Source organism: Rhinolophus hipposideros (genome assembly GCF_964194185.1).
Source record: "Rhinolophus hipposideros genome assembly, chromosome: 8".
NCBI lineage: Eukaryota > Metazoa > Chordata > Mammalia > Chiroptera > Rhinolophidae > Rhinolophus > Rhinolophus hipposideros.
In genome coordinates, this window is record NC_138054.1 from 87,902,140 (window position 1) to 88,044,666 (window position 142,527).

At 51.0% G+C, this 142,527-nt stretch overlaps 1 protein-coding gene across 5 annotated transcripts; it reads right to left on the minus strand.

The window, feature by feature from the left end:
• Positions 1–45,464: 45,464 nt before the first annotated feature.
• On the minus strand, positions 45,465–102,883 carry DISP3 (dispatched RND transporter family member 3). 5 transcript variants are annotated; one of them, XM_081057349.1, is made up of 21 exons: positions 102,680–102,883; positions 98,973–99,095; positions 69,587–70,682; positions 68,450–68,669; positions 65,475–65,611; positions 64,435–64,569; positions 63,740–63,900; positions 62,251–62,390; positions 60,507–60,652; positions 60,111–60,272; positions 59,166–59,327; positions 57,369–57,482; positions 56,475–56,611; positions 55,260–55,444; positions 52,988–53,366; positions 51,914–52,040; positions 51,216–51,361; positions 48,879–49,038; positions 48,182–48,295; positions 47,571–47,737; positions 45,465–46,746 (listed from the first exon to the last, which is right to left on the minus strand). In XM_081057349.1, the coding sequence occupies exons 3-21, from the start codon at positions 70,677–70,679 to the stop codon at positions 46,384–46,386; spliced, it is 4,248 nt and encodes a 1,415-aa protein (XP_080913475.1). In that variant the 5' UTR covers positions 70,680–70,682; positions 98,973–99,095; positions 102,680–102,883; the 3' UTR covers positions 45,465–46,383. The 5 variants fall into 5 exon arrangements, with proteins under 5 accessions (XP_080913475.1, XP_080913477.1, XP_080913476.1 ...); XM_081057351.1 differs by lacking the exons at positions 98,973–99,095; positions 102,680–102,883 and adding an exon at positions 89,053–89,442 and having other exon boundaries at positions 69,587–70,459; positions 70,610–70,682; XM_081057350.1 differs by lacking the exons at positions 98,973–99,095; positions 102,680–102,883 and adding an exon at positions 89,053–89,442 and having other exon boundaries at positions 52,988–53,160; positions 53,236–53,366.
• Positions 102,884–142,527: the final 39,644 nt, after the last annotated feature.

Sequence of the window (142,527 nt, forward strand, 5' to 3'; positions counted from 1 at the left end):
TCCTTAAACCATATTAATTGCCAAATAAAGGCAATAACAAGATCATAATTCCACCTCACAAGAGACAACTATGCTGCGTACAACTGGAAACACACTAACTCCTTCCCCAGAAGAGGAGGTAAAGTCCTTGAGTGATATTTATTCTTTACCTGACATCCTATAATACCGTGAAACAGTATTTTAAATGCTATGATGTAAAATGAATAACATATGAATACTGAGAAAAAGTCAGTACATCTTATATTACATGATAAGAGAATAAGAGAGGAAAGAAAACAAAGATACTTGCTTAATATATGTATATATGCACATGTATTCGTAACAAATAAGGAGGAAATACTCATGACAGTTACTGTCCTTTTTTTGGTAACTGGTCATATGGTCCTAGCTGATATTGTTTATAAGTACTTTCTTCTACTACCCCTTCTGTATTCCCTTTGCCTTCAGCAAGCACCTCAGCTGGTCGTGGTCATATTCCTGAAGGGTCTGGGCGACTCATGGTCCTGACTGAACGGGGGTGTTGTAGCTTTTCATTGACTTGAATCACAGGGCAGGGTAACACATCCTAAGAATCTCCTGTGCTTCAGACACCCTCTTCCTTTCCTCTGCTGTGGGGTAGCTGTCCCCCTTCCCTTTGGTAGTCAGGATATATTGGCCCACACAGCACTGTGACTCCCTTCTTTGTTAACTCAGAGGCAGGAAGAGCCCATTTCTACTCCTTGTTTTCAGGACCGTGAATCCTGGCTGTTGGGGAAACAAAGCTATACATATTGGATGCCGATTCAGACCATATCCAGCCTTCTCAAGAATCTTGCCCCAGCTTTGCAAGGTATGGCCACCTCACTGACACTGTAATTGAATCTTCAAAAGGCCATTCCACTGTTCTATCAGGCCAGCTGCTTCAGGATGGTCGGGAACATGTCAGGACCAATGAATTCTGTGCCCTTGGGCTCATGGCTGCACTTGTTTTGCTATGAAGTGAGTTCCTTGGTGAAAAGCAATGCCATGTGGAACACCATGAGAGTGGGTGTGACATTCTGTAAATCCATGCATCCAGAGTAAATGTCTATTCTAGTAAGGACAAAACACTGGCCCTTCCAGGATGGAAGTGGTCCAATGTAACCAACCTGCCACGAGGTAGCTGGCTGATCACCAAGGGAAATGGTGCCATATTGGGGGCTCAGTGTTGGTCTCTGCTTCTGGCAGTTGGGCACTCAGCAGTAGCCAAGTCGGCCTTGGTGAGTAGAAGTCCGTTTTCCTGAGCCCATAAATAACCTCCATCCCTGCCACCATGGCCACTTTGTTCATGAGCCCACTGGGAGATGACATGGGTGGCTGAGGAAAGAGGCCGACTGGTATTCACAGAAGGGTCATCCTACCCACTTGACTATTAAAATCCTTTTCTGCTGGGGTGATATTTTGGTGAGCATTCACATAGGACATAGATATTGTCACATTGTTTTGCCCATAGGTCTATCCACATACCTCTTCCTCAGATTGCATTATCACTGGTTTTCCAATTATGTTCTGTCCATCCATTTGGCTAAGCCATTGGCTGCAGCCCATGAACCACATCTGGCCACTTCTCCTTCCAAGAAAAGTGAACAACCAGGTGCACTGCCCAAATTCTGCCCATTTCATGAGAATTTCATGTCATTACTGTCCTTTAGGGATGTCCAAGAGAGGGGCTGGAGTGTTGCTGACGTCCCCTTTTGGGCGATACCTGGATATCAAGCAGAACTATCTCTAAACCAGGCCTAAGACTTTTCTTCCCTTTTTAAATCTCTCTCCTCCCAAAATGCTTTTTTTTCTTCTTTTATTTTATTGCCCTTCACCTCCCCTCCTTTTTAAATTTTTCAGTTACAGCTGACATTCAATATTATTTTATATTAATTTCAGGTGTACAGCATAGTGGTTAGACAGTTATGTAATTTAACAAGTGATCTCCCTGATTAGTACCCACCTGGCACTATGCAGAGTTATTACCATATTATTGACTATGTTCCCTCTGCTTCTCTTTACATCCCCATGACTATTTTGTATCTAACAATTTGTACTTCTTAATCCTTTTCCCTTTTTTACCACCCCCTCGAATCCCCCTTCCATCTGTCAACCATCAAAATGTTCTCTGTATCTATGAGTTTATTTCTGTTTTGTTTGCTTATTATGTTCTTTTGATTCCACATATAAGTGAAATCACATTGCATCTGTCTTTTTCTGTCTGACATACTCCACTCAGCACAATACCCTCCAGCACAACTTACAGGATGTTGTGCAGGGTACTTACCTGTGGAGTGGGATTCGCCCCAGTGGGCTCTGGTGACTGTTGAGACCACCCTTTGGGTGTGCTGCTTTATGGGGCTATTTGGGTGGAGCTTTGCTGTGGTCTGAAGCCAGTCTCCAAGTATGTTCATTCTAGGGCCTCTTAGGAGGGGTACTGATCAGTCCCTGTGATTGGCTGGGGAGTATCTGGTAGGAGCCATGGTTGGCCGCTGCCTATGCTGTGCCTGGAGGCATGTGGGAGAGGCCACACTGTGAACCAAGGATGTCTGCCACCAGTACGTGGCCTGGAGTAGCTCTGCAAAATGGCAGGACACTCTGAGGCCTGCTTCTTCCTGCAGGCTCCTGTAAGGTCTAGCCACTGATAAAGCCTCCTTTGGTAAAGTGTTGGGTGAGGCAGGGGCTCAGTGAGTCACTGGGGTGGGGTGAGCAGAGCTCAGCAGGCCAATCAGATTCAGTTTTGGCCATAGGCATGGAGGAAGGGGCTCAACATAGGAAAGATGGCAGTTGCCTACCAGCTGCATGGGAGAAGGACCCCACACAGGTAAAATGGCAACTGCTCCTCCAGTTACACAACTCAGTCTCTCATGTTTCCAACACCCCCTGAATCACCATCCCTACACCGGAACCCAGGTGCCTGCACAGAACCTGTAAGAGGATGTTTGGATTTCCTGAAGTCTTCCATCCCACCTGGACGGTCGGAATCCCAAATGTTTTACGTAGCCAGTTGTGTGGAGGCTCCTCTTCCTGGCACCAGTACTCTGGGTTGGGGAGTCTTGTGTGGGACTGGGATCCCTTGCTCCTCTGTGGGGAACCTCTGTGGTCAAGATGTCTCTGCTGCTTTTCAACCGCCACAGGTGGGTGTGGGACCAGCTCGTTTTGCATCTCCACCCCTCCTACCAGTCTTGACATGGCTTCTTCTTTATATCGTTAGTTATAAAACTTCTGTTCATCTAGACTTGAGATGGTTCTCCAGGTTGATTGTTCTATAATTTAATTGTAATTTTGATGTGTTCACGGGATAATTTTGATGTGTTCAAGCACAGTGTTTATCTACTGCACCATCTTCCCCCTGTTCTTCCTTTTCTTCAACTAATCGTAGGGAACTCCTCGTGAGGCCATAGGTTTGGAGGGAGGTGAGGAGAGAGAAGGCCTTGTGGCAGGAGTAGGGCCCATAAGCATTGGTGCCTTCAGGGCCTGCTCAGGCCTGATCTCATACATACCACTTCCATTTGATGATGGAGTATTGCTGTACACACCCAACTTTATAGCCTGGTGGGTCAGATACACTCAGAAGTAATGTTTTACCAGCTAGCTGGGCATCTTCAGGCCAGTGAACTTGATACGTAAAATTAACTATCACAGCAGCTTAAAACAGCAATGTATCATTAACTCTCACACTTCTGTGGGTTGACGAGACTCAGCTGGGTGGATCTCCCTTGGGGTCTCTCAGGTGGTTACAGCCAGATGGTGGTGGGGCTGGAGTCATCTGAAAGTTCGACAGGGCTGGATTCCAAGATGGCTTCCTCATGCACATGTCTGGTGTCTCATCTGAGATTCTAGAGGAGCTGGGTGCTGCCCGGCAATTACTCCCTCTTCATGTAGCCCCTCCATGTGGCTAGCTTGGGCCTCCTCACAGCATGGACGACAGCTGGACTTCTTATATGGTGGCTGGCTTTCCCCAGAGCGAGGGTTCTAAGAGTCCTAGGTAGAAGTTACAAGGTTTTTGTGACTTAGCCTTGAAAGTCACACAGCATCAATTCCATCATATTCTGTTGGTCCACAGCAAGTCACAGGCCAGCCCAGATTCAAGGGGAGGCACCACACAAGGGTGTGAATATTGAAATGTGTGGTTTACTTGGTCGGGGGTTATCTCTGAAGACAAGCTACTACAGGGCTTATGAGGAGATAGTAGGCAGGTCTCTGTGCTGGGGGTCAGAAGACTGAGGTCTTGGTTTTGCTGGTCACCCTTGGACAAGTATCTTGACCTTTCTAGGTCTCAGCTTCCCAAGGTATAAAATGACAAAAGTAGACTAGGTGAACTCGAAGGTTCCCCTGCCACCAACAGACCTGGGCTTGGCTCTCTGAAGCACAAGGCTTGCCCTTCTCTCCAGGCTGGGTCTCTAGTGGAATAAGTCAGTTGCCCACCTCCAAGTCCCAGAGCCTATGACCTCCAGCTAGGCTTCTAGACAGGAGAACTGAGCACAGCTGGGGCTCAAAGTCCTCAGCTTTAGGGAAAAAAAAAATCACCCTTCCCAGCCATCTCTAGGCACATTATTCGCAAGTTCATTACTGTTTAATTTAATCACCAAATGTCATCCAAATGCCATTTATTCTGCCTTCTCACCAGAGATTTACCTATTTGTTTTACATTTCAAATGAATTGCTCATTATTCTGTCATTTGGGGCTTTATTTTGTACTTCATTTGGCAAGTTCTGACAAGTTGCAAATGATGCTATATTGAACGCAGTACCTTCCGGGTTTCCTCTCAGGAATCCCTACCTTAAAGGGTCTCCCCTGAGCTTCTCTCTTCAGGAGGCCAGCTCCAGGCACTCTCTACCTATCTGATGGAGAGAGAGATGCAAAATTCTGCTCTGCCCTTGAGTCCAAACCCTGCTTCTCAGATATGCACACTGGGGGCTGAGGCAGGTAAGTAAGAAAGCAGGATTGACTTTGCAGTGAACACTCTCGCTTTGAGTTCTGACTTTGCCACTTTGTCAGCCTTGGGCCTTCGTTCTCTCGGGCAAATGGAATTAAGCAAGGGGCTTACCTTCTCTGAGCCTCAGTTTCCTCATCTGTAAAATGGAATGGTAATAGGTACAGGCATCTAGAGGTTTATTGTGAAGGTTCAGTGGGATGAGGCACATCCAGTGCTTCCCCAATGCTGGGCACATACTGCATTTCCCCCAAAATAAGACCTAACCAGAGAATAAGCCCTAGCATGATTTTTCAGGATGACGTCCCCTGAACATAAGCCCTACTGCGTCTTTTGGAGCAAATCTTAATATAAGACCCGGTCTTATTTTCAGGGAAACACGGTCGTTAGCTCTCCTTAAATTAGTTGTGAACTCATTTTATCCTGCACTCAAAGTGGCCCGTGAGGATCCAGATTAGCTCTTGCTAAGAAGCAGGGGATGAGGGGCAGAGGGCTTGAGGAATTGAATGCAACGAGCAATTCTGGGGCACCTGTGGTGTGCAGGGCCCTGCCAGGGTGGTGGCTGAGCCCATCCCCTCAGCCTCAGGTCTGGATGGGAGGCTCCGAGTCTCAGCAGCCCTCCCACACTTCTTTGCCGCTGAGCCAGCAAGCCCAGAGGGGCCATTGATCTAAGAGACGGATGGCAGCGTGGCCTGGAACCAAAGCCCACGTCTGTATTACACAATCTCGGTGTGCCTCCAGGCAGCTTTATGGGCTATGCAGCAAGGTCACAAAGACTCTGAGCCCAGCTCCCTTTCAAATCACCAGGGAGCCCCCACTCCAAGATTTGGATTCCAGAAGCCGGGGTGGGGCCTGGGGTGAATGCCAGGGCACTCAGAACAACTGCCATTGGTGTGTCCTCTGACCCAAAAGCTTCCCAGACCTCTTGGATTCTTAAAAGAAAAATATTATTAGCTTTCTAAGTATAAGGTCAATACCTGTGCAATGGAGACGGGAAGACACAGAAAAACCCACTTGGGGGGAAATGGCCATTTTGCTCCCCAGACAGCGCTAGCAGTTTTGGTGATTTACTTCCGGTCTTTTGTCTGTGCGGATATTCCACATAACATATTGCTCACATTGTATTGTTTTATTCAGCCTGCCTTTCAGTTAAGGGAATAATGCCCATAAATGCCCCCCTCAGTAGAATTGCAGTGTCTGCCCCCGACATCCATTCCCACACTGCACTGGCTCATATATTCTTCCTCTCTCTGGCACATTTGCCTTCCCTTTTGGGGACCCTAATTTTCAGCCAGCATCACCAGACTCCTTGCCCTAAAATATATTCCCTGGACCATCTCTTCCTCTCAAACCATTTACCACGTTCCCTCTTTAATTTACTGCTAATTTCTGAAAAAGCTACCTTCCTTTTCTCCCCACCAGCTTCATCTCCCCTTAACAGATTCACTTCCTGACCCCAAAATTCAGGTGTTAGCCCCTCTCCGTCCCCTGAGGTGCTCAAGGGAAGCATCATCTGATAGAAATGCGATGCCAGCCACATACGGAATTTAAAATCTTTTAGCAGCCACATGCAAAAAGTAAAAAGAGAGGTGAAATTGATTTTAATAACATATTTCATTTAACTCAATACATTCAAAGTATTATCATTTCAACCTGAAACATGTAATCAATATAAAAGTTATTAATGGGATATTTCACATTCTTTTTTATTTTTTTTTGTACCAACTCTGAAATCGGGTGTGTATTTTACATTCACAGTACATCTCGATTTGGACTAAACGTCTTTCAAGTGCTGAGTAGCCACGTGTGGCCAGTGGCTACGGCATCAGACGGCACATACCTAGTGGACTCACCAAGGACCCAGTGGTCAAACCCAACTACCTCTTCTCAGTGAACTCATTTGTAGAGTTTATTCTTGTGTTCCCCTCCCCACCCCAGCGTCCCATGCTGCTTCTTATTTTGTCTTTACACGTTACATCTTTATTTCTGAAATTTCTTTTATTCTATCAGTAACACATGATCATTTCTAAATATCAGAAAAATCCAGATATGGTGGTCTGGATCTTTGAAATAAGATATTTGTGACTTTCTCTATTCCCAGGCCCTTATAGACAACTCGTCCTGGTCAGGCAGAAGGATCCCCTGGCATTAGGACTAATTATGGCTGGAACACAATGAGACAGGAGGAATCATGACTGGGACATTTTTAGATTCAAAAGGGAAGGTCCCAAGGGAAGCCAGGTTTGGAGTTTGTGCCATAAAAATAGATGGGGTAGAGAGGAAGGGAGGGCCCCCGTCTTCCCGCCTCTGCCAGACAAAACGAGATGAGGACACTCAGGCCAATTTCGGAGTGGAGAAGGGATGTTTGGCAGGGTCTTCCATGGTCTGGAGAGTCGTTGGGGGCTGAAGGCCCAGATTCCAGTTTGAACTTTCAGGATTTATTCATACAGCCACACACCAACAGGAAGGCTGTCACTTCCATGGTCAGGAAGCCTCTTGTGGAGCTGGAAGGGCTGCTCTTACAGCTGCTGGTACTACATCCACACCACTGCAACCTTGACCAGCACCACTGCCTCCCTGACCCAGCTGCTGAATCAGAATGGTGTGGGTGTCACCATCCACACCAGCAACACTGGGGCCCTGAGCCCTGCCTCTGACTCCTGGTCACTGGAACTCCCCATAAATGGGGCTATGGCCACCAGACAGCAATAGCCAAAGCAGCCAAGCCCTGTGGAGGTCAGTGGTTAGACAAGAAGAGAAGTTTACCTTTAAAAAGTAGAAGGGAATGGGACATCAGAAGTCTGGCTTGCCATATGGAAAACAGAAATGTATTTGTATCCGTCAGCTCAGGCTACTAGAGCAAAATGCCACATACTGGGCCACGGAAACAACAGACATTTATTTCTCCTAGTGCTGGAGGCTGGGGAGTCCAAGATGAAGGGGCTGGCTGATTCATTTCCTGGTGAGGGCTCACTTTCTGGCTTGCAGACAGCCGCCTTCTTGCTGTGCCCTCAGACGACAGAAAGAGAGCTCGAGAGCACACTGTCTTCTGTCTCTTCCTATAAAGGCACTTATCTCATCATGAGCGTCCCACCCTTACGACCTCATCTAAACCTAATCACCTTCCAAATGTCCCTTCTTCAAACACCATCACATTAGGGGGTAGGGTTTCAACCGAAGGTTTTTGGGAGGACACAATTCAGTCTATAGCAGTATTTTACAAATTGCAAGATCACTGAGGTTACTGAGCTGCAAGGGAGTCTGGGAAACATGGTGATTTTTCCTTGGGCTTTCCAACCTCCGCAGGAAGGCAGGCACATTAAAAGGAGGTTGAGGATGCTGGCACCATCTGGGAGGGCATCACCTGAAAGTGGCATTAGGGACAACATGAATGCTGATCCCCACCAAAGACACCCTCACCATCCCTCACGAAAAGGAATCCCTATAGTTACAGTGTTGCAATTCTTGAAGACTTTTAATCAGTATCTACAAAAAAGCAGACAAAAATTGGGATCGTAGTCATGATTTGTTTTCCCATTTGCTATGTTGTCACACTTTTTCTCATGTCAATAAACATTAAAAAACAGATTTTTATTATAGCAAACATACAACATTATATTAGCTTCAGGTGTACACCATAGTTATTCAACATTTATAGACCTAAAGAAGTGATCACCATGAGAAATCCAGCAACCATCTGATACCATACCATGCTATCACAATATCATTGAGTATATTTCCTATGTGGTACACTACATCCCCATGACTATTTCATAACTATCAGTTGGTACTTACTCCATGTTTTACACCCTGCCCTCCAATCCCTTCCCATCTATCACCCCAGCAAATCTAGTACCAATATGACACGATACATAATTATTACAATATTATTGACTATATTCCTTATGCTACACCCTACAACCCCATGATTACTGTGTAACAACTAATTTGTACTCCCTAATCTCTTTATCTTTTTCACTCATCCCCCATCCCATCTGGCAACCTTCAAAATATTTTCTGTATCTATGAATTTGTTTTTGTTTCATTTGTTTATTTTGTTCTTTAGATTCCACATATAAGCGAAATCTCATTGCGTCCGTCTTTCTCCGTCTGACACCCCACTCAGCACAGTTTCCTCCAGGTCCATCCATGTTGTCGCAGATGGCAAGAACCCATTCCCTTCCCTGGCTGAGCAATATGCTATTGTATACTCGTATATGTACCACCTTCTCTTTATCCATTCTTCCATCAACAGACACCCAAGCTGCCTCCACGTCTTGGCCATTGTAAACAATGCTGCAAGGAACATATGGATGCACTTGTCTCTCAAAATAGAGTTTAGGTTTCTTCAGATAAATACCCTGAAGGGGGATTACTTGGTCCTTCTTTGTCTCTTGTTATAGCCTTTGTTTGTTTGTGGTTCTTTTTTAATAGGACTTTATTGGGGAACAGTGTGTACTTCCAGGACTTTTTTCCAAGTCAAGTTGTTGTCCTTTCAGTCTTAGTTGTGGAGGGTGCCGTTCAGCTTCAAGTTGTTGTCCTTTCAGTCTCAGTTTTTGGAGGACTCAGCTCAGCTCCAGGTCCAGTTGCCATTGCTAGTTGCAGGGGGCGCTACCCACTGTTCCTTGCGGGAGTCGAACTAGCAAAGTTGTGGTTGAGGGGACGCGCTCCAACCTAGCGCTCCAACCAACTGAGCCATCCGGGAGCTCAGCTCAAGGTGCCGTGTTCAATCTTAGTTGCAGGGGGCAGAGCCCACCATCCCTTGGGGGACTCGAGGAGTGGAACTGGCAACCTTGTGGTTGAGAGCCCACTGGCCCATGTGGGAATTGAACCGGCAGCCTTCGGAGTTAGGAGCATGGAGCTCTAACCCCCTGAGCCACCGGGCCGGCTCCTAGCCTTTGTTTTAAAGTCTATTTTGTCTGGTACAAATATTTCTATCTCAGCTTTTTGTTTGTTTTGTTTTGTTTTCATTTCCATTTTCATGGAATGTCTTTTTTCATCCCTTTACATTCCATTTGCATTTGTCTTTCAATCTGAAGTGAGTCTCTTGTAGGCAGCATATGTAAGGGTCTTGTTTTCTTATCTGCTCAGCCATCTTATGTCTTTTGAATGGAGCGTTTAATCAATTTACATTGAAAGTAATTGCTGATAGATATGTAGCTACTGCCATTTTCCACCCTTTTTTCCGCCTCCCCCCCACTCTGGTTCACGCCGTTGTTTCTCAGTCTAGTTGTGTAGGACACAGCTCTCTGGCCCAGGCTGCTATTATGAGCCTTGCACTTCCCCTGGCTGAGGCAGTTGGTTGCCAGTCGTTGGTCAGCCGCTCATGGCAGCTCTCGCCGGCTGCCGGCCACTCATGCTGGCTCATGGCAGCACATGGTAGCCCACGGCAGCACACAGCAGCCAGCAGCAACCTCCGGCTGCTCAGAGCAGCCCAGCTCCAGGGAAAGCCATTGTTCACAATCTTAGCTGTAGAGGGTACAGCTCACTGGCCCACGTGGGACTCGAACTGGTGACCTTGGCGTTAGGAGCACGACGCTCCAACCACCTGAGCCACCGGGCCGGCCCACTATTGCCATTTTATTATTCATAATTTTGATCTTTTTCCCCCCATCTTAAAGAAGTCCCTCTAACATTCCTTGTAATACTGGTTTGGTGGTGATGAACTCCTTCAGCTTTTTCTTGTCTGGAAAGCTCTTTATCTGTCCTTCAATTCTAAATGATAGCTTTGCTAGGTAGAGTAATCTTCATTGTAGGTCTTTGTTTTTCACCACTTTGAACATTTTATGCCAATTTCTTCTGGCCTGCAAAGTTTCTGAGCTGACAGTCTTATGGGAGCTCCCTTATAAGTTGGTAGTTGCTTTTCTCTTGCTGCTTTTCGAGTTTTCTCTTTGTCTTTAACGTTTGCAATTCTAATTACAATGTGTCTTCATGTGGGCCTGATTTGGTTCATCTTGTTTGGGACTCTGCACTTCCTGGACTTGTATGTCTATTTTCTTTGCCAGGTTAGGAAAGTTTTCAATCACTGTGTCTTTAAATACGTTCTCAATCCTTTGCTTTCCCTCTTCTCCTTCTGGTATCCCTATAATGCAAATATTGCTATGCTTGATATTGTCCCAGGTCTCTTAAATTATCCTCATTTTTTTTTGGATTCTTTTTTCTTTTTGCTGTTCCAATGGGGTGTTTTCTGCTACCTTTGTCTTCCAAGTTGTTGATTCGATTCTCTGTTTCATCTAGCCTGTTGGTGATTCCTTTTAGTGCTTTCTTCATTTCGATTATCGTATTCTTCATTTTTGACTGTTTCTTTTTTTATGGTTTCTATGTCCATTTTTATGCTTGCTATCTCTTTGTTGAACTTCTCACTGAGTTCTTTGAGCATCTTTATAACCATTGTTTTGAACTCTGTATCTGGTATGTTGCCTCCATTTCATTTAGTTCTTTCTTCTCCTGTTCTTTCATTTGGGATGCATTTCTTTGTTTCCTCATTTTGGTTGCCACTCTGTTTGTTTCTGTGTATTAGGTAGATCTACTATGTCCCTCAGTCTTGGCAGGTGACCATATGTGGTAGGAGAGTTTTGGTTGCCAGGTTAATGTAAATTTTGCTTTGGTGCCAGTGCTGAGTTTGAAACTACTCAGCAAAAGTCTCAGAGCACACTGATGCCAGTTGCCACCTGCCTGGGGTCTGTCGGACTCTGATAGTTTTCCAAGAAAGAGAGCAATTTGGACGCGGTTTGCTGCTCTTGGAGAAAGTGCCTCAGGCGTTGGGTGGGGTGCAGTCCCAGTGAGTCAGCAGGGCAGAGCTGCAGAGCTCACCAGACCAATCAGATTCAGATTTGGCCATAGCGTAGGAGGAGGACTCAACACAGGAAAGGTAGCACCAGCCTGCTGCCTGCACAGGAGCAGGACCCCTTACAGGGAAAATGCCGACGTCCTCCAGCCCTTGTCCAGAAGCCACACAACTCAGTCTGTCCCCATACGTCTCTGACACTCCCTGCGTTACTGTCCCTTTGCTGGAGCCTAAGTTGAGTTGCCTCAGAGTGAGCGAGTCTGTGATGGGCCCTTAAAGAGGAGGCATGGGTTTCCCACTGCCTTCCATCCCACCTGGATGGTAGGAATCCCCACTGTTTTTTCACAGCCAGATGTCATGGTGACTCCTCTTCCCAGCACCAGTAGTCTGGGCTGGGGTCCCTTGCTTCTCTGGGGGAAAGCTCTGCAGAGGAGATATCCCTTCTGGTTCTCAACCATCTCATGGAGGTTTAGGGTCAGCCAGTTCCATATCTCTACCCGTCCTACCAATTTCACTGTGGCTTCTTCTTTATATCCTTAGTTATAAAACTTCTGTTCAGCCAGACTTCAGATGGTTCTCCAGGTTGATGGTTCTATAATTTAGTTGTAATTTCAATGTGTTCACGGAAGGAGGCACAGTGTTTATCTACTCCACCATCTTGGACCTCCCCTCGTATCAATAAACATTCACACCATCACTGTACACAGCTCCCTGGCATTTTGCATTCCCGATAAAACCCTAATTTATTGAACCAAATGTCTATTGTTGGGGTTGTTTTATTTTATTTTTAGAATAACTGTAAATTGTTCCCAATCTTCCCCTATTGGAAACAAAATTAGGAAGCCATCTTAGAAGCGAAATCTAATGATAAATTACTCAAGAGGGGTGTACATGTTTTAAAGACAATGGATACATATTATTGAATTGCCCTCCAGAAAAATTACATGAAATTACATCCACGAGTCGTGCTAGAGAGTGTTTGTTTCCTCATGTCTTCACCAACGCTGTGTATTGTCATTAACTCCCCCCCAATTTTATAGTGAAAAATCTCGCTACCCTGCCCCCCACCTCTTTGAAATTCTTCTTCCTCCTCTGATTTTACCAGTGATTTTGTCTGCATTCCTTCCAGTTCCTGATTGGCTCCTTCTCAACCTTTGCACAGATTCTCTCTTCCCCACCAACCCTACAAATGTCTGTGCTCCCAGCTATCTGTGCAGACACATTCTTTTCTTCCCCAACATTCCCTTGTAAATTCGAGTGAAACCAATCTCTACCATCTCCCTCTGGCTGACATGCACGCAAAAATCCCCCAGCACCATGTCTATTCCCTCCTTGACCCCAAATCAATATGTCATAAATAGTGAATGAGCAATAACATTCCTAGTTAAGACTTACAGCCGGAAATGAGGGTACCATCCTCAGAACTTGTTGAAATCTCGATGGCCTTCGGGGAAAATTGTTCACCCTCAGTACAATCAAGATTTCACCAGCAAGAACAAACCAGAAAGCCATATCTTAAAGAATAAGCTTTAAAGTGACTTGCTGCAGCTGCCCAGAAGCACCAGACAGATTCAGAATGGAACTAGTCAGTAGTTCTTAGGAAACACCTCTCCCAAAAGACGGAGGAAAAGTTGACTACAGATCTCGTTCTAAAGACCTCCTGTCATACAACACTTTCAGAGGTGTGCTTTGGTTCACTTCACAATAGGCTTCATTTCCACCGCCAACCAAGGTCTGACCAACTTATTTCAGCTTCTATAAATCTTTGGAAAATCAAACCCAAACAATAACAAAAAGCCCCATCTGGGCTCTGGGGGCAGTCCCCAGTTGTCTCCTCTCGCCTTCTCTCTTGAGCTGTAGATTGGACATCGACTAGAGATTCTATTGGGACCTCAGGCTCAAGATATAACTACATTATTGCTCACATTTTTCCTACCATTTTTTTTTAAAGGAGGTTGCAGCTCACAGTGGCCCATGTAGGGATCAAACCGGCAACCTTGGTGTTATCAGCACCACGCTCTAACCAGCTGAGCTAACCGCGCACCCCACTTCTTACTATTTTAATAGCTGACATTGAGCACTGTCTGAGGTTGAGTGTCCCCAGAGGCAGGCCCAGGGACAGAGACATGGGTGCAAATAGTGTATTTGGGGGTGATCCTAGGAAATGCTGGTTGGGAGAAATGAAGTTGAAAGAGGTAAGGGAAGGAAGCCAATACAGGGTGTGTTCATGAGCAGATGGTCACTGTAGGCAACTGGGCTCACTCCCCTGGAAACCTGGGAGCCTTTGTAGAGCAGCCCCCAAAGGTGCCCTAGGTAGGGGCAAAGGGGCTGGGTATTTCTCCACCAACTTTGTCGGGCACGCCTGTGAGATCTGGAAGCGCTCATGCAGGGAGTGAAACATGGGTCAAGGACCTGCAATAGGAAGCCGCTGGCTTTTGCAGGAAGGGGGGTACCAGTGGGCCTGGGGGGGCGTCTCACAGCGTTCACTCCGAGAGCATCTTACCTGCCAGGCATCGTGCTATTTGCTTTACAGACGCTATCTCACTAGAGACACCAGCAGCCTAGGAAGTAGAGATTCTTGTGATGCCATTTACAGAAGGGGGAATGGAGGCTTGGAGATGTCAAGGGATCAGTTCAGGGTCACACACATCCAGGAGGTGAGGATGTGGGCTTTGGACCACAGAGCCTGTGCCACCTGCCCTCCACACCTCCTGCCTCTCGTCACACGGCGGTGCTCCCTTGGGCCAGCCTGCTCCTTCAACGGTGGCACCTGCTGAAGAAATGGGAGGCAGAGAGAACCAGGAGCTTATTTACCTCCCATGTTGTGTGTTTCCTTAAATCACAGGGCGCTTGCAATTTTCTGAACTGTCTGTTCCCCACTTGGCGGATTTTAGACCGAGGTGAGAGTTCTGGCTGCAAAGCCCTGCAGAGGGAAATGTGCTAGGAGCAGCAATGAGACGCTAGAGCTCACATTAGTTTGATTTTGATTAAAGCAAATCTGTGTGTGTGTGTGATAAGTTATAATGCTTTTTCTTCTTCTGTAAAACACTCATTTTCTTGTGCTTTGAATATGTTCGAAAGAAGGTCCCTCCCCTGTCTACTGGGTTCAAAACGTTGGTTAAGCATGAGGAAGAAAAGTATTTTCTTCCTCAAGAAAGAAATCAAGAAATCAAGAATGAAACTTGATTTCCTTCACCTGTTCGCTCTGCTATTCCCTTTCACATAATAATAATAACAATAATAGTATAGTAGTAGTAGTAATAGCAGCTGTCATTGACAGAGGACTTATTCCATATGCAAAATGATATACAGATGTGCTAAATTATATATATGTTATACATAAATATATACAGAGGGTGCCAATAAAATGTATACACATTTTAAGAAAAAAAACTGTATTAAAATTGTAATACTCAATATATTCCGGTAACAAAAGATGAATACAAGTCATATTTGACTTCTGCAATTACAAGAGGTGCTCAAAGTGGTTCCCACCAGCGTCCAGACACTTCTGATGACGGCGAACTACTCCTTGAGCAATGTTCACCAAAGTGTCCACTTTATACATTTTTTTGGCACCCGGGTATTTACATATACTATATATCTAAATATGTAAGTGTAACTATTACATTATTTACTCTCTACAATAACCTTGTAAGTGTATCCACATTTTGCAAGCTGAGGCTCAGAGAAGTTAAGTAACTTGCCCAAGTTCACACAGCCAAGAAGGGGTGGAGCTGAGAGAGACTCCCTGTCTGGTGTCAAAGCCCCGGGTCTAACCCCTGCCCGCCCTGCCTCCCTCTCACCCACTCCAGTATCTGCCTCTTCCTGGGTGTGCCACCTCTGTGTTTTTCAGGCTCTGGCTGCTTTGTCCCTTTTTCCAGATGGGACCTAAGAGGACGCCAGCCTTGCTTCTGCTCTGACTCACTTGGCACATTGCAGGGAGGCTGGGAACTCAGGGCTGGTCCTGGGACCCAATCCCCTGCTCTGTGTCCCTGGGACCACTGCCCACAGCCTCTGCCCAGGGCCTGTCACCACAAATAAATATGTCACAGCATGACTTGTGGAGGGTGTTAGGATTGTGGGTGATTTTTTTTCACCCTCTATTTCGATTTCTATTATTTTTGCTATAGCGTAGGTGCAATGAAATATAAGTACCACAGGCATTTATTTTCTCCTTTTCCATTTTCTCTCCTGGATGTCTCCCTTCCATCCTTTCTCTTCCTGTGGCTGGTCATGGATGTGCATGACCTTTTGCCCGTCGCAGCAGTGGCACTGAGCAATTCCCCATCCCCAAACACGGCTTGGCTTGGGGACTGTGGTTCTCTCTCCACACATGCTCCAAGAAAATCTAAATAGATATAGCTGGGAAAAGATGTCCTAAACATCTAACCAGCCACAAAATAAAAGACAGGGGGACCGAGATCCCATGTGTATGTACTGAGCTGCTTCTGTGGGCACGTGACTGGCATCATCCAGGGGTGAGAGGTGAGGAGGACCTGAGGTGAACATGGTTTCTCTCCTCCCTGAGCACTGCTGGGTCATTCACTCATTCACCCGACATCCACTGAGCACCTGCTGTGTTCCAGGCACGGTTTTAGCACGAGGTATATAGCAGGTAAGTATTCCCGCCTGTGTGGAGCTTCGAGTCCAGGGCAATGCTGTAGCGGCTGGAACCTGTTGTTACTGGAACAATATGGTCTTTTCATCTCTGCAGCTCCCTGATACCATTTACCCAGTGCTGCTGATTGCATCACTCTTGATGCTGCATTGTCTATCAGGCCGTGCCTGCATCCCGACTTCTGTGGACTCCCTCCCAGGTTGTTACTGAGCTCCGGCAATGATGGTCACAAATACAAGTCTGACCCAGCGTGTGAGTGAGAAGGCGTTTGTGGGAAATATCAGGTTTACGTTTGGGACTTCTGTGGCGCACACATGGAACAGCACATCTTCCAACCATGTCTTCTTCTCTTGAATTTCTGGGCCATAATCACCGCATTCCTGGAATGCAGTCTCTTTCAGTGTAGACCATACCCTGTCTCCCACACCATCACCAGTGGGGAGAAAGGCAGGCGCCTGGGGCCTTGGAAGAAGAGAGGTCCCTTTCACACAGGGCATGTTTGTCCTTTATCCAGCATGGCTTAAGGCCAGTAAAACACATCACCACAGAGATAGATAGTGAGGAGACACCAACAAGAGGGTCCCTTGGCCTTATGAAGTAATGGTCTCCGAGGCCCTTGGAAGAGATAGACACAACCGCTCCCTGGAGAACTGCCTGACACGTGGTCCCTCCTGTGGCCACATGGATCAGGCTAAACGGTGCTCTCAGGACCTCATGGTGTGACCCTATAATCTTCAGTAGTGGTTCTGAAAGGCATGGTAGCAAGGGCCACAATTGCCCCAAGGCATGTCCTCTACCCCCACTCCAGCCGAATCTCTTGTGTCTGAAGAGAAGGCCAGGAGGAGGGTGTGTGTGTGTGTGTGACAGCTCAGCATGCCAATAAATTAACCTGCAACCCAATGGCGAAGCAGCGAGTGAATTGGCTCTGCCCCCGTGAGGAACGGAGGCCAGGCTGGCCGTCTCTCAGACGTTCCTGTGAACCCTCAGGTTCCCAGCACAGGACAGCCGAGCTCTATGCATCACGGTCATGAGTCACTGGTACTTCCTTTCTGCTCACGCTGGCCCACCCGGAATTCGCTGCGGCCCTTACCTGTGTCTGGGTAGCAAGCTGATAGAAGAGGGAACTGGTCACGCAGGTCATTGCGAGGCTTCCCTTGGGCCAGGCACCCTGAACGTGAGTTTCCTTAGTGGATTTTTACAACATACCCGAATTCCATGAGGGCACTCCATTAATAATTGTTGAATGAATGAATGACCCTATGAGGTAGGTTCTCTTACTATGCCATTTGATAGATAAGGAAACAGCCTCAGAGAGGTCTAGTACCTTGCCCAGGGTCACACAGCTCAGAGAAAAGGGGAGATCCAAACATGGGCAGCTTCTGCTTGTAAGCTGGCCTGGCCCGCTGCTCAGCTGGGAAGAGGCACAGGACAAGGTGGGGCTGAACCTCGGGACCCCTGCCCTGGCTCCTTCCGGGACAGCAGCTGGGCCGGACTCCGGCGCTGTGTCTGGGTCAGTCTGTGTCCGGCTGCATGGCTGAGTTGCTTGCTGAACCACACTAGCTTCCTATGTCTATTGTTCCAGACACAATGTGTTCTGGGTCATGGGCACCTGTGATTGAGCTTGGAGCCCATGTGTGCTTACAAATGTGTTCTGTTCCACCACGCGGGTCATTTCCATGGAACAGGCTGAGATGCTCTTCCTTCTCCTTTCACCAGGCACGGCAGGCAGCTCCATGTCTCAGGGATGGTCAGGGAAGAGTGCACCTTTAAGGACGTCGAAAACCAGCTGCGCTGAGGAAGGGAAGTGAGTCGGCCAGTACTCTTCTTTAGAGAGAGCTCCACGCTCTCTATTGCTTCCAGGCCTTTTCACATGATGGTCCCAGGCCTGGAACATTCTCCAACGCTCCCTGTGACCTAGCTGATTCTACTTCCCTACGCCCCCAAGCAGATTCCCCAGAGTACCCCTATATCCGTTTCCTTTCACTGCCACCCTTGTCATTTCCTCTTTAATGTCTGATTTTCTTACCAGACTGTCATCTCCATAAGGAAAGGGACTCTAGTGTTGTGTTTACAGCTGTTTCCTGGGAACCCAGTTCAGGGCCCTTTGGGTGAATTCAAAAAAGGAGCCGCTTCTTCAAGATATTCTACTGCCATCTGATAGACAGTCACCCTAATTCATATGCAAATCTAAGAATACACCGTGTGAGCGGTGGCCCCTAGATTTGTGCAGTGCGTAGCCCGCACAGCTGTACATGGTAACCTCCGTGCACCGTATGTTTGTTCACTGACTATTGTTGTAAATAAAATGTAATTCAAATGCTCAAATATGTAAATTAAATAATTTAAATAACAAACTGCCTGTCTGCTTGGGGCTGAAGAGAGTCCAACGTTTGGAACCCAGGGAAGAAAACTGGGTTGGTGATAGATAACATAACCAACCAGAAAGAGGCTCGTTAGAAAGCAAAGACCCAGAAGTGGGTCAGCCTCGGTGCTGTGCAAATTAGTGACTATTTATTTAGTGACTTTTCTCCAATGTGTGTGGCTGCATGGTTGGAGACTTAACTCATTTGGGGATTTAGTTTCAATAGAACAACACAGTTTCTTTATAAAAATAGCTTTCCATTCTTAAAGTGAAACATTTCCCACTGAGCAGAGGCTGGGGCTCAGCATAACTGGCATACTGGCACCGTGGAGGCAAGTAGGGGGACAGTAGCGAATTTTAGCTTGATTCTGGAATGATGTGGAGTCACTGAACTCGGCCCAGTGTCCCCTGGCTTGTATCTTCGCTCTGGAGGAAGCAGAAGACAGTCCTGATGTCTAGTTTGCTGCCGGTCCGGGGCAGGCAAAGGTGTGTATGTGGGGACGAAGATGGAGAGAGGCAGGAAAAGAAAGGGAGCAACCTCTGCTGAGCCTGGCTACTCAGCTCTCTCCCTGAAGCCTGAAAGCAGATAGAGACGATGTGTAAACAAACGGGTGTGACCCAATTCCAGTAAAACTTTATTTACAAAAACAGGTGCGGGCCAGATTCGAGGCAGGAACACTCAGGATGATGCACTGGCCTTCTGAGGTCTGATAGAGGGAGCATTATGGAGGATAAGAACAAGGGGGTGGTGCTTGGATTGGAATCCTGTCTTCCCCATGTATCTGCTGACCCTGGGCAGGTTTCATAACCTCTTTGTGCCTCAGTTGCCTCATCTACAGAACGGGGATGATATCAGCACACACCTATCACATGGGGTTAGGTGAGGATGGAACGAGCAAGGCAAGCCAGGTGCCTGATAGATAGTTGGTGCTCTGCAAGTTAGGATTTGAGCCCAGGGCGGTCTAAGTGCAAAGCCAGGGCTTTTTCTCCTGTGCATGGTGGAGCATGTTTTTCCCTCACCGGCCCCGTGAAGAGGCTCCCGTCAAGCCTTGGGGAGACCTCCCATTTACTGGTCCCTGAAAGAGGTAGGAGGCAGGGGGAGCACAGCGGGAAACTCATCACAGCCTCCAGGTCACTCCCATTGACCCCCTCCCCCAGGGACCTGTCCTCATGGACCACCCCCTCTAACCTCATGCAATTTGTCAAAAGTGTATGTGCTTCTGTTGAACCTTACAGCTCAACTCTCTCCTGGTGAGGATGGGGTAAGGGGTGTGGGGTGGCGTTGTTCTAAAAAGTATCTGGGGTCTCGCTTCCCAGGCCAGCGTTCTCTTTGTCTCACACCTCTCCCCACCCCAGGTGACCCCCCTCAGGAGGGCAGAGCCTTATGACTTTTGAAAAGTGGGGACTGCGTCACAGGCAGCCCCCACCCAGTTGCTGCTGTGTCATTATGCCATTGGCAGGTGGCTGTGCTCAGGGCAACTGCAAGGCAAGGGTTTATGGGGTAACGTGAGAGGGAGTCCTGCTGGTGGAGCAGCTACACACATGGTGCCATTTAGTACAGGGAGGACAAAAAAATAAATGAGATGCCATCCTCGAGAGTCAGCTACCATAGGGCTGTATTTCTGCGTCAAAGAACTTTTATACAGCTGGGCACTCTCTCAGCAGGACCACTGTGTGCTTACAGATGGTTTTTAAAGGAAGGCCTACGATCAGTCTGTAAAGTTATAATCAGCCAAACTCTCATTTACGAGCATAGTTTGTGTTACATTAGAGCTGGGGCTTCCCTGGCTTGCTGGGAGCTGTGAGTGTCTGGAAGGAGGCCAGGTTCCTGTTGGCCATTGGAGGGTTTTTTGGGAGCAGATGAGGTACAGAGGGTAACCCCAACCTGGAAAGGTTACCTGGTACAAAGCTTCATACTAGTTTTTCAATACTTCCAACAACTCGGGGGATAGCTTCTGATATTCTCTCCAATGTGCAAATGAGGAAACTGAAGCTCAGAGACATTAAGTAACTTGTGTGGAGTCACACAGCCCATAAGTGACGGAGCTAGAGCCTGAGTCCAGAGCTGGGGATCATGAGTGCAAAGCCTTAGCTCAGTCCCTGACCCTGTTTGAGACTCAGAAGGATGACAGCCTCAGCCCTAGCCCAGCCTCGCTGCTCACTCCTGTGAACCCTTAGGCTAGCTGTTACTTAAGCACTCTGAATGTCATTTTCCCTGTCAGATGGGGATGACGAGAGAGCCTGTCTCAGCAGACAAATGATGAGTATGAGGGCCTTAGCCACATAGCAGCTTCCCCAGTCTGCCAACACAAATGATCACTAACTGGGTAGAAATGTCTTGTCTCACAGTTCTGAAGGCCAGAAGTTCAAAATCAAGGTCTCAGCAGGGTTGGTTCCTTCTGGAGGCTGTGAGGGAGAATCCATTCCATGCCTGTCTCCTGAAAGCCATCCTTGGGGCTCCTCAGCTGGTAGACACACACCCCTCCATCTCTGCCTCCGTCTTTGCATGGCCTTCACCCCTGTGTGTTTGTGTGTCTCTCTTCTGTGTCTTATAAGCACATGTGTCCTTGGATCCCAATTAATCCAGAATGATCTCATCTCGAGATTTTAAATTTAATTACATCTCCAAAGACTCTTTTTCCAAATAAATTCATATTCACGGTTCTGGGTAGACCTATCTTTTTGGGGGACCACCATTCAACCCACTACAGCCCACGAAGAGGGCTCAGGAATGCTGTTGATTGTTGTTATCAGGGCTTGCTGGAAACCTTCTCCAGCTCCCCCAGCTCCGGTACCCCCACTTCTGTTCCTGAAAACACAGATGTGAATTCTCTCTTTTGTCTTCCTGTCTCTGGGTCTCAGGGACTAAAGAAGGACAGGTGCTTTGCCACCTTCAATTTTCCACCAACAGGCTCCTCTCCACCAACGAGCATGGGGGTTAGGCAGCTTGTCTTCGGGAGTCAGGTGACGATGGGCGGGGACGGGCTGCCCAGTTTTCAGGAAGCCGCCCCGGAAGCCGCCTCTTTCACCCCGAAATGTGGCTGTGGAAACTGTTACCTAGGCTTCTGCCTGAGGCTTCCAGGGTGAGTAATGGGCCTGGGCCCCCAGCTTAGGGCAGGAAGCCTCGGCTTGGGCCTTAAGGAGGCCGGGTGTTGGGCAGGGAAAGCTGGCACTTCGTGAATCCCATCTTCCTATCCCAGGCCTATCCTCACGCTGTGGATGGTAGGATGGAACAAGCTCAGGTGGTGAATAGACTCAAAGCCTTCTTATTTTATTTTATTATTATTATTTTTAAAGATTTTATTGGGGAAGGGGAACAGGACTTTATTGGGGAACAGTGTGTACTTCCAGGACTTTTTTCCAAGTCAAGTTGTTGTCCTTTCAGTCTTAGTTGTGGAGGGCGCAGCTCAGCTCCAGGTCCAGTTGCCGTTGTTAGTTGCAGGGGGTACAGCCCCCCCATCTCCTGCAGGAGTTGAACCGGCAACCTTGTGGTTGAGAGGACGCACTCCAACGAACTGAGCCATCCGAGAGCTCAGCGGCAGCTCAGCTCAAGGTGCCGTGTTCAATCTTAGTTGCAGGGGGCGCTGCCCACCATCCTTTGTGGGAGTCGAGGAGTTGAACTGGCAACTTTGTGGTTGAGAGCCCACTGGTCCATGTGGGAATCGAACCGGCAGCCTTCGGAGTTAGGAGCACGGAGCTCCAACCGCCTGAGCCACCAGACTGGCCCCAAAGTCTTCTTATTTTAAAAATAAAGTTTGTTGCTGCCATTCCGAAAACATTCAAGCTCAGTATGGAAAATCTGTATGGAAATGTAGAAAAGCAGGAAGCAGAGAAGGAGATCACTCAGCACTCAGTAACCACCATCATTAGCATTTTTCAGAATATTTCATTTCCACGTTTTTCCTATGTGTAATTTTCATTTCACAGGGCTGATACTGTTCATACAATTTTGTATCTTGCTACCTCCTTTCCCCCCACCACTTACTTCTATAGCATGTAAGTGTTCTCCCACATAATGACAAGTTCCTTGCAAACATAATTTTTAATGGCCAGGTAACGGTCCATGGAAGAGCTGTGACATTATTTCCCCCTCCGACCCCCTCTTGCTGGATGTCTTGGTGGTTTCTGAGATGTGAGTAGCCATGGGAGCCAGCAGACTGGGTAGCGGAGACGCTGGGGAGGCCGGACATGAGATCTCAGGCCAGCTCGGCAGGGTTGAGGGTGGTGCATTCAAAAAGCTGGCTGAGTGGCATTCACTGGCCACCTGCGAGGCCAGGCGCTGGGCTGGGAGCACTGATGCCACTGTCACATGTCCTCATCTCAGAGTAGCTTTATCTTCATTTCTGATGGCTCTGCAGGAGGCCTGGGCCCTGACACTTCCTCTTTATGTCTCTTGCTCTCAGAGCCTCTCTGTCAAGTAGCTAATGAACTGTAAACAGACACTCCAGCGCTCCAGGGGAGCCCTCAGCGCTGTGTGTGTGAAGCAAAGAAGCCGCAGGGAGGCAGCTAACACCTGTCTGACACCAGCTCCTCTCCCCTGCATGCCCTCTCCCTATGGAGGGGCAGTGGAAGTGCTCCCCAGTCAGCCCCGGCCCTCACGTTCCTTTGCTTGTTGCTTTGGAAGTTCAGAGCGTCCCTGCTCTACCTCCTCGCCCCCACCCTCCAGCTCAGGCCTCTAAACCTGGTTCGTGATTAGACTCACTAGGAGGGCTTTTAGAAAGCGCGCATTCCCAGGCACTCCATGCTAAAAACGGGGACTCCGAGGGTTAGGTGGGGCCCACTTGATTAGGTTATCGGGTCGCTTTGGGAACCACGGGGTTAGTCTGGGGGCACCCCAAAGCTCTGCTCAGAAGCTTCCTTCTCAATTTGAGCTTGGTGCTGATTGCCCTGCTAACGAGCTCCAATGTCACTCCACTCTGGAGGGACGTATCTACACGCTGTCTTGAAAATTGCTGATCTGATCCAATTCCTTTATTCTAACACTGAGTGGGCTAAGTCCAGAGAGAGAAAGGGACTCGTCCAAGGCCACTAGGGCAGAGCTGGACTAGAACACGGCTCCTCCACCCCTTAATTGACGGCCTTGTGTCCCTGGGGGTTCCTGCTCCTCAGCGCTTCTCCAGCCCCAGTTGGGCTGTGTTTTAGGACAGGGAGAGAATGAGCTTCCCTGCTCCTGCCTCACTCTTTAGCTGACACTCCTGTCATCTGCCTATCCAAGGCCAAGCTAATAGGATTCTGTGGTTTCCACAGACTGTTGGGTCCGGCCAAGCCCTCCGGCGTCTGTAGTTTCTAGTTGGTTCTGCAAGGAGGGAGGAAAAGGGCTAACTCGCATCACTCTGCTGGTGGAGAGAGAAAATGAATAGCAGCTCCCTCATCTCTGAGGTCCTTTTCATGCTTGAAAATCCCTGATCTTGTCCTAGATTCACCTGCAGGGACCCCTATGCTGATTTGCTGAAGCAATCAGGTTACGGCAAGCACAAGGGCCAGGTCCTTCGGGGCGGTGGGGACACCAGGGTGGGGGCATGAAGGAGCAGGGTGCCCCCCTTGATGAGGGGGTTGAGTGGCTCTTTTATTGCCAGTGGGAATGGACAGAAGGTGGGAGCTGGGCTCAGAGGGGCCTGAACCCATTAAAGAATGCGTGTGTGTGTGTGTGTGTGTGTGTGTGTGTGTGTGTGTGTTTTGGGGGCACTTTGGGCAAAGGGGCTGCCAGCTCAGGGACTGCATGTCTGGAGCCTCCTCTGAGGCAAGAAGCCATGAAATGGGCTCACAGAAGAAAGGATGGCAGAAGAGGGAGCTGAGTGCCTGAAATGAAATATGGATGAGCCTTTTTCATCTCAGTAAATTGGTATCTGGGGCTCTGGGCAATGCTGGCTGGAGGCCCTGGGGTTTGTCTAATCTGATAATGGCCATTTTCAGCGACACTGGCTCCCTTACCTCTGGTCTCTCATTTTGTGAGGTTCCTGGGGGAAAGCAGGTAGGGGATGGGGGGTCCTAGAGAAAGCTGGTTCCCTGGAGACGAGGCCCAGGAGGCTGAGTAAGTTCTGCCCTGAGGTGGGGCGGGGGTGTACTGACGCCAAACCAAGGCAGCTCCTTTCATCCTCTCGAGGACAGGGATGTTCTTGCCCCGTTCACCTGTATCCCGGTGCCTAGCACAGAGCCTGGCACACAGGCTCAGCTGGTATTTGTCAAGGGGATGAATGAATAACCTCTGTATCCAGTCTCTTCAAACACTAGTTCTTCAGTCAGGGGTCAGTCAGTGAGTAACATGATCCAATGTAATCTATGCTCTTGTATTAGTGGACACTAATTTATTCAGTCAACCTACATTTGTTGAGCACCTACTATGTGCCAAAGTTCCCATGGTCAAGAAGCTCATACCCCAGTGCCCAAAGGTTGCTTGCTGCTTCCAGGGAATGTTTCAGAGGCAATTTCTTGAACTAAAGAAGTAAGCCGAGTGGTGGTATGTTGGATGGTGTGGTAGGTGGGTAGGGGAGGGAGCTCTGGTTCGGGAAAGATGGAGGGAGACTTCCAAAGTGCTACCTTGTTTGAGCCTCACATAGATCTAGGCCAGGCAGGGCAGGAGGTGAGTCCCCAGGGAGTCATTCCAATTTGCACTGAGAGTTGGTGGCAGGGCCAGTGTCCCGGCTGTGGATTGAGATTGAAAGCTTCATCAGGCCATTTCCCAATGTTTTAGTGCTGGTGTCGTGAACAGCCTGGGCTGAGAGAAGCAGAACCTTCTTCCTGTCGCACCGCTGTCCCCCCAGCTCTGTGATTTGCTGCAGTCCCTAGGTCACCACAGGCTCAGAATCTCATCCTCCGAGAAAATTCCTCTCTCAAATCCATAGATCAATACCAGGGAAAACTCTAATGGCCCTGCTGGGTCACATATCCACTCCTGAACATTTCAGTGTCACCAGAGGGATGGAGTCGTCTGATTGGCCAACGTAGACCAGGTGAGCGCTCCTGGGAGAACAAGAGGCACGTCATAATCGACAGTCACACCAAGACCGAGCCGTATGTGTATCCTATTTGTCATCCATGGCGTCCACAGGACCTCCCATCCCACAGGCTCTTTGACAGAGTGACATTGACATTCCTCCCATCATGTGGCCAAGTTTATGTCCCTTCCCCTTAAATCTGGGCAGACTCTGTGGCCAACAGAATATGGCAAAAGTAACACTGTCCTCATTTTCAGGTCCAGACCTTAGAAACTGGCAGCTCTCACTTCTTGCCTCTTGAGATGAAACCCAGGGACCCCATTTAAGAAGTTCAAAGCCGCCATGTTATGAGGAAGCCCAGGCCATAAGGAGAGGTGTTCTGACAGCCCCAGCACAGGTCCAAGTGGACATCCAACACCACGCGCCAGACATGTGAGTGACACCTCAAGATGACTCTTGCGCCCTCGACTGAGTCCTCCTGGGTGAAGCCCCAGAATTCAGGTCAGCAGAGACAAGCCATCTCTGATGTGTGGTTTCCCAACTGCTGACCCACAGAAGCTGTGAGCTTAATAAAATGGGTAATGGGTTACGCAACAACAGATAACTGAAAGTGTGTGTGTGTGTGTGTGTGTGTGTGTGTGTGTGTATGTTGGGGAGGTTGTTTCCCACGGGAATTAGAAGGAGGAGGATGGGCAAGCCCATTAGACAAACAAGCAGTTATATTTAACCCCTGAAGGACCGCCCACGGTGCCCACCATTTATAAATGCACGAACTTCCATTAGTGGGAGAAGCGTCGTGCAGTAAAGGTAATGCTCATGTTCGGTCTGTTCCAGGGCCCGAGCCGCACGTTGTCCAGTTAGCTTGGCAGAGTGTTAAAGCACTAAAGCTTCTTCTGTATAGTCTCTCTTCTTCTTCTTTTAGCCCGTGAGCTCGCTGTTCCTCGAGGCAAAGTGTCCCTATGCAGGGTTGCCACGTTGCCCAAGCCCAGTGTTTATCGCTCACTTCATCTTCCTCGTGAGTGGTGCCCCTCGAGTGGCTCTGTGTCAGTGGCACTGACCTTGAGGTCCCTGTCCCTTGTACCCACCAGACCCCGGCCAGTCATTCTCCCAGGCCCTCCAGCCTCTCCTAGGCTCCTCCCCGGCAGCGTCCTGGATCCTGATACGGGAGCGCTCTCTATACTCTGCTCCTCTTCTTAGAATTTTCTGCACTTATTCCTTCCTCCTAAGCTCTGCAATGCTGCCCTGCCTCTGAGGGTTTGCTGTCCTCTTTTCTGAATGCTTAGATTATCATCCTCTACTTCCCAGAGTCATCAACTGACAGGAAGAAATGACACTGCCCTTCCCACGTGGCACGGCATCCTGGATAAGAGTGGTCTCCAAGTCGGCTGCCTGGCTCCTCCTCTTGGCTCTGCTACTTGCCCCCTGTGTGTCCCTTGGCACCTCAGTCTCATGATGTCTCGCGATGTCTCGCTGTCCTGTCTGTAAAAGGATGAGAATAATGCCCGTCTTACGGGTGATGAGAACTACACAAGATAACCGAGGTGAAGGCCTCTGCACTTCGCTCCTGTGGAATGAAATGAGCCAAGGGCTCTCAAACTCCTTGTTTAAATAAGAATTCCAACAGTCCCAGTTTATGCTCGTATGCATTCATACGAGAGAAGAGGCGCACCCATCCTCCTCCTCTGGCTTTACAAAGACAGCTCACAAGTATTCATCCCTTTCAGAAAGCAGAAATAGCCACTTAAATATTATTACCAGGGTAATAAATTAGTAAGTAAGGCAATCAATCAGAATCATGGGGTTTTTCCCTTTAAGAGTGAAAATTGTTTACTGTGGAGTATTACAACCATCTCTGAAGACAGGATGCCATAGAAAACTCTTTTGTTAGAAATACCATTTGCAAAGATGGATTTTTGACTAGACTAGAATATGCTTTCCTATAGCTGCAGGGAAAGTGGAAACACTTTTTTTATATCTTATGTTGCAGAGATTTCTTTCATCAGTAGTTATAAGGACCTATAGTTTCAAGACTCAATATTGGAATTCTATTAGTCAGCATCAAGGGGAGAAAAAAGAAAAGCAAGCTTGAGGAGGTCAAAACTTACAACATAAAAGAGGAAACGGCTGAATAGTGTTACTAAATGATATGTGGGATCGTTGATCATTTTTATTCACACAGAGTACAAAATAACATTCAGTACAGGTTAAGTATTATTTTTGTCTTTGTTCTTCTGACATGTAACCCTATGAAAATCATCCTCCAAATGGTCAGTATCACTGTGGTGGAAGACACACTCTAGCAACCAAGAAGTTATTTTAAATTATTTCAAGTTCTTCAATTGCATATCTCAAGACTTTTGAAGGAGACGTATAGTCAAGAAATCTCCCCTGTTCCCTTGTCTTCTCCCACCTCCATCCCTTTCATTCTGCTTTTGATTCTAGTGCCACCTTCCTCCCAAATCTCCCGGCTCTGGATTCAACTCCTGAGCTGCAGATTTTCCAGCTACTCCCCCTATTCTCCCTGATTCTATATCCCCAAAAGCCAAAGAGACAGTCTGATAACACTAGGTCTTTCCCTAGAAGTAGGTAGGGGACAAAAGAGGGTGGAAGAAACTGAGTAGACAATGCAATAACCCTCTTTATCCAGCAGGGGTAGGGACAGCCTGGGGACACTCCAGGTTAATCCTTTTTGTCCGGTGGCAGTCCCATTAGTATGACAAGTATCCTCAGTGGCTAGTATCTCTCTTCTTCCTAGCAGTATCAGCATTCCCCTTGTGACATTTGTTAGGTATCACCCCAACGGAGGCAGGACTGTCTGTAAAGGATTCCAAGTAGAAACTTGCAGAGCTGAGAGTTGGAAAGACAAAGTTCTAACAATATTGCTTGAGCCTCAGGGAAGTGTCGTACCTCCAACCAGGTCTTGTCCAATATTTTCATGTTTCTGACACAATTGAAAGAATGTTTCACAAGACAGCAAGGAGGAGAGAGAGATGATTGTACCACAAAAGTAATTAAAGAGTCGAGATTTTGAGCCCCAAGGCTCATTCTGTGGGAGAGAAATGCCTCCAGAGAGAGGCAGTACATCTTCCAGAGAAGAAATAGTGGGCGAGTGCTTTGGGGGGGGGGTCCCCATCTTCTGTGGAGTATATCACCACCATTCCTTCTTCTCCTCTAACCATGATTTTATCCCCAAAAACCCAAGAATCGTGGAGATGACCTTGAAGCTGGATAATTAAGGGTAGCTGCTCTTCATTCCTGTGATATTGAGCAAGTTACTTAAGTCTCTCCTAGCCTTAGTAGTCTCATCTAAAATATGGTTATTGTGAGGGTGAAATGACAAGGTGCGTGAGAAACCCTGAGTGCAATGCTGGTCACACTGTAAACTCTTGAAGACTGGGAACTGTAACATGAGCTCTTTGGGTGGTCAAGAGTCCTCTCATGTGCGCACACAGATGGAGGTCTCAACATCTTCAAAATAGCCTCAGCTATGCCCAGGCTTCTCTTGGTGCAGCCTGTGAAATGATTAGAAATGACAAGAGGCTCTCCTGCAGATTTATATGTATGGGTGAGTGGTAATTTCCATAACAAACACAGGCACACGCAGGCGGGTCATGGAATCCTCCAAGGCCCCGGAGCTGCAAAGAGAACACCTACTAAATCAGGACTGGTGAATAAAGCCCAGAGTGTCTTCCTCACCTTCCCCATGCTAATGAGCTGAACAGATTCCAATTAAGAGCCCAGTGCAAGGGTCTGGCCATGATGGGATTTGCCAGTGGTCTTGAAACTGAAATAGCTATCTACACCGAGAGACTGCCTGGAGGACAGGCATCTTTGTAGTCTCTCCGCACCTCCTGATGATGACCAGAGAGGATGCAGGGGAGCAGAGCCCAGCAGGAGCTTGAGGGGGCGGAAGGATGGGAAGGAGATATCCAAAGAACGAGGTGAGGAAGGCCTTGCACAGTGGGTTGCCGTGTTAGCTACCTCTCTAAGAGTTAGGATTTACCTGGATAAGTTGTAAAGGAATCTAAGTCCCCTCTAGCTCAGTTTGTAAATTTGTGAATAGTCCTTGTGACCGTGAGGTCTCAGTTTTCCCATCCTGAAAAACAGGCACAATGATACATGCTTTCCCCACTTTTTCAGGGTTTTGGGAGGTCCAGAGGAGACACAAAGGAACGTGGCAAATGCAGGACCTAGGGCCTTATACAGTTTTACAGACTGCTTGAGCAGGAGGATCATGGAGTTCAAACAAACCCCCTCATTTTACAGTTGAGAAGAATGAATCCCAGGGAGAAGACATCCTTGACTAAGTTAGTGAATGAGATGAGACCAAGGGCCAGGGACCCTGATACTAAGTCAAGTGATTTGTTTTCCCCCTCGCTGTTCAGTTTGCTCCCTTCCTGGCATCATGTTGGGTACAAAATCCCAAGGCACCTATGGCTGGTAAGCCTAGCTGGGTAGAACATGGGCTTCAACACTTTGCATTTGTGGTCTCCGCAGTCACTCTTGTTGGTATGGAAAGTGATATCCCTGTTGTATTAATGTTTTAAATATCACATATGCCGATGCTTTTGTTCATTGCATAATTGATAGTGTATATAGTTTTCCCCATTGGCACCCCATCTGCACGACCCCACACTTCCCACTGGCTCTGGAGAGGTTTGTTTCTCGGATGATGAGCCATGAGGAGTGAATTAAGTGCTCTGCATGCCCTTCCTCCCCAAATGGTAGCCCACAAATTGAGAGTTTGGGAAGAACTGGCATAAAAGAGGCAATCATTTCAAATTTTAGATGAGCCAGGTGGCTGTGAGGCCACCATTCATTCATTCATTCAATGGTAAATAAACCATAATATGTAACCCTGTGCATGTTCTCTCATAATCTCTCATAAATGTATGGCCCTGGTTACAAGAGCGACTGGAGGAAGGGAGCATGGATGACTTAGAGAAAGGTATCCTTAATTTTGGAGATAAAATTGCATATGGTGGGAGGTGAGGAGGGGTTACCATCACCATCATTTCTCAGTGGACCATTGCAACAACCTAACTTGGTCTTCCATCCCCCCCATCTCCCCAGTTCATTTTCCACATAGCAGCTAAAAAAGCAGGTTGTTTTACACATAAATCAGGTAGTATTTGTCCCCTGCTTAAGATCCAAATTCTTTATACAGCTTACAAGGCCCACAGGATCAGGTCCGTTCCTCCTTCTCCAAACTTTTCCCCTCCATGCCTTCTCCGCATCCTCTCTACTCCAGCCATACTGGCCTCCTTTCCATCCTTTGAACATGACACATTTGTTTCCACCTCAGCACCTTTGTAGTTGCTGCACCCTTTCCCTGGAAAAAAATTCTGCTAGATCTTCACACGTGTGGCTCCTTCTCATGGTTCCAGTTTCAGCTCAACCATCTTCTCTGCAGAGCCGCCTTTCTTGGCTATCCTAGCTAGAGTAGTTCTCACCCAGTCACTCTACAGCCCGTTACTCTGCTTATTTTCTTCATAGAACTTACAACAAACTAAAATGATCATAGTTACCAATATGTTTGTGTTTATTGTCTTTTCCTCCCACTAGAATGTAAATAACATGAGACTAGGTTATTTAGTTGGCTCATTACTATATTTCCAGTGCTTGGCACAAAGTCAGGCACACAATAGACATTCAAGAAATGTTAGTTGAATGACTGCATTAATTGATGGTGCACGTATTTTAAGAGAAAGATTTCGAAATACCCTTTTTCACTCTCTCAGTGAGGAAGGTATTCTTGCTTCTAAGTTTCAGAGGGAAAATGAGTTGGGTCTCAGGGGTTCTGTTTTTCTACCCATGTACTCAACTGACAATTCCAAATGTGAGAAATCCCATTTACCCGGGCATTCCCTGATGTGTGAGTCCCTTGGGAAACACCTGGATTGGAGGAAGAAGGTGGAGATGGAAGGGAGGTAAATGTTGGGTGTTTTCCAAACCAATCTTCTCATCACACATACATTTTTAATGCTGTCAGAATTTAATTTGTTATACAAAGCTGGAAGCAGTAACGTTGTGTGTAAAGAGCAAACCATGGGAAGATTGCTTTTCACAAATAGGTTTTGCCAACCCAGTCTATTTCCACACCCATTTAATGCACGAGTCGCTGGCCCTGGTTCTGAAATAATAGACCCAGCCTTGGGAGGGGGCACCGCTGTCCGAGGTGCTGAAATAGCCTCCCGGAGGCGCCTGGCGACGTGCAGTCACTTCACCCTGCCATAGTGGGTCACACTGTAATGATATCTGCTGGAAATCACAAGGGTGGACTATAATTCAATTCTCACTTGGCATCTCTTGAAGTTCATTTAAGAGCTGCACAACAGCCTTCTATTCTGCTCTAGGGAGAGTGGCAGGGCTATGAGATGATGAGACCTTTTGGCAGCTTGAGGAGCGTGTCCAGCCCCAGGCGTTGTGAATCACATAAATAATGCCACGATAAAGGACAGAGGTGCCACAGATCACGAGTCACAGTCTGCCCTCACCATGAAACCTGTCCGTCGGGCCTTAGACTCCATAGTCTGTAGTGGTGACTCTGCCCGAAGATTCCACACCTCAGTACCCTCATTTGCACAGTGGGCAGGTATGTTCCCATTTCCCTCAAGATGGAAAATAAAGCACAAGCTCTGTGAAGCTCATGGCCCTCAAGAAGTGAATGACTGATGATAATTAAAACTGTGGAGGGATGGAGTGACCATTTAAAATATTTGTTAAAAAATTTGAGGCATAACTTATATAAAGTGCACAGCTTAAAAATTGTGTGTGTGTGTGTGTGTAACCACCATGCACATAAAAATACATAATATTTCCAGCACTATCTCCTCGTACCACCTCCCACCAAGAGTAACCACTTTCCTGACATCTGTCACCAAAGATTAATTATTTTTTGTTCTTGAACTTCATATAAATGAGATTATTCAGTATGAACTCTTCCGTGTCTGATTTCTTTCATTCAATATTATGTTTTGAGATTCGTCCATGTTGTTGCATATCATTAGTTCATTCTTTTTTTATTGCTTTATAATACTCTTTTGTGTAAATCAACCACAGCTAATTGATCCATTTTATTGTTGATGGACATTTGGGTTGTTTCCAGCTTGAGGCTGATTTGAATAAAGCTGTGAACATTCTTGTGCCTGTTTTTTTGATGGACAAAGCACTCGTTTATGTTGGGTATATACCCAGGAGTGGAATTACTAGTCATAGAGTACACTTATATTTCCAAAGTGGTTGTATCCATTTACAGTCATTTTTTAGAAAAAAATTAATTCCTCCTCCCTGAGTTTGCCTTTTCTGCTTTCTCTTGATCAACAGAGAAGATATTCTGGGGAAAGTCTGTTTAAATAAAGTGGCTTTAGATTTTTCTGGAACACTTTATCGATCAATACTGATTAGATGACTATTCCCTACTAATCTCTTCCTAGAAACCAGAGATATTTTTCCCTCAGACCTTTCTTCTCTTTGGTTATCACCATGACTGACTCCTGTAATGAAATCTGAGTGAGATGATGTAGAGTTCAGAATAACCACCCCCCTCCTGCTCCACACCCCAGACTACCACTTGTAGAGAGAAGAATCTGGCCAAGAAGACCTAGGAGCATGGTATTTACCCCCAGTGCCACAGAGGAATCCTGGAAGCTCCACACACTCAAAGGTCAATTAAAAATCTTCCAGGAGCTTTATGATCGAAGAATGAAATGAGGACAGATAACAGGGAAAAGAGCAAACTTCTCCTTTGTTCTGGTCTCTTCTTGCCTTCTCTCCAGATTTGATGAGATTTGGGAGCATTATATTGACTGCTAATATACGGTCTTGAGATAATTTTCAGGTTCAGATTTGGTTGTATTATACACAGCTGAACAATCTCAAGGGCACATGTTGAGTATTTGACAGATTGTCCTAAACACTGATACATTTATTAGGAGACCCAATGCCCACAGACTGCCTCACCCTGGCTGTTCTCTCTGACCTTGAGGTCATAAGATTTCCCATTACATATTTACTCTTCTGTGAAATCAATCAATCTCTCTTTTCTCCCCCTGTCCTTTTTACACATTAAGTCTCTACCATTCTCCACACTCCTTTCCTCTAAACCCTTCTTTTTCCCTCTTTGCTCCTCCTCCCACTTTTACTTGTCTGGCATACTCTTTGGAGAGATCTCTGGATTCAGAACAACCAAAATGGCTGGTGTAGAATAAAATGAGGCTCCAATGTTCTCTTGAGATGAAGCCAAAGGTTTCTACAGCCCCTGTAGAGACAGCAGTAGAGAGGGTAATGGTTTGTGCTTTGGGAAATGAAAACAGGGCTATGCTGACAAGCACCAAACACCTTCTACCCTGCCTTTATGAGTTGGGGCTGGGTTGAGGGTAAAAGGACTCAAAACTTAGGGTGAGGAGGGAGGGAGAGTAGAACACATTTCTGGTGTACCTTGGCTTGGCTTCCCTTGGCCTGGAGAGTTGGGAGTTAAGTAGGCATGTTGAGACAAAAGAGGGTACAGTGTTCACACTGGGGAATATTGAAGGGTCACATAGATCCTTGACGTGACTTTCGGGAATTCCTACAGTACTGGGATTGAGAGCTCCGCCTGTCTCAAGGTTATTGAATTTCCTCCTCAGCCATTAAGGCGACCTGCAGGTCATACAGGAAGTGAGCTCCAAATCTTCCACAGCTGTAGAATTCTCCTCCGGCCCACCCCTCTCCTATGGCCTAAAGATGGTTGCTGTCAGCACTTTCTCTCTCAATGTAGATCAATAGGGCCGTTGGATATGACCTTAAGTTCAATTATGGCTTCAATTATGGAATAAAGAGGCTGTTATTGCACACCTATATCTTATTAAAAACGCTGTGCTGGGGGCTGGCAGAGATTCGACCTGGGGGAAATCATTAGCCCACTAATTTGAAATCAATTTAAAGTACATTTGCTTAATGATATGAGCATTGTGAATTATCTATAAATTGTTAATTTAGTTGAATGTCACACCAGATTTTCATTTAATAAATTGCATTTTTGGGTCGGCAAATGTGTGTGTCCTTCCACTCCCTCCACCCTTACTTTCTCTTTTTTGGAAACAAAGCTGGATAATCCCTGGGATTCAATCCATGACAGGAGGGTTGAACACAATTCAACCCATAACAAGAGGTCTTGTGCACGCAGATTAATTCTCCAGGAACCCTGATACTGCCTTGTGAAGAAGCCTGGTGAGTGACACGTGGCCCTGTGACCCCTGTTTCCCTCAGCCTGACAGCTTGCCATCCTCAGCTACTCAAAAGTCTTTGATGTCAGAAACAATTAGGGCAGGAAAGGGATGCTGCAAAGAGGTTTCACGTCTGACCCACCGCTGCATCAGTGACAACTTGGGGAGGAAGATGGAGCAGAATAGTGAGTCTGGAAGAGCTAACCTGCCTCTGAGCTAACTCTGCCTGGCTCAGAGTGGGAGGTGGCCGTGCCCTCTTCTTTGTGGGTCACTGCCTCTGTCAGGATCAGGAGACAGGAGCAGGTGCCCGAGAAGCAGCTTGCTAGGAAGAGTGAGCTTGACCTTTGAGTGGTCTTTATGTTCTCCACAGCACCTGCCATAGGAATGAGGCTGTGGGCTTAAGTGGCAGCTTTTTCACTGTGGATGGGGCACTTTCCTGAAGTGGCACTGGGTGAGCCCTCGCAGGCAGGCATTGACTCTCTATACCGAACCAGCTGGAATTCATTAGACTCTTCCTGAATTTCTGTTCCATGCCAGGCTAGACACTGGGGCTCGGTGAATAAGGACCCTGCCCTCAAACATGCCTGTTTGATAGGCCGCTATGTGCATTTATGGAGCCCTCACTTTGTGTCCCACTCTGCTGAGTGCTTTATCAATATCGCCTCAGTGACTCCTCACCAGAACTGAGGTGGGCACTACCACTGGCTTCATTCAACAGATGGAGTAATTAAGCGCGGTTGATTTTTTGCAAAAATGGCCACAATTATTTCCCCTGATCCCCACCATTTTTCAACATGCCTGTGCAGCCCCTCCCACCCAGGGATATAGCCTATTTCCTACCATTTGAATTGGGGATGACACATGACTGACGTTGAGGGTGGAAAGCAGTAGAAGTGATGGGTCGCCAGTTCCGATTCTAGGCTTCGGGAGTTGTAATCGTTTCCTAGGGCTGTCATGACAAAGCATCCCAGCTGGGCGGCTTCCACAACAGAAATTTCTCATCTCACAGGTATGGAGGCTAGAAATCCAAAATCAAGGTGCCAGCCGGTCCATGCTCCCTCTGAAACCCATCGAGGAGGAAGGTCTCCTCTTCCTAGCGTCTGATGGTTTCAGGACAACCTTTGGCATTCCTTGGCGTGAGGATGCATTGCTCCAACCCTCTGTCCTCACGCAGTGCTCTCTCTGTGTGTCTTTACAGTGTCTTCCCTCTGTGAGTGTCTGCGTCCAAATTTCTCTTTTTTATAAGAACACCAATTGTATTAGATACCTAGGGCTGCCACAACAAGGTACCCCATACTGAATGGCTCAAACAACACAAACGAATTTTCTCCCAGTTCTGGAGGCTGGAAGCCCAAGATCAAAGTGCCAGGAGGTTGGTTTCTGCTGACACTTTTCTTCTTGGTTTTCTTCTTGGCAACCCTCTTGCTGTCTCTTCCCATGTACCACTGGTGTCTCTGTGCGTCCTAATCTCACCTTCTTATAAGGACACCAGTGAGATTGAGTTGGGACCGACCCTAATACCCTCCTTTTACCTGAATTACCACTTTAAAAGCCCTATTTCCAATAAGGTCACATTCTGAGGTACTAGGGCTTAGGGCGTCAACATATGAATATTGGGGGGATACATTTAACATGTAGCAGGAGGCTTTGTACACACTCAGTCATTCTCCAGCAGCCCTGACGCTGCTTGTGAACAAGCCCAGGGAATGGCAAATGGCCCTGTGACCTCTGTTCCCCCAGCCTAACAGCCAGTTGCACCCCCAAAGCAAAACCACTCAGCTAACCGACAGCTGACTGCAGACACAAGGGAGAAGAACCACCTCTGGGATCAGAAGAACCAGCCAGATGAGCCCAGCTGAATTTAATTAGCTCACAGTCTCATGAGCTAAATAAATGTTTGTTGTTTTAACCCCCTTGATTTTGAGATGGTTTGAAGGGCAGCAATAAATAACTGGCTTGCACAAGGCCGTATAGCTACAGATGGAACCCAGGCAGCCTGATGGTCTGATTACCACACCGGGAAAAAGGATATGTCCCAACGTATCAGACTTGTCAAGGTGTCCCTGGGGCAAGGGCCCCAGAGCCCCTGAGAAGGACCTCTGGAATTCAGTGATCAAGGGGACACGCTGGGAGGAGCCTTGCTCAGTGTCACCATTTGCTGTGAGACTCTGGGAGAAGTCACTTGACCTGACTGAGACTCAGTTTTCTCCTCTATAAAAGGGGGTGGTAATAAGCCTGCTCGCAAAGTTGTGCAGAACTGGTGAGATTCTGAATGTGACAACCTCTTCTGAATTGCATAGTGCTGTACACATTTTAGGAAATCTCTCTTTTTATTGTATTAATGTCATTGATGCTCCCTGTCCTATTTGATATTACTACCTGTGCTACTGAGGCACTCTGGGACATTTTCTGGAATGAGCAATGGAGCAGAGGAAACTGACCTTGGAGTTAGCCAGGCTGGGTTAGAATCCCCACCCCAGGGTGAAGATGGGCAAGTCACTTTCTCCTCTGCAAAATGGGGTACACCTTCCTTTCCAGGAGGGTGCAGGGTGAAGTCATTTCACGGGTGGAGAGAAGGCATGTGGGAAGGACTCAGTGACACGACAACTTCCATCCCTCCCCCGCCTGCCCTGCAGAATTCTGCCTGTTCTCACCGAGGCAAGGCGATGAGATGCCCTGAAGGTACTCTGGCAGGCAGAGCGGAGTGACAGAGAACAGCGTGGTCAGAGCCCTTCTCTTCCCACGCAAGCCAAATGAGTACAAGCAGCATTTCCATCAGCTAGACGGGTGCAGAACAAAGGCTCCCTTCGTCGTCCCTTTGAGAAGAGGCGGGGGAGGAGCCTGAAAGCAAGGAAAGAATGCAGAGTTGCTGGAGAGTAGAAAGTACCCGCTAAGTCCTCCTCCTGCCATGAAACAAAGCCAGGGCATCACGCTGCCCCACTTCTGATGAGATACTTCCCATTTTACAGGTAGGCAAGTAGAGGCTTGAAGGGGTAGAAAATTCATTCTGTCAATAGATATTTACAACAAACATACTATATGCCAGGAACTGGGGGTACCCAGTTTCTGCCTTCACGGGGTATGCCCTAGTGCTATGAGAGAGAGACAAGTAGGAGATCATTAAAAATACAGGCACAGGAAGTACAAAGTGCTGTGGGGTCACATCCCAGGACAGCTAACTCAGACTTGGGGCACCAGTGAAGGCTTCCTGGAGGAAGCTGAGAGCTGAAGGATAAGGAGGAGCTGTGAAGGTGCAGTCGGGGGAGGAGGAGTGTTCCAGGCAGGGAGGACGGCCTGGGCATGAGTCACAGCACTGCCCGTATCAGGAACTGAAAGAAGTTTGGCTTGGCTGAGGCCTGAGGTGCAAAGTGTGAGATAAAAATAGGGAAACTGTCAGTGAGATCCTACAGGGCCTCGAAGGCTGTATGAAGGCCCTTCAACTTTATTCCGTAAGTAATGGAGAAGGCGTCAGTCAGCTATTGCTGCAATAATGCTGGATAACAAATAGCCCCCCGACTCAGTGGCTTAAGACGACAATCATTATATTGACGTCAGCTCGGAGTCAGGTGATCTATACAATGCAGTACCAGCGGGGCTCGGCTCTGGGCTGAAGTTTAGATTAAGTCTGTTCCATGTGTCTCCCCCTCCTGGAACCAGCGGGCTCCCTGGGGCAATGTTCTTCCCGTGGAGAAGCAGAAGTTCAGAGGGCAAGTCCCTTTCAGGGACTTTGCTTGCTTCACTCTTGCTGACATCCCAATGAACAACGCAAGTCACATGGCCAGACCCAACATCAGTGGGACAAGAAAACATACTCTACCCACAGCTGGAGAGAAACTAGACAAGAAGGGAGTCATTTCTACTTATCGAAGGGCTTTTCAACTCCAAGCACATAGATGCTATCCTGAACTGGGGGAAGTCTGTTTTATAACAACGTTGGTGCTGGTTTAGCAGGTATCGCTATGGCCAAGCCCTTGGCATATATTACCTCATTTAAAATACAACCATGCGTGATGAATATTATTATTCTATTTAATGGCTGAGCACACAGGTTAAGATAGAGCAAATGACTTGCACAAATTCAGGTAATGGAAGCAGAATGAAGATGCGAACACCAGTTTCTATGACTCCACACCGGCACAACCACTTAGTCCAACTCCAGCTCTTTCTACTACCCTTCTCCCTTCCAAGCATTCCCTCCACCTGCCCAACTATAAGGAGATGAGGGAGTGGCACCAGGTGACTCTGCACTCCTGACCACTCGAAGGGCTCTGATCGGAACTCTGGCTACGAAGCGGGTGATGGTCCCACGTCTCTGCTTAGAGAAGGTGGCAGGGAGGCTGCGGCTGGCCCACCAACTCCTGGCGGTGCCAGGGTCAGAGGACTTCGGCTGATGTTTGTTGATGACTTCTCCGGGTGGGGGAATGCACCCCTACCTTCCTTCCTCACTGCTCTTCCGGCCTCACTCCATTCTCCTCCAGTCCACTCTCCTCCCACAGCCAGAGTAAGCTTTCTAAGGAGCAAATGAAAGCGACATTTCCACCTGGCTTAAAAAAAAAAAAATCACACAGGCAATAGACTGCTGCAGTCAAAACATTCAAGAGTGTGAAAAGATTTAACATGAAAGCCTTCCTCTCGTTGTTGTCTGCCATCCACCTAATACCCCACCTCTACAGGTAACCGCTGTTTTAGTTTTTCTTGTGTTTCCTTCAGAGTTTCTTTATGCATATATTATAACAGCAAAAATGAGTATATGTTCTCTCACCTATCCATTTTTTAATCACATAAGGTAGCGTATTTTACACACCATTTTTCAACATTTTCTCCCCATTTAATATAGCTGGGCAATTTTTCGCACATCGGCACTTAAAAAGCTTCCTCATGCTTTCTTCACAGCTGCAGAGTATCCTATTGTCTGAAGGGACTGGCTGTAATTTATTTCATCAGTCCTCATGCTGATGGACGTTTCGGAGCTCCCAAGGCTTCAGTGAATAGCTTCGACACTTGGCCAAGGTAAGTTTATCTGCAGGATAAATTCTCAGAAGTGGGGTTGCTGAATCGAAAGGACTGTGAGATTGTGATTTGGTAGTTACTTCCAAATTACCCTCCATGATGGTCAACCAGTTTGTACTCCCACCAGCAATGCATAAGACAGCTTGTTTCCCCATAGCCTTGCCAGCAGAGAGTGTTATCAAACGTTTAGATTTTTACAAATTGGACAGGCAAAAAATGGCCTCCTGCTTAAAAAAAAGAAAACAAAAACGGACAAAAAGCCTTTCATTGTATCCCCATTCCCCTCAGATAAAGTCTAGCTTCCTTGGGCAGTTGTGGGGGTGGGCACAGCCCTGTTATTTCTCAAGGGCTCGTTGTCAGCCAGGGACCGGGATGTGGACACAACTCACTATAGCGTGGGCTTGGTGACCCAGCAAAGCCATGAGAGAGACAAGGCAGCCTTCATGGAGGAGGTGGCATCTGAGCTGAGCCTTGAAGGACAGGTCAGAGTTTAACAGGTGTTGATGGGGGGAAAAGGAGGGGGAATATGTGCACATAGGCCAGAAGGGAGCTGGGGCACGTCCGGGAGCGTGAGGAGCCCAGGATGGCTGGAGGACCTAGAAGGAGATGAGCCTGGAGGGGGGTTGGAACCAGGTCACAATGGGCCTTGAGTGTCATGTGAAAGAGTTGGGAGTTTAACCTGTAAATGATAGGACTACAATGAAGACTTTTGAGTGGGTGTGTGAAGTGGGTGGGCCGGGGGACTGTTTAGTTAGGACTTTTGATTTCTAGTGAGAGAGAACCTCGCTCCAAGTGGCTTAAGGAAACAGGTAATTGATTGGCTCGTTTAAGGAAAACATCTAGGGGTATATATATTCATGCATGGCTAGGTCCAGGGGCTAAGTGATGTCATCAGAAATCTGTCTGTCACCTTTGGTTGTGCTTTCCTCTGTGCTGGCCTCATTCCTAGGCAGACTCCAGACTTTCCTCCTACAGCCTAGAAACATGGGTCACAAGGAGTGTATCTTGCCCCGTAATTCCAGAAGTCCCAGGAAGACACTCATTGGACTGATTTGGTTCAGGTGTCCATCCCTCAGCCAATCACTATGGCCAGGAAGACGGAATGCACCGATTTGTCAGGTGTGGGTCACGCACGTGCTTGCCCACCTGGTGGAAAGGTACAGTGGGGTGGCGTCCGCTTCGTCTGTGCCACAGTTTGGGGCGGAGTAGGGCCCTCAACGGAAACGCAGGGTGCAGTGACAGAAGAGGAAAGAACAGGCTTCTGCAGGGGACAGGTTAAGGAGGGGAAACCAAAGAGAAGACCGTCCCGGGACGAGCATGCGGGAACTAGAAGAGGCTCCCTTTGCGCTCCGCCTCTGCAGGCGTGGTGGAAGGCCTCGAGCGCCTCCTTGTGGCCGGGACGCACACTCCACCAGCTGCTGCCTCCCGGGCCCATCGCCAAGACCCCAAAACCAATCTTGACGGCAAATCCAGGCAGCCTTAAAGGGCAGGGCTGGGCAAAGATATCAGGCCCCATGCCAGCCTGAGACACCCCCAGGCTGTGTGTGGACAGTGGTGTGTGGACACAGCCCCTCGCTAGGTTCATATTTTAAGTCCGTTGGGAGTGGCTGGCATTCCGCAGGACTCCACTGAGCCTTGACTGCAAAGGCAACAGTATTTAGCCTGCTGGAGTGGGTGTGAAGGCCTCTCTGAGCTCCTCTGGAGGCTCCAGGAGGTAAAAGAAACTTGGTTCTTGCTGGGCAACTTTCTCTGCCGTGACCGAGGCTGGTCTGAGAACCTTGTGCCGAGGGCCACCCTACATGCTTTTGCTTGTCTCTCTCAATTCACTTTGTGGGGTGGGTACGTGCCTGAGTCCTGTGGGTAGCAGTGCCAAGCTCCTGAGATGGCCAGATGTTCTCTCCTGGCCCAGTGTGTTACCCCTTTCCCTGTCCACTGCCCCAAGAAGGCTCCTGCCTTGTACCCCTCTAAGACACAATCAATCCCTTCTTTTATGCCTTAACATCAGCCGGCGGTAGGCTGTTTTTTGGCTCAAGAAGGCCTATGTCTGATGGGATAAACTCCTCAGAGGCAAGGACATTGGTCCTCATCTCAAATCTCAGCCAGGCCACATAGCTTTGTGCCCTTAAACTTCACTCTTCTCCCTCGAAGCCATCTAGTTGTGGTTATATATATATTTGAGGGATTTTTAAATTAAAGTTATTTTCCCCTTCTTAACTATAAGGTCCCTTGACTATAAGGTTTAGGTCTGTTTTTGTGTTCCCTTGTATTATTGAGGCCTGGAACTGTGTCTGGCACATAGTAGGTGTTGAATAAATAGTCATTGAACAAGCGAATGAATAGACAATAGCTTCCATGGGCATTCTCCTGCTTCTTGAATGTGAACAATGAGAACAAGAGAGACTCACAGGAGAAGGATGGCCACTGGGGGTGGGCACTGGGGACAGCTTGATTTTAGGAGACTCAAAGCCTGGCAGCATAGCTATGGAAGGAATCAGGGCTCTGGACACCATTTTGTCCCCTGCTCTGTTTTTCAGGGGATTAAATCAATGGTGGGTGGCTTGCTCAAGGTCACCAGGCAGGGCTGGCGATGAGAGTCAGATGCTGAACTTCCAACTCCAGGTCTGGTGCTCCTCCCTCTCAAATACCCTGCAGGTGGATTATTGTGGCTGAGGAAAGAACCCTGGCAGCCCAGCTGGCCTGGGGCTGGTTGCTTCTGTGAGTCAAATCTGGTTGTATACTGAGAGGCTATAGGAGAGAGCGAGAGGGCACACACTCAGGAGCCCTCAGCCCTGGGTGGGAATCCCAGCTCTGTCACTCACAGGCTGTGTGACCTTGGTCCAGTTACTTCACGTCTCTGAGCTTCAGTTTCCTTATGAGCAAACTAGGACAAAACCCTCCCTTCCGAGGAATGCTGTGAGGATTCTGAGAATGCATGGCCAGGGCCTGGGACGTGGTAGGCACTTCAAAAAAGCTAGCTCTCATTCACGTCTCCTGGCCTCCAAGGGAAGGGGAATGAGAAGCAAGGGTTCAGGGAAACTTGCAGGTGACAGGGGTCCCTCTGCCCCTCCTTGGCCCCCTGAATGCCTGCACATCCTCACAGACCCCTGGCTCCTTGCTATGCCTGAGGTAATGAAAGGCATCTCATTAATGCTCAGCCAAACTCACTAAGACTGTGAGCTGGGCATGAGTGGCAAAGGAAGGTCAAGGTTTTCTTCATGGGAAGTAAGTGCCTCTGGGACCCTGTGGTGCCAATATTCACAAACAAGATGAAGGGGGCTTTATTTGTAGGTAAGTAGGCAGCCAGGTGTGTGGCAAAAGTTCCCTGGGGCCCCCAAATAGTCACCCCCAACCTTCCCCCAGCCTTGCCCCGGCCCCTGCCCCTGGGAGGAAAAGCATTACAGGCAGGGAGCTGGACAGAGCAGTCACCACACAGCGCCTGAGGGACCAGGACAGGCCAGGTTTGATGAGGAAGGATCTGAAGTTGAGAATGCCATCCATAGACAGTGAGCCTGGCAGGGAGAGGGAGTGGGGCAGGGGCCCTGGGCCAGGAGAAGCTGCCTGGCGGTGTGCTGCATGCACTTGCCTTCCCCTCGTGGGACCTCAGGGTGCTTCTATAAGATGGGAATCCAGCTTGCAGGAGAGTTATCAGGGTCACAAGAGAGTTGTGCCTAGGCCAGGAGCCCTAGTCATCTGTGTGGGGGGAGGTGACAGTCACCGGCACCAGTATGGCCTCCTCCACCCTTCGCCTGCCTGCCCAGCATCCCAACAACCCTCCGCAAAGATAGAGGCCAAACGGAAGGAAGAGGAGCTGTTTCTTCAAAGTGAGGAAATGGGCTAAGGGAGGGTTTCTTTACAAATGGGCATTATTTGGACTGCATGCAAATGATATGCAAATGACTCTGCCTCCACATTCAAACTAGGTTATTGGGAAAGTCTCGGGACAAGGATTTGGAGATGGCAGTCCTTTTTCTGAGCACCTTCTCAATGTCTTGTCCATTTGCTGGCCCCTCTTGCTTTACCCCTCCTTCCTGACCTCCTCCCATAAGCTTCCATTCCTCTCACAGTGGTCATTGGAAGGAGCACAATCCTGCAGCCGTGCCTCCCCCACCCCCAAGGGCTGCTGGAGTCCTGGGTGGGACCCCGAGTCCCTGATCAGCCCCCTCAGGGCTGTGTGGTCCCCAGCACGCCCCCCTGCCACTCAGCCACAGCGCTCTTTGCTGGGCCTCAGAGGGCTCAGGTTTCATACAACGCTGACGGCAAAACAGTTCAGTGCAAAGTATTGTACAAATTCAAGGGTTTCCGTTTCAAATTTTCTAAGAACAGGCCCCCTGGTTTGCCCATCAACCTCAAATAACCCTGTAACTGTCATCGCCCTTAGCTATAATTCTCGGCCGTAACCTTAAGCGGTGAGCACACACCCTGGGGCAGGCGGGCTCCGCCATCACTAGACACGTGACCCAGGCAGGTCAGTTTCTTGGAGCCTTGCTTTCCCCAGGTGTAAAGTGGGTATGATAGAACCTCCTCCTTAAGGTTAACAAATGAGCTGACCCATGCTGAACCCTCTTATGGGTTCTACTGTGTCCCCCCAAAAGATATGTTGAACTCTGGTACCTGTGAATGTGACCTAATTTGGAAATAGGGTCTTTGCAGATGATCAAGTTACGGTGAGGTAATTAGGGTGGTGTCCCTATGAGATTGTAGGTGATGTGAACCTCAGAGAAAAGATGGGCATGTGAAGGCGGATGCAGAGAGTGGAGTAATGTGTCTACAAACCAAGGGTGCTGGCTATCATGAGAAAGCAGGAGAGAGGGGTGGGATATTCTCCCTCAGAACCTCCAGAAGGAACCAATCCATTGGTTCCACTGAAATTTGGATTTCTAGCCTCCAGAACTGTCAGAGGATAAATTTGTTGTTATAAGCCACCCGGTTTGTGGCACTTTCTTATGGCAGCTCTAGAAGACTAATGCAAACCCTGAGGAGAGCGTCTGGCACAGTAAGTGCTGTGTGTCAGTGAGTACCATTAATTGCTTGTTTAGTGCCTGTCTCATCACAGATGGTGGGTTCAAAGGTCTGACGTTCCCTCAAGAAACACTGAGCACCTACTTGGTGCCGGGCATGCACTAGGCAGGGGGCATGACGTTGCACATCTGTCTTGTGTCCCCAGCCCCCAGTTAATATTTACAGATGACCAGGTGACCTGGCCTGAAAACCACCCCTGATGACATCTTTCCCCCTCTCAGGGCTGTCCTAGCTCAGTCTGTATTCAGCTTCCTAAAGCCCAGGGGCAATGTCTGCCCCAAGGAAGGTCAACGCCAGACACACTGACAGCACACAAAAATGTCCCAGCTGGGGAGACAGATGAACCCCTTAAAGGAAGGAGCTTCTAGTGAGCCCCACTCATGCAGTGCTATCCCAGAGGCCCCCAACCTCGCTCTGGGACAGCAGAGTACTCCATAGCTCTGGGCCCCAGTGGGTCGGGCACACACCCTGGGGCAGGCCCACATCCATCTCCTTCTAGGCCAGCCCTACTCCTCGTCCCAGATTCTGGTTGGGCAGCATGCAAACACTTAGTTATTTCAATTTTAAGAATATGATAGAGCCAGCAATGCTTAAAATGCTCGTGTTAATGGTGGCGGTCTGCAGTTTCATTTCACTTTAACAGGAACCATCTGCTGTGAGCAGGCAGCCGGTGGCCAGCTCCCCTCCCAGGGGCTGTCCCCTTCCCCCGAATTCCTCCCCCAGAGTCACGGAGATGGGGGATCTGTGAGGAAGGCTGTGCTGGGGCCCCACAGCCCCCAGGGAAGATTTTAAAAGGGCTCTTTGAAGCCGGGGCCCAGGGTAGGACATGCAGAACCCCAGGCTGGTCCTTCTGTCCTCTCTGGCTAGACCAAAAGGTCTGGGGAGGACCAGGGCCATGGTAAAGCTGAGGGGAGGGGAGGAGGTGCAGGGGATGTGAGGCCCCTGCCCTTGAACCCACTGTGCTTGCTCTTCCTGCAAAGTCCCCAAGGGAGGCCTGGAACTCGGGAAGTAGCTCTGATTCTGCCACTGACCCAGCTATAGGTCAGTCACTTTGCCTCCCGGTGCCTCAGTTTTCACGTCTGTAGAATGGGAGGCCCTGTAACACCCACATTAGAAAGTTGTTATGAGCACTCAGGCAGTGTGACAGGGAGTCCCCTGCAAAAATAACGTGACCCCCTCCCCATGGTGACTGGGCATGGGAGGAAGGCTGGTCTCTTCCGCTGTCAGGGGGAGCCCAGTGTGGCTGCCAGCAGCCCTGTGGGATGGGGTGGCAGCCAGCTTCACCACCCAGCTCCTGCTTGGCACTGTGATGAAGGCAGTGTGGGCCACACGGGTGGGCGTCGGCTCCCACGCTGGGCCTCTGGGCCGCGGGTCACCTTCCGACCCAGGCCTGGGGAAAAAAGTAGTTGGAGCCAAGCTGGGAAACAGTGGCTCTGGGGTCAGCGCACAAGTGTCTTGTCCCTACTCGCTGGACCAAAGTGAGCAAGTCAGGGCCCAGTGCCAGGGCTATAGCGAGGTCCCGGTGGGCAGGGGGATCTTATAGCCACTTCGGAGGAGCACGAGGCAGGCGCCCAGCCCCAGCGCCCCCGCCAGCAGCACGGCGCCCAGGGCTTTGAGGAAGGAAGTCCTGGTCCGGGTGAAGGAGCCCGGCGCCATGATGCCGAGCAGGGCCGTGCTGACGGTGAGCGTGTAGAGGATGGAGACGGCCGTGTTGAGGGCTACGATCTTGCCGAATTTGGCAAACGGGGCTATGATGCAGAAGAACAGGGGCACCGTGGCGATGACTGTGGTGAGGGCGCTGGAGACGATGGCCACGCCCACGTGCCGCACGGCCTCCAGCGTCCGCCGCTGGCGCTGCGAAGGGGCGTCCTGGGGGGGGCGAGAGCAGCAGCTGGGCCAGCGGACCTGGCAGGACAGCGGTTCCCGCCCTGCCCAGGGCAAGGCCAGTCCTGCCCCTGGAGGCCCCCAGTCCTGCTTCCATAAATGGGATAATTACAGCACCTACTCCTTGGTGTGAAGATGAAATGGTTCCCCTAGAACAGCGGGGTGTGTGTGTGTGTGTGTGTGTGTGTGTGTGTGTGTACGCGCGCGCATTGAATGTTGCTATGGCGACCATAATGCTTTTGATCTTTGTAATAAGTTCTCGTAAATGGGAGCCCTGACTAGAACTGATTTCCTTCTTTTGACCAAAAGCAGCTAAGTGTGTAAATCATTTAATTTACATACTTATGAATGTTTTCACACCAGTACAGTTCCAAACTAGGAAAACAACACTTCATGAGACCCAGAGCTGGTTTGGGTACGGAGTCACGGGTATGTCCTCACTAAGCTACAGGGGGCCAGTTGGTGGCCTTAGTGTCACAAATGCCCAGCCCGGCTCCCCAGGCTGGAGAATGAGACTCGCATTCAGGGAGCGGAGAGGGCCCTTGGACATCACCTGGTGCACGCCCTCATGCTCACTGAGGGAGATGGAGGCTGGGGGAGTGGACCCTCCCAGGGCCCACACACTGCTTTGACGGAGCTGCCTTGGAATTTGAGTCCCCTGGGAGATCGGCCCTGAAAACCGTAGCTCCTAGAACATATCCTGGTTGGGGGTTGGGCACAGGGGGTGTCTAGCTATCCTTGGGGGTCCCCCAGCTGCACTGAGGTGGGAGGAGATTCATTGGGAGGGGAAGGGCAGGCAGGGCGCTCACCTCGGCCTGGGGTGGGGGCAGGTTCTCTCCAGCCAGCAGGTAGCCCTCGACCAGATGGACGCAGTAATCCACGGAGGAGCCGACGAGGATAGACAGTGAGATGGCTTCCACGGCGCCCATCTCCCAGCCGCTCCAGTACATGATGGTTACTACGAGGCAGACGATGCCTGTGGGGGCGGGGGGACGGCGGGAAGGCAGCTTGGACCTGGGCCTACCCACACAGTCTTGGAGGGGTGCTGGGCAAATCAGGGGGCCCCTGGGGAATGGGGTAAAGTCTCGAGTGGAGCCCCTATCTCTGGTGGCAGGAAAAACAGGGCCACAGAGAGCTGAGGGGGAGGGCAGGGTGCAGGTACAGCAACATGTCACTGGGCAGAAAGCTATACACAGCAACATCTGACTCAATTCGGGGAGCACAGACTTGTGGGAACAGTCCTGTGAAGGACTATCACCCACACAACACCAAGCAGAGGATCACTTTGCTGGGGGTGGGGGTGGGGGGGTGGTCAGGAAGCCTTCGCTGAGATATGACAGCTAAGGGTTGAGAGAAACCTGCTGACAGGAGGCCACCAGCAGGCCCCCTGCCTGTTGCTGGCCCTCGGCCACATACATACCCAAGATACTCAGAAGCACAGGGAGAAGGAGCAGCACATGGGTGGTGAACACAGCCACTGCAGCCACACAGATGAGCAAGGAGAGGGCCAGGCCATACAGGGCACTCTGCACCCCTGCAAGGTAAGAGAAGAGGGTCTTCAGCTGAGCTGTGTGGGCGGGGCGCCCACAACCTCCCCTCATCCCCATGGTTCAGAGGTCACTGGGGTTACACAGATGGGCACAGACACAGCTAGCTGTGTCACTCTGGGAAAGCCACTTGACCTCTCTGAGCCTCAATTTCTTCATCTGCAAAATGGGGTAATAAGAGTACCTAACCCACAGGCCTCATTTGGAGTTTAAAGAGATAACACAGGTCAGGCCCTCAGCACAGGGCCTGGCACTGAGAAGGGCTCCTAGTGACATCGAGCTGCCATAATGGTCATTACTATTCCTTTTTTAGGTGACCAAATTCAGGATCAGAGAATGTGGCCAGATGCCCCTGAGCAGGAGGGGACCCAAACTCCGGCTGCTGACTGGTGTTCCCAGCCACTGGGTCATTCCAGTTTCTCCAGGGTTCTCGGCCAGGATTGAGATGATAACAAGTGTGGCTCAGACAGGCCATGCCATGCCCCCCCCCGTCCAGTCACCTCCCAGACCCCCACTGCCACCATCTGCCCCACCGGGACCACAGGGGTAAAGGGTAGGGCTATGGCTTACCTATAATCTCCATGAAGATCTGCTTCCAGTGTTCGCAGGTCTGGAAGCCTCGGCGCAGGGCCGAGCCCTCGGGGAACGTCTGCAGCTGCTGCTGCAGGAAGCTCTCCCAGCGCAGGTAGTCCGAGTAGGTCTGGAAGGAGGACTTGCCCTTGTACGTGGTCTGTGGGGGACATGAGCAGTGAGATAGGCAGGTGGCTGTGGCCCACTCACCCTTCCCAGGCTATGGCTGGTCTCTTCAGGGGCAGATGTCGCCAATCCTTGGACACCTACAAACGGAGTGTGTGTTATGTTGGGGGTGCGGGGGAGGATGAAGGATGAGCCAATGCAAGATGACCTCCTGCCAGCCTCTGGGCTCACATGATTCTTACAGCAACAGCAGGTTCCAGTGCAACCAAAGTCCCTGTTCCTTTCTAACAGAAACACCTTCAGAGCATGCCCTGCTTTTGTGTCCCACCCTCTGCACACGCTGTTCCCTCTGCCTGCAAGCCAGCTCCCACTCATCCTTAGAGTCTTGCTAGGGTTCTGTCTCCTCTAGGAAGCCTTCCTTGATAGCCCAAGATGGGCCTTCTCTGGGCTGTGCAAGAAACCTATTGAAAGAAGCCTGTTGCTTTTTAGGTGGCCCAATTCAGGATCAGAGAATGTGGCCAAATGGCCCTGAGCAGGAGGGGACCCAAACTCTGGCTTTGAATCAGTTCTTGTCACTTTCCGGCAACCTGCTCATCTCCTGGCTGGACTGTGAGTCCAGGAGGGCAGAGAATGGCCCATCTGGTTCAGTGTCCAGCTGTGAGGAGCTGTTCAGGGGATGGTGACAAGAGAGGCACTCATCCTATTCTGGAACGTTCACCTGTTCGCTCACTGGCCCGATTCTGCTTTCCATGAGCACAAACCAGTTACGGTGTGTCTGTGTGCATCTGCGTGTTGGTGGGGGTCGGCTTAGAAGTGATGTCCTGTTGTGTGGAGGAGCCTGAGCGTGAATTCTCTCCTGTCTGAAACTGTCTGCGGCTTCAGACTTAAAAGGGAAAGAAATCCTGTCACACGCTACAACGTGGACAAACCTGGAGGACATTATGCTAAGTGAAATGAGCCAGACACAAAAAGACCAATACTGTATAATTCCACTTATGAGGTAGGCGCCTAGAAGAGTTAAATTCACAGAGACAGAAAGGAGAACAGTGGCTGCCAGGGGCTGGGGGAAGGGGAATGGTGAGTTAGTGTTTAATGGGGACGGGGTTTCAGTTTAGGAGATGAAAAGTTAAAAGATGGATGGTGGTGAGGGTTGCACAACAATGTGAGTGTATTTAATATTACTGAAGTGTACACTTCGAAATCATTAAGATGGTCAATTTTATCACAATTAAAAACAAAAACTTCCTGAGCTTTGAACTGGTGTCTGCATTAGCCTGGGGCTCCTTCAGGGCTGGGAGGGTCCCTGGGCCCTCTTTGTTGGTGGCAGAGGTTGGTTGCCTACGCAGTGAGTGGCACATATGGGGGAAAGGAAAGCAGGGCTGGGGGCCAGAGAACAAGACTCGGCTTCCACTTGTCCCCTTGTCATCATTATTCTCACTCCCCAACACCCTCATGTGACCTCACTGTTGCTTCTCAATGACTGTCCGAGGGAGGGCAGGGACCTGTAGCCCTAGTCTTTAGAGGAGGAACTTGAGGCCAGAGGGAATGAGTGATTTGCTCAAGGACGCAGAGCACTCTGGGACTAGAGCAGGACTGGACCCCAGGTTGTAATGTGGAGCCAGCAGCGGCAGGCCTGGCCCGGCTCACAGAGCAAAGTGCCAGGGCTGCGGGGTCCGCGGGTGCCCAGGTCCGGGGGTGCCCAGGTCCGGGGTGTGAGAGTAGTGCCTCCTTGTGCAGGCCCCAGGGAGTGGCGGGGTGGGAGACGAAGCAGCGATGTGTAGGATGGCTGCTTCCCTGGCGTCCCAGCCCTCCTGGGGGAGGCTCAGCACTGGGGTCTATGGCCCACGACCTGGCCCCCCCAGTGGCAGAGAGAAGCATCCTGTACTTTCACCAGGCCCACCCCCACCTGCCCCTGCAGCCCAGAGGCTACAGAACGACATGGACCCTGGGCTGGTGGGAAGAAGGGTGGCGGGAGCTGGCGGGCAGCGTGCGTGGTGGAAAGGCTACGCTCTGCAGGGAGACGGCAGATTTAGCATTTGATGCCAGTGCTCCCTAACCAGGTGACTGTGGACAAGCAATGCCACCTCTCTGGGCCTCGCCTTCCCCTCTGAAGAGCAACCCCACCCATGTGGCCTGAGGGCCAGGGACCGGAGGTGACACACATGGGGCAAATACTCTGCACGGTGCCTCTCGAGACCGTCGGGGGCTCACCGACTCGAAGGCCATGGAGATCCACTGCACGCGGCCCTCCTTGACGCCCACGGCCCCATGTGACAGCTGCCCCGGGAGCAGGTTGGGCTCGGGCAGCTCCTTGCACTCAGGGTGTAACATCTGCAGGAAGGAGGAGATGCTGTAGCCTGCAGGGAGGAGTAGAGAGGTGGGTTGGGTGGGGACCCAGGAGAGCACCCTTCCCCAGCGCAGCCCCCCGTGCACAGGTACTCACCCATCTGTGAGTGAGTGTGGGAGGGTACCCCCCAAAATGTAATAGAATTGTTAAACAAAGGAAAGGTGTGTGTAACCACGGGCGATGTCATTGGGAACCTACCACACCCGTCTGCCCTGGGGTGGAGATGACATCTCGTGCCCTCGGGGAGACCCCTGGCATGACCTCACCCAGTTTAGCTATGAGCCAGCCCCTTGCTCCCCATTTTGGAAAAGCTGCTCCTGCAGGTGTGCCCCCACACACCACACGTGTCCCCATCACAGGCCCCTCTGGGCCAATTCACGTTCACGCACTTCTGGATGACAAGGAGGATGTTGGCACATCCCCCACCTCGTGTGGCTGCTCAGGCACAGACACGTCTGCAGATACCCACACGCCAGGTGCAAGTGTCCCCAGGGCTGTCCACCCTTGGTTCCCAGTCCCCCCAGGCCCTCCTTGCTCTGGAGAACGAGCTCTCGCCACAAACCTGAGGGCAGGCACTGGGCCCCGCCTGGCTTTACTAGCTCTGAGTTCCCGGCGATGGCCTTGCAGAGGCGACACAGGTGCCCAATTTCTTTGAAGAGGTCAAAGCTGCTGTCATAGATGACGCTGCCCTTTCCCAAGGAGACACAAGCCAGTGCAGGCCGCTCAGTGAGTCAGGACCTCCGGCCTGGGTCCCGCCCCCGGGGAGCAACCCCCAGCAGTTCCCTGCTGCCGTGGTTGCCATCACGCTGGAGCCCTCTGCCTGGTCACCCGTCGTCCCCACCCAAGCCCGCTCTGCCTGCCCCCAGCAGGACCTCTGCTCCCCTCACTGCCCACCCTGTACAAGCCCCTTGCTCTCATTTGCTTCTTTCACTCAAAACACTCCCCCTGGGCGTCCTGTTTCCTCCTCTCCCTCTGCACAGCCAAATCCTACCCGTCCTCCATTGTCGCTTCCTCTCCCCTGGCTACCCTACCCACCCCGCCCCTGAACACCTGTGCACTCGTGGTCCGGAATGAACAGAAAAATGTTCTTCCACTCCACCTGGCTCCCGAATTACTTCATGCCTGATCCTGGACTCCCAGCCGGACTGACTTCTCAAGGCAGGGGTACGACTGTACGTCCATCCGCAATCCTTCCTACCACACGCTCCGCACCCATTACGTGCCAGGCACACACCTAGTCACAGCTCCATTCGCTTCTCAAACACCCCAAGGGCCCAGTAGGACACAAACACATACAAGAGGAGAGAAACCCACAGGGCGGGGGCACCACAGCTGAGGCGCACAGCAAGGGCCTCCTGCAGCAGGAAGGATGGGTGGTTTTACACACGTGTATGTCCCTCATCTCTGTCCCAGCTCCTAAGGGTGAGGGGCAGCCAGCTCGGGCCCCGAATGTCCCAAATTCTGGGGGATTCTAAGAGTTCAACCTCTCTCAGCTCTCAAGAGAAACAACACCCAGGGCCCCGTGGGGAACCTGTTTGGTCTGGGGAGGACATGTGGGGGCTGGAGGGTGGCCCTCGGGCTGGTACTTGTTTGCCAGTCGGGTTAGCTGGCGTCTGCTCAGAGCGGGCCCACGTACCGGGTCTCCGATGACATGGTTGTCCATCTGCCGCGTGCGGTTGATACCCACAATGCCGAAGACCACAAAGACCATGGCCCCTGTATCCACCAGTGGCCGCACTGCGGGCTTCCCACAGCCTGCGTTCACGCAGGGGTTGAAGCCGAAGGTAGCCGAGAGGCGGGCCCTGGGCCCTGCAAAGAGAGTCATAGCTGTACTAGAAGCAGGGTCCAGCCCCCCAGGCCCCCCTGTGGCCTCCCCGCGTGTACCTTTTTCACTGGGCACATAGAAGAAGCCTTTGGTTGGCCCATCGGGGCTGGAGCTGAGCAGGCAGCCGGGAGGTGCCACGCATACTCGCCCGTGGAAAGGTGGCTTGTGGGACTGTGCAAAGTACAGTTTCCTGTGGAGGCAAGGGGGCCAGGACTAAGGCTGGGAAGACCAGGATGAGTGGGGGAGGTGAGGCAAGTGTGGTCATTTGCAGGGGCTGGACTGGGCCTCCCCCAGCACAGGCATCTGGTCTCTGGTTGGGTGGGGACTGGTGTTTGGAGGCCAGTTCTAGTCCGGCCCCTGCCAAGACCACTGTGTGAGCCTGCTCAAGGCCCTTCCCCTACATGAGTCTGTCTCCCCACGTGTGGCATGTGGGCTAGAGAAGACTGGCAGTTTTCAAACTGCCCTCCAGGTGGTGGGAGGACCATCCTTGGGGGTGTCTGCTTAGAAGCACCTTACTCCCCCCAAAGCCCCGCCTCAACCTGAACAGTTATGGAGACTCAAGCTTCTGTTTGAAGAAAGGGTTCCACAGTCAGCTTGCTCACCACTAGACCTGGCGTAGCTCAGGTTCTTTCTAGAATGTTCTAAGCTCATCCAGGCAGCCTGATCACAGTTGCCATTGTGTATATGCAGAGCAAGCCCAGCCTTGGGTTCAGGGGAGGGTAGGTAAGGGGCAACCCCACCCCCCGAGCCAAGGTGTACCAGGCTGGAAGGGCCCAGCAAGCCTGTCCTGGTCACCCCGCTGCCTCCATGCCACACCCTTCTGTCCCGCAGAGTTCCGCCTCATACGATGCTGGAAGTCCTAAGGCAGCGTCTTGTTAGAGACCACAGCCCCACGTGTCACCAGTGCAGGGCCCCTTACTGCTGTTCTCTAGACTATGGCAGCCTGGCGCTTTCTGTCAGAGCTCTTGTTGTAATTTGTAATGACATTGCAGGTGACTTGTTAGCTGCTGTGTCCCGCTAGTCAGCCTGAGGACAGATGTTTACTGCTGTATCCCCAGCCAGCACACAGTCGGTGCTCAATGTTTGTGACATGAATGAAGAGATGAAAGAGTAGACCCTCAGCGACCACGGCCTCGATGGCTAAATGAATGTAAGGCCCTGGCCAGAACACGGGGGATGAAACCTGGGAAAAGACACCCCCCGCTGGCTCGGAGACGCCCTACCAAGGCACAGAATGCAGTGAAGTATTTTGGGGCACTTACTCCTTGCCAGGCACTAGACAGGGCATACCACACAGGATAGACAGTTTCTCCCCGTCACCTTACAGTCTAGAGAAGGACATTAAATACTTTCTGAATTAATTATACATGTTGAGAGTGGATAAGTGCCTTGGAGAGGAAGGGCAGAGTGTATTCATGCATGCATTCATTCATTCATTCATTCATTCATTCATTCATTCATTCAGAACGGGCTGTGTGTCTGACGGTGAGCTAGGTGCTGGGGACACAGCATGGAATATTAGTCACGGTGCCCCCTGCAGGATGTGTCCATGTTCCTGAGGGAAGACAGGTAATGAGCTAGGAGATCAGTAAGATTCCAGCGGGTGATGGGGCCAGAAAGAGAGCAATGAGGTAATATAAGGAGAGAAGTCAGGTGTGGCTACTTTAAATGGGGGACAGAGTTCTGATCAGGGACAGTGTCTCCCAGGAGGGGACAGCCTCTCCCAGGAGGAGACCTGACTCTTGAGAAGTCAACAACATGAAGGGCTGGGGAGGGGCATCCTAGGTAGAGGGAAAGGCAAATGCAAAATCCCTGAGATGGGAACTGCCTGGCGTGCTGAGAACAGCGACGGGGCCATGGTGACCCACCAAGAGGGAGAGGGGCAGATGGGGGAGTGGATCGCGGGCTGTCATCTTTGCTGCTGATTCCCACTTCCCTGTCCTGGGCATAGAAATATCTGAATAGATGTGTGGAAATGAACCCGGGTCTCTTAAAGGGGCTTGCTGGCCTTGAGGGAGAGAGAGACAGGGAGGGCAACGGGGCTCGGCTGGTGGAAACAGGCTTGTCTGCAAGGCTCTGTTACCGGGAGTGCTGCTGCTCCTTGGCGGCCACGTAGAAGCTGAAGTCAAACTTCCAGCCCCGTTTGGCGTCGCAGGCCAAGGTCGTCACCATCCACTTGCGGGAGGGGCTCGCCGCCTGGAGCAGCCCTACTGTAGACATACAAGCGGTCAGCTTCTTGGTGAAGTTACCAAAAGGCGTTCTATATACCTAAGCAGTGGATCGACAGAGACAAGACATGTGACTCCGGGAGGCTGCCTCAGCCTGGGCCCGGCCTCAGGCTCCGTCCCCTCCCTCCTTAGCATGTCCCACCCTGTCCCAGCCCTCAGAGTGAGGGATAGAGCCCTGAGCAGAGGCTCAGAAGGCCTGGGTTCGAGATGGAAGATAGAGCAAATCCTTTCCTCCCTCTCTGAGCCTCAGTCTTTCCTTCAATTGAGCACTAATTCCATGCCAGGCCCCGAGCTGGGCAATGAGCAAGACAGACTGCGCCCTGCCCTCAGGGGCTGCCAATCACATGGGCCGCTTCAGATTCCTTTAAAGGCTTTGAATTAAACAGGATGGGAAAACACAGGATAAATGGGCAGCTGAAGAGGAGGGCAAACTGAGAAGGGTGCTTAGGACAGGGCTCTAAGGGGAGGTGACATTTATGCTGAGCCCTGAATGAGGAGTCAGCATGCAGTGAGCTGGAAGGAAAGTTTTCTAGGCAGTGGGAGCAGCGCTGCAAAGGCTCAAAATCAGGAAACGCCTCTGAAACTTCATCTTTCAAATGGAAATAAAACTCCCAAACAAATGTGCTGACATGTGTGTCACCTTGCAGGGTGTAACATGTTAAAGAAACACAAATGATTCCTGCAAGAGAAAAACTGGAGGCCTGGTTTGCCCTGAGAGGCTCTTTCCTGGGGTGCTGGAGCAGCTGCCAAGAACAGCAATCTAACTAATGGCTACCATATATTGGGCACGTACTATGTTCCAGATGTTATGTCATGTACATGCCTTACCTCATGTACCCCCAACAACCCTGGATGGTACTTTTCATATCCCCATTTCACAGATGAGGAAACTGAGACCCAGAGAGATTAAGTAATTTGCCCAAAGACACACAGATTGTAAATGGCGGAGCTAGGACTCGAACCCTACAGACCCAGCCTTCCCCTCCCTACGTGGCCAGTGTCAACCAGGGCAGCACTGAGGGACCCCTCCCCTGGTAGTGGTGGCTCACTTCACGACAGCCCAGGCTCACCTGGAAGGAGGACACCTCCCCGTCCCCGGGGGACACGATTTGCCAAGGGGCAGGCAGGCTGGCATTGAGGGAGAACCTGTAGACAGCCAGGTGGCCTTTATTCTTCACTTTGGAGACGTACACGGTGCCTGGGGAGTCTGGGGGACAGATGAGGGATGGATGGGGGTGGACAGTCACCTTGACTGGCTTCCCCTGACCCTGCAGCAGTCCACTCTCTGCTGACTGAGGAGCTGAGCCCTGACCTTGGTGGTGGTGAATACTAGGATGGAGTGGTGGCATGAGTAGTGGGGGAAGTAGTGGTCCAGGATGGGGTAGCTGCATGGATAGAGGGGGACGTGATGATGGTCGTTGGTTTTGGGTGGCAGCATGGGTGGAGCGGGTGACAGCAATGGTGGCAGTTGTGGTGAAGATTGTTGGTACTGACTAGGGTCGTGGCAGTGGTGACAATGATGGAAGCAGTGTGAATGGTGGGGCTAGTGATGACAAGGGTGGGCACAGATGGGATTATGACGGTAATACAGACCCGCCCCCTGGGTGGTTAACTCCCTGGGAGAGTTAATTCCTACGTGTGCCCAGCACCCCACCTCTGATGGAGACCCCAGTGTTCAGGACCCCCCTGCCCTCCCCCACCCAGAACGTCGTAGGTGCACAGGGTGGGTTCACTGGGCACCACAGGCTGGGCTGGAGCGGTGGCAGGAGGGGAGCCCACAGTTCTGGCTGAGGAGAGCTGGTGGGACAGGACCCAGCTTCACCGAGTTCACCCTCCATTCAACTCCTCCACAGGTTCTTGTTCTCACAGAATTTCATCTGCTCTTCTCACAGGGCCCCCAGACCCTAACACCAGGTAGGATCTCCCGACACCCCCACCCTTGCCAGCCCACACTCCCCACTGACCCTGCGGGGTGGCTTCAGGCCGGTTGGCCCACAGGACCGCTGAGCCCCGCTTCTTCTTTTCCAGGGACGTCCGGATGTTGTTCTGCAGGCTGTGGGGCTTCTCCTGGAACAGACCTACCCCCCGAGCTGCGTCAGGGACAGGCTGGGATCGGTGACAACCCCAGGGACATGGTCCCCAGGGGCCTCAGCTTGGGGAGAGGGAGTGTCAGGGGTCTGAAAGAAATTAAACGGAACTGAAAAAAAAAATCAAATATTGAATTTACAGGAATCTTAAGGTAAAAGAAAGGCAACCTGTCAGCCTGGGAGAGAGACACTCTGAAGCTTTCCCTACTTGTAGCCCCAGGCCTCACTCTCTGCCTGTCAAATGGGCTGACACCATAGCCCCAGAGGGCGGCTGAGGACCACAAGGGACACTGCTTCTTATCCACCTCGCTCGTGATAAATGCTCAGTAAACAGGAGCCATTGGTAATGGAATGTCACCAACTAGTACAGGTGATGGAGACTTTCCTGTTTTGTCTAGGCATTGTAGATGAGTTTTTGGTTTTTTTAATGAGAGAACTTTGATACCTTCCAAAAAGTAACCCTCACAATAATTCTAGGAGGTCATTATTATTAACCCCATTTGACAAGGAAGGAAGCAGAGGTTCAGGAAGGTTACGTAACCTGCAGAGCAAGTGAGAGGCAGTGCCCCATTAGGACCCAGTTCTTGTCTGCCCCTAAAAGTAAAGCTCTTTTTGCTATAATCTGAAGGGGTCCCTTTAAGGGGCTGGGGGCTGGACTCTGGCTGGGGTCCTGGCCTTTCTCCAGATGTTTCCAGGAACTTCGGGTTCATCCTGGGGTTTGTCCACCTGTGAAATGGGAGTGGATGCGGCTTTTTGTCCCCAGGCCCTGAGGGATAGCAGGGGCCCTTGTAGCAGCAGTGACAATGGAGCGTAATTTGTATGCCCAGGCCGGCCGGGAGAGCAGCTGGGGAGGTGGTCGGGGCTGGCTCCAACTTCAGAGGGGCTCTTCGGGCACCTCTCTGAGCTGTAGTCAACTATCATGCATTTGGTTAATGCCATTACCAAGGGGAAGGCCAAGTTAATCCGAACACCGCACTAATTAGACGAAGGCAATTACAGCCGTCAGTGGATCTTCTCCCCGGAGCGGGGCACACTCGCCCAAGCATCTTCTCATTTGGTTTCTAACTGCCCTGGCAAAGCTGTATGACCTTGGGCTGACTTCACCTGCCCAACCCTGACCTCAGGCTCCCCTCTGTAAAATGAGGGCCTCGCCCAGGCTACCTCTAAAGCAAGGAGACATCTTTATCTCACATCCTTGCTCATCTCCGACATGCACTGACACTAAGTCCTATGGATTTCACCTCCTAAATGCCCCTCGATTCCACTGCCACCATTAGCACGCTGGTCCCAGCCACTACCATCTCTCCCTCCCAGCCAAGCTAACGCCTTCCTTTCTCTCCCTCCCAGCCTGCTTAACTTCTTCCCATTCTTTAAGTCTCAGCTTAGACACTACTTCCTCCAGGAAGCCCTCCATGAGGCTGAGCTCCCCGGGCACCGTTTTCCTCCATCACAGCTCAGATCCAGTGGCAGGATGAACTCCCTGAGCTTGGAAAGCCTGTCCCGCCCACTGCGGTCTCCCCCCGAGTCCGTGCATCTGACACCCAGTAAGTTTTCGTTTAATGAAATGTGAAAACGCTGAACCTGGGTCTTGTATCTTTCAGGCCAACAGTCTTTGAGACCTGGACTCCAAAGAGAACAGGGGCCCACAGGGGACTTCCGACTGGAAACCCTCACCTGAACAGGTGATACAGGAGATGCCCTCAGCGCTTAGGTTGTACTTGAGGTCTAGCAGCACCTGGATGTTGGTATCGGGCCGGAAGAGCAGGGGGGCCCGGCTGGCGGGGCGGAGCCGGCTGGCGAACACCAGGGACAGGATGAGGATGGAGACAAAGAGCCCTGCGAGGAAAGGAGGCCATACTAGGAAGGGCTGGGGCCCAGGTGACGCCTCCAGAGTCCTGGCAAAGAGCTGCTCCCTTTATGGGGGTCAGTGGGGAGAGGGTCCCACAGGAGTGGGTAGAGGCCCAGCATGCCAGCCTGTGGGTGAAGCTTGCTAGGGATCGGTCCTCCGGGGGTAGGGGTTGGTTGTTGTTATGCATGCCACTTGGGAATTAGACCATGAGCTACAATCGCACACTACTGGACGAGAACCAGCCATCATCTTAGAGCATTTAACAGTTTATAAAGAGCTGGCATATCCACTTGATTGTACACAACCCTAAATACTGTTGATAGTGATAATAATAATAATCGGACTTAATGTTTATTGAGCACCTACTGCGTGCCAGCCACTGGGCTTAGTTCTTCACAGGCACTAGGGAATCCCTTCCAGCTGCCTGATGAGATAGATCCTGTTCTTATCCTCAATCATAGGGTAGGAAACTGAGGCTCAGACTCATCTAACTCCGGAGTCCAAGCATTAAGCACTTTGCTCTACTGCCCAGCATGATGACTGGCACATAGTAGGTGCTCAATAAACAAAAGCTATTGGGGGCCAGCTTCCTTTCACACAGGAAGGAGGAGGTGAGGTTCAGAGCGAGGGACGGATGCCAACCCCGGCATCATTTGCAGGAGGGGGTGGGCTCCCCATGCCTACACGTTCTTTGGGGGAGTCTGCCCCCGTGCTCCGATACTGGGTAGAAGACGCAAGACAGAGGGGAAGGAGGGTGGGGAGCCACTTACCCACAATCACCCAGCGGCTCTTGACGGCCGACCACAGGACCCAGTGGTGCAGCAGCTCCTGCATCTGAGCAATGAGCTGACCCCGGCTGGCCCTGTCGGGGGTGGGCTGCAGGCCCTCGGGGGACACTGACACCAGAGACACATCTCCCAGCTCCAGAGACACTGCCAGGGCAGACCAGGGGCCTGTCAGAGGCCTGGCCCAGATCCGAGTCAAAGCCCACCCTGGTCTCCACCCTCTCTAGGGAAGCCCAAATGTTTGATGGGGATCCCCTGGACCATCTCCTCCAGCCCCTGCCTCAGGTCCAGCCTGACCGCAAACAATCTTGTCAAGAGTTACTTCCCCTGGCAGAGAATGCCCCCAGGTCTCGCCAGGGAAAGGCCTTCACCACTTCTCACCTGGTTCCTCCTCTCCATTCAGCAAAGGGATGTCATCATCCAGGTAGGGCATGAGACCCGGGGCTGGGGCCCCAGCCCGCTCCGGTGCAGCAAACACATCCCCGGGGAAGTGCAGGGAGCGCCTGCGGCCACACTTCTGGTGGCAGCTATGGGGAAAGTGGGGGAGAGGGGTGAGTCCCGAGGGGAGGGCCGGGCCGGGCAAGGCCCCAGCTACCACACGAACCCCGAACCCCCGTTTCACACTGTTGCTGACATCTCACACTTCCAAAAGCCTGCATCTGATTTCTTTCCAGTGCCATCTCCCCCCAGGGCCCTCAGGAGCCACTCTTCCTCTGGGGAGACAAGTGGTGACAGCAGCCATTACCCAGGGAGAAGCGATGACAACCAGAGCCCCCCCCCCCCCATCAAGGTGACTAAAGCAGGGGAACCACGCCTCTGGTGTCACGTGGCCCTGGGGCTCTGACACCAGGAGGAGGAAGCAGGCTGGGCTGAGGGTGTAGGCGGTGTGGGTGAGGCCTTGACTGGAGCGGACGTGGGGACGACGAGGCTCATCCCCAGGGACACGAATAATGCACGCGGCGAACATAATGAATGCTGTGAGCCAGGCACAAACTAGAAGCCCCATGTGGATTCTCTCACGTAATCCTCTCGGGAATCCTACGCAGGAATTACACTCGTTTTCCAGAAAAGGAAACTGAGATGCAGAGAGGTTGAGTAATACGCCCAAGCTTCCACAGCTGCCACGCAAAGAGGCGGCAGCTGAAGCCCAGGACTGGGACGGCTACTGCGTCCGTGGCCCGGCCGGAGCAGGGGACGGGGCGGGGCGGGGCGTTTGCGATGTCTCTGCAGAGAGGTCGAATCTGAACAACCATCGTGTAGACGGCAGTGCCTCCGCCAGCGTGCCCTCGTGCAGTGCCGAGCCCTCACCACCACACAGGGCCGCCCTGAAGGGAGGGCGTGAGTGGGAGAGCTGAGAAGGTAGTCCCGGGCCCAAGCCTGATCTCCTTGCTGGATTTCTGTCTCCCTCTTACCCCTCCTTGGCTCACCGTGGTCAGGTGGACCTCGTCACAGACCCCTGACTCTCCTGCCTTGCGTGCCCTGCCTCAAGCCCAGAGACCCTCCATCATTCCTCAGTATTCCCAAGCCCAGGCAGCCACCCAGGCCAGATTACATTTACCTCCTCCTCCCTCCCTTCCTCCCTCCCTCGACCACTGGCCCACGAGACCCTGATCCTTCAGCTTCCGGCAGCAACACTGGACTGGCCTGTTCAATTTTGTACATGGCTCACTACATCTAAATATTGTCTCTCCGCCAAGACAAGAACTTGAGGATATTTAACATGGTGCCTAAGGGCATACAATACAGAATCAGATTTTCTTGGGTTTAAATCCTGGCTCTGCTGCCTACGGAATGGGTGACACGGAGAAAGTGTCCAATGTCCAATGTCCCTAAGCCCTTGTTTCCTCATTTGTAAAATGGGCAGAATGAAAGGACCCAGCGCTAAGGATCCTGGCGGATGGCAATGAAATCTAGTACAAAAGCGTTTTGCCCACTTCCTGGCATACAGCACGTGGTCACAAATGGTAACCGCCCGACAGGGTTCTCTTCTCCATTCCTCGTCCCCCAGTAGTGCCCAGCATAGGACTGGGCACACAGAAGGGGCTCAATAACGAATCACAAGGGCATGTTATAGATGTTCAGTGAGAGGAGGGCAGGCACCCCCACCCCTGCCTGCCCAGCTCACCTGGTCTGGCAGGAGCCCTCTAGTGGTGCCATGTAAAGGCTCCAGATGCCCAGAGCAGCAGGCATGGTGAAGAGCACAGCCAGCCAGCAGCAAGACACGATGAGAGACATAAACAGGCCAAAGTCATGGACGGCTGGGATCTGGCAATGAAGAGGCAGAGGGGGGATGTGGGGTTGCTCATGCCTGGAGCCTAGGGAGCCCGCAGACTCTGCTGCCAAAGGCACTCAGGACCTGAAACCTTGGTGAGACTGAGGCGGGATGGGAAGGCTGCCGGGATGCCAGCCAGTGGCCCAGGAGGATATCAGAAGGCAAGGGCTGGCACCAGGGGACACAGCAGGGGAGGAGGAATTCCACCTCTGGAGTGGAGGCTCTTGTCTATCCTGTGGCTCACTGCCCAGAACAGTGCCTGGCACAGAGCAAGTGCTTGATAACTGTCCTTACATGAATGACTTGGGGGGACAGAGGAAGACACGCCCTCATTAGACCAGTCCATGGGTTAGCGAGAGGGAAGAGAGAATGCTGCCATGTGATGGGAGCAGGGAGTCTGGAGCCTTGGAGTGATGGGTGCGCTCTAGAAATGTCACAAGGACCTGCACAGGGGATGGCAGTCAGAAGGAAACTGTAGCCAACGAGCAGACAAGTCTTCCCTGTTCGTGAAATACTTTCGCAATCATCTTTTCATCTCAGTCCCTTAATAATCCACACATGAGGAAAGTGAGGCTCAGAGAGGTTGAACGACCTACCTAAGGTCACACAGCCAGTAAATGGCAGAGGTAGGATTTGAACCCAGCTCTGCTTCTTTCCTGGATGTGGTTCTCTAGGTAGGCCTGAATAATTCCAACACATTTCGTAGTTTCTAGACGGGATACTCAACACAGGTCATAAAATCTCTCAAAGATTCAGGCAGGTTCACTACCTTTCAGGTTCTAGCAGCACCAAGGACCTGGCCCAAACTTAGATCCTTCCGCTGAGCCCAACTCAGAGGCCTGAGGAGCATGGGGACAGCGAGAGGAAAGTCAGTATGATGACAATACAGTGTGAATCAGTGGGTGAAAAGAGCTCAGGGGTCAGGAGACATGGTCAAGCTTACCACTTACCCTCTGTGTGACCTTGGGGAAGTTACTTTCCCTCTCTGGGCCTCAGTTTCTATATTAGGAAAATAAGGACGTAATGATACCTTTGTCATAAGTATGTCACGAAGACTAAATGTGAAAGAGCCTTGGGAACTGCCAAATGCCTTCAGGGCAGATGCTGGATTACTATCAACAAGCATCAATAATAAATACTATTCATATTAAAATTTTTCCACTTGTTAAGTTCTGGCAATGGTGATAAGCAACAAAAAAGGACCCTAGGGACATGGTGAGCGCCTGAGGCAAAGGCTGTGTGGTCACAGGAGAAGGGGTGGGTGGGAAGAGCAGAGACCAAAGGCCAGGTATGTACGGGAGGAATGGAAAGGCCAGGGCAGGGACAGAGGGCGCCCTCCCACCTGGGAGAAGACGTTAGCTGCGTAAGCGGCGGCCGTGGTCAGGGAGGTGAAGAAGGTGGCCTTGCCTGCCGTCTGGATGGTGTGGATCATCCGCAGCTGTGGGTCTTCAAGGTGGGCAGCCTGGCGGTACGTGTTGACGAACACAAAGACATCGTCCACACCTAGGGGAGGGAGTCCCGCGCCGGTAGGGGCAGGCTCAGAATCACCCTGCTGTCTCCAAGACCAGACCCAGGCTGGGCCCAGACCAACCCTGGGAGGCCCCCTGACGGGTCAGCTCCAGGGGAGGCCTGCTTCTCAGCTTGGAATGTGGAAGACACACCTGACTCGGGCTCCACCACCAAGAATCCAAGCCCCACTCTCCATGCTCCTTGGAGCCACCCCATCCCCGGAATTAGGTCCCTTCTTCCAAACCTTAGCCTGCTTCCCACCTTTCCTAGACTTTTCTTCCCACCAGTCTTACCCTCTCCACATCATATTACCCCCACTCCTTCCACCTCTTGGGGACTACACTCTCTAGATGCCAAGGATCTGACCACCATACATACTTTACCCACCACCACTCTGAGGCGCTGAGGTCCGAAAGGGATGTTCTGGAGCCTCCATGAAAGCCAAGCTTTACAACAAGGGAGGAGGCCCTTTCTGGTGCAGAGTCCTCAAGTAGGAAGCCCATTGCTATGGCAACAGAAGCAACTCACCAATGCCCACTATCACGAAGGCAGCCACCCCATTGAGGATGCCCAAGTACTGGACACCAAAGACCACGTGGTACAGGAAGAGTGCCACCAGGCAGCTGAGGCCAATGCTGGCGATCCCAAAGAAGGACAGGAACACTGGGTGGAGCAAGGAGACAAGGAATAGAGTGGGGGCCCCAGCGGAACACACACCCCTTTCAGTGTTCCTGAGCCCAGCGTGGTCCTGCCTCACACCTGTCCCCGACCGTGGAGCACCCTTCACTACCCCGTCTGTGCCTCGCACAGTTCTCCATGCCCAGAGAAGGAGCTGGGCCAGAGGCCTGAGTGGCAGAGGGAGCCATCTCTGAGTGAGGCAGGTTGCTCACGGGACCTCATCTTTATGGAATTTACTTCAATCAAGGCTAGTAGGAAATCATAAACGTGTATTTATTTAACATCTGTTACCCCAATAGAGAAAGGTTCTGTGAGGGTAGAAAGTGTGTCTGTGATGTTTATCAATGGATCCCTGGCACATTAGAGCGTCTGGCACATAGTTGGTGCCCAATTAATATTTGTTACATAGATGAATGGATGCCTTTTCCATTTTTGAAGATATTACCAATGTCTCGTTCACTTGGGCAATAGAGAAAACCTACTGTATGTGTAGGAAAAAGCAGGTAGGGTACCTGGGAAGTTGGCATTGGAAAAGTAAATCGAGGGACAAAAGGGTAGCTGACCTAGAGCTGTAAAACAGGCCACAGAACAATCCATAACAAGGGTCCAATACTCCAGACTCCCCCAAACAAAGTTATCAGCAAGAAAAAGATGGTCGACGGGCAAAAAGTTAAACTTTAAGGTCCTGGGAGTGGGGGCGCTTGGGTAAGGCTCAACCTGCCTCTGGCCCTCGGTCTACCTGCCTGGGTTTGAAAGGCGATTTCTCAGCAGCCCTCCCCATCAGCTCTGAGATGGTGGATTCGAGACTACTTTTGGTATTCTTGAGAAGGAAGGTTTGTGTCCAGGTAGGAGCACACTGGGAGGGGAGAAGGCTTTCAGAATAGACCTACCTGAGCAGGATGTGAGAATGTAGACGAGGGCGGCAATGCAGCTGCTGCTGATGAAGGCCAGGAGCATGTCGTTGTTGAAGGTTCTGCGTACCTCATAATCAAAGAGGTCTGTTCCCCCATAAAGAACCTGGACTTTGCTGGGGAGAGGAAGGACGTGGGTAGAGAAAGATGGAAATGGATTAGACGTGGCTGTCAACACTTGGAGGAAGACCAGAAGTATCCATATAAATTACAGATTATATACAACAGAGGACACAGCAGTGAGCTGGAATATCTAATCGAAAACACAGAAAGAAAAATAGAAAACAAAAACCTAGAAGAGAGTATTGAAAACACATGAGACTCAGTGACAAGAGCTAACATTTGTGTAAGTAGAACCCTAAAAATGAAAAGGGACAGAAAGTGAGGTTAGAAGCAACATTCGAAGAGATAATAGCTGGGAAATTGCTAACACTGATGAAAGTTATCAGCCCATGGATTCAAGAAGTTCTTTGCTCCCCAAAGCAGAACAAAGGAAACCATACCGACATAAAACATAGTAAGACTGGTGAAGTCAAAGGCAAAGAGAAATGTTAAAAACAGCGACAGAAAAAAAGACAATCATTCGAAGGGGCAACAGAAAGATTGACACCTGACTTAACCACAGAAATGATGGACGTTGGAGCATAATGGATTGACATCTTTAAAGTATTAAAAGAAAATAACTGCCAATTTATAATCCTATACCAGCAGAAATAAACTTCAAAAATAAAATTAAAATGAAGATGTTTTCTAGGCAAACAAAACAGAGAATTTATCACCAGCAAACCTGCACTAAAAAAAAAAAAATACTAAAGGGAGTTCCTCAGATACAATGAAAATGATCCCAGAGGGAAACGTGAAATTGTAGAAAGTAATGAAGAGCAACAGAAAAGGTAAATATGTGAGTAAATATAAATGGAGACTGACACACTAAAATGAAAACGTAATATCTTATGGGGTTCTAAATGTATATAGAATTAAAATGCATGCAACAAAAATGCAAAAGGCTGAAGGGGTTATAAATGCAGTGAACTGTGTTCTAAGATTCTAGTAGTATCAGGAAAGTAGTAAAAGCGATCATTTGTATTATTCTGGAATAAGTCAAGGTGCATGCTGCCATCTCTTGGGTAACCAATAATAGAATAATGAAAAAAGATTTTATTAATCCAAAAGAAGGTACTAAGTCAACTCTACAAGGGTCTTGGTGGTCACCACTTCTATGCAGCTCTGGGGGGATGGCAAGGGGAAGAGAGGCTTTTTTTACCCAGAGCAGGGGTTTTGTCTTGGCAGCTGAACATATTAGGCAGAGGTAATTGTTGGTTTCTGAAACCCTGAAGATTCCTCTACAGCCAGCCCCTCCCAGCTTCCCAACCCAGGCAAGTACCTTTCCCGGGAGCATCTCCACCCACCCATCTACCCCCAGACAAATCCCCACTAAGGTGTTTCTCGCACAGTGCTAGGGGTTAGGCCTATAGAAACAAGCCAGGAACAATCCCAGACTTCAACAAACGCACACTCTATTGAGACATAATTAAACCAGACCTTCGTCAAACTTGAACAAAATCTTATAGGTCTGGGAAAGGCCTGGAGATTCTGAGATTCTGCATTTCTAACAAGCCCCTGGGGGGTTACTGATGCTGCTGATTTGAGGACTACACCTTGAGTGACAAAGAATTAAACACCTGAAATACAGAGGGAAAAGGACTGTGATGAAATGGTAGCTCAGAGAGGGGAAATAGCTCAATGAAACTCCCACCGCTAAGTGCAGCAACTGGCATCTGACCCCAGATGTATCTGACTCAAAAGCCTGTGTATGCCCTTTCCTGCCTCCCGGAGGGAAAGGGAAGAGGACTGTAGAAGTGGGTAGAAGTGCATTTAATCCAGCTTCAGGGATAAACTGCCCAGGTTGGATCTTAGTGGATGAACGAGGGTTTGCCTGGCAAAAAAGCAGTGCACAGAGAAGCTCTGAGTGCAGCAACTGGCATAGAAAACACAAAGGGTGAGGGCTCCAGATCAGAACGCTTGGATTTTAATCCTGTCCACCTCTTCTGGGCTTTGTAATTTTGGACAACTTACTTGTGGTGTGCCTCAGTTTCCTCAACTGTAAAACGGAGATAATCATAACAGCACCTACCTCATTGAGGTGGTGTGAGAATTAAATGAAATGGTGTGAATAAAGGGTTTAGAACAGTGTTTGGCAGAGTAAGTGCTCGGTAAACATTAGCTCTGGTTATTTCAGTAGTTGCTCAGTGTAATGGAGTATTTCAGGCAGAATGATTCCTCCTGCCCAGGACTAACTTGTCAGGGCAGGGGACTCAGAGGCATTGGAATTACTGCCTGGCAGGACAGATAAATAAACTATCTAGAAGTTTTGCTGGTGGGGAGGGGCCCAGTTGTTTTCTTAGACACATCCCAAGGCTTGGAGGACAACCAAAGCACCCATCGCCCAAAGCACCCACTGTCTAGTCTCTTAGCTCATCTTCTCTAGACTCCGGAAGGGTAACAGGACTTATCATCTCCATTATTCAACCGAGGCCCAGAGAGGTGAAGGGACTTGCAAATTACCTCCCTGGGTATTAGAGGCAGAGAGGAACTCCCGATTCCCTAGTTAATACTCTTTCTGGAAAGCCCGTTAGCACCATTGCCAGAGAAAATCAATACCTAAGACCTCCAGGGCAGGAGTTCTGGGATTTCCTACCTCCTTCAGAGCTGTCATGCCCACTAACCATTAGTGCTAATCAAGAAAAGGAGCTGTCCACCTGTCAGAGGGACATCAAGGATACATGTGGCTCTGCCCCCGACTTGGGAAGAAAGACTTCCCAGGAGAAAGGTTCCAGGCAGGGGGTCTGAGAATTATGAGAAAAAAGCACCTGGAAACCAACTGCCGACTCTAATAGAGCCCTTCCCTGGTCCACACAGAGCAGGCACATGCTGGGGGCTGCTGGACCTCCTACCTAGTAGACTGCTTGGCCAGCATGGCCACGTAGGTGACCACGAAGCTCTGAAACTTGGCCCGCTGCTCCTCCCAGCGGTCATCCACCGAATAGTAGTTGGGCAGGGGTGCTCCAAACAGGATTTCACTGCGCAGGAGGGAGCTCTTCAGGTTTTCTGCAGACAGGCCCTCGTCCACATACCAGTAGAACTCGGGGTGAGTCATGGCCAGCTCCAGGGAGCCTGCAGGGGCAGGGAGGGGTGCCCAAGTTGCTCAGTGGGTCAGCTCCCACCAGTCCTCCATCAAGGTCATCCTGCCCTCCTCACCACCTACCTTACCCCTTTCTAAAGGGCTGAGAAACTCCCCCTCGGCTGCCTCAAACTGTCCCTAATGGGACAGAGGGATGGTTTAGAGAACTCACAGCTGCCCAAGAGGAGCAGCTCCCAGGCCTGCCCCCTCACCCCCCCAGGGGCCTCCCACTAAGTTGACATTTCCATTTCCATTTGAACCTCAGCTAATTTCACGGCCCATTCTCTGTAGTCAGGCCTTCATCTGCCTAGATCACTGCACATGCCCCCCCCCCTTAAAAGCCACACCCAAGCCCCACCCCTACAACCATTCTCTGGCCTAGCCAGCTCCATTCTTTCTCAAGTCCCATCCCTGCTTACCTCAATCCAATCCCACCTTGGTCATCTTTCAACCCCAGCCACGCACCTATATTCCTCTAACCAGATAACAGGTGCTTTGTAACCACACCCAGGCTTCTCTCTGCTAAACTTCATGCGCAAGCCTCTCCCCACGCTTTCTCTACCTGGCCACAGCATAACTCCCAATCTCTCGATCCAGGACCGTGCCCCAACCTCCCTCCTTGCCTCCCTTGAAAACCACCTCCTACCCCACTCTGCTACCAGCCCTTCCTCCCGTGGCCCTCAGGCCTGCCCAGCACTCAGCTCCGGCCCGACGGTGCCTCACAGCCAAGTCCCTCCCCATCCTCTCACCAGCCTCTAAAGTACTGAACCCAAAGTCAAGCCTTCCAATCAACCCCACCAAGCCCCGCCCCCAGTCTCATCGAGGCCTCCCCCCTTCCAAGCCCCGCCCCCAGGTTCCTTCAAGCCCCGCCCCCTACAGCCCCGCCCCCAGCCACACGAGGCCTGCTCACCCCGGATGTCTGCCAGGTCCTGGCCCATGCCATCATAGTAGATCTTGCCACCCCTCTCAGTAGGGAAGAAGTAGGTCATGAGCGAGCTGGGCGGGGAGCAGTAGGAGTAGGAGCCGAGTGGCAGGTCCTTGAGCACTTCATGAGGCTTCCAGCAGAACTCCCGGAAGCCGGGGTGGTCCATGACTTTGCGCTCGATCTCGTGGATGGTGACCAGCCGCTCGCTGGTGAAAATGTTGCGCTCGGCATCGCCGCGTGCGAGGAAGATGAGCTCGATGCGCCAGTGCGCGTGTGTCTGCGTGTTGGTGCTCACATAGGAGCGCGTGTAGTCCCAGTGCGAGGTTCCCCGGCGGGCACGGCTCTGATTGGTCACGGCCGCTACGGGGGGCGGAGTCCCCACCCGGCGTCGCCCGTTCTTGTCTGGCCTTTGGTCCGTTGGGACTTCCCTCTGCTTGGCTGCCAGATCCGCCAGGGCAATGGTCCCGCGTCGCAGACGCCTGCTCCAATGGGCTGCTGGCTTCCGGGCGGCGGAGGCGTCGCACCACGGGCCTGGGGCGCCCTGAGGGACAGCAGGGACAGCACGGGGGGCCCTGGTGGCCCTCTGCGAGCGGTTGCCAAGATGCCGCTGCTGCAGCTGCTCTGAGATGAGGCGCTGGAGGGTCTCAGAGGTGAAGTCAGCCAGGTCGCGCCGGTTGCGCCCCCAGGACCCAAACTGGGACTTGAGCGCCAGCGCCAGGGCGTCGAAACGCTGGGAGGCCTCGTGGTTGCGGATCTCAAAGGCATTGTAGGAGATGTCAATGTCCAGCGGCGGGCAGTAGAGGAACATGAAGGCTGTCAGGGCCATGGGGATGCCGCAGCTCAGAAAGAGCACGAGACCTGCACAGCACGGATTGGTGAAGGCCCAACCCAGGCTACTCCAGAAGCCTGAGGCCGGAGGCCGCGAGGGCAAGGTCCAGCGCCGCCAGCAACACTGACCCCCTGCCTCAGCTTGGGGCCCCCGCTTCTGGGCTCTCCTAAAGGCCTCACCTGTGGCTTCCTCCTCTTCCTGCTCCTCTAACCACACATCCTGCAGCAACGGGTCATCTTCTGAGTCCATAGCCTGTAGGAGAAGGAGCAGGTCAGCAGGCTGGGGGGGGGAGGGGAGAGAGGGGGAGGGGGGAGAGAGAGAGAGAGAGGGAGACAGAGAGAGAGACAGAGAGACAGAGAGAGAGAGAGTGGTGCCCCGTGGCTGCAGTCGACCAGCTCCGGGCATTAAGCCTGCCTACTCATAACCAAGTACAAATACTACAACGGAATCGCATCAAGCAGGCATTTAACTCAACTGAACTCAACCACATGTGCACAAAACAGAAAGAAAAATCCTACATGCCCATCGTATCCCCCAACTAGATCATGGCTTTCAAGGCCAAAGAAAAGGGAGACTCACAGCCCAATGGCCAACAGAAGAGATAGTCAGTCCTTCCTGTGTGAGGGATAGTCGAGGGAACTTTTCACTATGCATCATTTCCCAATTTTTGCTGCATTCTTTGGTTTTAGAACTCAAAGCCAATGTGAGGTATGACTCCATTGTAATCACTTTCATTTAATGAGCAACTATAGAGTACCTTCTAGAAGTATGAGGGTAGAAGGGAAAGAACATGATCTTTGGAATAAGATGGTCCCTGGTTTGGGTCCTGGTAGCGTGAACATTAGCAAGGCAGTGAACCTCTCTGAACCTCAGAGTCTTCATCTATGAAATAGAGGTGGCCATTCCTGCCTCATACGATTATGGGGAGGGTCAAGGAGGGAAGCACTCTGGAGTCTGTGTAGTACATTGGCTATTATCTGTCACATAAACAGAGTTCTTTGTTCCCCTCTGGAGACTCTACTGTGCTCATCCATTGCCCAGGAGACTGTGCCAGGGCTAGATGCCTGTCATAGCTCTCCTCAAGAACTCTCAATACCTCCCCACCCCCTCTGTGGGATGCTGCAGCTGCAGCCACAGTTTGTCAGGCTCAGACCACTTAACATGCAGCTCCAGCAACGTCAAACCTTTGGGCATGGGCAGGGCCCAAGCATCTGTCTCCCCAAGACTTGGGCAGAAGCAGCAGGAGGGCCTGGCAGGAGAGGGCAGCGCGAGGCAACTTGAGGACTCCAGCAGGGTGGCCTGAAGGCAGGAGGCTCCCGGTATCCCTGGGCATGGCCTGTTCCCCTTGTCCTGCCTGCCCTCTGTTTGGACAGAGAGAGACTCATTATCTAGTTAGACGCCAGGCAGTGAGAGGAGGAAGCTAATTATGCCAGAGCTGGCTAATTAATGCTGCCTTTCCTATTAACATTCTCTAGAGCGCTCCATTTCAATTAGACAGTCTGTCCGGGAAGAGAGGGGGCTGCTGTCAGCCCAGAGAAAGTGAGGAAGAGAGGGCGAGGGGAAGGAGGGAGACAGAGACAAAGACCTGGGAGAGATCCGGGAGAGAGCCAGAGGAGAGTGGCACAGGGAGGGGGAAGACAGAGACCCAAATAGGAAACAACGAGATTAACTGAGTGAGCAAGGGGTCTGGTGGTGGGTGGGAGAGGAGGAGGGCACAGCAGAAGACTTGAAAGGGAGAGGCCTGGAAGGGTGGGAACTGCTCCTGTAATATGCAAGATTCCTATCAATGAAATAATTCAACTTCCTCTTTGTGGTACCCTAAAGCATGCTAACTGCCAGGCCCAATCGTATTAATACACACTCCTGAGTGTGAATCAGCGGTCGCTCAGCCTCACTCCACCTCCAAAGGACAAAACCAGGTCTGCACGGGGAGGTGGAGGCGTGTGGGAGCCTCTGCCCATGGTAATAGGATGGAGAGGGGCAGGGGCCACTTTGGCACTTCTTCTGGGGACTGTGTCCATCCACCCTGACCACAGTCTCAGCCTGCCTTTCAGGGGGTACAGTTTAGAATGTGCTGGTGTGTTAGTGGGTCAAAGGCCAGGATTCTGGAACTCAGCAGCCCCTCTATCCCATTGCTACCCCACTATCCCATTGCTACCCCACTAGGAATGTCACTCCTTTTTGCACGTGTCCAAATCTAAAGCATCTTTCAAGGCCTTGCTCAAGTGTCACCTCTGCCAAAAAGCCTTCCCAGATCTGAATCCCCACCCCCAGCTGCTTGTCTAAGCTTCTCACCACACTTTGGGGGTAAAAATTACTTAGGGATGGAGAAGGAGAGGCAGTATAACAGAGTGTTAAGAGCTATGACTTTGGAGGCAGGCAGACTTGGGTGCAAATCCCAGCTGTATGAGTTAAGGCAGGCAGGGTAACTTTTCTGAGCCCCAGTCTTTCCATCTGCAAAATGGGGCTAACAGTACTTACCACGGAGGTGTTGGAAGGGTGATATACACAGCAGGCTGACCATAGTGCCTGGTAGGTGTAAGTGTTTGGGAAAGGACAGCTATTGTCTTTTATAATCTGCTTCCCCCTAAAGTCTGAATTCCTAAAAGACCCATGTGGCACGCTGTATTTGCCAAAGATTTCATCAACAATATCTCCCATTCCACATGTTTTTCTCATAATGTGACTTTGAGACTTCTTCCAGCAAGAAGTAATGTCTGCATTCCTTCCCTTTGAATCCGGGTGAGCTTATAGCCACAGCAGAAGTGGTGTTCTGTGACTACGGAGGCTAGGTAAGAAAGCCGCAGCTTCCACCTGGCTCTCCTGGGACACTCGTCCTTGGAACCCAGCTGCCATGCCGTGAGGAAGCCCAAACTAGCCCGTACAGAGAGACCACAGGTAGGAGCTCCTGCGGACAACGTGGCTGACAGGCAGCGTCAACCCCTAGACATGTGAGTGAGGACACCTCCAGGTAATTGGAGTAACCCCCAGCCTTCAAGTCTTCCCAGCTGAGCCCCAGATACTGTGGAGCAGAGCTCAGCCGCCCTCTCCTGCGCCCTGACCTGCGGAGTCCACGAGCATGATACACTGGTTGTCATAGATCACTGAGTTTCAGGACGGTTGGTTACGTAGTAGTAGTAATTGCAACAACTTCAACGGAGCCCTGTCTGATACGTGTGACTCCGTGCCCTGGGGACAGCATTTGCTGAATTTAAGTGACCAGAAAATTGGCCACAGCCATTCTGCCTTCCAGGGAGAGCTCCACAGCTGGGTGGACATGAACTCCAAGGGAGCAAGGACTTGGCTGTCATGTTCCCTGCTGGGTTTCCGTGGCCTAAAATAATCCTGGAAGGGGTCACTGCTTGGCAGATATTTGTTGAATAAAGGAAGGAAATGGAATCTCTGAAGAATCTGGGTTAGGTAGTAGATAGCACTTTCCCCGGTACAGAGGGAAGTCGGATACCAAACAGTGTAAGCATATGGCAGAGAGGATGGTTTCTTCTGCCTGCAGTGAGAAGGATTCTGAAGAGTATGAAATGGACAAGCAGGAAGTGGACTGGATGGGTTCTTTGTCTCTCAGGCTACTCTCCCTCCCCACCCCCATGCCTGCCTTCTCAGCTCACCCTTGAAAAGATAAGCTGCCACATGGGCCATCACACACGACTGGGGGTGGTCAAGTGACATGGCTCCATATCCTTCAACTTTCTGTGTGGCCCTGCCCATGTCCTGTCCCCTCTTGGGGCCCTGTCTCTCCCTCCAGCAGTAGGATGGGAAAAGCCCAGGTCCCTTCAGCTGTGACACCTCCAGAATCTCCAAGAAGCCCAGTTTGCAGACCAAGGAGGGTGGATGCCCTCTGAGAGACCCACCAAGCTGAGTGAGGCCCGCTGGTGGGTGGGGTCTCACTCAGAGGCCTCAGCTGTCATCCACCTCCTCAGGCCCCCACAGGACAGACGGGCAGCAAATTGCAAATTTGTTTTCCTTTCTCAAACGATGGGAATTGATTAGCTTATCAAGGAGCTCCAGCTGCTCCATGGAAAGAAGCTAAGGGTGGCCCCTCTGGTTTCTGTCATTGGCTCAGACAAAGAGCCTGAAGTAGGACAAAGAAAATGATCTCCCATTAGGGTGGGCCCGTGGCATATGCTCATGCTCAGTGACTAACACGTGTGCTCTCTCGCTCTCTGTCCCTCTGTCTCTGTCACATACACATTCAGATGTGGTCGAAGTTAAACTCTGGACCTCCCAGGCACCCATGCACACATCCATGGAACAAGGTACCCTCCTCTTGGGAAAAGCAAGTGGGGCGCCTGCCTGAAAGGGAACAGCAGACCCTGGAGAGCCTCGGAAGGAAGAACCTGGCCCAGTTTCATGGGCCAGGCTTGGGGCAACTCAAAGCTATATTTACAGCATAACACTAATTTTATAACAGATAAGCCACATATAAGTCCACATGTATGCACATTTTTAAAAAAAACCATTAACAGTGGTTATCGCTGGGATTTGTGGATGATTTTTATTCCCTCTTTTATACTTGTCTATTTCCAATTTTTCTACAATGATCAGGTAGTCTTACTTTTAGAATCAGAAATGAATGCTATTTAAAAATAGAATGTGTGTGTATGTGTGTGGAAGGGATTTTGCTAACAGCCTTCAAGTCTTTGAGGGGTTCCTAGAATAGGCACAGGAGGAGGGTTCTGTCCTCCCAGGAGTGACAACAAGGAGAGTTGGCTCCGGTTGCAGCAGGAGAGATCCTAGTTAGAAAGCAGAAGGACTTGGGAGAGAGGAAGTTGGCAAATGACCAGCACGTGCATAAGTATGAAATCTCCTGTTCCCCTGAGATGCAGAGGGGGGTCTTTAAAATGAGTAGGACGCAGGTCACGGCCATCGGACCCAGAAGAGACACCAGAGCGCATCGAGTCCAACTCCTTCATTTTACAGATGGGGAAACTGAGACCCCGCAAGGAGAAGGGACTTACTCAAGGTCATATTTCAGTGGCAGAGCCAGGACTCTTGGCTCAAAGGAGTGTTCCATCTGTTCCATCATGGGAGTCTGGGAGGAAGTTTTGGCAGCCCCAGGGAACCAGCAGACCTGGAGATGATATGTGGACCCAAAGAGCCAAAATAGGGCAGCTATTTTTAAGGTCTAAGGGAGAAGTCACCAGCCAGATGGACTTGCCCATCTGGACAGGATGGGGCTTTGGTAGGAGGTGGTGCTGCCTCAGAGACCCGCCCAGCTTCACACTGGGGCCTCCTTCTCCAGACCAGTCTGCCTGCAGCCCTGTTTACAACTTCTCTCCTGTCGAAGGGTGACAGCACCCTTCCTTCTTCATTCCTCCATCCCAGCTAGACTATTAAAATGTAATCAAAGAAATCACATTAGACATGCAGATTCGACTTAAAATACGTCTATGTATATATATACAATTTAATGGCAATTAGGAGCGAATCAGCTTTTCTTCCTGTCTTGGGGTGTTTTTGCCTCCCCGGTTCAGCTTTGCTCCTTGGAAACATCTTGGGGTGTCTGACTCTCCTACCCTGGGGCTGAGAGGTTTGGGCAGAAGTTGGAAATGACATATTTTGAGTTGAATAGCTTTACCCCTAACATGCGGAAGTGGGAACACTGTGTCTTCTGCTTCCTGGTTATGTGTCTGCCCACTCCTTTGGTGAATTCAGCTTAACCGAAGCAGAGAAGGCAGGAGTGGAAAGAAGGGGGCTCTGTCCCTCCTAGGTCTCACTGTCCTAAGTCCTAATACCCCATCTTCTGAGAGTATGCCATCCCTCAGATGCCCTGGTTCTGTGCCTACCAGACAGAATCCCAAGTTCTTCTTGGAGACCTGGGCACTCCATCTCAGGTCAGGAAGCTTACAGAAGCATTGGAGACATGGTGGTGAAAATGAGGCAAAAGCTCCAATCACTCAGTGCAGAACCTCATGAAGAGAATCATAATGTAAAAATTAGCTGTGTGTCTACCATGTGCAAGTACCCTATCCAGTCTCTCTTCAACTCACATCAGTCCTGCAAGGGAGCATTGTGAGCAACCCCATTTTACAGAGGAATAAACAATCAGAGAGGTTAATGGACTCCCTTGTGATCACACAGCGAATAGGAGTGGAACTAGCATTTGAATCTCAGGCCTACAGATCCCAAAGCCTAATACGTTCTTTTCACCATTCCAAACAGCCCTTGAGTTCCCTGAAAGCTGAGATGTCAGTCAATACTCATTGAAGAAACCTACTGCTCTTTCGCAAGCCTGCAAGCCCATAAGAACTGAAATCACTCAAGTCTCGGTAATTCTGCTTTCAGTAGATGAGAGTAAGGTGCAAAGGAAGTCTCCACCAATTTCAGGAGTCTGCCTTCCCTTCAGTGGGAGCGTGGGTGTGATGGTTAATTTCACGTATCAGCTTGACTGGACCAGGAGTGCCCAGACATTTGACCAAACACGATTCTGGGTGTGCAGACTGAGTAAAGCAGCTTGCCCTCCCTAATGTGGGTGGGCCTCATCCAATCAATTGAAGACCTGAATAGAATTAAAAGGCTGAGTAAGAGCTTGCTGCTGACCACTGGAGCTGAGACACTGGTCTTTTCCAGCCTTCAGACTCAGATTGAAACATTGGCTCTTCCTGGGTCCTTGCGGGCTTCCCAACAGAAACTTACACATTAGCTCTCCTGGGTCTCCAACTTGCCAACTGTAGAGCTTGGACATCTCAGCCTCCACAATCACGTGAGCCAGTGCCTTTTATCTATCTATCTACCTATCTATCTATCTCATCTTTATACATCCTATTGGTTCTGTTTCAATGGAGAACCCTGACCAATTAAATGGGGTATAAAGCATCTCAGAGGGAAAGTGGGGGTGAAACAGGGAGCCCCTTCCTAGCAGCTGGGTCCTAGGAACCTCCTAGAGTTTTCTCCCAAGAGGCCCCAAGTCCTACTCAGAATCTCAAAGGAAAATGGCAACAGAGCCAGGAAATGCCCAGTAGAGGAAGGGGCGTGGCTGGGTGACTGGCAGCATATGTCTGAGTCCTTCCCTCAGCAAGAAAATCCTAACCCTACTACCCCCGTGCCCCTCCCCAGCTCCGAGGAAACCTGGCTTTGTGGCTGCAGCTAAGGTAGGCACCTGCACCTCCTCCCATCAGACTTGCTGCCCCCTAAGGAATACCTTCCTGGGGGCACTACATGTGCCGGCAGAGGGCAGGAAATGCAGAGGGACACACATGACCATTCTTCCCCAGCAAAGAAAATCTGGGCTTATTTACTGGGAACCCGGGGGGGTGGGGTGGAGAGGGGAGGGTGTTAGGTGGGAGTTCTGTGGTAAGCCTGCCTAGCCTCCCCATTTCTCAGAGGAGGGCAGGCTGCAGGAATGCCTCCCCGGGCTGACAGCGGGTGAGGAAACTGTGGGCACCGACTCGGAAGCCCAACAGCTCCATATATATCAGGCAAACAAGCTTTGCTCTGGTCGAGAAACCCCCCGGGAACCGTCCCAGCCAACACCAGAGGAACGCAACCTCAGTGGTCACGACAGCCATTGTCACTTTGCCCTGTTCCGTGTATTCTCTGTCTAGTGGGCTCAGGGAACCAGAACTGGTCCCCCAACACTAAGAGGACAGCAGGTACTGAGAGCGCCAGGGCCGGATTGTTTCTGAGGGGGAGAGGGAGCTAAGCCTGGATTTTTTGCCATCAGATAGACCTGGGTTCAAACCCTGGCTCTGCCACTAGCTGGGTCCACTGGGCAAGTCTGTTTCCTCATTTGTAACATGGGGGTAGTGACACCCCACTTGCTGAGTCATAGCAGCCCACATGATCGTTAGGAACTTCACAGATGGGAAGAGACCCAAATCTGGCCCGGGCTTGTGGCAGGTCTGCAAGTAGGCCGGAGCTGACTGTCATTCTCTACCACATGGCTCTTCAGACTTGAATGTGGACCAGTCACCAGGTGTACTTGTTAAAATGCAAACTCTAGGGCCACATACCAGACACAGCCAATCAGACTCAGGGGCTCGGGGGCGGGGCCCAGGAATCTGTATTTAGACCACCTCCCCAGTGGTCCAGGACCATTCTGCCGAGTTCCCAGTGACTTCCTCCAGCACGTGAGCTAGACTTCGGCCTTCCCGACTGGGGCTCACACTTGCCTCTCCGCAGGTACCCCATCTCCTGGTCCTGGGGATGGACTCAGCCTCCTGGGTCTCTGTCCAGGCCTCACTCCTCAAAGTGCCTCTTCCTCCAGCATGGGGAGGAAGAAATGATGGCATTTGGGCCAGGAATAGGACCTTTTGTCCAAGAGGGGGACATAAACAGACCACCCAGATCTGCCAACCAGCTCCTCCTGGTGGGGCCAGGCAGCAAAAGGAAATAGACGGCCACGGGCTCACTATCTGCCAGGCCCCACGCGACGGGCTTGGGTGAGGAGCTGCCCATCTACCGAGCACTGCTGTGTTTCCAGCACTAGGCACTTTACTTATTTATGTCACCTCTGTTCTAGCCTCAGCTCTACAAGGCAGCTTGCAGGAATGGGGCTGGGATCTGAGCCTCTGCAGACTGGAGTCGCAGCCCATCCTTTTAGCTACCGTGCTCTACTGACAAGAGGAATTCCACCCCAACTGACCAACTTTTGCCCCTTCCTCCCCACTCCTTTCCACCTGCACAACTCAGACCACACAGCCCAGACCCATCAGGCCTGGCTCCTGGCACCCACCAAATAGCCTTGCCTTTCTGAGGAAAAAGCAATAAAAGCTTCATAAAACCAGCAACGCTTACAGAACCTGTAAAATATAACCAGGCCCCCAAACACCCCTTGCCTGAAGGATCAGAAGGTTCCTGAAACCCTTCAGTGCCTTCCTTCACCAACCTGTCCAGGCTGCAGCCTCCTACCACCTCTGCCCCACCCCCAGGCCCAAGTCCTGGCTGCTGCCTAGAGTTCAGTGGGGTCCAGGAAGACACTCTGGGCCTAGCAGCCAGTCAGCTCCCCAGCTCCTAGCTTGCTGTGCTAATAAAAAAATAAAAAGATCCTCACAAAATAAGACCACTAACCGTGGCCATAAAAGCCAAATTGGATTCTTTCCTGGTTGATGAGCTCGGGGCCCTTGTCTCTCTCTGAGACCCGATTAACAAATATGTAAAACAATTCCCAGGGCATCTCTGCATCTATGGCTCCAGCCAGCTACTCCTGGGAGCTCAAGCTCAGGGCATGGGAGGAGGCGGAAGATGGGTTCCTGGGGCAGCATAAGTGGCCCCGGCAGCTGAGAGTAGGGACCTGCCCTGCCACTGGCCTGCTGTGTGACCCAGAGCAAGTCATTTAACATCTCTGGATGGATGGTCTCCCAGCTGGGGAGAGATGCTCTCTATAGTGGGTTGCTTTTCACCCCTATTCATAAGCTATTATATGACGGGGTGGGGGGCACACAGGGTGAGTCCTGCTGTCACAGCAGGAACCGCTGAACAGCCTGTGCTGGATGCCATCAGCTTTGCTGCGACACAGCAGGTGGCCACCTGTCTGTCAGTTCTTAGCTCAGGGGAAAGTTATCCTTTCTCTCCCCACCACACCAAACCCCAGCTAGGGGTGCAGGGATATCGCAGGAACTCTCCTTGGTCCCAGAAGGAGAAGCCTGATGGTAAATGGGAAGCTAAACCATAGAAAGGCACATAATGCAAAGTGCTTAAGCCCCACAAGGGGCCACCATGACTGATCTGGGATGGAGACTTGGGAAAGGGCTGTACCCTCAGCCTCATCTCCTGGAAAGAAAGTGAGAAGCCTTAGAGCTGAGAACCCGGGGCTCCCCGACCTCTGCTGCCTGAGATTGTGGAGGGCCACAGAGGCCAGCACTTTGAAAGAAGCACGGCAAGGAGATGCTGGAGCCTGCTCAGGCCCTTGTGATCCCAAACCAGAGCCATTTCTCTTCCTGTCCCCTGTCCTCTCCTGATGGAAGACTGAATGACACTGCATCTGTGCAGCACCTTACAGCTCGTAGGATCACGTCTGCATAGGCTCTCTGGCCTCAGGAATTATTTCCAATTTGCAAAAAGAAAACTGAAGCTAAGACAAGTCAAGGGATTTATTTGAACCTGATTTCTGATAAGCTCAGTACTCTTCTCACTTAGATTTTGAGTCTTACATGCTTGAAATCTCCCAGAGTTCTAGAGCCAGCCCTCTTAACCCCTGAACACATGCTCTCTCTCTCTCTCTTTTTCTCTCTCTCTCTCTCTCTCTTTCTCTCCCCCCCGCCCCCCCGGCCCCAGAGTCATTCTGGCCACAGTCTAGGCACAGCCCTCGCTGTGTGGCAGGCTCCAGGGAAGGGAAGAGAGAAGAAGCATCAGGGACTGACATCCAATTTCACCATCTTGGCTGTCCAGGTAGAGACGCACCAGGTAGTACCTGCACAGGTCACTGGCTATACTGCTGATTGACAGCTCAGGTGTATAGTGGGAAGTGGGCGTCAATCCAGGAGGTGCGGTCAGGACCCCTCAGCACCTGGGGTCAGCATAGAGGCCCCTGTTGGGCGCGGGCATGTCTAACACCGGCCCTCAGCCTCAGCCCATCCTCCATGATGGTGCAGCTGCCTAGATACTGGAGTTGAGGGTCAGTGCTGAGCAGCTGGAGCAGAGGGCCCAGGATAGAGAGCAGATCCCTAAGTACCACCCCCAACTCTGTTGCCTTTCTCATAAAATGCTTGGGGGAGTCAGGACCCCAGGAACTAAGAACTGCTACCCTTGGCCCCAGAGGCCAGGAGAGACCCAATGAAGCTATCTGAGCTCAAGAATCCCAGGCCTCTCCTGTCCTACCTGCTCAATGGAGCAATGTTATCCTAAGTCTAGTGGGAACTCCCCTAATCCTTCCACAGCAATGGGGGTTCTGTCTCCCATTTGCTTGCAACCTTGGGCAAGTCCTTTCTCCTCCATGGATCTCAGTTTACCCTTCTGTCAAAAGGGAGGGCTGGATTCAATGAGCTTTCAGGTAACTTCCCAGATCCATTATTTGGAGTCCTCAAAATATCAGACACAGAAGTGTGACAAGAGGGAAGATGCAGTGACTTAGGGCTAGAGAAGCGGCTAGGAAGGTGAAGTGGGTTGCAGGTTTCTCAGGGGGTGGGGGGCTGCAGCCTCCATCAGCTTTGCAGCTGCACGGATTCCAATCCCGCCATGGCCAGGACCCAGAGGGGGACCGGGACCACAGGGCCCAGCAGAACGGGCTGGGGTGGGGTGGGCAGTGAGAGGCAAGTTTCAGTGGTTCAGCCTATCTCTGCCTGATCCTGAGCTTCAGGGTGTCCCAGGGAACAAGAACAGGCCCCTTCCCTTCGTCAGTACTTGCAGTCAGCTCAGGACCCACCAAATCAAGGCCTTCGCTGTCGAAGTCCATCAGCCCCATTCACCTATTCATACACTTACCAATTCACTCATTCACTTATTCATTCATTCATTCATAGTCTTCATTCATTCACTCGTTGGCGCTTGCTATATAAAATAAGGACTTTCTGTTCAATCACCATTATCTTAACTTTGTGATGTCTTGAACTCCTTTCCTCTTGAAGGCTCTGTGAACCTTCTCATCCCAGATCCATTCTCATGCTCATGAGTGCCCAAGAATGTCTCTTGGCTGACATGTCCCTGTTCACCAAGATTCCTGGCTCTGCTACTCTGGCATCTGATCAAATCCACTAGAAGATAGGGTAGGAAAGTCAGGAACCCTTGCAGGGAACTTGCAACAGCTACTTGCCTGCAGTGCTTTTCACCAGCCAGCCTCGTCCCAGCTTCCCTGGCTGAAGAAGGGAAGGAGGGAATTTCTCCGTCTGCTGCTGACATTTTCCCAAAGCTACTGATTTTTCTCGAGCTTAGTCTAATGTCTCTCAGGCCTGGATTACACAGAGGAACCAAAACTGCCATCCTACTTTTGTGAAGTCACAAGATGATGCTTTAAAAGTAACCACTTTCTGGTTGAAAGTGGATCCTTTTCAACCAGAAATTTCCCCCATACAAACATGTCCAGAGGGATGTAAGTCCCAGCTGTGTCTACACGGAGTGAAAAGAGGGAACATCTGGATGCAAGCCAGAAAAGTCCTGCCAGTCTGCCAGATGTTGCCCACATCTGGACATCGGAAAAGGGATCTGCTCGGTTGCTTGGCGGTCAAGAAACAAACGGTCAACCCACATTACCCTGTCAACTGGGACGCAGCTTGAGTCCATCCATACGAATTACTCAGGTTACTGAAGGATCCGAAAGGTATTTGGGTGTCAATCATGCTCATCCTTAAAGACCCAAATCAAGTTAATATAAAGGCCAAAGTGTGAGCCTCAATCGCCGTGTGGTGGCTGTGCTTCCAGCCTCTGGGGCCAGCTTGCCGGGGTCTGAGTCCTGTCTCCACTGCTTACTAGCAAGCGGCTCAGTCTCTCTGTGCTTCAGCTTCTCACCCTTAAAATGGAATAATAATGCCAACTCTCTCCTAGGACTGGTATGAGGATGGAATGATAATACCTATAAAGCTCCAAGCGCAGTGCCTGGCAGGTAGTAAACGTTCCAAATATGGTGGCCATTATTCTAATCATCGTTATCATCAGGTGATCACCCTGCAGAACGCTCTCGGTTAAGAATGTGACAAATCCTTCAGGACAGTGCAAGGGCCCATGAAGTGGGGGTGGGGGGTACGCCCATTAGCCACAACTGTCCCAACTCTGAGTCCCATTTAAGCTGCCTTCCCCAGAGACAAGATCACCACATTCTCCTTCACGGCAGGAGTGGCTTCCAGCTGGCGGCCATATCTCCTTTATTAACAAGGTTTGGCAAAGGCTGCATCGTGCAGGTGTGAGTCTGTGTGTCGGAGACCTCAGGCAGATGTCTGGGCAGGAAGGAGCCTTCCCCACTGCACCCTCTCCTACCAACACATCGAGCTGGGCCGAACTCCCAGGTGTACTGCAGGTACCACCCATGGGGAACGGTCCTCCTGCCCCTGAAATGACCCTTTGCCTGGATCACGTCCTCTGAGTCACCGTGGACACCTGGGTCTACTTCCGGTGGGAGACCTTGGTGAGTCATCACTTATCATCCCTCACCTCTTCTCTGGGCAGGGATGGGAGACTCTGGTGAGCTCTACAAGGACAGCGACGGACGCTGTCCCACTTCTGTACATATGTCTAGTGCTTGGCACACAGTGGGGCTGCTCAGGCAGACACTTGGGATGGGGGATTAAGGAGAATGCTTTTTTTTTTTTTTTTTTGGTAAAGGAGGTTTAAGCTTCTGAACATTGTCTCCTGGGACATCGCCCCGTGGTTCCAAAGAGGGTCTCCTCTGAGGGACTTGTATGGCTCCTGCTGGCATCTAAATCCAAGCCAGTCTTTCCCATCATCTCTACCACCTCCTCGTTCCCAATGGTCACGCTCACCGCATACAATAAGCCCTCATCTGCCACCCAAATGGACCTTTGCCCAGGTTCCCAGTCCGGTTCCCTCAGAGGGAGGAAAAAAGGTGGGGACCGGAAGCCAGAGTCAAGGGCATGCCTGGGGTTCTGCACGCCTCGTAGGGTCTCTCCCCTGAATCCAGGGAGAAATACCCAGACCCTATGTTCCCCAGGGGCTGGTCCCAGGACCCTACGCTGGGTTTCGTCTTTCTAGGTTTTGGCAGAGACACAGCTTCTGCCAACACAAATGCCAGCAAGAGTGACAAGGCCCAGAGGTGGAATATGAATAGCCTGCTGCTGTCCATCAGCTTCTTCTTCCCTTGGCTTTGCTTCCAAACCCTGCGCCCCCAGAGGAAACCTGCCAGTGGGGGCTCTGCAGGGCCCTACCTGCCTCTTTATTAGCTGTGTGACCTTAGGCAGGCGAGACAACTCTCTAGTCTCAGCTCCCTCCATTGTGAAGTGAACTAAGAACACCTTAGGGCTATTGTGGGGAGCACATCAATTAATCTAAGTAAAGCATTTAGCGCAGTGCCCAGCACATGGCACGTGTTCTGTGTTTGCTGGTGTCATTCACGATGATGACGAGGTGGGGACCTGGGGCAGGTCACCAGGCTCAGGCGTGATGTTGAGGGGATGGGGAAGACAGGACCTGGGCAGTGAAACCCAGCTGCATTCTCCTTCTGCGCTTGGCAGGAAGTGTTAGGTTTATTGCCTGTATTGGTTCAACCCCCTTCCCTGGGGCACTTGGACGCTTCTCACACACTCAGGGAGGCTAGCCCGGCTTCATGGCGTGCCAGTCTGGGATTATGAGCTTCAGGTTCTGCCGCCCACGTGCTATATGATGCTGGGCAATTCATCTGCCCTCTCCGAAGTCACTTCCCCATCTGCAGAGGCCTGCGTAGCCCGGACCTCTTCAGGAGTTACATTACCTTTCATAGTCCAAGACTACAGTAGGGCTCCCACCTGAGCCCACCCACTAGACACACAGGTTCAGGTTCTCATGGCTGGAAACAGAGCCTCGGATGCAGACTCAGGCCTAGCCCAGAAGCCTCAGTTACCCATCCTGGGCCACTGAGAGGTGGCCAGAGCTAAACTCAGGCGACAGTACTGCCCCTTCACCCCTGACCCATGTGGCAGAGGAATTTACATTTTTTGGAGAACCATCATGTAAATGGGTTTCTTCACACACACACAAATCATTGAACGAATACCAGAAATCATGCAGAGTACTGGGCAAAATAGGGGCTCTTGTTTCATTCAGATCGAAATCTGATCCCAGCTTGGTCTCTTCTAGCTGCATGGCCTTGGGCAAGCCTCCACTTCTCTGGACCTTGGTTTTCCCACATATTACATCAGGATATCAGTCCCTATGCCATGTGATGGTTGCAAGGTTAAGTGAGCTAGTACATTACATGTTCAGCATATAGCACATACTAGGTACTCAACAAATGCAGCTGTTATCATCAGTATTGTCACTGTCAACCTGCTGCTCGCATTGTAAGGCCGAGGATCAGAGGCCATCAGCCTTGTCTAGTGCCCATTTCCAAAGAGCTCTGACCATCACACAGACACGTAGTACTTAAAGAGTCCTCCCCTTCTCGTACCTTCCAGTGGGTAAGGAGCCAGAGCGTGGCTGGCTGGCCTTCAGGTGGCCAAGCAGGGCGTGAGCTCACCGGGGGAGGCTCTGTCACCTTCCCTGGACCAGTCCCAGCAGCGTGGGAGCCTCCAGCCTTTGTTGAACAGCTGGAGCATGAGCCACACTGTCTGCCGTGAAATGCGACTTTTGGAAAACATGCATATTTGTGAGTTGATACATGTTTCTATTTAGGGCAGACACTGCTCTCTTTATTTACTTTCCCTGGGCTTTGCGTTTGGAAATCAGCTTGGAAGGGTGTTTTGACAGACTTTGACACTGCTCCTGGCCCCTCCGGCAGGAGATGCACTGGGGTGGGGGAGGGTGGGTAGAAGGCGGAGGATTTCAAATGACAAGCCCTCTTCCTCAGCTGGGACTGACCAACAATCGGACACCCCCATCTCACTGTCCCAGCCCTTGGTTTCTCCACATTCGGGTGGAGGAAGGAGTACAAGAGGTTCATGTGGGGAAACAATTTCAAAAGGGGGAAGAGAACCAAAGAGGCCAATCATTGAACAATTACGATTATGCTACCATCATTATCAACACGAATAATGCTATCAACCACGGCTGCCACCACCACTGCCATTTCAGGGAGCTTATTTTTATGACTGACAGTGGGCTGGCTGTTTGCCCTTCAGGAAATCACCTCATGTTTCAGCATCTCATTTTGCTCATCCGTAAAGCTGATTTTTGCAGTACCCAGCTCATGAGGCTTTGGGAAGTGGCTGCTTAGCCAAATGGTAGTGACAACTGGCCAGCTGCCCATGGACAGCCTACCTGGTCGAGTCTCAGGGATTTGGGGCTGTTTCCCAAGCCCTACCCACGAGGCAGGGCCTCTAAAGCTTCTTTGTGGTCATTTACAATCAGCCCAGAGTTGGCCGTAAGGGAGGAAGGGTCTTAGACAACTCTATCTGCCTTTGACCAGGGGAGTGGAAGGGGAGATGGGGAGACAAGGGAAACCCGTCTAAATTATCAGAGAAAAGGGCTTAAAGCATGATCCCAAGGCTCTAGATCCCAAGGCTCTAGAGATCCAGGCTGAAGTCCCTACTCATTCATTCATTCACCAAGCATCCACCAGCAGAACCGTTCATGGAGACGATATGCTGAAAGTAGAATCAATGCCTGTCCCAAGGGAGACTGCATTTCAGCGGTGTAACCTCAAGAAAATTACTTGACATCTCTGATCCTATAAAGGAAATCATCAGAACACCCCTTGATCAGGGGCCAGGAAGACTTCACCAGTGGTGAGTGCTCTGAGGAAGGGAAAGGTACCATAACCTTAGGGTTGGAACGACGATTTTCAGTCACACCCACACTCAAGAGACTCATGAGTCAACGTTCGCATTAAGGCCAAGAAGAGACCCTGAAGGTACCTCAGCCAGCCCTGTCCCTGTACAGATGAGAAGCCCGAGGCTCAGAGAAGGGAATTTGCCCAAGCACAGTTGGTCTGTGGCCAAGCTGAGACTGGGACCCCGCTCTCCCTACTTGTACTCCAGTGCGTCTTCCATCACATCATGCGGAGACAATTCCTCCTTCAAGCTGGTTTCTGGATTTTAAGGGCAACAGCAGTAGAGGTGTCAAAGGGCAAGCCAGGGCACGGGTACCAGAACCATCAAAAAGCCAAATCCACAGGGAAGTGGGGATGGACTCACTTACTATGATTCCAGAACCAAGGAATCCTGGCCCCTTGGAAAGACTGTGGTGACTCTGGCACGTCTGGCCCTGGGAATTTTCTTGGGGAGGAGGCAGAGGCTGCTAAAGTCATGAGAGGAAAGGGGGGGCATCAGATTAACAAAGAGAGGAGTGGAGGTGCAGAATCTGCCAGGAGAATGGAGTCAGCTCCCCCTAAGGGTCAGCTGTACCCACACGGTCGTGGACTGACTGAAGGGAAGTTGGGGAGAGGGTGAAGGCGACTAACTGGGAAGGAGGAATTGGAAAAGACAAAAAAACAAAAACAAAAAACAGAGGATGTGTGTGTGGGTGCACAAAAGATAAACATGGGGGAGGAGAACAGAGCAGGGAAACAAAGATATAGAAAGTGCAAGCAAAGAATGATGCAGAGAGACAGGGACACAGACCCTGGTCGTAGATTAGTCTGGAGTAAGGTCTGAAGAAAGCGTGGGGTGGTGAGCTCAGCAAAATGGACTCTGAGCCTAAACCCAAGATTCTGTAAGGCTGGGCTTCTGCCCGCAGCTTCACTGGGCCAGAGCCTCCTGCCTCCATTTGGCCAATGTCCTGGTTCCTGTCCAGATCTGCACTGGGGTGGGGGGAGGGTCTGTTCTGCCACCCTCTGCTTCCCCTCAAGGAGCAGGACTGTGAGTGTGGGGGAGATATGTGTGTGTGCAGGAGAGGGCACAGAGCCTGAGCCGCTCTACGCGTCACTGTACCCCTGAGGGCGTCCTGCGGTGAGCTCTGGAGTTTGGGGCTTATTCAGGTGTCTGGAGACAGCAAGACCTGGAATAAAGCTGCTGCCTGATTACTGCTGCTTGTGGGAAGATCTGGGCTTGTCCGCGTGCGTGTGGGTTTTCCCTCTGTGTGCGGATTGCCTGGAGGGTGGGTGGATGTGTATTTGCGTGAGTAGACTATGAATCTGTCTGGGGTGGGTGGACTATGAATCTGACTGTTCGTGGGTGGTCTGTGGAACTGTGTGAATGCGCGCGTGGGTCCGTGGGGTACACGCGGGGATTTGAGTCTCCAAGGCCACCCCCCAGCGCTGTCCGCGGTGCTGACCTGGGGCATGGAGGGGAGGGGCTCTGCGCCTGGCCTCAGGAGGAACTGCCGGGAGCTGGCGCCGGCTTCCACAGCAGAGAGGGGCCCAAGAAAGGAAACCTCCAAGGAGGCGCCTTCCTGGCCCAGCTGCGGGCCCCTGCCCCTGGGGAGTTGGGAAAAGTTCTCCCAGCGGCGGCGTTGACTCGTGGGACTCAGCGCCACTCGCGCCAGGAACCTTCCCCCATCCTCAGCACCCCCACTGCCCACCCCACCTCCACCCTCACTCGCATTCTCGGCAGTGCCCGCGGACTCTCTCGCGCTCGTCTTCCATCGCACGCCGGGTCTGCCCAAGAGCTCCTGCGCACCCCACTGGACCTGCGGCCAGGTTAATTGGGCCCCAGGACTCGGGAAATGTCCCGCTGAGAAATAAGTACACTAAGGTAGGGAGCGGATGGAGAGGAGGTCATTAACCGTTTCCAGCCCCCTCCCTTCGCTCTAGCCCGGCCAAGAGCCCGATGGGGCGGGTTCAGACCGACGCTCAACTTTTATGGAATCAGTCATCCACCCACAGGGATGAGCAGGGACCTGCGGTCGGAAGCCTCGCGGTTTCCGCACATCACACCGGCCGGCGCAGACCAAGGCTGCTGGGGCCCGCTGCGAGCTGGTGCGGAGCTAGGGACCCGCAGTGGGGACAAGCGCTGGGCTCTGCCCACCGCCAGCCGGCTGTCCTGGGGTGGTGGGTTCCGAGGCCCGCACCCCAGGCTTGGCGAGCGAGACAACTTCACACACTACCCCGCGCAGGCCAGGGTGGGGGCGGCGCAGAGGACTCGCCCTGCTCGTCCGAGCGATACATCCCCCAGCCCCGACCCGGATGGCGCCCAGCGGCCGTCGCACTCACCTCGGCTGGCCAAGCTGAGCTGGCTGAGCCGCGGGCGCGGAAGGGAGGCGTGCCGAAGGGGCCGGTGGCAGGAGCCACCCGGCCGTGAGGACTCGTCCCCTCGCGGGAGTCGCAGGGAAAAGCTCCTCAGAGCTGCAGGAGGCCGGGGTTCCCCGCTCCGCTCCAAAGCACACGGACCGCGCACAGCCCGGTGAGGATCCCGGTCCCTAGCGCTCAACCCGGAGCGCTGGGCTCCACCGCCTTTTATTCGCCGCCCGCCTTTGTTTGGGTCCCGGCTCCTACCACGGGATGTGGGGGTGCCCCGGGCAGGCTCTGGAGCCGCGCCCCACCCCCAGCACTGGCACCTCCGGCTTCGGCGCTGCCTGGCCTTGTGTCAGTTGTCAGCGAGGGCCCGCGTTCCGCCGCGCACTGGTGTCTGCGGAGCCCAGCGCCAGGTGCCGCCGCGGCCTCCGCTCCCCCTGCGGGAGTCGCGCAGTGGTACAGTCGGACTCCCACTGCCGGCTGGCGGAGGCTGCAAGCCCGGCAGCGACCCCTGGGGGTCAGTCTCCGCCTCTGCAAAGGGCCCTTCCTGGCTGGGCTCCGGCCCCAAGTTTCCTAGGATCGTCTCCCACTCCACCCAGCCCTGGCAGGTCACCAGCCTCCTGAACATTCGAAGGCATCCTCGGATCTCCTCCGGAGGGAGCTGCCATGCCCAGGCTCCTGCACCGTCCTTTCCTCCCTTCTTCTCTATTCACCTCTTTGGCACCGGAGACCAGAGCCGTGCCAGCTTCCCTGGGGACCAGACGTCCCTCCAGCTCTGGCACACTGCCTGACACGCCCGGTCGGAAGGCCACAAGAAGAAGTTGGGGAGCCACAGACAGTGCCTGGCCCATTTCTCTCCATCAGGGCTCAGAGGTCATTGTCACTGGTGACACTCAGGGAGAGGCGGGGGGTTGCCTCTACATAGGATCAGCGGCCAGTCCCCCCTTCCCCCACCGCTGCACGACCGAGGGTTTTTACTTATGGAAGCCAGAAAGAAGGGAGGTCATTGCTACTGTTGTGTGAGGGCTGAGCCAAGCGTTTATCATATATCCTCAGAGTGTGTGCAGAGGGGGGAACAGAGAAGACAGAGAGTTGGTGAAACACAATCTCTGTCCTCGGGAAGTCCCAGCTTATGGGAGAAATAAGAACACAGGAGAATCCTAAAATGAAACACCAAGCTCCATACCCACAGACAGGGGCTCAGCCCATGTTAGTTGCCCCAGCCCTTCTTTTTCAAAAAGGAAAACTGAATTGGGGGCACCTCTAACTTCAAGGTGCTGAGTGGAGTTGCCACTCTCTCTGGTGTGCAGTCCCCATGAGCTGTACCCACTGTCTGGCTGCCAACTGGATACATTGGTATTTATAAACCTGGATGCCTTGAGTGCTTCTCTCTGCAGAAGCAAAGAGCCAGTGTCCCTGCCCCAGCACTCACTCCCCATATGCGCAGGATTGTCAGGGGAGCCACTGCCAGGCTGGCCAAGCCTCTCGGGGGTCTCCTAGCAGGTCTATCTGGCCTCAAAGACATTAGGGTTGGGAAGAGCTTCTGGCATGATGGGTGCCACCCTGAGCTGTGAGGAGAGCGAGAGACAGGAGGCCTCTCCCAAGAGGCGGTGTGTGTGTCACCGCCTTAGATCAGAGGCCACATCTGACATCTAAGTACAGAGGAACAGACCCGGCATCGTCCTGCAAACTTCCACTCCCTTCTGTCACATCCCAGCGGGAAGGCAGAGAATATATAGCGTGGAAGAGGGTGGGAGGAAGCACAGGAAGAGATTTGTTTGTATGGGAGTAATCAGGGAGACACAGAGAGTGTTCCCAAGCCCAGCTGAGAGCAAAGGGCTTTCTTGGCTGGGGGAATGGCTTACTCTTTTCAGTTGGTTTGAAAGCTGCTTTCAAGAGCCTCCTCAAAGTTCTCCAAGGCTCCCGCACTGTTCCTCTCAGTCTGACAAATCCACAGGGAGTGCCACTGATGTGCCCTATGACGCTGGGTGCCGCCCTCAGCTCACACCTGGGGACACAGCCCCCACTCCCCTAGGAACCATTTTTAGTAGATTGGGGTCCTGGCTTCATGCTGCCCAGCTGGCCATAGCTGTAGCCACCTTTGCCGCACCCTTCCTGGAGCCCTCTCTGGCCTCCTGAGAGTTCTAGGTGATCTCTAGTGGGGGCTGGGCTTGCTCTGCCCTTGGTGGGGGACCTTCTGGGAATGGAGGGGGCAGAGGCAGAGGCCCAGGGGAGAGGGGGAGGAGTTGGGGAGTATGGAACCCAAGAACACTGGGAAAATGCAATTTTCCTAGGCCATCAGCAAGGTTTTAAAAATGCAAATGGAACTGGGCCTTTGAAATATGCCTGCCATAAAGTGGAACCGTGGTGGCAGCGGGAGCTGGTGCGGGTGTGGAAAGTCATGAGAATCCTCCTCCTGGGGCCTCATCCTCAGACTTCCTTCCCTCCACTTCCCACTCTGCCTGCAGGACTCCTGTTCACAGGGGGCCTGGGAATGCTAGACTCAGGTCCAACCTGAGGGCATCCCCCCGAAGCCTTCTTTATCTCCAGGAGTTAATTAAAAATGACTCTGATGGCCAAATGATCTGCCCAACTAAAAGACTACAAAAAATAAGATTCTACATCCCATCTGGTCCCCCACTCCAGTGCTGTCTGGTGGAAGTTCTTCCTGGGTCTTATTTCAATGCCTCTTGGTACTGATAAGAGGCTTCCCTTATACCCTGTCTTGACGACTAATTGAAAAGCCTTCTTTTGTAAGGGGATTGAGCTATAAAAGGCTGCTTTGTCCTTAGCTCCCATCGCTTTATTTTTATTTTCTCTCCAACTATGCCTGAAGCAGAGCCTCTGAGCTGAGCCGGATCCTACCACTCCCAGTAAAGCCATATATCTGTTGCACCTCTTACCAGCTACGTGGCCTTGGAAAAGCCACTTCACCTTGCTGAACCCGTCATCTCATCTATAAAATGGGGATGGTGAAAGTACCTATCTCATAGTAGTGGTTATAAAGAGTTTATTAGATGAGATAATCTCAGTACAAAAATATCCTTTAGCACCGTGCATAGCATAAACCAAGCTCTTAATAAATACTAACTCCTCCTCCTCCTCCTCTTTCTTCTTCTTATCTGCTGGCAAGAGACAACCTAGAGGTGACCATAGCACCTCTTACTTCTTATCCCCAGCCCTGGTGAGGAAGGACAGATCAAGTCCTCCCACCGGATGGTTGAAAAGCTGAAGGGAAGAGTATATGAGGAAAGGTGGGGTATTTATCTTGAAAATACAGTAGATTAAGACCGTTTTTTCATTGTCCTAGAATCAGGGAATAGAGTAATTACATTTATAAGTAATTCTCTCTTCAATTTGCTAACACACTGACTTTGGAGCTCTTGGTGCCAACCTCCAATGTCACCTCTTCCAGGAAGCCAGTGAGTAGAGGCAAGTGAATTGGGTATGCTGGAGACAGCTCTAGATTTAGATAACTGAGTTTGATTTTTCTATGTGCCTTTTACTAACTGTATGACCTTGGGCAAATCACTTCATTTCTCTGAGACTCAGTTTCCTCAGCTGCAAAATGGGAGTATAATGACCTCTGCCTATAATATGCCTTCAATTATCTTTTCAGCTGAGGTGGAGCACAGATTTATGGATGATAATTAATTAAATATGTATGTATATACGCACACATATATATAGTAATATGTAGATTTATAGAGTTATATCGTTAGAGAGATGATAATAGAATGATCAATCCCTGTTTCCATGACTTTCCTGATTGGTTGTAGCAAGTTAGTGGAAGAGATTGGGGCGGACCGAGGCCTCCCACATTTCGGTCCTGAACTTCTCCCAAGTCACCATCTTGCTTCTTCCCAGCCCCATTCTTCCTAAAGCTCTGTTCAGGAGGCAAGTGTGAGTTTATGAGGAAAGGGGGGCAGGCAGTAACTCAAGAGAAGAGAGAGAGGCCTGGGGAAAGGTGATAGTGCCAGGCTGGAGTGGGGTGCTGCAGACAGGGTCTGGGGGAGACCAAACAGATGGGAGCCCTCTACACCTGCCTCTTCCAGAATTTTGCAAGCAGCCAGGCCTAGCATTCCTTTCTCAGCCTTGCCTGCCTCCTCCAAGGAAGCAGGCAGCCTGCACCAGTGAATACAATTCAAGTTATTAATTGCCTGCAACAATTAGCCCTAGCGCCTGGTCCTGCAGACACCCAAGCTCTGAAAGAGGGAGCCAATTACAGCTTTATCAATATTCACACTGCTGCATAATCCTCTCCCAACAACACAGTGCCCTTATCCACCATCTATGTTCCTAGGGGCCTTGCTGACCCCAGCATCTGGAGAAAACCAAGTTTTGCTGAAGCCTCCAAGAGTGCAAGTCAATAAAGGGTTAGACTCTGAGGGGCATCTCACATAGCAGAGCCAGAGTGCTGGAAGGGAAGAGTAGGAACCTGCCAAAGATCTGGACATTAGTGTGGCATTAGTGTGGCATTAGTCAAAGACCATCCCATTGCATGGGAGAGAATATAAACTCCAGTTTGAGGGCTTTAAGTAGATTCCTTGAGGGTCTGATTGTTAGGACTGGCTTGAAAGGCAAGGTCAGAAATACCCCAAAAGTTCTGGTTTTAACCTAAGCTCAGTCACATACTAGTATTGTGACTTTGGGAAAATCCCTTTGTATCTCTCAGCTCATTTCCTTACCTATAAACTGGGAACAGTGGCCATACCTCCCCAAGGAGGGAGATGCTATGCATAGTGGGTGGCATGGAGTGAGTTGGAAATAAACGGTAGCTATTGTATTCTATATGGAAAGAGCCCTGGAAGGAGATTCCATGCTGCCTGGGTCCCCTTTCCCTTGGCAGGGAAGTAGGAGTGTGGGGCAATGGAGAACGGGGTAGACGGGGAGTGAAGAGATCTACATGCTGGCTTCAGATTTGCTCTAACTTACACTGTGGTCTTGGTGCCCCTCCCACTCTGGCCTATTGTTCTGACCTGACAAATGAGGACATGAGGCTAGATGAGCTCTAGAGGCCCTCTAACTGTGGTCTTCCAGGGGAGTATGGGCAGAAGGAATTAGTTTAGAATGGGTGGGAGGCCATGGGGAATATGGACTTCCCAATTTTTCAAAGGGGTAAATGTGTTGGATCAGCTGAAGAACATGAAATCAGTTACATAAATAGTTAAGCCTAAAGTCACAAATCTGTTGGTTCTGCATCAGTAAAAGAAACCACAGAGATAGGAAATAAAGATCATCACCTGGGGATTCAGAACTCCCCAGAGAGGCTGGATAGAAGTCCCATGTGTGGTCCATGTTTCAGCACCACGGACAGCGGCTGACTCTGGCCTCCTAGCCCTCCCTGGGGCCATGGTTGAGGGGAGGGCAAAGAGATGAGTGAGGAGTATGGATTTGATCAATGAGTTGGAGCCTTGGAGGTGATGTAATGTTTGGCGTGAGTAATGCTGAGGGTCAAGAGCAACTCAGTTACACCTGGTGGAGGCCTCTGAGTGGCCCGTGGAGCTGCCCAGACATTAGAGGGTAGTCTCATGTATAGGTCCTGTCTCCCGGCCCCTCCTCAGGAATCCCCACGGCTCCTGGCGTACCTGCCTTTGTGTGAGCTCTTCCATGACTCAGCACGGAATCCCAACCCTATCTCCCCATCGTGCCCTGCCCCTTTGTCCCTCTGACCTCGGCTTCCTGGTACAAGTTGGCCAACACCTCCCCTTGCTCCAGTCAGCCTGGCTGACCCACTGGCGCCAGGAGCCAGGCTAGATTTAACCCTGACCACCAGGCTCCATCTGGGCCTCTACAGTGACAACAAGAAAGAGCTTTCCTGGCATTTTCCCAGTCAGGAATCTGCACAGTTCTGATGGGCTGTCCCACGGCCAGCTCCTATTCCAGCACATTCAGTGTGGGCAGGGTGGGGAATATTCTGTGCCAGAGAACTCTGTGGCTAGAGCCCCTGACCTACAATGAAGGGCTGGTTGACAGATCATCAGCGCTCAGGCAGTTAAAATACCTTTTAGGCAGCAAGAGATGCTACTAACAACATCAGCATGAATGATAATTAATGGCTAGCATTTAGCGAGTGCCAGTCATTGTATATATGCAGTACTTCATTTAAACTCACAATCAGCCCATCAGGTGAGTATTTACTATCCTCCTTTCCAGATAAGGAGATTGAGGCTCAGAGAGTAAACTGCTTCTGGTCACACAACAGGTAAATACTGAGGACTCAACCGCAGGCAGTTTGATTCTATAGCCCAAGTTCTTTGCCACACTATTATTCCCATTTTACAGATGGGAAAACGGAAGGTCAGAGGGGTTAAGGAACTTCATTAAGGTCACAGAAAGAGTCAGAAATGGAAAGAATTTGAACCAGGGTTCGCTTGATGTTGAAGATACCACGCTTATCTGGTCCACTCTACTGCTCCCTAATGAACTAGGTCCCTTTGGGTGCCCACTCTCAGAGTCCCCTCCTGTGGCACGCAGGTCTCATCTTAGGTCTAAAACACAACTATACTCATATCTCTATTTATCCTTAGGAAAGTCACTTCCTCTCCCTGAGCCCAGATCTACCAAGGGAAATATTCTATGACCGAGCTCACATTCCAATTTGAGAATTGCTTTGTCTGATGAGATTTGCCCATGGGAACTCGAAAGGCCATCATGCAAAATGGCAGGACATTTCCCAGGACCCAGAGGGCAAGGTCATACCCATACCCTTTGATAAAAGATGCAGGGGCCAGGGCCATTGGCTGTGGACATCACCTGACACAAAATGCCAGGTCACCTCCTAGCTTTTCATTTACCAGCGAGAAGATTGAGTCCCGGGGCAAGTGATTGCAGTGGTGTGGTTGCCGTCTGACAGCATGCCAGTTTGGCCACCCCTCCAAGGCTTCTATGTCCTTCTCGACACCTCTGGGTTCTCATTTTGCAGCTGGGCACATCTTGGGACAGCTGTTCTCCCTGGCATCCAGGGCCACACCCGGCAGATGTGCCAGCAGGATGCAGGAGGAATGCATGAATAGTCTTAATGGCCACGTGGCGGAGCAGCTTGGGCCAGGTTAGCACAGCTGGCTGTGCCGTGGAGCTGGGCTGGTGGCATGTCGCCTTCCCCTCCTCCTGCTCCCCCTCTTCCTCCTCCTCTACCGTGTTCTCCTCTTCTGCCTCTCCCCTTCCATTGTTCCTCGTCCTCCTCCTCGTTTTCTTTCTTGTCTCTATCCTCACGTTCTCAAACTCCCGCCTTCCCTCCTTTACACTTACCCCTTCCCTTGAAAATGACCACAGTAAACATTTATTGAGCACTTACTGTATGATAAGCCCCAACTCAAGTGTTTTACATGCACCATCTTTTTAATCTTCACAACAGCCCTTGGAAAATCGTCTCCCTTTTACAGGTCAGGAAAACATGCCTCGGAGAGGTCAAGGTCTGTAAGGCCCAGCTGACTTCTGAGCCCACGGCCTCCTGACCCTTTGCTCTGCTGGGGTCCGTAGCACCCCATCACACGTGGGGCAAGAAGGCCAGAGGTGCTGCGATCCATTCCCTTTTGGCCTTGGATGGATTGCTGGGTGGATGCTTTCTTTGATTTTTCTTCAAACCCTCAGCTGATTTCATCTCCCCACCCTGGATTGCTCTGTTTTCTGTACCTCTTAGTCCTTTCCTTCCTGGTGTGTGTATGAGCAACCCAGGGTTGGCTGAGGCACCTCATGTTTGCTAAATCAGGAAAATGGAACCAGACCAGTACGCGTGGGACCAAGCTTTACCTGGCCAAGTGCAGAGGACTTCCCCTAGTCCCCTGAGGATTCTGCGATCATTGTCACTTTAATCCGTGAATAACTAAGGGGGCTGAAGGTAGGTAAGAGAATGGAGGTTGGCAGACATAGCTGGGTCACCTACTGGCCAGGTGATGTCGGCCAAGTTGCCTCAACTCTCTGAGTCTGTTTTCTTACCTTTAAAATGGAGACTAGACTCGCCTCAAGGGATGATGGTGAGGTGAGGAGCCATTAAGATAGGGTATGTAGTGTGCCTGGCGTGTAGCAGTCCTCAGGCAATGTCCTTGTCCTGCTCTACCTTGTTTTGGGTCAAGGGAATTTACAGACACATACTCCCTTAGCCTGTGGAGGACTCCCTGGAACACATTTCCCAGGAATTGTTTGTTCTCCCAACTCTTTTTGGTAGGATTTAGATAACAAGGTAATAGCCAACGTTTTTGCATGTGTCCTACGTTTGAATTGCTCACATCATCTCATTTATATCATGTGGGTTCAGAAGACAAGCCCTGGAGCCAGACGACCTGGGTTCAAATCCGAGCTCTGCCACTTACTGGCTGTGTGACTGTGGGCAATTCACATAACCTTTCTGTGTTTCAGTTTTCCTCATCTGTAAAGGAGGTGTACAGTAGTATCTACCTCCTAAGGCAGTGCTGAGGAGTTAGGGGGGCATGGAAAGTACTGAGATCAGTGCATAGACATTCTAAGTGCTCCCTAAATGTCAGCTATTATTATTTGATTTCCACAACAATCCAAGAAAGTGGATATTATAGTCCCTGTTTTACAAAAGAGGTAACAGAGAGGTTAAGTAACTAGTCCAAGGTCACGCAGCTAGTAAATGGCAGGGCTAAGATTTGAACCCAGGTCTGACTGATTGCCAGACCTAAGGGTTTCCCACTTAGCCATACATCTGGGAGGTAAGAGGATGGGGTTTATGGCCACCTCTGAGGCTCAGCCAGTCCCTTCCAATGCTGTGACCCAGAGGAGCTCACCTCCCTACCTTCTTGCTTCCTCTTGTCTTAGCTGGAAACTAACCCTTTCCCACTCAGTCATTTATTTCAAAAAAACTCCAACTCCAACGGATTCCCTGGACCTTCCCATTTCCAAACCTGCTCACTTTGCAGGGTTCCCAGGGCGTGGAGCCTACAAAGGCCATGAATCGGTCTTGATCTCCCCTGGGCCTAGTATGAGAGCCTGGGGGTAGGGAGCAGAGCTTCCAGGGCACCCAGGAAGCCCCTACAACTCCCACTGTTCCCTGCAGGAGGGTCTGCTGCTCCGAGAGCTCTATTCTTCCACCCTCCCCACTGCCCGCAGGACTCAGCCCCCATACCGAATGTGGTATGCAAGGCCCTTCTTCCTTAATGGCCTTTCTCCAACCCCATCAACTGGCAGTGCCCTCCCCACCCCCAGCTGGCTGAAAAGCTAGCCCATCACGGCTCAGACACAGCGGGCTCCGTCATGCCTCTCAGCCTTTACTCAGGTCACTCCATCTGCTTGAGATGCTCTTTCTCTTCTTTACCAGCGGAAACATTACTCATCCTGAAGGCCCATCCTCCTTCTATGATGAAGCCACCCCCAACCCTACCCCCACTCTTTCCCCCAAGGAGTCTTCAACTTTCTCTCCTTTTTGCTCCTGGAACAATTTCACACCTCTATTTCCGCATTTATCACAGCCTGACTTGTTTTCTACATAGAGTCTGTTGTGTGAGGGTGCATGGAATGTGAGGGTACATGAAGACTCTGTAGGGGGGCCACTTCCCAGGCAAGGGCTGAGGGCAGGGGAGGGGCAGATCATAAGCCCCATCGGAGCTGGGAGTTTTGGGACCATCTGCTCCAGGACCTGGCTCTGGGTCAGACATTATTCTTCTCATTTTAGAGATGGGACAATTGAGGTTCATGGAAGGGATGACTTTCCCGTGATCGTATGGCTCTCTGTGAGAGGACTATGGAAGCTGGGCTTCCAGCTCCTAATCCTGTGGGGTCCCCAAAGTCCCTGCTATAGGTCTGAGTGTGGCACACACTTCCTTGGTCCCCCCGAGCCTCTGAACCACCTTGCTGTCTTTATCAGCCAGCTATCGCTGCAAGAATGCTGCATAACAAACCCCTTCAAAATCCCAGTCACATTTAACAGTAACACTTACATTTTGCTCACAAGCTGACAGGAGAGCTCTGCTTCAGACTGTGTCAATTCCACGTGTCACGTAAGGGGCCGTGGCTTGCCGTGGCTCCCTGGTCAAGTTCATTTTCTGGCTACGGCAGGAATGCTAGAGGGCAAACACACCACATTATGTAGCTTAAGCCTTTTCTCTCATTATATCTGCGACCATGCCATTGGCCAGAGCAAGTCACCTGGCCAAGCCCAAAGTCAAGTGGTGACAAAATAGACTCAGCTCCATGTAGCCATGGCAAGAGTTTGAACGATCAATAATTCAATCTTTAGTGCTGTGTTTATGCCTCTACCTTCCTTCTTACAGATTCGAATTGATAGCCGACCGTCCCCCAAAGCCACTAGACAGCTTCCTTCCCTGCAGCCCTACCTGCAGAGTCTTTAGTTCACTCTCCACCTCCCCCATCGGAAACTTAGCTATACACATTACAAAATAACAACAGAGGAGAAATGTAAAGAGAATACTCGGGCCCCAAGGGTTAAATGTAAAGGAAGAGTAAAGGGAAACATACCGTGTTTCCCCGAAAATAAGACCTAGCCGGACAATCAGCTCTAATGCGTCTTTTGGAGCAAAAATTAATATAAGACCCGCTCTTATTTTACTGTAATATAAGACCGGGTCTTTGTAATATAATATAATATAATATAATATAATATAATATAATATAATATAATATAATATAATATAATATAATACCGGGTCTTATAGTCATTTTTGCTCCAAAAGACACATTAGAGCTGATTGTCTGGCTAGGTCTTATTTTCAGGGAAACGCGGTAGCTGAACTCTGGAAGAGTGGAGAGTGGGGGAGACTTACCTTCTCCCTCACCTTCCAGCACCACCCATTGTCCCAAATCTGAGAGGTGAGCTTTAGGGATCCCTCAAAATGTTGAGTCAAGTTCTCATAGGATCACTTATCTGTATAGTCTCAGAATCTCGATGTGGGGACCCTTTTTATTTTTGCCTTCTTTCATCTGCATACCATTCTTTTGATAGCAGCCCACCAATTTTCAATAGAGAACCACCATTCCCCTTCAGCCCATGTGGTTTGGGTGGGGAGAATGTACATGTAACCCAGGCCTAAGCCAATCAGAGCATCCCATCCTCACCTGGGCTGCAGTGATTGGTTTAGGGGATAGACTCATGGCAAGTCCAGGCCAATGAGAATTCGGTCCTGGACTTTTTGTCTAATTGATGGGCCTGCTATGAAGAGTTAGAGGAAGCTAGGAAGAGACTATTTTTAACTCCAGGAATTGAAACAGAGAGGGTATAGAAAGGTTACCAGCAGCCATCATGCTGCCACGTCAATTTCCAAGAATAAAGTGTGCCAACCTCACTAGGAACGGGGACAGAGAGAGACTTGCCTTGAGCTTCTTGACTTGACTTTTTACTTTTCAGCTATGAGACCAGGTGGAACATGTTTTCTGTCACTTGCAACTGACAGTCTTGATTAAATACGAAGTCTGACAATTAATTTCGTGAACTCATCCTAGAAAAAGTGCCATATACCTCATGGCTGAATATTACTAGGGCCACCTGCGAAGTACTCCCCTTGGGAAGCTGTGCACTGACACCAGTGCCTAGTCCACCCTTCAAAGCAATTTTGGAACTTTTTTTCTGGAATGGCATCAGAGCTGTCTTCATATTACCCTTGATGTCCTGAATGTCATCAAAATGTCTTCCTTTCAATATTTCCTTTATCTTTGGGTCAAGAAGGAAGTCATTGGGGCCAGATCAGGTGAGGAGGGAGGGTGTTCCAATAGAGTTATTTGTTTACTGGCTAAAAACTCCCTCACAGACAGTGCCCTGTGAGCTGGTGCATTGTCGTGATACAAGAGCCACGAATTGTTGGTGAAAAGTTCAGGTCGTCTAACTTTTCCATGCAGCCTTTTCAGCACTTCCAAATAGTAAACTTGGTCAACTGTTTGTCCAGTTGGTACAAATTCATAATGAAGAATCCCCCTGATATTAAAAAAGTTTAGCAACATCGTTGCTACAAGTTCGCGAACTTAATTGTCAGAGCTCGTAAACCTGGAAAACTATAATCATAGAATTTTGGACACCTAGAGCCAAGGATGCTTCAAATCATACATTTGTTGAATCCTGAGAGTTGAAGTCCTTAGATATTTAGAGGAACATGGGGAGGGGCCCAAAGGTATGGGTGTGGAGAAGGGGAGGAACCCAAATCCCTTTATGCACCCCCACTGGTGCCAGCACATTCGTCCTGTACGGGGAGCTCCTACAGTGTCAGGCACTAGACTATAGATTGGCCTGGGTGAGCTGGGTGCAATGAGATGCACAATCCCAGCTTCCTGTCTCGGCAATGCCACCAACTGTAGCCCTTCGTGGCTGTGTGTCTACATGGCATTCTCTCATCCCTTCATCCAAGGAGGAGATGGGGTTTGAGCTGGCTGGGGCCAGTGCAAACAGTGTTGCAAGGAGCGGCTGTTGCAAGCCAGGGTCTAGAAAGCACAAAGGGTGTTCAGAGGGAGAGGCAGACGGTGAGGATGCCCCTTAGAAGAGTTGCATTTGGCTGGCAGAGAAGCCTTCCCGGCCTGGACTCCTCTGAACCAGGCGCCTGGCCCAGTGTGCCAACCTCCAGCTTGGCAGCAGTGCCCGCTCTTGCTGGCTGACCTTTCCGAGCAGATATTTCAGGAAAGGGAATGAAGGCTCACACCTCACTCTGGCCTCTCCACCTGCTGAGACAATCTTCAGAGGTGCCAATGACTGACCTGGCTTCTGGGCCCCTTCCCTCTGCCAGGGCTGGGGCAGCCACTGGCTTTCTTCCTCTCGAGCCCACAGGGACTTCCACATGGCCACAGCTCCTGGATCCAGCTTCGCTTCTGGCCTGGCCACTCTTTCTTGGAAGGCAAATGTCTCCTTTGCTCTGAATGGAGGTTCCTGAGTGTAATAGACTTAGATTCTAGTTCAAACTTTTCCAGTGACTTGCATATCTTGGCCTCAGTTTATCTACCTGTAAACTGGAGGCCTCCCCACTAATAAGCCTCACTACACTGTTGTGAAATAGGTCTTACCACTCCCATTCGATAGGCAAAGAAACCAAGGCTCTGAGAGGTCCTGACTTCTTCACTCATGCAGCAGCATTTATTTAACAAACACTGGTTGGGCACCTGCCAGGTACTGCCCTAGGCTCCGAGGACACTGAAGTGACTAAAACAAAGTCGCAACCCACAAGCTGCTCAGTAGGGGTGAGTAACAGAGTTGCTCAAGGTCCTAGAGCAAACTGTCATCCCCTTTGCACACAGTAGGTGTTCAATCAGTACATGAATTGGCTGAAATACCTTGTGGGCAACAGGCAAGGAGGAATCAGGAGCTCAAAGACAGTGGGATACAAAGAATGCAGGATACAAAGGGATGTCAATTTCTAGCCTCTAAGCTGGATTTGCAAACAAAAAATCTATCATATCTGACGGTGTTTGCTAAAGACCAAAATGGAGATGAAGGAAATTAGCGGTGGCGGATGGTCTGCTTGGCTCCCGCCTAGCGAAGCAGCTTGGGGACTGCAGGGGCTGCTCTGCAGTGGTCCCTGGACCTGGACTCCACCCTCCCCCACCGTCAGCCAGGGCTGCAGAGAAGATGGAAACACTGCAATCAGGATGGCAAACTGGTAGCATGGGTAACAAGGAGGGAGGGCTTGCAAACATGAGGACGAACGCTTACCTGCCCACTTAAAATGTCTTGAAATGGGTCCACGTCTCAGAGATGATCACAGCAGGTTCTTTGTCGGCTCTGGACCTTGCTTCTCAAAGTGTGGTCCATGGACCAGTAGCATCGGCAACACTCGGGCATTTGTTTAAAAGGCAGACTCTCAGTCCCATCCCGGACCTACGGATGGTGGCTGTGTTTTTAACGAGGTCCCACCCAATTTCTCTAGATTGGCTGCATATTAGAATCACCCGGGGAGGTTTGGGAAACATTGATGCCTGGATCTATCCCAGAGATTCTGATTTAATTGATCTGAGCTGTGGCAGGATTTTATTGAGATAGAACTGACCTGTAACATTGTGTAAGTGTAAGGTGTAGAGCGTGTTGATTTCATACACTTGTATATTGCAAAAGAATTGCCACCGTAGCCTTAGCTGACACCTCCATCATGCCACACAATGACTGTTTCCTTCCAAGCAGGACTTTTTAACATCCAGCAGGTGTTCCTAATGTACAGCCACGCTTGAGGACCTCTGCTCTAACTTTACAGAGTACATTCCCAAACTTGACCTCAAATACCCTTCACTACAACTCGAGGAGCTCAGGAGGGTATAGTTAGCCCCATTTTCCAGAAATGAGGCTAACCTCATGTTTCACTCTAGCAGGGTGGTGTAGAGCAGTGGTTCTCAAAGTGAGGTCCCTCGACAAGCAGCATCACCTGGGAGCTTATTAGAAATGCAAACCTCAAAATCAGAAACTCTGGGGGTGGGGCCCAGAACCTATGCTTTAACAGGCCTTCTCCAGGCAATTCTGCTGCATGTTCAAGTTGGAGAACCACTGGTATGATGGACAGAGCCCTGCATTGGGAGGGGAGCTCTGGCATCTCTCCTTGGCACTGCGTGTCTTTGGGCAAGTGACTGTCCCTCTGGGCTTCAGTTTGCACATGTGTAAACTGAGGGGACTAGACCAGATCAGGGCTGCCACCCTTGCATAGTGTCCCCTGGCAGACATTGCTAATCCATTGCAGCACTGCTTCCCGCTGGGTTGACCTGAGAGCGTTTCTCAGCACATCTCCCAGGTGATCAGGTTTGCACTGAAATTAGACATCCCAGGTGTTAGATGATCTCCAAGAGCTTCTCCATCTCTACAGTAAGTGGTAGGCGTAGACCTGTCCTTGGAACCAGTGCTTTGTATCTCCTCCTCCAGCTCAAAGAAACGAAGAAGCTGGTGCATCACATAGGCCAGACAGACGTGTCAGGGAGTAGGTGACCCTATCCCCACCGTCATGCCCCTTCATACCTCCACACTTTGTATAGCCTGTTCCCACTACCGGATGTACTCTTCGCCTCCTCTGGACTAATCTGATGCAGCCACTAAGGGCCAACTCAAATGTCACCTTCTCAGTGAAGACCCCCGTGCCTCCAGGTAAGGACAACCACAATCAAGTTTCCTTGGGGATGGGAGCACTTCCTGTCTGTGTAATTCATCTCCATGATAATATACCCCCCAGTGGACTGTGGCTCCTGGAGATCAGGGACCATCAGGAGCCCTGCACTTGGAGGGATGAATGCTCAGGATAAATGCGATTGATGGAGGCACCAGATTCCCACTGTCGGGGGGCAAGGTGTCCTCATGAGACCTATATCCTTCTGGTCACGGCAACTTCTGTGCCTCATTCGAACAGCATATTGGCCAACTTCCAACTTGCCAGTCCTCTGTCACTCAAGAGTCCAGCGCTGGCCCTGGCATCGTGCTGACAGGTGCCCTGCACAATCTGGCTGGCCTGTCTCCTTCCCAGGAAAGTGTGAGGGAGGCAGAGCAGCGGCAGCGGCATAGCTGTGCTCTCCAGCAAGGAGCTAATGGGCAGGTTAGTGAGGCAGTCTGCCCTCAGATTATTGACCCTAGAGAGTCGGGGAAGTAGGCACCAGGACGGTAATCACCCTCACACATCGAGTTCCAAGGACCTGGAGAAGCTACCTTCTTTCAGCTCGCCCTCATGCCTCCATCACTGCTCAGTCCGACAGGGAGGGAGGCAGGGCGAGGTCCATTCAGCCTATATTTACTGAGCACCCACTGTGCATTTAGCCTGGGTGAGGTGCAGTGCTGAAGACACAGCCCCTGCTCCTAAAGAGGGACGAGAAAGGGAAAGACACTGGCGTATAGTGAACATGGCTATATGCCTTGTCTTGTGTGACGGCAACAACATACATTGAGCACCGACCACGTGCCAGTCCTTGAGTGACAGGACTGTGTACTGAGCACCCACTATGTGCAGATTCGTGTGGGAGGGGGATATGTACTCGGCACCCACTGTGTGCCAAGCCCTCTGAGAGGAGATGTGCATATTCCCGAGGCCCTGCCCCTGAGGGAGGGAGGAGAGGACGTACCAAGTTCTGTGTGAGGAACCTCACACACATTAAAAACGCACAACAGTCCTTGCAGGCAACTTCAGGAACTGGGTTTTCGTGCCTGTGCCACCCCCTCACCCTCAATCCAGCTCCTCCTCACCGAAGGCCAGCTCAAATGCCACCTCCTGGGGCAATGCAATGGGAATGTGTCTTCTATGGGAAGACTGCTGACCCGTCAGGCAGAACTCTTGGCTCTCTTCTGTGCTTTTCCTCAGCAGCGTGACCCGGCAGCCCCTGTTTCCTCCACCTGGGATTACTGACAACCAGGCTGCCCTGCATTCAGCCCTTCCCATGGGTGCCTGCCATGCATTCTCTCTTAGTCCTTGCCACCCAGCTGCTAGGTAAGTATTCCACTACCCATTTCACAACTGAGGAAACTGAGGTCCTAAGAGGCTAAGGGACTTGCCCGAAGCCACACAGCCAGTAAGTAATAGAGACAGAGCTTGGCCCTAAGCCCAGCTGTTTCCAAAGCTATTGGGTGAATGACTCAGCCCAATGCTGGGCCCCGGATCATGGCTGTCCCCAGAGGACATCCGCTCTCCTCTTTAACAACAGTAAACAGAAGCTTTGATCCCCACTCAGCTGCCCCTCTCCCCACACCCCCATCACCTGCATGCGGAGACCTCTCTCCTGGAGGTCACCAAGACTCTGGGGTGTTGTAGTCCCAAACTAGGACACACATTGTGGGAACAGAGCCAGGAGAGCAGTTTCCAGGCTCTCGGCCTCACGTGGAAAGGTGCTGGCTCAGGTGGTAGATGGCTATCAGCTGTGACTAGTTGGCTATCAGCTGTTACCGGTTAGCCATTAGTCACTGATAGAACTGCGGCTGTGCTGGGCTGGGGGTGGGTTGGTTGGCAGGGAAGCGGATGGCAGATTGCGGATTGTGTAGCTCCTGCTTCCTGTGTCTCCAACCCAGCCGCCAGCGAGAATATAGTGGTCTGACTCCCCATCTATGGCTCCGTGGGTGTTCCTTTTTGGCCTCACCATATCCTGTGTTCTGGTGCGGGGAGCGGGATCAGAGTTCCTGCATGACACACGCTGCCATTTCTGGGGAGAGAAGACCAATCTGGAGGAGGTGGGCTTCTCCCTCCCCGCTGGGAGTTTGTATACCGCAGTTACCCGCCATGTTATGCCTCCCATTTCACAAAACAATTGCTGTACAGATTGTGTTGGAAAGAGGGTCCCTGGATTCTGCAGGCATGATTCTAAATGGCTGTTTATCCGTGTTGTGCTTCATTTCTTTAAAAAAATTGTTCAAAAGAAAATTGTTCGAGTTTAAGTAAATGAGTTAAATGCAGAGGAAATGGGAGCTGCATCCATCACCCCTTGGAGGACCGTGTTGAGCTCTGTGGGAGGAAGAGGCTGGGAGAGGAGCAATGGCTGCCATCAACTGCCTGCTGGCTTTCTGGACCTACTCCCTACTTGTCTGTCACAGCTTCCCTTGTTGTCTTCCCCGCTGTACATATGAGGAAACAAGAGCCCAGAGAGCTTGAGTGACTGGGCCAGGGTCACACAGCTGATACGTGGCAGTGCTGGGACTGGAACAGCTGTCGGTCTGACCCCAAAGCCGAGCTTTCCTCCTTCCTGGGGTGAGCTGGAGCACATATCAGCTGCTCCTCTCTGAGCTTTTGGCGTGATGGAGAAGGACGTGAAGGCCCAGCTGGTTAAGATGTACACCTGGAGATGCTTGGCTCTGCCTGCTGTAGGCGGGGCTCTGCTGGAGGGAGTCACAGTCCTAGCCTGTCCCCAGGGAGCACACAGTCTCGGGGATAAGATGAAGGGCTCCAGCATGGTGATGTGCCAGAATACTACCTCCTCAGGCCAGGGACACATCTCTGGGCCCTGCCTCCCCTAGCACTGGTGCTCTGGGCCTCTTCTTGGGCCCTGCAGTACGTGTTCCTCTTCACTGCTCAGCTACATGGTCCTTCAAGGCAGGGGGAAGGTCCTTGTTCACACTGCTGGATTCAAATCTCCACCTCAGCAATTTATCAATTTATCAATCATTAGACCTTGGATGAGTTGTTTAACCACTCTGAGCTCAGTTTGTTCATCTGTGAAATGGGGATAACAATAGCACCTACCTTGTAGGGTTATTGTGGGGATTAAATGAGTTAATACAAATAAAGGGCTTAGGGCATTAGGACCTAGTAAGTGTTCAATAAATGCTGCTTGGTAGTATTCTTCATTCAATAATTCGTTTCATGGACACCTGTATGCTGGGGACGCAGAGGTGAGACATAGACCCTGCTCACTGAGAGCCTATAGGCTAGGGGCCTGAGGAGGAGTAGCAAATGGCCAAAGACTACCCTGTGGTCCAGGAGCTGCAGTGCAGGTAAGCACAGGGCATTAAGGGAGCCACAGAGGGCCAGTGACGCATCTGGGAGAGGCGACAGCTAAGCTTAATCTTGATGGATGAGGAGTCATTCACCAACTGGACCATCATGGGATGGGGGCAAGCAGACCGTTAGACATGAGTCAGGCATCCAGGAAGAAGGCACAGCACATATGGAAGTGTGGCACGTCTAGGGAATTGCAAGTGGCCCAGGATGGTCAGACATGAGGTGTATGAAGGGCAGTGAAGGGAGATGAATACAGAGAGGGGGGCAGGGACCAGGTCACCAGGAGCCTCGGGAACTGCTCTGGGTTGAATCGTGTCCCCCAGAAAGGTATGTTGAAGCCCTAACTCCCAGTACCAGTGACTGTGACCTTATTTGGAAATGGGATTCTTGCGGTAATTAGTTAAGATGAGGTCATACTGGAGTAGGTGGCCCTTAATCTAATATGACCGGTAAGCTTATAAGAAGAGGAGAGACACACAGAGAGGAGAAGGCATGTGAATCAGAGGCAGACCGGAGTGATACAGCCGGGAATACCAAGGATTGCCGGCCACCAACAGGAAGCAGAAGAGGCCAGGAAGGCTCTTTCCCTTGAGCCTTCAGAGAGCGTGGCCCTGCTGACCTCTTGATGTTGGATGTCTGGCCTCCAGAACTGTGATAGCATAAATTTCTCTTTTTTTGAAAGCCGCCCAGCTTGTGTTCCAGCAGCCCTAGGAAACTAACAGAGGAGCAAGGCTACTTACTGTCAGCTCATGGGGTAGAGAGGGTTGACCTGTCAGTGTCCCTTGGTGGCCACTGCTCAGTGGCTGGCACCGCATAGAGAACTGGCGCTCTGCTGCCTACACCTCAGCTCTGCCTCCACCCGCGGTACCACTTCCTGAGGGGCCCTGAGGGGCTGTCTGTGCTCACGGCCGGCTGGCTTACCATGGCTGCAGCCACAGCAGCCTGGCTCATCGCTGAAATATACAGCTGGCCTTGGGCGGGGTGACAGGGCCCCGCTGGGTTGTCATGAATCAAGTTTATCGCAAACAGGAAACAAAGGGAAGACGGGAACAAAGGCCTGGCAGGGGGAGATGAGCAGGTGGAGTGAGGCAGCCAGCAGGAGGGGCGGGGGAGTGGGCAGCCAAGAGGCGCTGCCCACACAAAGACCCATTAATTTCCTGATGTGTGCTCCAGGACCGAACAGCCCAGCGCTCTGCTGAGGTTTATCTGTGCACCTCAGCTGTGAAACGTGCTGTGTGCCAGCTTCTTGGGCGCTTCAGAGATTTGCCGGGCCCGGGAGGGGGCAGGAGGCTCTGACAGTAGCTTCCGGCCCATCCATTACTTCAGGAAAGCCCTGGCTTTCGTTGTTGTCCATGGGTGAAATTGTGCTATGTTCTGCCTGGTAACGAGTTCTGTGTGGGGCCAGGAACTGCTCTGGCCGCCTGGGGCGGGGGGTGCAGGCTGGAGGAGCCAGGGAGGACGGAGGGTGGGTGGAGGTGATGGAGACAGAGGGTCCGCACCAAGGACAGCAAAGGTAGCTGGCACTTACTGAGCACCCCTGTGTGCCCAGCCCTGTGTTCAGAATCCTTGCAGTGTCCTAACAACCGTGTTAGTTTCCTATGGCTGCTGTCACCAATGAACACAAACTGGGTAGCTTAACACGACAGAAATCGACTCTCTTACCATTTCGGAGGCCAGAAGTTCAAAATCAAGCTGTTGACAGAATCGGTTCCTTCTGGAGGCTCTGAGGCAGAGTCTGCTCCATGCCTCTCTCCTGGCTTCTGGTGATGGCTGACACCCTGTGCGATCCTTGACTTGTGGATGCCGCATTCCCATCGCTGCCTCAATCGTTACATGGTGCTCTCCTTGTGTGTGTGTCTGTCCCAATGTCCCTCTTCTTATAAGGACACCAATCACTGGGTCGGACACACCCTAATCCAGTGTGACTTCATTGTAACTTGATGGCATCTGCAAAAACCCTATTTCCACATAAGGCCCCATTCACGGGTCCTGGGGATTTAAGACTTCAAAGTATCTTTTTTTGGGGGGGCACAATTCAACCCATAACAAACAGTTAACAATTATTGACAGTTCATTTGATGCCCAGCCTTCTGCTAGGAGCTATTCATGAGTTCTCTGATTGGATCTTCACAACAGAAAGATGAAGTAGGAGCCATTACTCTGCCCACGTTTATAAAAAAAAAAAGAAAGAAAGAAATTGTTATTGATGAGAAAATTGAGGCTCAGAGACATGTAACTAAAATGTGACAGGTCCCAAATCCAGATGCAGACTCAGCAAGATGTTGGAAAGAGTCAGGCCATCAGTGGGACATCACAGCAATCATCTGGGGAGTTGCTGGAACACTGCCGTCGGCAACCCACCTCTTCTTGCAGCCTCAGAGGAGGGGAGACCCAACAGTTTTGGGGGGCACGTACCTGGATGATCATGGGAGACGTGGTTCTCACCAGGGGAAGGGGTAACAGCATCCCAGACATTTTTCCCACCCCAGATTCACTGTGTCCTCACATTGAGCAGGCTCTCCATCTTCCAGGGCCCCTGATATTTAAGGAAATTAAGGTCAGGTCTGGCTGCTAAATATTTGTCTAAGCTGAATAGAAAATGGTGCCCGAGAAGAAGGCCTTCAATTTTATGAGCAAATAACTCGTGGAGAGAGAGAATGGGCTGGGGAGAGGGAGGCAGACACTCAATTAGAGCAGAAAGTGCCTCCCAAAGTCTGGGGGACTGTCCACACCCCCTCCCCCTTTTAAAAGTGTGACTCCTTCACCTGGCTCTGTGGGCCAAGGCGGGGGGCAGATCTCTTACAGGGATCCAGGCTACCCCTCCCTGGATGACTGCACACCATGACAACCCACCCCCGGCCCCAGTGTAGCTAAGCAAGGGAAAGTTTGGCCTCTGGGCTCAGCTGGACCCAAGACTGCATCTCAGCTCCACCACTGAACAGCTGTATGGCTTAGCAAGTCCCAATCTCCCTGAGGCTCAGTTTTCTCATCTGTACAATGGGGGTAAACTAGTTGTCATTACGGTTAAGTTGTTGTAAGCATGAAGTGAGGCGCTGAATGTAAAATGCTCAGCCTGGACTGCTGATCAGCCTGTTGTGGGCAGAATAACGGCCTCAAAGATGTCCACATTCTAATCCCCAGAACACGTGAATGGGTACCTTACATAGCCAGGGGGATCAAGGTTGCAGATGAAATGAAGGTTGCTGATTAGTTGACCTTGCGATGGGGAGATTAACCTGGATTGTCCACGTGGGCCCAAGACAATCACAAGAGTCCTTAGATGTGGAAGAGGGAGGCAGGCGGGTCAATGTCCAAGTGATGTGAGAGAAAGACTTAAGCAGCCATTGCTGCCTTTGAACATGGAAGGAGACTACAAGGCAAGGAATGTGGGCAGGCAAGCCTCTAGAAGCTGGAAAACGCACCAAGATGGATTCTCCCTTAGCGCTTCGAGGATGGAACACACCCTGGACCACACATTAATTTTAACCCAGAGAGACCCATTTCAGACATCTGAGTTGCAGAACTATAAGGTAGCACATTTGTGTTGTTTTGAGCCCTGAAGTTCATGGCAATTTGTTACAGCAGCAATAGGACCCCAATACTGTGCCCAGTGAGCAATCAATACTATCATCACTTAGCAGGTCACCCGAGAAAAATGTGTCGATTAAATGAATAAGAAGACCCCTGGTCTGGACATCAGGAGTCTTGGATTCTAGCTCCAGCCCTGCCCACAACTGTCTAAGCTACTGGAGGCAACTTCCCTCTGCTCTCAGGACTCAGTTTCCTCATCTGTAAACTGAAGGATTTGGATAACAAATGATTCTCAGGTCGCTGCCTCCCAACTCTAAACATTAATTGTTCCCTGAAAGGTCCTTGTTCCCGTGCCCTTCTGCCCTCCGTTCCACCTGCAATCTGCTGCCTGCTCCCGGGCAGGGTCCAGGCTGGGACTAGTGGAGCAGGCGGCCCCCGGAGGAGATACTTAATAAAGGCAGGAGGAGGAGAATCAATGTGGGCTGACATCCGTATGACAGATTGGCGAGAGCGACAGATTTAATATCCTGCCGTTTTCCTTCCCCAGCCTGGGGGCCAGAATTGATTAAATAAATTAAAGCTGCATAGCCCAGGCTGCTCTGGGTAAGGTCCTCCTGCTGTCACCGTCCGGCTGCACGGCTCGCCCAGCCCGGGTGCTCTCACCACCCGGTGATCCTGAGTAGCCGGCCGAGGATGGAGTCCTGCGAAGCGTGGACATATCCTCTATTCTGACCACCTGGGATACGGATGGACCCTGGGCCAGGTGGGAAACGCGAGATGGGATGGGAAGGGAGGGAGGAGAGGGAGAAGACAAACAAAGGTAGGCTAGACCCTACCAAGAGCAGGGTGCAGGGGTTGCAGCAGTGAGCTAGACAGGCATGGTGCCTGCTGTATGTCTGGGTACGTGCCCAGAACAGAGGGAGTCCTTGGCACAGGCTCCGGACAGCAGAAAGGGGAAGGGATTTGCCCAAGGGGATGTGTGGCCAAACTAAAGCTGAGAGCCCATTCCTCCCTCTCGGTCTGCTGATGCCCCCACCCCTGGCACACCATGTCTGCATGTATTGACCTCCTCCTCCTGCTCCTTTTCCAATTTTTCCCATGACCACGCTAGGGAGGCAGAGTCATCCGAACACCCTCCTGAGCCTGGAGGATTGGGGTAACGTAGGGGTTCACAACGACAGTGGAGTGTATCCTAAGGCTCAGCCAGAATGATTTGCTGTCGGGGGATGGTCCGGGTACCAGTCCTGCCCCTGGGTGCGGAGTGAGAGCTACGTGTAAGGCCACGGAGCTTCAGGGAGGACCCCCTCCTTCCCTCCCACTACTCACAGCCTCTGCTCTGAGTATCTTGGCCCTTTACGATGGGTGGAGTCATTATCTTTCAGTCATTTCCAGTGCTCAGTTTTACCCATCCAGTTCAGGCAAGAGCAGGTCCCCATTTCACAGATGAGGAAACTGAGGCAAGAAAAAGGAAGCAGCTTACCCAAGGTCACTTGGACTGGACTGGAGCCCAGGAGGCCTGGTCGTCTCCTTGATCAAAGCTTGTTCCACATCAGAGGAAGCATAGGAGGGGAGAATAGCCGGGGGCCGGGCTGGGCAGGGCTGACAGTGGGGCCAGGGCAGTCTGGGGATGTGACAATGAATTTGGCTCTGACCCAGAAGCACAATCTGAGAAATGAGGCGCAGGGGCCCCACTCTCCTTTTGTGCTCTGCTGAAGATGTCACCAGCTTCCCTTAGCCCACATTGACCAGGCAGTGTGTTGGCGAATGGAACAGGCTCAGGAGTCAGATCAACCAGAGTTCAAGACCCAGCTTTCCCACTGACCATAGGCCCTTGGACAAGCCATCAGCTTCTCAGAGCCTCAGTTTCCCTATTTGTAAAATGGCGATCATAAGGGCACCAACTCTGTGAGAAGTGGCCTCTCCAGGGTAAGTGACAGAGCCGACGTTCAAACTCAGGTCAGCCCAGTACCTGGCAGAACCTATGACGCTTTCAATGTTCAGGGAAGAGAATCCTGGTCAAGTGTCTGCACGGGCCAGGCACACAGCGAGTGCTCAGCAAGGACTCGTCACATAAATCTGGACGACGCCCCTCCCGCTCAGCTACGTTCTGAGATTCAATTCAACTCATGAACTCATTCAACAGAGTTTAGGGTGTTAGTGGGGCCAACAGTTCACAGCTCAACCCTTGCCTTTTGCACGAGGAATTTGGTCAGCACCCCCAAAACACACTGTTCCCAACCACCAAGACCTCTGAGCGTCAGGGAGAGAACAGCAGGGCGCTCCTGGCTAACGGTTTGGGCCACCTGCCCAGAGCGCGCTTTCCCTTCTTTCACCCCAGGCAGCAGCTGTTTTGCCCAGGGGTTTAGGCTGGCCACACTTCTGCCTCTACCTGAGCCAGTCCTTTGTTCTCTCGAGGCCTCTGTTGTCTCTCTCTTGCAATTGAGATGGGATGCGTAGAGGCGAAAGGTGGCCAGGGGCTCAGGAAGTTTCAAGAAAATGTCCACACTTAGCTGTCCGCCTGTGTGCCAGCTCTGGTCCTACTCCTACCTGTGGCCCATGGGGAAACACCTCTCTCTCTCTCTCTCTCTCTCTCTCTCTCTCTCTCTCTCTCTCTCTCTCTCTCTCTCTCTCTCTCTCTCCTTCCTTCTCTCCTTCCCTCCCTCGTCTCAATTAAAACTTTCTCCAATCTAAACTCTTCCTGGATAGTGTAAACCCTGACATTTTTTCCCCTTTTTGTAACACAAGTGCCTGACTTCAGCCCTGATTAGAAGGCATCCACTTCAGAGACGGCTACCTCCAATAAACACCTGGCCAGCCACACTAGATAAAGAGCCAGGGCACCTTCCCCACGGAGGCTCCTTTATTTGTGAGATCGCCGTTGATGTCAGCCCCCTGATCATTTGGGCTACTTATTTGCTTTCTCTTCCCATGCTTTAAATTCCCACTCTTAGGTTTTAAATTCATCAATAAAGAGTGAGCCTGCAGAACCCCAGGTTCCCACCCTCCACCCCAATAAAAGCAGAACCCCAGGCCCGTGAGCACTTTCTCTCTCTCTCTGTGACCTCCATGGGTAGCCCCATGTGTGCTATGTGATTTCCAGGTCCTGTGAGTCATAAACCTGTATCTTTCCAAAGTTTCCTGATGGTTGTTGCTGAAGGGCGTCTTGCAGTCATATTAAGAACCACAGGGCTTGTCCAGCCACAACACTGGTTACGGATAGGCTGGCAGCAGCATGAAACAAGCGTGCAGAAAGCAGAGCAGGAGGCCTGGGGTGCGCCTGGGAAGACAAATGGAGGGCACCTAAGGAGGGTGGGGGTCCCTGTATCCCATTTCTCAGATTCTACTCTTGAGTCCAGAGCCAAATTTCTCTTCCTCCTCCCAGCCTGCCCTAGCCCCACCATTACCCTTGCCCTTTTCCAGCCCCTACCCAGCTCTTCCCTTCTCTGCATCCTTTGCCTCTAAACGCACCTCCAAAAAACAGCTTTCTAGGTGCTCAGGCTGAAACCGCCCACAATCTCAGATAACAACGACAGCAATAATAATAAGAGCTTCCACTTGTGAGCCCTCCCCTGATGAGCAGGCACGGTGCTAGGCACTTCGAGTGATCGTCTTGTTGAGTTCTCACAACCCCTAAGGAAGTGGCAGGTGTGAGTTTGCTGCCTGTTTACAGAGGAGGAAACTGAGGCTCAGAGAGGAGCAGTGACTCTGAGACCAAGCTGGGGATTGGCCCCCAGGCCTGCCTGACTCCAGAGCTGGCTCCTCACCTCCTTAGTAGGTGCTTTTTTCCAGTTCTTACCCTCTTCTCCCTTCATCTTCCTTCCTCCAAGGGCCCCTTCCTGCTTCCCAGTCCCGGCCCCAGGCTCTCCATCTCTCCGGGGGGAAGGTGCCGTGGCTCTGCCCTGGGCCTCCGGCCACTCTCCCCACCCAGTCATCCCTCAGCAGAGTCTTGACCTGGTGGAGGAGAAGCCACCCTGGCCCGGGGAATGGGGACCCGGTCCCTGCTCAGCATTGGTGCTGCAGAGCTGGGCAACCCAGGACAGATGGCTCTTCTCCCTGGGCCCCAGTTGCCCCATCTGTACAGACGGGGAAACACACCCAGCCGCACCTGGTCCGTGGAAAGGGCGCCTGTTTCTATTTCACTCAAAAGTGCTGTGTGTGGGGGTCGTGGCCTTGCCCAGCCCTGAGGAGCCGCTGGGAGGCTAGAAAGGGAAGTCGCCACTTAAGGATGCAGAGGGGCTCAGTGTCTCTATTGTGGGGGTGTGGGGAAGGCGGGGTTTGGCAGGAGCTGCAGCACTCACAGATGAAGCACTGGTGGCTGCCGCAGATGGCTCTGGCTGTCCCTTCCTTCTCATTAGAGTACCTGCCCGAGGGCCAAGGCCCGGCGCCAGCCTCGCCAGCCTCGATATTTAAGGGCAGCTCTCCAGCCCTGCCCAGGCTGCTCTACCCGGCCCAGCTGCCGTCTCAACAAGACGATCAGACTGTGTCCTGCTCAGTCATGGACGCTAGCCCAAGGTCAGAAAGTCAGACACTGTAGCCAGGGAGGGCGGGACTGAATCTACCCTCCGCTTTGCACAGATAGGTCCTCTGCCTGAGGCCAGAGAAGCCCAGAGACTCCCCAGGTCTCTCCCAGCTCACACGGCAAGCGTTAGCCCTGTGTCAAACCCACCGCTCTAACGCTGACCTCCTGCACCCTGGCCCTGGATGGGGTGTGCTAAGTGTGGACAAAGAGGGCTCTCCATGGCATAACTACATTTTCTGTAATACATTATGTAATGCGTCTGTGTGACTTTAAAAAATTCAAGCAGTGTGAGAGAAAATAGACAGCGAAGAGTCGTCTTCTCAACCCTTCCTTTCTTTTCTTTTCTTTTAAATTATGGAAAACTACATGTAACATAAAATTTACCATGTTGACCTTTTTTATATATATATAGTTTTTGGGTAGTTTGGCTCCACCCTTTCTTATTTATTTATTTGTTTATTTGTTTGTTTGTTTGTGTTTTTCCAGGACCCATCAGCTCCAAGCCAAGTAGTTGTTTCAGTCTAGTTGTGGAGGGCGCAGCTCACACTGGCCCATGTGGGGATCGAACCGGCAACCCTGATGTTACGAGCATCGCACTCTAACCAGCTGAGCTAAGCGGCTGCTCCCCCACTTCCATGTTAGCCATTTTTAAGTATCCAATTCCGTGGCATTAAGTACATTCACGTCGTTGTACAACCCTCATCACCATGCCTCTCCAGAACTTTTTCATCTCCCAATCTGAAACTCTGTCCCCATTAAACACTAGCTCCCCGTTCCCCCTCCCCCAGACCTGGCACCCACCATTCTGCTTTCGTCTCTATGAGTTTGCCCCCTTTAGGGACCTCAGGTAAGTGGGGTCATCGGGATTTGTCCCTTTGTGACTCTGTCTCGCTTCTTAGGGTACCCACTCTCCCCAGGCCTCTGGGTATTCTCAGTCCCTCGCCAGATCTTGGCGGTCATTCCCCACCCTCTTGTTGGAGCTGCCTTGCTCCTTGTTGAACTTCATTTTCATGTTGCATGGCTGAGCCACTACTTACCTAACCAGTCCCCTATGTATGGGTGTGGTGTGGTTTCCAGTCCCTCTGGCACGCAGCTCTTTGTACACACGGGGAATCTCTCTGAAGGGTGGATTTCTTACAGGGGAACTGCTGGATCAAAAGGTTTGTGCATTTTTAATCTTGAGAGATGCCTCTAATCACCCTCCAAAGAGGTGGCTTTGCCCATAGCGGATGCTGCTTTGAGGGCAGGTCAGTGTCACCGTTCACAGAGGGGGAAGAGGGCTAAGGGATTGAGCCAGGCTCAGCTTCTCCCGGGTCTCCTGTAGCTTCTCCCTGACATTGAGGGTAGCAGGTGGGTGACCCCCATCCATTGTCCTCGCTGACATGAATGTCCCTAGAAGTTTTCTGACTTTTGTCCCCAAGCCGGAAAACCAGGCTGGGGGAGCCTCAGTCAAGCCCCTTTCCAGTTAGCCCCCTGGGTTTCTCAGCCCAGGCGTCCTCCACGGCCGGGAGGATCCGGCTGAGATACAGCTCCATTCATTCCTCTAACACAGTTGTCTGGAGGAATTTATCTTGGGCCTTTCTTCCCTTGAGATAAACTGAGAATGTTCACAGGCTCTTGTTTTCTAGGGCAAGCTGGGAGTAGGAGGCATCACGGGCCTGGGAGCAGGAGGCATGGAGAGACCACCATGGTGTTGTGGAGAGTCAGCCATGGGGTCAGCCATGGGGGTGGGGGGGGCAGCTTGTGTGCTGTGATGGGGCACAGGGGCCAGCAGGGGAAGGGCCCCAATCCATTCGCTCTGCTCCCAGTAAATTGTCCTCAGCAACTACTGCTCAAGCCCTCCCTATGTGCAGCCTCTGTATTTATATTTCCTCACTTAACTCTCTGTCAAACCCTGCACCCCAGAAATGATCCCATTTTACAGAGGGGGAAACTGAGTCTATTAAGGCTAAGTGACTCACCACGGCCACACAGCTGGTGAGGGGGATCCTAACTCAGGCCTCCTTGGCCCTAAAGCTCAGCTCCCAGGGTCTGATCACCCAGGGGAGAGAACGCCAGCTTTCTGAGCAGAAACCCGGATTCTGCTTGTAGGGCTATTCAGCTCCCCCCTCCTCCCTACCCAGACCCTCTTTTCAAAGTCAGCCTGGTTGCAGACAGGGATGGAGACGCCTGAGGATTATTTCTGCACAAGTCTCCTGGCTCACAGAGACACTCAGCTGTTAGCCCCACCGTGGCACAGGTAGTGGCAGTGCAGACACCTGTCCCAGGTGATCTACCCATCCAGCAGTAGAACCTTCTGGAAACCAGTCTCCTCTCCATACCACACACCTGCCCCAGCCCTTTGCCCTCCACCTCACAACCCTGGCACAAACCCATTGTCTTTTCTCCAGACAAGCACAGAAAGCACAAAATGCCAATTTCCCCCTTGAGCTATCCCCCGAGTGGGTTCAGGGTCTCCCATGAGATTGGGCCAAGACGTCAAAGGTCGAAGACTCTTGTGAACCTCCCAGAGTGTGAGGCATAGATGCCCCAGCCTCGTGGGGGAGTATTAGGAGCAAGCCCCCTGGGATGGGGATGGTGAGGACACACAGAGCCATTCGCCACTCACAGGCCTCTCAGACGGCCCACATGACTGGGCATCAAGCCCAGCCCTCAGGCCACCCTCTGCCGCAGCCCAGAAGCCACAGGCCCGAGGGACCTGCCTCGTTCCTCTTCCCTGGCCCTAATCCTGAAGTCTTACAGGATTCGTTGCTGACAATAATTAGGTCTCACAAGGATAAAACTTAAACAGTCCGAAGCCTTTGGGGATGGTATTCGCACGCTACCTCTGTTTGTGGTTTAAATATTAATGTCAGAGTGTAATTACTCCCCCTTCTGTCAAAGGCAGCGGTTTGGAAGCAGTCTCAGCCCAGCAGATGGGAACCATCACCCTGGATGGTCACATGCGTAGGGGAGTTTGGTGTTCTGGACATTTCTGGAGCATCTAGAACTCAGAGCATTTAGAATGAAGGTTACAAATCGACAGCTGTGGGCTCAATCTGTTTAAAATGTTGGCCTGAACCATGATAAAAACAAAAAGCATAGCCCAGATTTATAACTTCTGGACAAACGTGGTGGTGCCAGACCCCCATCCGGCATGGTGACAGTGGGCTGGACTGAGTGGTGGCTGTCCCCTGGAGATGGGCACTCATCTCCAGTTTACCAGCCCCCACCACTCCCTCTAGGGTCACTCCCAGCCCATCTTGCCTGTTGCTTTACCTGTCTGAGCCTTTTGGGCATTTGAGTTTGCAGCTCCTGGTTTAGAATTTGGAGAGTTTAGGAATGAAGAGGGTTGCAATTACAAAGCTAAGCAGTAGGAACCAGAAGCCCAGAAAGGCACTAGCTCTTGATCTAGGAGAAGGGGCGTGCCTGGGTAAAGGGTAGCTCCTACCTTCCCCTTACTGCCCACATACAGACCTCCATGGTGGGAAAGACGCAACTCTCCGGGTTTTGGTGATGCCAAAAGCACACTTATTTTAGAAATTAAGCCGCTCCACCAGAGTCCTCCATGAAAGGGGCAGAGGGAGTCTTGAGTCTTGCTGGGAATTTCATGGGTAATTTGGTTCCTGACTTGTCACCACCGCCATCATTCCCAAAGCCTCCCCATCTCAGCCTGGAGTGAGAGCCAGGAGCCATGGCTCCTGGATGGGGCAGCGGCTGGGTGACCTGGGACAGATCCTGTGTCCTGAATTTCTGTCCATCTGGGCAAATGCACCTGGTAGACTCTGTGCCTCGCCACTTCACCCAGGGCTGAGGCAGCTGCCGAAAGGTCATTCAGGTGGGACCCTGCAGGGTCCCGCACAGTGTGCCATCTACAGCCAACTCCAGAAAAAAGTTCTGGAGTTGGATTGAGAAAAAGAAGCAAATCCCGCTTCTCCACCAGCCACGGAAGCCCTGACAAGTTAACCTTTCTGAACCGGTTTTCCTATTCTGTAAATGAGAGAAATGGTGCCAACTTCACAGGGGTGTGGAATGAATAAATTAAGCTGCAGGTCCAGCACTCTGCACCATACAGCTGTTCAGTAAATGATGGACAGGATCGTTGAAATGAATTTAGAACAATAAAGGTGTTGCCTAAACCCGAGAACTGCCGGGGTTGAGGAGGACAGTAAGGCTGCAGCGGGGGTGGGGTGTGTGGGTGGTAAGAGGAAGGACTATAACAGGGGCAACAGGACACACCAGAGGGGCCCTGGTGGCAGGGGCTGGGCTGCGTTCCCTGTACAGATCCAAAAGAATCAAGTTCACGTCAAGATGCCCACTTGTGCTGGCCTGCGTCAAAAGGGGGACTTATTGTTCAGTCTTAAAGGAACCTCATGGCCCCCAAGGGCAGGAAGGATGGGTGGGGGCTGAACAGCAAAATGGTCAGATCCGAGGGGCTGCTCTTGTGTCTTTCTCTCTATATGTATCAACCTGTCCCTTTCACTGTCTTCCATTTCTGTCTCTCTGTCTCTCTGTCTCTGTTCCTCTGTCTCTTTTCCTCTCCATGTGTGTCCCTCTTTCTTTCTCTGCTTTCCCTGCCTCTCTCTCCCAATGTCACTCTCTCTGTCTCTCTCTCTCTCTCTTCATTTTTGTCTCTCTGTGTGTGTCTCTCTGTCTATCTCTTTCTGTCTCACTCTCTCCTGGCCTGCCCTCACCTTGGGACAAGCTCTTCTGTCGCTTTCTGCAGGTCTCCTTGGTTCTTCTCCTTCCTCTGCACACCGGCTCCCCCTTTGTCCCATGCAGAGGGGCAGATGAGGCCAATCAGGCCCCAGCTTCCCATCATATTCATTCCAAGTGCCTGATCATCAGAGACAGCAGAATTACCCAGGAACCGACTCCAAACTTCTGCAAGGGGCTTATTTGGGTCCAGCCTGGACAGGCACCCACACGCCTGGCCTGGCCCACCCAGGTAGCTAGGCAGAACATGAAAACAGGGCTTAGCTTTAAGGTGACAGTGCATTTATCAGAGAAGAAGGCCTGGCTGGACCAACCCTGAGACACACCTACTCTGAGGGCTTGTGTGGCAATGGTTGGGGGTCAGAGTTAGTCTCCAGTGGAAGGTTAGCACTGTGAGCGCCCCTGACATTTGGCTGGTAGTGACCCTGACATTTAAGGGATACCCTAGGGCCAGTTGTCCAGACATAACCTCCTGAGCTGAAATAGGGATTCAGCACTCAGAGGTAGAGAGTGTAATCCCCCCACCCCAGCTTACTCCAGGGGAGTAAACAAGCCTCCTGGAGACATCTAGCACCCTCATTGCCTGACATGGGTCCAGGCACCTCCCTGCCCAGGTAGGATGGCAAAGAGGAGAGGAGGATGAGAGCCAGGCAAAAGGCACATTCTCTGGTATGCAGCCAGTGCTCAATGGATGCACGTTTGAGTGGGTAAGAGCAGGACAAAGTTGCAGATTCTAACAGAGCAAGGAGAGAGGGAGCATGGAGCAGGGAGGCAGAGCTTCAGACAGCATGAGTGAGAGGAAGAAAAAACTGAGCAGTGAAGATGGGGGGAGGTGAAGGGCTGGCTGGGGAATACCGAGGAGGCAGAGAAAAGAAAAGAGGGATAGGACAGAGAGAGGAAAAGAGGGAGAGGGCAGAGACGGGGTAAGAAGAGACTAATTCACTTCATTTCATCTCTGTTCATTTTGGACAAATAGAGCAGAAATTGCAGACCAAGGAGGAAGGAAACAGGGCATGAAATTGCACTGTGCCTTGTAATAGCTCTGCCAGCCACTGGCCAGGGTCTAGTAACCCACAGGGTCAGCCCCACCAGCCCAGGTGCTGTGGTGTGGGCACCCAACCCCCACATTGCCCAGCTGGTGCGCGCATAGGAGTGCTGGGTCAGGCGTGGCCACTGGTTCCTGCCTGGGAAGCTTCTCTCAAGTTCACCCGATTCCTGCATCCTGAATGGCCACAGGGTGCTCCAAGGAGCGGGGGAAGGGATCTCCCTTAGACACTGGAGAAAATCTCTGCAAGTTTAAGGGATTTGGTGAATTAATACAACCTGAATTAGATGATCAAAAGCATTTCTGGAGGCAGCCATATGGAAGCAGCTGGAAGCTTCTGGCTTGATGTGGACTGCAGGAAACCTTCCTTTCCCTCTGTAGGAGCCTGGTAGGATGGAGGGTGGAAGAAGGGTTGAACTGATTGGGGGCTCTGGAGGGCAAGAAGATCTCCAGATCACCAGCCTGTGCCTGCTGCCCTCCTGGGCCAGCTTCCTGGGGCCGTACCGGTTACCCTTGGGCCCATTAGCAAAAGGTTCATATATGAGCATTAAGAATAAGAGCAATTTCCCTGCTGACAAATTCTGGGGTGCCCAGATTTCCGAGTGGGTCCTCCTCTGAGATAGGATGGACGGGTAAGAGGGAGGGAAGGTTCCCAAGCCTCTGTCTCCTCCTTACCAAATTTGACTCTGGACAAATGGCCTACTGGGTGCCCAGCTCCAGGGTCTGCCCCTCTGATCCCACTTATATATCTTCCTATAGGTTAACCTTTTCCCAGCTCAACTTAACCCCAGTGCTCCCCTGCCTAGCATGTCCTATTGGCTTTGGAATACATCATATTATCCAATAAATAGCAAGTGCTGCCACATGTTGAATGCTTATTATATCCCAGACCCTGGGCCAAGTTGCCATCAAAATCTCCCACATATAATAATCACCCTTATTTAAAGAACCCTGGCCATCTACTCCAGAGTTTATCATCTTCACTGAGCTGGCGGGTGGGGTGGTGGATAGGTGAGTTGATTCATGCTAGTGAGGTGGATTGATGGATTGAGAGATGGGTTTGGGGGGCGGGGTAATGAGCTGATAGATTTGGGGTTGGGTAGATTGGTGGCTTTGGATGGGTGGGTCGGTTTGGTGGGTTAAGTAGTATGTGGAAAGGTGGTTGGTGATGGTTTGGGTGTTGGTTTGGTGGTTTGGATGGGGGGATTAGGGCTGGACAGTTAGATGTTTGAATCGGATGAATGGCAGACTCACTGACCCTAGATAGAGCACAGCATGCATTTTCCAACCTTCAAAGCTTGGCTTTGCCATTCTTCCCACTAAGAACCCTCCCTCCCCTTCTCTTAGTCCTCCTTCAAGGCTCAGTCCAAAGTCTGTGCCATCTTCTTGTGCCACCACAGCAAAAAGCAAGTTCATCTCTGTAAACAGCCTAATATGCTCCTGTTGGTATCATTCACGTTATGCCTCATCTGTTGTCTCTGGCCATTGTTTTTTATTATTAGTAGTAGTTTCAGGTGTACAAAGCAACGTACGTACGAGTTAGACATTTAAACCCCTCATAAAGTGATAATCCACCCCCTAAGCTACTACCCCTCTGACATCTTATGTAGCTGTTACAATACCATGGACTGTCTCCCCATGCTGTACTCCACATCCTGTGACCACATATACCTATATATTTAGCTATAGTTGACATTCAATTTTATTCTACATCAGCTCTTGAGGTGCACAGCGCAGTGGTCAGGCATCTACATGGTCTATGACATGATGCCCCTGATAAGTCCAATGCCCATCAGGCACCTCACATGATCTTTACAACATTGTTGACTATATTCCCCAGACTGTATTAACTATCAATTTGTATTTCTTAATGCCTTCACCTTTTTCACCCTGCCCCCAACCCCATTCCCATCGATCACCCTAGATCTATTACCCTGATAGACCTAGTACTTATCTGGCACCATACCTAGTTATTACAATATTGTTGACTATATTCCTTATGCTATAAGCTACATCCCCATGACTACTGTATAACACCCAACTGTATAACACCCAATTTGTTCTTCTTAATCCCTTCCCCTTTAAACCGTCCTTAACCACCCTCCCACCTAAAGGGGTCCCTCTAAGAGTCCTTGTAATACTGGTTTGGTGCTGACGAACTCCTCCAGCTTTTTCTTGTCTGGGAAGTGTCGTATCTGTTCTTCAATGCTAAATGACAGCCTTGCTAGGTAGAGTAATCTTGGTTGTATGTCGTTGTTTTCCATCACTTGCAATATTTCCTGTCACTCCCTTCTTGCCTGCAAAGTTTCTGTTGAGAAATCAGCTGACAGTCTTATGGGGGTTCCCTTCTAGGTAACTAACTGCTTTTCTTTTTCTTTTTCCCCCCTTTCTTCTGCCCCCTCCGGTTCAAGCCATTGTTTGTTTCTCAGTCTAGTTATGTAGGACACGGCTCCCTGGCCCATGCTGGTATTATGAGCCTTGCGCTTCCCCCCGGCTGAGGCAGTTGGTTGCCAGTCGTTGGTCGGCCGCTCATGGCAGCTCTTGCCAGCTGCTGGCCACTGGCAGCCCATGGCGGCCTCTGGCTGCTCACGGCAGCCCAGCTCCAGGGAGAGCTGTTGTTCACAATCTTAGCTGTAGAGGGCGCAGCTCACTGACCATGTGGGAATCGAACCGGTGACCTCGGCTTGGTCCTCCTACCACCTGAGCCACTGGGGCCAGCTCACTAACTGCTTTTCTCTTGTTGCTTTTAAAATTCTCCCTTTGTATTTAAACTTTGGCATTTTAATTATGATGTGTCTTCGTGTTGGCCTCTTTGGGTTCATCTTGTTTGGGACTCTTTGTCCTTCCTGGGCTTGTATGTCCATTTCCTTCACCAGGTTAGGGAAGCTTTCTGTCATTATTTCTTCAAATAGGTTTTCAATTCCTTGCTCTCTCTCTTCTCCTTCTGGTACCCTTATAATGCGAATGTTGGTACGCTTGATTTTGTCCCGGAGGCCCCTTCAACTCTCCTTAATTTTTTGGATTCTTTATTCTTTTTGCTGTTCTGGTTGGGTGTTTTCTGCTATCTTATCTTCTACATTGCTGGTTGGATCCTCTGCTTCATCTAATCTACAGTGGATTCCCTGTAATATATTCTTCGTTTCCATTATTGTATCCTTTATTTCTGGTTGGTTCTTTTTTATGGTTTCCATCTCCATTTTTATGAGATCATTGGGCATTCTTTTTTTTTTTTTGCTGGGTTAGGAAAGATCTGGGACAATAAGAGATAAAGTCTTTATTTTAAGCACATAAAACATCCATGCTTGAAAACTTTGGCAAATTACCTCTGGCAACGACAATGTTCTGTGTTCACTAAATCCCATTTCCTCCATAGTACACATCTGGATTCTATGGTTCAAAAAAGGCTGAGAAGCAAATGCTTTTTGGTATCAATTCTTGCATGAGATTTGAGTAGCTTAACATATTTGAGGTTGACTTCTCATCCATATCACGATATATGGAGAAGTGAGCGAGATTCTGTTCCACGGGGTCACTGAGGGCCCTCAGGCTTATTGACTATTGTGCCTAACCATCTACTAAGACTTCATCCTCCCTTGCATTCAATCATATGCGCAGGAAACAGAATATGTAAGTCATGAAGAGTTTCACCGGCAATGCCTTGAAATGACATACATCATTTCCACCTATACTCCATTCCCTGGAACTCAACTGTCTGAATATGCTTAACTGCCAGGGAGACTGGGAACTATAGTCTGCCTATTTGCCCAGGAAGAAAAGGTTTGGTGAATACACAGAAGTCTGTACCACAGAATCTTTTCACATTATTAACATATTTAGCTTATGTTGAAATTTAATTATGTTGAAAATTTTCATGAACGATGGAACCTCAGTTTTCAGTGGCAGTGCCTTTAAATAGAAGAAATGAATGGCAGAGAAAAACAAATACAGGTAATTTTAAAGCAGTAATCCCAAAAACTTCCACAGGTCACAATTCTTCAGTCCAGCTGTCCCTTATCCTTCAAATATTACACTGAAACATTTACTGCGAAAACTGTGACATATTTTAATTGGACACAATGAAAAAGGCAGCAGCTTGGGCATGAAAAATAAAATGTGATTCATCTCCTTAGTCATGTTCCTTAATACTATTACAAAGCTACAAAATTTTTAGAGCATGATATAGATACCCAGAAAATACAACATGTATAAAAAGAAAAGTGTGTTACAAGAACTGCCTCAAAGAAAGACAGGAAAATAAGAATAGAGCTAGAAGTTTTTAAAAATCATTACATGTTGCATACAAAGCCATGATTTCTTACCAACCAATAAGAACTTTTACTTCTCCCTAAAGAGAAAACTTTTCTATGAATTCACTCACTCTTTCTTGCTAAATAAGACTCTATGTATTCAAAAACAAAAAAAATCTGAAAAGTTACAGGAAAAGGATAGAGGTTTAGTGTCAGAATATCATCAATTCATTCCTGTATTAGTACAGACTATTTTAACTACACTCCACCCATCTGAACTCCATTGAGCATTCATACAACCAGTGTTTGGAACTCTGCGTCTGATAGATTGCTTATCTCCATTTTGCTTAGTTCTTTTTCTGGCGCTTTGTTCTGTTCTTTTGTTTGGGACATGTTTCTTTGTCTCCCTGTGTTTGTTTCTACGTATTAGGTAGGGCTGTTATGTCTTCTTAGTAGAGTGGTCTTATGTAGTAGATGGGCTGTGGAGTTCAGTGGTGCAATCTCTCTGGTCACCTAAACCACATGCTCCAGGTGTGTCCCTTGTGTGGGTTGTGTGTGCCCTCCTCTTGTAGTTGAGCCTTGGTTGATAATTGCAAATCAATGTAAGGGACTGACCCTTGGGCTCACTGGTTGTGAGGACTGGCCTTGACTACAGAGGAAGACTTATTGTGCAGGGGCTGATCCTGCAGTTCAGGATCTGCCTCAGCAGGACTCTGGTGCCTGCCCAATCTGCCCCTTGGGTGTGTCATACTTGGAGGCAGCTGGGTGATGCTCCAGCTCATTTTGAAGCTGGCCACTGGGGCGCCAACCCCAGGACCACCTTAAAGGGGACCTGCTGTAGGTCTACTTCAGTCACAGCCCCTGCCCCACCCGGAGCCAGAAAGAAATCCGCAGGTGGCTGCCACCTGTGCTGTGCTTGGAAGTGCCTTGAGAGACCAAGCCGCGAACCAAGGTCGGTTGCCACTAATGCCAGCATAGGACTGCTCAGCCAGAGGTACGGGACACGCTCAAGCCAGATGCTGCTTGTCCGGGTTTAGCAAACCTTTGAGAGACCCTAGGAAAGTCTGCAGCATGAGCCAAGGTAAGTGGTCTGCATGAAATGGCCACTGAAAGTAGCCTGGGTGTGCCCGAAAATTGGGCAGGGCCAGGTCTCAAATCACCAGGGTGTGGCAAACAAACGGGCTGAGACTCAGATATGGCGCTGACTGTATTCACATGCAGGGAAGGGGGAGGGCTCAGCAAAGAAACAATGGCCTCTACCCGTCTAGGAGTCTAGGAGAAAGCCACCTTTCTAGCCCCCGTTGCAAGCCAGACAACTCAGTTCCTCACCATTTGTCCCTGCCGCCTTTCCAGCGGCCGTCCCAGTACAGAAGCTCAGAATGAATGATTCCACTGGTGGGTGAGTCCACGTGCAGTCCCTTTAAGAGGGGAGCCTGGGTGCAGCCGCACTCGGTCTCACTCAGTCACAATCTCCACTGTTTTTCACAACCAAAAATTATGGGGACTTCTCTCCCCGGCGCTGGAACCCTGGGCTGGAGTGGGGCTGGAATTTCTCGCCCTTCTAGGGGATTGTGAGAAACCCCTACAGCCAAAACAGCCCTCCCGATCTTTAATGGTCACACGTGGGTGTGGGACCAGCCCACGTCTGTCTCTGACCTTCCTACCAGTCTGGAGGTGACTTCTTCTGCATGTCCTTTGTTGAAAGGCTTCAGTTCAGCTTGATTTTAGGCGATTCTCAATAATGGTTGTTTTGTAATTCAGTTGTAATTTTGATGTGGTTGTGAGAGAAGGGAAACGCAGCGTCTACCTACTGCGCCATCTTGGTTGTCTCTCTCTCTGCATCTTGTTCTACCATCTCTGGCCGTTGTTACTTCTACCTGACAAGTGAGGCCGGAAGCTCTTTGAGGGCAGGCCCTGTGATGCAGTCATCTCGGGATGAGTGACGATGTCTCTGTGATGCCAGGGACATCGGGGGCAGGGCATAAATATGTGGCCAAGAAAAGGAAATGCCGGGGGCTCCTATCCAGTGACTTCCCAGTCATCTGCCCCGGACCCTGCAGAGGTCAATCCCCACAATGCAGCAGTGCCCGGACTCTGGGGCCACAGCCTCCAAAGCACGCTGCGCGTCCCCCTGCAGACCCCTCCTCTGAGGCAGCGGCAGGTATGTGGCTCCTGGCTGCACGAAATGAGGTTTTGACAATGTGAGGGTGCCCAGTCTGCCAAGGCTACCCCCACGGGTCAGCCCATGGCTGGGAAACACCTGGGGCAGAGACCAGCTGCCCCAGGGGCTGGTCCCGGAAGCTTCTAGCAGCCTCCTGGCCAGTGGAGAGGGCAGAGCCTGTGGCAGGGCAGGTTTAGGCCAGAGTTTCTGGCGGGCTTTCCCAAGATCAGTGCTTATCCCTGTGGAGCCTCACCCTTTACCCTCTTGCAGGGACAGTGAGGGCGGGGTATTGGCGGGAGAACCAGCCTCCCCCGATCTAGGCAAACACTTTTCCTGCTAATTGGTATTTGCGTGGCAAATCCCGGTAAAGATGGGATCATTTGCATGTTCTAGGGGTAATGATATTTGATGTTGTCAACTTATTACAACCTTAATCACCACTCAATTTCCTGCTTTCCAAGCTCCCAATCATGCTGCCACCGAAAATAACCATCTCTTTGCGACTCCAGCAGAGCCCCACTGGGAGGGAGCCACGTGGGAATCCCCCTCTCACGGAATGACAGTCTGACCCCTACGGTGTTCCACCTGCCTCATCCCTCATTTCCCCTCCTCTCTCTTCCTCCTTCTCCCTCTCCTCCTTCCCCACCTCTTCTGTGTCCCTTCTTCTCTTCCTCTCCTTCCTCCTTTGCACCCTCTCCTGCCCATGGCCACCCACTGCAGGGAGGCCGCACTTTACCAAATCCACTCCACTACTCTCAGAGGGGAGCAGGACAAAGCAGCAGGTCTCCATGGCAAGGACAGGAGAAGGGACTCCCTCTCAGAGGGGCCAGCATCGAACTGGGATATTAGTTTCCAGAGCAAGAGGGGAGTTTCTCTCCAAGGCTGCACCAAGGACCCCACTCGACCCCATTACCAAAAAAAGATAGTCATCTTAAAGGAATAACAAAGAATAATTAATTTTTAGCGGGCACTCCCTGTGTGAGGCACTCCCCCTGGATTTCTCACCGTCCCATTCCACTCGGAGTAAAGCCAGAGTCCTTGTGAAAACCCGTGAGCTCCGCCTGATCTGATCCTCATCTCCCATGTCGTCCCCTCTCATTGTCTTGGCTGCAGCCCCGCTGACCTGCTCACCCTTCCTCCAATGCTCCTTCGGGCTTTGTGCTGGCTGTCCCCTCTGGCCGGGAACACTGGTCCCCTGGATGTCTGCTTTCCCCGCTTTGCTCAGTCTCTCCTCTATGGGACCTGCCCCGACTCTCCTCCCCCATTTAATTCTGCAATCCACTGCAGAACACAGAGCACGCACACACACACACACACACACACACCTGCCTCCAACACTCAGGCTCCTTGTCCTGCTCCTCTTTCTCTTGTCCTTTTAATATACCATCTCATTAACTCACCTAGTATGTCTATTACCCATCTCCCACTCCTAGACCAAGGCAAGGATCATATTATTTTCGGCGCTGGATGAATATTTATTGTCTGAATAAAGAAACCTTCACAACAACCTTAGGAGGTAAGCACTGTCATTGTCTTTACAGACAAGGAAACTGAGGCACAAGTCCGGTCAGCATCTTGCTCAGGACCACAGAGGGGTTAGGTGGCAGGCCCAGGATCAGAACCCAGTCTTCCTGACCCTGCTCTCGCACAGCCCAATGCTGCCCAGGAATGACAAGCCTGGGTCTCACGCTGCTTGGCTGGAGTCCACACAGCTGCCCTGCTGGGTCTAATGCCACCATCCCTGTTAGTGGTGTGGGTGTGGGGACAGACAGACCTGGTGCAAATCCAGACTTTGCCACCTAATACTGAGTGACTCAGCAGTTACGTGCTCTCCACCCGCATAGTTTACTCATCCACGAAATGGCACCTACTCCTGGAGCTTGGTGAGGACTGAGTAAACTAGGGCTTCCAGCCTCTTTACACTGCACCTACATATGCCAAGTGTTTCGTGAGTGCTGTTTCCCCTGAATGCCGTTTCTGAGATGTCTAATTAACATTCCCCAGGGTTTTCAGGCTGGCAGGGCCATCCTGCTGGGCTATCTGCTGGGTGCGATTACTCTGTGAGGGGCTAAAGCTAATGTACCGATTGCCCAGGTGGTGGAGCACGGGCCAGCTCGGCTGATTCAGTGGGTCCCAAGCCCAGGGTGGAGGTCCCTGTTGTGTCCCTGGCCTTGGTGAGGTGCCCCAGGTAGTCTGCTCCTGACACCCGTAAGTCCCCAAGTTTGCATAGCATTTGTTTCTTGTTGTAAATCCGGTTGACATGATGTCACCACATTCTGTTGGGCTTCCCTGGGTGGGAGAGAAAGAAGAATTGGACGTGACCCTGGGACACACCGGTGGAAGGGGTAGTGCATGGGAGCCATGACTGAGGGGACTTGAAGAGTGGGGAAAGGAGGAGAAGGGCTGATTTAGCCCGCACGTCTCTCCAAGGCCGCAGGCAGGAGGAAAAGGGGCTCGCTGCTCCCCATCTTGAGAGGGTTTGTATGTATCCAACCACCACGTTCCAACTGGATCTTTCAAGGAAATGGGGGTGGAGCTCTGGGGTATGTGCAGACACGCCCATTTTGGGGGAACAGGGAGCGCTGGGGGGCTGGGAACTTCCACCTAAGATAGTGACCCCTTTACTGGTCCCAGGTGGCTCTGTTGGAGATGAGCCCACAGACACACCTTGGGCGACCGACCACTGCTGTGAAGGGGACAGGGGGACCCCCAGATGCTGCCTCCCCAGGGTCCTTCCTAGAGTGTGTCGTGCCAGCAGCACCCCACCCCCACCTTGGGGAAGCACAGTCTCTGATCAGCTTCACAGGGTAATCAACACCCTCATTTTTTCGCCTTTAAACAGCCAAGGAAGATGATCATTAAATACTCATGTAGTAATTCGACAAATAGTGGCCTTTTAAACCATCTCAAGGAGGAGAACCTGGGCTGGCACCCAGCCTCGCTCATTCCTAATAGATTTCTCTGAATGACAAATCACTTCAGCTAGCAGAGGGAGAAGCACGTCGTCTGCAGGCAGGAAAGGCAGGTTGGGCGGCCTGGCAGAAGCAGGGAAACAGCCCTCTTGCCGGGATGGTTTCCCCGGAAAGCACTTTGAAGGAAGGACGCATGGAGGGGAGCTGGGGGGACCAGCTCTGAACGGATGAATTAAACATTCTCTGAGCTCTTTCAAAGCAGCTGCTACCAAAGAGGGGAAATGCTTTAATTAATAAAGCACAGTTAGGGAGAGGGAGCTGTTTTTCGATGCAGCCCAAAAGCAAGATAAACAAAGCAGACGCCAGTGCCCATCCAGGAGGGGCCGATTCTTCTCTCTCAGGGTTGGGGTGGAGATAGCTGCTCAGGTGTCCACCCAGCCCCAAGGAGGAAGGGATGTCCTTTCCTGGCCTCGACACCCAGCCCAGAGCCACCTGCCCCATGGCAGATCCTAGAGATGTGGCAGAAAGCACTAAACTGGGCGTCCCCGACCTGGTACCTCTGTTTTCAGTTCTAAGTTGTTTCGTGACCTTGGGTAAGTCACTTCCCCTCTCTGGACCTTGGCCTCAGACTGGTTTCTGGGGAGCCATCGGGTTCCTTGAGGGAGTCACAGGGCTGCCTCTAGAGGTGGGGGTACAGGCAAGTGGGGCTCGTCCCCAAACCCCGCCTCAGCCAGGGCAGCTTTGCTTTTGTCTGCTAATATATACGAGAATTATGTAAGATGCCTTTGAAAAAAGAACACTGAAGTTTTCAAAAAGATTGAAAACCACTGGTGTCAATGTTTTCTCCTATTTCTTCAGGAACTTTGTCCTCAAAGGTGAGCAATTCCCGGCTGTCCAAACAGCCAACATCAGTCATGACCAAGCGCCTAGCATGTGCCAGCTGCTGGGGGCTGCAGAGGAGAAGAAGGCCCTACCTTCTTTCAAGAGGCATCCAATCTAATCCAGGTATGGCAGATATGTGACACACATACCATTATTTCTGTTTCTATGGCGATGGCAGACATTATTTATCAGTCCCAGTGCTCTTTCCTATAGAGGTCAAATGTGACCTCAAACCCTGCCTCAATCCAGTTGGCCCTGATACATAAAATAAAACCTCTCCCTGTCATCTCTGGTCAGTTCTAACAAACAAGTTTCCCATAATACCATGGGCTGCCTCGCTCGGGAGTGAGAATCCCATCCTTGTTTGCTGATTCCGTGAACAGGTATTTATTGAGCACCTACTATGTGCCAGGCACTGTGCTAGGGAGACAACAGTTCTAGTGGGTCTTATAGTAGGGACATAAAGATATAAGCAAATTAGAAAGCAAGAATATCTCAGGTGGTGAAAAATGAGGCAAATGATTCAAGAGACATAGGGCAAGGGACTGGCTGGCTCTTTTACCTTGGGTAGACAGGGCAGGCTTCTTTGAGGAGGTGACATGTAAGGAGGAATCCCAATAATGGGAAGGAGGTAGTCATGCAAAGGTTTGGGGAAGGAACATACCCAACAGAGGGAACAGCCAGTGCAAAGGCCCTGAGGCAGGACAGAGATGGGTGTGTTGGAGGAATAGCAAGGAAACCCCTGGGACTGGGGGTTGGGGACAGAGAAGGAAGTATAGAATGAAGTGGAAGAGGCAGGCAGATCTTGTGGATTCTTCCAGGAAATTGGCAGGAGTTTGAGTGACAGTGTCTAATTTGTCTTAGAAAGATCCTTCCATAGCAGCTGTTCCCTGTTGTGGTCACGATAGAGGGGATTTGTTTCCTAGGAAAGTGTTGACACTGGTGAGCCCAACATTACAGTTCTGTATTCTTGCTGGTTCCTGGTCAAATATCTAAGAAGGCTGGACCTTTGTGCCTTTCCACATCTGTTTCTGGCAGTTTCCACCTGGGGAGCCTCCTCCTTTCATTTCAAAGGCCTTCACTGCAGTGTCCCATCCTAGCCCCATCCGAGCGGACACTCACAGGTCCTCTGTATCCTGCATCCTTTCCAACCCTCTCGCTCATCAAAGCTGACCTTTCCTATGTTCCACCTCCTCACTATCCAGCCAACCAATTAAGCAACTCGCCCATGCTGATGTCTAAGTGGGTGGATTTCAAGGGGTTAATGGGTACCTGCCCCAGGTCATTCGTGGGATAGGGATGGTGAGGGTTTTCGGGGAGATCCAGAGACCCACCTTAACCTAAGGAAGTCACTATAGCTAGGAGGAGAGGGGAACTGGAAGCAGATACAACAAATCACAACATATATTTCAAGTGGCTCAACCTACATGCGGGACACTCTGTAGGTCCAAACCCAGCCCTCCCTGCACCCCAACACACACCATTGGGCACTCTCACTGCCTCCTCCCAACCCAAGCCAGCCATGAATCCTAAGGGGCCTTGAAGTGCTGACAAGGGGCCCACGCACATTCACAGATTTCCTGCAGATTAGGTAGATAGCGTTTCTGGCCCATCCAGGCAGGACCATTTCCAAGGGCATGAATAAGCTGTTGTGATTCATGAGGGGTAAGTGCCTGTCTGCATGGTGGCTGGGCTCATGTCACTTGTCATCACATTGAATGTTCTCAGTTAATGAGTGGGAAAGCGCAGCTAACATCTGGTGGGACCCCATGGACCAGGGGGACATTGACTCAAGAGACTTCATGGAATGTGTTTATAACATACTGTTGGGCGGTGGGGGAAAGCAGCTCACAAAGAAACAGTAGGAGCCCGTGTTTGTCAATATAGAATGAGAAAGGACCGGAAAGCCACAGCACACAATAAATAGTGAAAGGATTTACAGGCTATTTTAATTTCTCTCTCTGTGCCCATCTCTTTTCTCAATATTCTACCAGGAATATGTGTCACTTAAACCAATTATATAAAAGGAGAGGGGCTCTCAAGGTGGAAAAGAGTAAGAACTATAGGGCACGAGTAGAGTTCCCCGTCTCCCCCTTGTGTCCTGCTGGGGGGCAGCAGGAGTGGGGTCCCTAGGTCTACCTGGCTCAGCCCCTTGGTTCAGGAACTTGGTGGGAGGGGACACAGCTTGGGCAGCTGGGGACCCTCAGGATTGCTCTGAGGGGGCTCTCAGAGGCAGACCAAGGAGACACCATGGGGGTCTTCGACAGCCAGGCTCCCGCAGCCCCCATCTGCCAACCATCAATCTCTCTTGCATCCAAAACTGGCCTTCTTGGGGCAAAAAGGCTTTAACTCGGGTGGAAAAAAAAACCAACCCTGTGTTCTCATTCCAGTCTGGGGAATGAAAGTCTACATAAACAGCTTCTTATCGGCCGCTCCCACTCTTTATACCTTCAAGGCTCTTTTATTTCACTCTGCTGGCAAATTTCTCCCGACAATTACTGCCTTTGACGAGCCTGCCAGGCTGCAGTGGGCGTGCGGGCAGCTTGTCCTTCACATCCTGCCTGTGGGAGACACAGAGCCAGGCCCCATTCAGGGGCAGGACAAACAATGGGCAATGGTGGTGGGGAAGCTGCGTGCACTGCCCAGGCCCCTACCTGCTGCTAAGAAGCCAGATGGGACTGGCTGGGACTTTATTTGTGTGACAGACTCTAAGCCGGAGGGTGTCTGGGAGAAAAGCATTACCGGGATCCGCTGCCCAGTTCTCCCCAGAATGCGAGCTGGTCTGGCTCTGGGTTTCTGGGTGAATGGGGCTGCTTCAGTCTTCTGGGGCATTAGTGTCGGATGCGGGCCTGGGAGGGGACAGAGGAAGTGCCCTCAACGGGCAGCCTCGGGGAGCACCATTGCTATGCGCCAGCCATCTGCTCTCTGCTCCCTAGGGGGCTGAGACAGGCTCCCAACATCTGCCTCTGTGAGCTGCTCCAGCAGGTCCCTGGGGAGTGGCTGCAGCAGGCAGCCTGCAGCAGGGCCAGGTTGGAACTGCAGGTGGTAAGGGGATGACAGGTGACGTGATGATTCGTGCATTCCTAGGTGAGAGGTCGGGCCCGTAATGGATGACATGCCCTTCAGTCTGCTGCTCCTGCCTTGGCAGCCTGGCAGTCGTTAGGAGAGCCTCTTCCCTGGCACTGGCGACTTTCAAGGCTGTGATAAGCCTCTTGGCAGGGGCAGGTGCACGCACGGCCAGCCACCTCCACTGAGGCCTGAGCAACTGGCCCAGGCAGGGGTCAGTGAAGCCTGAGGGTCAGGCCTGGTCAGTGGCCAGCCCCGCCCCCAACGGGGACATTAGCTGGTTCTCAGGAGGATTTGCTGCTAAGACACATCGTCTGAGTACTTGTAGTCATCTTATTCTCCATGCTGTCTCTGGGGCAGAGGGTTTGCCGTGGACCCTGGGCCCCTCCACCTGGGCACAATGGTATTATAGACCAAAGACTTCCATTGTGGGCGAATACCCAACCATCCTGTTTATTGGCTCTATTGTTTTGTCTCAGGTTCAGGGCAGAAATGAGTCATTCATCCATTGGACAAAACTTTACTGAATTCCTATGAAGGTCTGGGTACTAGGGACACTGGTGGCTGTCCTCTGGGGTCAGGTCTCATTTTCCTCTGGAGACCCTGCTCCAGCTTCGGGGCCTGGACATATTCACAACACTTTCGCTAAACAAGATGGAACCCATCTCTGTACCCTCGGCCAGTGTGCTGCCTTCTCCATGGTAGAGGCTACCCCCCATCCCAGATGGTGAGATTTGAGGGCTCTTTGCCCCCCTTGTATTCCCAGCCCAGCGCGGTGCCTTTCACATTCATTTTTTTCTTCCACAACTGGTTTTTGAGCGCTTACTGTGTGCTAGGTACTATTTTAGACCCTGGGGATATGTCAACAAACCAAAGTCCCTGCCCTCGTGGAGGTTATTCTCCTCAGGGAAGAGAAACGATAAACAAATAAATAGGTCAAATGATACACGTTAAAGGCAATAAGTGCTGTGAAAAAAAATAAAACAGGAAAGAGGGGAGGAGTTGCCATAGAGCTTAAATGGGGTGGCCAGAGAAGTCCTCACAGAAAGGGTGACATCGGAGCAAAGACTCAAAAGAAATGAGGGTGTGAGCTGTGGGAATGTCCGGATGCAGAGGGCACCCTGAGAAAAGTTTAAGTGTGTCTAGAGTGAGTAAGTGACGGGGAGGGGTGGGGAGGAGAGAAATCTCTGTTTGGCTCTAGTAGGTTCCATGGTGGCCCCCCAAAAGATATGTCCACATCCTATTCCCCAGAACCGGTGACTGTGACCTTATTTAGGGAAAGGGCCTTTGTATGTGATTAAATTAAGGACCTTGAGGTGGATCATCCTGGATTATCTGGGGGGGGCTCTAAATCCAATGACAAATGTCCTTATAAAAGAGACCGCGAGGAGATGGAATAGGAGACACAGACACACCAAGGAGAAGGCAATGGGAAGACAGAGAGACGCAGCCCTAAGCCTAAGAATGCCGACACCATCAGGAGCTGGAAGAGGCAAGGAAAGATTGGCCCCTCTGGAGAGAATATAGCTCTGCCAACACCTTGATTTTGGACTTCCGGCCTCCAGAACTGGGGGAGAATAAATTCCTTTTGGTTTAAGCCACCACGTTTGTGATCATTTGTTACTGTAGCCACTGGAAACTAATGTGGAGGCCACAGTAAGGACTCCAGCATTCACTGTGAAATGGGAACCAGTGGAAAGTTTGAACAGAGGGAGATGTGAGCTGATGTCTATTCTCCTGAGTCCAGATGATGGGAGGAAAGGTTGGAATGGGAGAGAAGAGGCCACGGCGGAAAGCGAGGCAGGCACTTGACAAATGAGCATTGAGTGTTGAGGGGAAGGCACTTGTGGGGGACACAAAATGCCCCCAGGACCTGGTCCCTCTCAGAGCTCCCTGCCCAGGAAAGAGCATGGAGAGGGAACTACAGAGACAAAGTCATTCGGGTGGAGGGGTCTCACACGTGATCAAGCTGCTGCTATAAGGAGCGGACAACAAACGGTGTAAATGATCATGTCTGACGTTTATTGAACGCTCACCATGTGCCAGGCGCCTGCGGAGCACTTTTTATGCATCTCCTCCTTCCATCCTCATAAGAACCTTCTATCTGTATGGAAGGTAGGTACTATTATCCCCATTTTGCAGATGAAGAAACTGAGGCTTGCTCAAAACCATAGCGCTGGTGAGGGGCAGAGCTAGAATTTGAACGCGCTCTGTCTGAGGCCAAAGCTGAGATTCTCTTGTGTCTGGAACAGCAGCAGAGGCCGAGTGGTAGGAAAGAAGGAAGGGGCAAAGCCAAGGTCGTCCAGGCAATAGGAGGTGGAGCCAGGACTGGAAACCATAGTTCACAAAGCGAAATTCACATGTATGTGAGGTCCTGTAACAACAGATACCTGAGGAAGCAGTAGGAAGCGTGGGGGTTGAGAAGCAGGGGAGCCGGCTGAGGGTGGGTGGACAGTGTCTTCTGCGAGCACATGGGATGTAGCAAGAGGACATTGGGCGTGTGGACCCACGTGGAAGAAGTGAGACCTCAGTCCAGCTCCCTGCACACTGATCAGCAGAGTCCTTGGCTGTTTGGTCCAAGCCATGTCTACCGGGACCAGGCCCGGGGCCAGGCCCTGGAGAATCTGGAGGCCCTCCAATAAAGACCAGCAGCCAGACCAGGGTCGTGATGACTGACATGGGGTCCACCTCCCCATCTTCTCCCCTTCTCCTGGATTAATATTATCATTGCAGCCTGAGCTAAATTAGCCACATGCTGGCAGTTTATTTTTAATTGTTTCCAAATATGCATCCTAATTATTATGCAGTTCTAAATAGAAAGTGATGGCAGGAGCAGAGTTTGTTTCGGTGGCATGAGGAATGAGGGATTCCACGTTCTCAGCAGCTGCCTCAGGGACTCTAGCCCCCGCCTTCTCGCCTGGTGTTTTGTCGCTTCTGGTAGCTATTCCTAATAACTGCATCAGGCCAGAGAGTGGAGGGGGAGCTGACACCTTCCATAAAACAAGTGTGGGGATCGGGCCCTGGGGAGGCCTGGCTGACAGTCAGGAGAGAAATGGAACATGGCACGGAGTCCAACCTGCTGTATGTGGGAGCACACGCGTGTGCTGGCCGGGCCCCATGATGTCCACAGGCTGCTGACATGGGAGGAAATGTTAGGAGGCAGGACAGGAAAATGGAGAGCGTGGGCGCCTGCCCGACCCACTTCCATCCCAGTGCTCACAGAAGCGCTCTCTCTCTCTCTCTCTCTCTCTCTCTCTCTCTCTCTCTCTCACTCACACACACACACACACACACACACACCCCTCCTTATTTAACTAAGCTCACCTCCATCCCCATCTTCGTAAGTAACCATCCAAGTAATGTCACATAGAACAGTGAGCCTCAGTTGGGGGAGAGGAGGTTAGACCCTTTGAAAACCTGATAAAAGTTATTGGTCCTCTCCCTTGATAAATGAACACACATGCAATTTCAGGGCGGTGGGGGGGTGTCACAGCCCCCTGAAGCTTGTGCAGGTCCCCGATGAACTCTGAATCAGAGACGATGCAGTGGGAAAGAGCATGGATTTGGGGGTGATTCACCTGGGTTGGAATGTTAACTCCATCATTTACTGACTATGAAAGTTCTTAAGGCCAATCCTGTAGCTTCTCCAGGACTCAGGTACCGCAACTGTATGTGGGGAGGGAACAATAATATTAATACCTTTCTTGAAGAACTGTTGACAGGCTAGATGAGCTCATATGTCTTAAGTACTTAGAACAGTTCTAGACACGTAAGGAGATGTTCCATAAATGTGGGGTATTATCAAAATGAGGAGAGAAAATTCTAGAGAGAAGCATCTTCGTCCAGGCTCTGCCGCTAACCTGATGTGTGACCTCAGGCAGTTACTGCCCCTCTCTGACCTTCAGTTTTTCCCTCCATTCTTTTTCTCACATTCTTTGATTCTCCAATTTGTTGAAATCAGAGACGGAAGGCTGTTGCTTCTGGGCATAAAGAGAACAAGAGACCTGGCCTCCACCATCCAGGAGTGTGGATTCCTCTCCCACCTTCCACTGTCTCTGGCTCCTTGCTCAACCCTGTCATGGGGGTGCCAGGAAGGAGAGGTATGAGCTGGGCCAGTCAGGGAGGGCTTCCTGAGGAGGTGCCTCCAGAACTGGGATGTGAAATGCAGGAAGCGTTATGAATCCAAGGAGAGGCAAGGAGAAACCACGGAAATGGGATCAGGCCTGGGGCGTCCTAATGCCCCTCCCAGCTCCCATACCCCGACTTTCTGCCTGAGGTGAATATGGAGAAGGGGGTCCAGGCCTTGTTTATTTCTGCATCCTCAGCACCCTGCACGTGCAGCACACACAATAGGTACTCAAGAAATCTGGGGACAGGAACGCGGGCAGGCATATCTGTGCTCCCAACCCCGCTGCCCCACAGCTTGCTGGGCTGGGCTCTCCACTCTCAGCCTCTCCCAAGCAGAAGGGAGCCAATCAGCTGTGGGTATACAGGGCTGAGCAGAGAGCTGTGACTTAAAAGCCAGTTCAGATAACTCTTCTGTGTTATACTCCGACCAAATGCTGCACGTCTAGGCCAGCGACCTGGAAGCTAAGTGTGGGGGAAAAAAATGTGCTCTACCCTCTCCCCAGCTTGGGCCTCTGGATACTGGGGTCTCAGGGATTGGGTCCCAAAAGCCTGAGGGCAAAGGGTCTGAGGATGGGTCATAGGCAGGGAGACAAGGAATGAGGGCCTAATGCCTGGGTATAAATCTTTGTTCCAGCCAGAGCAGAAATCTAAACAAGCCCTGAGTCACCCACCCAGTGGCTGGGGACAGCAGGTTAGGAGAACCTGTGAACATGAATTCCAGGCCAGGTGTATAGCAGGGAGGTTCCTAGATACATGGCCTTGGACAAGTCACTTCTTCCCCTCTTAGAGCCTCAGTTTCCCCCTTTCTAAAATGGAAATAAGTCATTATAAGGATTAGAGATCATGTCTGCAGCTTGGAACGTAGTAGGTCTTATTTTTTGCCCCTCAAGTGGGGGGAGTCTGAGTCAATGAGTGATTTACTGTAGATGGGCTCTACGGTTATCTTAGGGTCCTAACAATACGGTTATCTTAGGGTCCTAACAAAGCCTCCTTTTGGAGTTCACTCTCCATTATTTATCTCGGACCACACAGTGCTATTCAGGAAAAACACATTAGCCACAATCAAAGCTAACAGGGGACCCTTACGGAGTCTCCTGGTGGGTAAGCAAGAAGGGAAATCAACCAAATGTATTGATTATTCCTGGGTGTGTGACCTTGGAACTGTAGGACTTGGCCGTGAATAAGACCTTTATGGGTAGGGTGACCAATTTGGGCTACTTTTCCTGGGAATGAAAGTTCCAGGCAAGACAAGACAGCCAGTCACCTTATTTACAGACCACTGGCCAGGGTGTGGTGAGTGTAACACACCCCCAGTGGATGAAGGAAAAGAAAAAACAACAAAAACTTTTCTTATTCCGAAGTGAACAGGCACCTGTAGCTCAGACTGAAATTGACAGTAACACATAAGGAGTCAAAAGTTGCCAAATCTTGGACACCCCAGACAGAAGCAAAGTCTGTGTTCTGAAGACACCTGGAAATGGGGCTGAGGGGCTGGGAGGAGGAGAGGCCCTGGAGAGGAGCTTGAGTAAAAGAATTTCATGAAATGCACTGAGTGGCAAAATCCACATTTCTAAATTAGCACACCTTATTTTAGATATGTGTTTTTAAGTAGATATATAATTAAACTATTAAATTAAATATTATATTAATAAGTAGATATTTAACCACTTTTTCCAAAGGCATAAGAAAATACAAATTCAAGTTGGCCCAATAAACTTTTTCAATGTTCTCATTGGGAAAATGGAGAATCCCTGTCTATTTAGGGCCCGTTTGCTGTGCTGGCACATACTCTTCAGGACTGCCTCCCACCCTTGGGTCACATGGGTGCTGTGAATTATTGGATCTATTTATATTGGACAGGAGAAGGGACTCATTCATTCATTCATTCATTCATTCATTCATTCATTCATTAAGTATTTATTGAGCACATGTGCCAGAGACTTTAAAAAAGTCACTGAAACCCCTGCTCTGGTGGAGTTGCCATTCCAGTGAAGGATACAGACCATCAACTCATACATAAATAAAATGTATATTGTGTTAGTGATGAGTGCTAAGGAGATGAAATAGAACATAGGAGAGGGATGGGAGTAACATTGGGGGTTGACATTTTAGGAGACCCGGCAAGGTTTCACTGAAGAGGAACAGTTAGGAAGGAAGGAAACTAAAAGAAGGGAGGAAACAAGACCTGTGGATTTCTGAGAAAGAGACTAGCAGACAGCAGGAGCAGCAAGTGCAAAGGGCCTGGGGCAGAGCATGGCTAGGGTATTTAAGGAGGAGTAAAGGAGCACGTGTGAAGTAAACAAGGGTGAAGGGGGAGGAGACATGGTCAGAGAGGAAAGGGGAGGCTGCCAGATCATGAGAAGCCTCAGGTCTTAATAAGACTTTGGCTTTTGATTCTGGGTGAGATGAAAAGCCATTTGAGTTGTTTTAGGAGAAGTCACATGATTTGATTTATATTTTAACAGGATCCCTCTGGCTGTTGGACTGAGAATACAGTCAAGGGGTGAAGGGCAGAAGCAGAGAGACCAGTCAGGAAGCTCCTGCAATACACTCAGAGAACGATGATGGGTGCTCAGGGGGTTGTAACTGTGGAGACAGTAAGACGTGACGGATCCAAGACATATTTTGAAAGTAGAACAGGCAGGATGAGCTGGTAGATGAAGGGTGAGGGAAAGAGAGGAGTTAAGAATGACTCCACAACTTTCGACCTGGGAGGATACAGTTAACATCACCTGGGATGGAGAAGAAGGGGGTGGAGTAGTTTTGGGGGAAAGGTCAGAAGCTCAGTTTTGTGTATGTGATGTTGGAGACATCTTGTAGTCCTCCAAGCAAAGATGCTATCCAGGCAGCTGGATGTATGAGTCTGGAGTTCAGTGGACCTGTCGGGACTGGAAATACACATTGGAGGATAATCATCATACATGGTATTTGAAGCTATGAGCTTGGATGAGAACATCAAGGGAGCGAGTGTGGAGAAGAGAAGTCAGGACTGCGTGCTGGGCAGGTCAGGTTGATGAGGAGGGGCCAGCAAAAGAGGCAGAGAGGGAGCCACCACGGATATGTAGGACAGCCAGGAGACGAGGGGCCCTGGGAGCCAAGAGAACAGGTTCAAGGAGGGATGGCTGGGGACAAAGGTAGCAGATAGAACACGTACAAGGAGAACCAAGAATTGACCACTGAATTAAGCAATGAGAAGGTCATTGGTGACTTTGACGGGAACAGTTCTGATGGAGTGATGGGTGCAAGAGACAATGGGATGGATTTAAGAAGCACTTGAGGAAAGGAATTGGAGAGAGCAGTTCTGCTGTACAGGGAAAGAGAAATAGGGAGACAGGGAAGAGAAAAGCATGGTGTAGAAAAGATTCTCTTTGTAAGATGGGAAAAATAATAGCATCTTTATGGTGCTGGGACTGACCCAATAGAGAGGGAAAATAGATGATACAGGAATGCGCTCAAAGGGAGAATTGCTGGAGCCCTGTCCTTGAGCAAGGAGAGAGGATGGGACAGCAGGGGATAGGTGGATAGCAGCATTTCCCTGGGGGATGCAGGGTCCCCTGGAGCATGGCCCCTCCGCCTGTCTTCTTATGTTCCCGAGCACCTGGCAGCATGATATCTACCTCTCAGGCAGTGTGTGAGTGAGAGGATGGGGGGCGCTCAACATAACATCGTGCAAGAATTTTCAAAAACAAGCTCTGTACTCAGATAAACCTGGATTCAACTCCTTGCTCTGCCACCCAGCAGCTGTGTGACCTTGAGCAAGTTTCTCTACTTCTCCAAGCTTCAGTTTTCTCTATGAAATGAGGAGGCTAATAGAACCTACTTTATAGGCTTGTGGGAGGACTAATAAGATAATAGTGCCCGCAGAGTGCTGAAGGTAGTATCTGGGACATGGGAAAGTGCTCCAGAGGGGTGAACTACCCTCATTGCAAG

What these genes read in the sequence shown, in the direction of transcription:
- DISP3 (XM_081057349.1), bottom strand. Translation starts at nt 70,679, where the DNA reads ATGGACTCAGAAGATGACCCGTTGCTGCAGGATGTGTGGTTAGAGGAG. An exon ending in TGTGCTTCTGAGTATCTTGG is followed by an intron (nt 47,738 to 48,181) that starts GTATGTATGTGG and finishes CCGCCCCCACAG; the next exon opens with GCATCGTCTGCCTCGTAGTA. An exon ending in TGCCCCCACCCCAGGCCGAG is followed by an intron (nt 46,747 to 47,570) that starts GTGAGCGCCCTG and finishes CGCCCCCCCCAG; the next exon opens with GACGCCCCTTCGCAGCGCCA.